Here is a 121896-nt window from a genome sequence, read left to right as displayed (position 1 = left end):
GTGGCCAGGGTGATGGGGCGGGGCCAGGTGTGGAAAAGGCGGAGCTAGAGGCAGACGGGGTGGGACTAAAGGCGGGCCGGGGAACCGATTGGGCGGAACAGAGGCGGGGCTATGAGACGACAGGGCGGGGCCAGAGGCCAGCGGGGCGGGGCCAGGCGCAGCGAGCCTCCCCCTGCGCGCTGAGCGCGCGGAAGAGCGCGGGGTTGAGGTGACTGCCCCGGCGGGAGCTGAGGCGCTGAGCGGCCGCTCTGCACCCTCTGCTGTCACTTGGCTCCGACCCGCACTCCCCTCTCCGTCCTCCTCGAGTCCGTGTTCCCCGCGCGGCCGTCTCGCGGCGGCTCCCTGCGTTCCCGCGCGGGTCCGGGACGATGGCGGCGCGGGGGTCCGGGCCCCCGGTCCTCTTCCTCGCGTCGCGCCCGCTCCGCCTCCTCCTCCTTCTTCAGCTGGTCGCGGGGCGCGGCGCGCCCGGAGGTGAGCCTGGACGGCGCGGGCGGTCGAGGGGCGCGGGGCGGCCGGGGCAGCCACACGCCGGTGCCCGGAGAGCCGCGAGGCTCCCGCCCGCGCGGACAACCTTGCTGCGGTTATTTTTTCCTCCTGGAGGCTTGGAGTGAGGTTTCAGTTTACATGCCCAGATATGTTCATTTAAATGCAGAGAAAAGGCCACTTTGTTTTTTGTTCCATGACGCGCGTCACTGGACACCGCTGGGTGACTTAGGATATACTTCGATACGACTTTTTCAGTAAAAGATGCCATTGTTCTTGAGCAGGGCTTTCCTTCGTGGTTTCAGCTGGGCTTCCCACAGTTACTTGACTCACGGGCGGGTGTGGAGGCGCTTTGGGTTTAATACTAGGGTTGAGACTTGGTCTGCGGCCCCTTGCTCCCTTCCTCCCCCCGCAGCGTTGGAAAATCTTTCCTTTGCCCGAAGATGAAATGTGTGAGTTATAGAATGCTAGGCAGCCGACTTCCCTGGCTGCCGGGTCAATCGTTTGCATCCTAAATTCCTCATTAACTCCTTAGAGCAGAGCTTTTTTTCCCCAGCCTACTGTACGTCAAGATGTTTTGGACAGGAATAGAAACAACAAAAGAAAAATGCTTAGTACTTCTTCAAATTTCAAGTGCTTTAGAAAGTTTCAAAATGAGTCAGTCCTCTCAACCTTGAGGAAAAATACTACCATTTATGGAGGACCTCTGGCGTGATCTAGACGTAGAGAAGGTAAGAATCCTCTAAGCAAGAGATAAAAGCCGGAAGTTCGCTACATCAGTATTTCAGGTTTTGTCATGAGTTTCTTAAAAAGAGAAAACATTATTTGGATGTAAGAACCTTTTCTTGTTTCTTCTTTAAGGGTTTTAAGCTATGATTTCTGATCTAGAAAGTAATAATCTTGAATATGAGAATTATTTATTGCAGGATGTATTGCTTAATGTAGACTGAAGAGAAATAATGTGGAGGGGTGATTTAAACAAATAAAGAGAATCCTGTGCAGAGAGAGTCATATTAATAGAGAGAAAGGAATGCGATTTTGGAGCCAGACAAACCTGGGTTCAAATTATGTCATTGATGTATCTTGACTTGGACAAGCCTGTCTCAGCTGTCTTTCTTCTTTGGAAAAAGGAGGATGATACTGCTTACCTCTGAGTCGTTTTCAGAATTAAGTAACATGTATGAAATGCCAGGTGCTGTGCCTGATACTCTAGAAAACAGTAGTTCCCTTTTGGTGAAAGGGGAACTTTTTTCGTCTGTTTCAGTATAAAACATGGTAGCCAAACATTAAATAGTGTAAATAGTCATCTGTTCATGCATGGTGTTGAGTGTCATATCCAAACAATCAGAGCTGATTAATTCCTTCTTTCTGCCCCCATTCTACTTAGTGAATACCTCTCTTATGATACCCATCTCGTTGTATTACATTTGTATTTTCTTTTCTCTTTGTCCCATGTGAGCTCCTTAAGAACTGTGATCTCGTCCTGTTTATTTTTGTTGTCTCTAAGACCTAGCTTATTGTAGGAGTCCAGTAAATGTTTGTGGATGAATGAATGGAAAAGTAATATCTCTCTGGATATTAGTTTCCTCATCTGTAAGATGAGGGATCATTAATGGTACCTCCCTCCAGCTCTAAAATCCCAAGATTCCCTGTATGCTTAGTAAGTGATCGTTTGAAGAACAAAGCAACATTGAATGGGCGATGGAATTGCACACTTGCTCCTAAATGTTGATGTGCTTTTGTGTATAACTGCCTTTGAATGTAGAGTGGCTGAAAGGAGTGTCTGGAGTCAGAAGACCTGCCACTGACTTGCTTTGTTTCCTGGAGCATATTGCTTGACCCTGCTGATCCTTTATTTCTCCCTCTTTAAAATGAGAGGGTGCCAGTAGATGGTTTTTAGGTCCTTTCAATCATAATTACTTTTATATTTACATTTTATTGTTTTCATATTCATCTTAGAGTCTTACTAATAACTCTTCCTCAGGTTTTCTGTGAGCCAATCCCCAGGAAAAGAAAATGTCTAGTCTGCCAGCAGCCATACTTATTTGGCTGATGGAAGATCACAGAACTGTGAAAAGTGGCTCAAGAGGCAATTTTGTCTTTATTAAAGAATAGATAATTAACTAGTACATTAAGATAATACAGGCCTTTTAAACTGACTTAACCATGATTGGGACAGTGATTTATGGAAATTAGATAGTCATTGGTTATATTTCTTAGCTGTGTAGTTGTGTGACATTTTAAATGGTTGAAACGTTATATTTAGTATATGTAGTGCTGAGTTTTGTTTCAAAGGGAAATAAGATAATTATTTCATAGAAAATGAGAGCTATGAAAGATTTTTTTCTTTTCACCTTTAGTCATTTTCATTAACATTTTTAGAAGCTAACAGAACACACATAGTGGCTGTCATCTCTACTTTCGTTATGATTACATCCCAAAGAGTATCTAGGTGCCTCATGTCCTTAGGTAAACATTTTACACAATTTTATTTAAAATTAAAAATTATTTTGGTTTCCTTGCAAATACTAAGTATGCTCTGTGAGCCAGCACCTGGAAGGTAGGATTTTATTTGTGTACTGTATACTCCTGATACAGTAACCTGCCAATGGAACTTTGAAAGATTTTCAAATTGCATTTAGCAAGTAATTTTTTATAATTAGGATATGAATTTTTAGTACAGTAATTTCAATACAGAACATTTTTCTTCTAATAGCATTATCCTTTTCCCCTAAGAATTGGAATTAAATTTTTTCAGATGTAATTTTAAGTTTAATATTAAATAAACATGTCTAATGAGAGTTGGTAAATATTGGAGTAATTTTTGAAAAAAGTTTACAGGGGCCAGCCCCATGGCTTAGCGGTTAAGTGCGCGTGCTCCGCTGCTGGCGGCCCGGGTTTGGATCCCGGGCGCGCACCAACACACCGCATCTCCGGCCATGCTGAGGCCGCGTCCCACATACAGCAACTAGAAGGATGTGCAGCTATGACATACAACTATCTACTGGGGCTTTGGGGGGAAAATAAATAAATAAATAAAATCTTAAAAAAAAAAAAAAAAGAAAAAAGTTTACAAATTGTTTCTTTAGAAATATGCTCTCCAGAATAGCATAGGTATAGTTTTATAATGACGATAGGATATGAGATTATTTTTAGTGATCCTTTTTTTGCTCTGTAACTAAAGTTTTAATTTAAATGTTCTGTTTCCCTCTCAACAAAGTGGGTATAGAAGGAATGTACCTCAACATAATAAAGGCCATATATGATAAACCCACAGCTAACGTCATACTCAATGATGAAAAGCTGAAAGCTTTTCCTCTAAGTTCAGGAACAGGACTAGGATGCTCACTCTCACCACTTTTATTCAACATAGTATTGGAAGACTAATAACTAATAATGAGCTATGAGACAGAGAAATTAAGAAAACAATCCCATTTACAGTTACATCAAAAAGAATAAAATACCTAGGAGTAAGTTTAACCAAGGAGGTGAAAGACCTGTCCTCTGAAAACTATAAGACATTGATGAAAGAAATTGAAGATGACGCAAATAAATGGAAAGATATTCCATGCTCATGGATTGGAAGAATTAATATTGTTAAAATGTCCATACTACCCAAAGCACTCTACAGATTGAATGCAATCTCTATCAAAATACCAATGGCGTTTTTCACAGAAGAGGAACAAACAATCCTAAAATTTGTATGGAACCACAAAAGACCCCAAATAGCCAAAGCAATCTTGAGAAAGAAGAACAAGCTGGAGGCATCATGCTCCCTGATTTCAAACTATACCACAAAGCTCTAGTAATCAAAACAGTGTGGTACTGGCACAAAAACAGACAAATTGATCAATGGAATAGAATAGAGAATCCAGAAATAAACCCACACGTATATGGTCAGTTAAACTATGACAAAGGAGGCAAGAATATACAATGGGGAAAAGACATTCTCTTCAATAAGTGGTGTTGGGAAAGCCGGACCACTATCTTACACCATATACAAAAATAAATTCAAAACAGATTAAAGACTTGAATGTAAGACCTAAAACCATAAAACTCCTAGAAGAAAATGTAGGGAGTCAACTCTTTGACATTAGTCTTAGCAATATTTTTTTGGACCAGTCTCCTCAGGCAAGGACAACAAAAGCAAAAATAAACAAGTGGGACTGCATCAAACTAAAAAAGCCATTGCACAGTGAAGGAAAGCATCAACGAAACAGAAAGGCAACCTACTGAATGGGAGACAATATTTGCAAATCATGCCTCTGATAAGGGGTTAATATCCAAAATATATAAAGTTACACAGCTTAATATAAAAAGGAACCCAATTGAAAAAATGGGCAGAGGATTTGAATAGACATTTTTCCAAAGAAGAGAGAGAGATGGCCAACAGGCACATGAAAAGATGCTCAACATCGCTAATCATCAGGAAAATGCAAATCAAAACCACAATGAGATATCACCTAACAACTGTCAGAATGGCTATTCTCAAAAAAAAAAAAAAAAAAACAAGTGTTGGTGAGGATGTGGAGAAAAGGGAATCTTTGTACACTGTGTGTTGGAAATTGGTGCAGCCACTAATAAAAAAAAAAGTATGGAGGTTCCTCAAAAAATTAAAAATAGAACTACCATGTGATCCAGCAGTTCCACTTCTGGGTATTTATCTGAAAAAAACAAAAACACTAATTAGAAGAGATATATGCACCCCTATGTTCATTGCAGCATTATTTGCAATAGCCAAGATATGGAAGCAACATAAGTGCCCATCGATAGATAAATGGATAAAGAAGATGTGGTGTGTGTGTGTATATATCTATGTATATATACACACACACGTATATATACATATATAATTATATAACATGTTATATAACATATATATAATTATATAGCATAACATATATAATTCAGCCATAAAACAGGATGAAATCTTGCCATTTGTGACAACATGGATGGACCTAGTGTGTATTATGCTAAGTGAAATAAGTCAGATAGAGAAAGACAAACACTGTATGATTTCACTTATATGTGGAATATAAAAAACAAAACAAATGAACAATTAAGATGTAACGAAATCATAGATACAGGAAACAAACTGGTGGTTATTAGAGGAGGGAGGGGTTGGGAGGTAGGCAAAATAGGTGAAGGGGATTAAAAGGTACAAACTTCCAGTTAGAAAATAAATAAGTCATGGAGATATACTGTACAGCATAGGGAATATAGTTAATAATATTGTAATAACTTTGTATGATAACAGATGGTAACTAGATGTCGTGGTGATCATTTCATAGTATATATAAATATCGAATCACTATGATGGACACCTGAAAGTAATAGGACATTGTATGTCAATTATACTTCAATAAAAAAATAAATAAATGTTCTATTTACCTTTTGGGGAAGCATGATATTGTTTCTCCTAACTGTGATTCAGTGACCTCGTACTCTTTTCTTCTAAAGTAAAATTATAAAATATAGCCTTTTACCAGTAAAAATAGAAATTAAATATGATATTTGAATTCTGATAAAAAGGGCAGTCTGAACTTTTGATTTTATTTTTATTTTACAATTGCCGATGTATGTATGGAATTGGGCAAAACTATTTCTCCTCTGGGTCAGGGTTTCTCAACCTCTGACATTTGGGTCTGGATAATTCTTTTTTATGGGAGACTGTCCTGTGCCTTGTAGGTTGTTTGGCAGCATCCCTGGCCTCTATCCACGAGATGCCAGTAGCACCCACCAAAAAATGTCTCCAGATATTGTCAAATGTGCCTTAGGGGCTGGCCCAGTGGCGCAAGTGGTTGGGTGCGCGCACTCCGCTTCTGTGGCCTGGGGTTCGCTGGTTCGGATCCCTGGCGTGCACCGACGCACTGCTTGTCATGCCATGCTGTGCGGTGTCCCATATAAAGTAGAGGAAGATGGGCATGGATGTTAGCTCAGGGCCAATCTTCCTCAGCAAAAAAGAGGAGGATCGGCATTGGATGTTAGCTTGGGGCCGACCTTCCTCGCAAAAAAAAAAACAAGAGGGGGGACAAAATTGTTCCCCTCACTTCCCCACCCCTTGAGAATCACTGCTCTAAGTCTTGTAGGCCAGGGCTTCTCAAGCTTTAATGTGCACAGAAGCCCCCCCCGGGGATGTTGTTAGAATGCAGACGCTGATTCAGTAGGTCAGAGGTGGGGCCTGAGATCCTGCATTTCTACCAAGCACCCATGTGATGTAGATGTTGCTGGTCAGAGTATCCCACTTAGAGTAGCAAGCTTATAGACAGTTTTCCATTCATATCAATTGGGTGAATTCTCAGGAGCATCCGATGATGGTAATTATGGAAATAGTGAATTTGTGATGAACTATAGCCCAAACAACAGAAGACCAATAGAAACTAAGAAAACGAGCACCATCCTAACAACTAGCAGCTGTCTTCACTTTTCCGTATTTCTTTTCAGTCCTCAGTATTCATTCATAATTGGACAGTTGTAAGGAGGAAATTTGCTAGAATCTTATCCAAGTCATACAGGCTATAGTGAACTGAGGCAACTTCATGTACCCTTAGTGTTTTAATTCGTAACACTATAAATGTCTTAGCTCATAATATATATTTATTGCCTGTTGAAAGGTTTATCAAATTAAGAGTGAACTCTGCATTACTTGATCTGATGATGCTTAAACTTTTTTTTTGAGTGTGAAAGTTGTCTCTTCTCCTTGAGAACTATTGACTGGACCTAAATTTAACACTGCCTAAGGTCATTTTCTGACTGCAAGTTTTCTGGGAGTCAGGGCAAGATATTAAATTAGGTTTACTAAAGCATATCAGTTACAGAGAAATTTTATCCTATAATTCTGTAATAAAAATCAATAGAAAATATAATGAAAATCCTGGAGTGAAAAAAAATAACCCTCTGCATTTCATCTGTAATACTTAAAATAATGATTGGTAAGCATAGTTGTCACTTTGAAAATGTTGGATATGGCACACATTTCTTCTCATTTACAAAATGGTTGATTATGTTCACTATTTTATCTTCCTGTTGCTTAAAATAGCTCTCCTAGGACTGCTGCAAAGAGGATTTTTTAAAAAAGGACTAGAAGTCACTTTCTGTTAACTTAAAAGTACAAGGAGACTTAGAGGAGAGGATTAACTACTCCAGGAATACCTGAATTATGAACTGGGGATATATAATATAGATCACTTCTACAAACTTTTTTAGATGTATTTTTCATTCTTGTGGCAGCCTGTGGAGAAGAAAGGGAAAGCTATTGGCAGTACCTAGCAAAATTTAAAACGTATATGTATACCCTTGACTCAGCAGTTCCATTTCTAAGAGTCAGTGCTATAGAAATCCTAGTATAAGTGTGGAAAAATAGATGTACAAGTATGTTAACTACAGCGTTTTTACATTGTAGCATTGTTGGAAATAACCAAAAATTGAAGACTATATAAATGCCCATCAGTGGTGAAAGCTTAAATAAATTATGATACATCCATAACAGACTGCTTTGTAGCTTATGAGGAGAGAGTGGAGATGGATAGATACATACTGACATATAGTATTGAATGAAAAAAGCAAGTCACAGAACTTAAAAAGAGGAAAGTATTTGCTCTTCCTCGTGTGTGTGTGTGTGTGTGTGTGTGTATAAAAATGCCTACACATCAAACTTAACAGTGGTTACCCTTGGAGGAAGGGAGATGGGAAGGAGGAGAGGGAGAATTCTTACTCATTACTATGTACTTCTGGTTTGAATCTTGACAATGATCATACGTTACTTTTGTGATTAAAGTATTACAGTCATGTGCCACATAATGATGTTTCAGTAAACGATGGATTGCATGTATGACGGTGGTCCCTTAAGGTTACTACCATATAGCCTAGGTGTGTAGTATAGTAGGCTATACCATCTGTGTTTGTGTAAGTACACTCTATGATGTTTGCACAATGATAAAATCGCCTAATAATGCATTTCTCAGAACTATCCCTTCATGCACCAGTGATGCATGACTGGTTTTCTTTTTTTTGCTGAGGAAGATTTGCACTGAACTAACATCTGTTGCCAATCCTCCTCCTTTTTTTTTTTTTTGCTTGAGGAAGACTAGCCCTGAGCTAACATCTGTGCCAGTCTTCCTCTATTTTTTATGTGAGTCACTGCCACAGCATGGCTGATGAGTGGTGTAGGTCCGTGCCAGGGATCCAAACCTGTGAACCTGGGCCACTGAAGCAGAGCACACCAAACTTAACCACTACACCACGTGGCTGGCCCGTGGCTATATTTTGAGAAAAACGAAAACCTGGGTCCTAGTTCCATCTCTACTACTTAATAGCTACTAATGTTTGACTGGTGGTTCTCAACCAGGGGTAGTTTTGGACTGCCCCCTACCCCCCAGGACGTTTGGCAATGTCTGAAGATATTTTTGGTTGTCACATTGTGGGAAGGATGTATATAGTGGGTAGAAGCCAGGGATGCTGCCAAACATCGTATAGTGCATAGGACAGCCCCCCACAAAAGAAAATTATCCAGCCCAAAATGTCAACGGTGCTGAGCTGAGAAATCCTGTGTCAGACTCCAGGGCTGCAGCTGTGTTCAGATATGCAGGTTGTGCACCTTACAGTATCAGGGAATGCCATTCACATTGTGGGGTATTCTCTGCACAGCCATAAAACTTTGTAATTATGATATAATGAAAATAAGTAAATATGCAAATTTGTACCCCAGGAAGGTAGGCACTAGAATTGTCTGCTTTATGCCCAGCACCTAGCACAAAGGCTGGCACAGTAAGCAGCCACTTAACATTTGTTGAATGAACGAATGAATTTAAGTGTTTACCACATGTTAGGCTGTAATATACCCAGGTTGCAGCAGATGCTAAAGATTTAAGAATTTATGCAAGAAATTTAAAATAGCAGATGTTGTCTATTAATTTATCTTTATCTGAGGATTGGCAAAAGACTGCTAATATTCATATTTAGCTGTAGAATACCTTGGTTGATTTTTTTTCCAACACTTTTTGATAAGAAAATCATGTTTCTTCAAGGGAGAATGCTAATAGAGGACACTATCATGTCTTATCTTCCTAGAATTGGTTTTAAAAATCCTTAGTTATCTATTTTTTTGGCTACATACTGAATTTAGTGGAGAAGACTATAGAAAAATTTAAACTACCTAGACACTACCTGACATAATAAGATAATGTACTTTATTTCATTTTATCTGCACAACAATGAGGCAGCTAAGCACAAATTATCCTTTTTATTAATGTTTTACAATGGAAAAATTCAAACATAAACAAAAATGTTCAAGTATAATGAATTGAAGAATTCTTGCCATACACTTTTAACAATTATTGACATTTTGCCAACAGATATCTTTATTTATGTAGATTAGAAAATTGTAGCATATAGAGGTTAACAGCTCATTAGTGGTGCCAAGTATTCAAATTAAGTTTTTCAGCTTTGCAGTTCTGTGTCCTTTCTTACTCACCACACTAAAATTAAGGAGCAAGGTTACATTTCTTTGAAAATATATGTGGTTTCACTAAATGCCTTGAAAGTGAAATTTTTTGGTAAGTCATTCTCCTAATTCCTTAAACTTGAGACAATACTAGAGTAATACTCAGAGTTAAAATTGAATTTGTAAAGCCCAAATTTAAATCCTTCAAAGTGTTAATGCCATTATTCATTTTTCTACCTGTTAGGTATTCAATTTAGTTTTTCTCTTGTTAATTGTATTTTTAACTACCACAGAGAATTGCCCCATTCATTTTTTTTTTTCTTATCTTATTTTTAGTGTGCTTCACTGCTTGGTTCCTCTTGTTTTTCTGAGATACATGATTTATGTGCTCTTGGTAGGTTGATATTCTAATTATTATTATTAGCTTTAAAGGATGTAGACTTCAGGAAAGCTTTTTATTGAACTGTCATTGCATTGTGTTGAGAGTGCCCAGTGCCACAGCCACATTCTTCCTTCGTATTTTTGCAAGGTTCCGTTGCCTAGGGTAATCTGTAGGGAGATGATCTTCGCTGAGCTATCAGGGAAGTTTTAGGTAGAAATCAGTAGCTCTACAGGCAATGATTGTTTTGATTGCACTATTTTTGTGTATTTGCCTTTTGAGGACTGTCAGTTACCATCACTTTAACAATCATTTGTGGAAAAATAAGAATGACCTTGTGCTGGCACTTATAGGCACAATTTTATTTAATCCTCACAATAACCTTATGAGGTAGGTACTATTTTATACCAGCTTTACAGATGAAGAAACTGATATACAAAGAAGTTAAGTAACTTGCCTTCAGGTCAGACAGTAAGTATTAGAGGTTAGATGGAACCCAACCTGTCTGGCTTAAAATTCTGAGCTCTTAGCCAGTTATGTTGCCTCTCTTTATGTTCACGTCTGAGTAAGACAAGGTCTCTGGCCTCAAGAGGCTGAGTCTAGTGACTCATAGTCTTTAACAGCAAATTTGTATAGCTCTTGTTATTGCTGCTTCACAACCAGTGATAACATTCTGAATCGTTAGAGATAAATGGGAATTGTCAGATGGTACTGACTCATTTATTCATTTATATATTCATTCAACAAACTGAGCACCTACTATGTGCCAGTATGTTATTAGGAATTGGGGTTATAATGATGAATAGAACACAGTACCTGCTGCCATTAGTTTACACCATAGTGCAAAAGATAGACTTGAATCAAATACACCCAAGATTGTGTAATTACACCCCAGATAAGCAACATGGTTCTATGCAGAGGAACCTAATGGAGACTTTGGGGCAGGGAAGAGTTCCTGAAGAAGGGATGCTTGAGTTGAAATCTGAAGGATGAGTGGGAGTTAGATAGGTGAAGGGGGAGGGAGAGCATCTCAGACAGGGAAGAAGAGCACTTCTTATAGGAGGGAATAGTGTGGTGTGTTTGAGAAGCTGAGCTGTCGGTGTGGCTGGAGCAGAGAGCAAAGGGGAGAGGCACACCAGAAGAAGCATTTGGCCTTATCGATTTTGGTCTGTCTTAAATAATGAAAGCTACAGAAGGATTTTAAGCAAGGGGGTAACAGCATATCTGCATTTTGAAAAGATTACTTGGGTATTTGCACAGAGAACCAATTGGAGGGGGTCTGAGAAGCTGCGTGGAGACCACATAGGGTCGTAGGCTTGCTCTAGTCCTGATGAGAGATAAGATAGCTTGTGCTAGGATGGTGGCAGTGGGGGTGGTAAGAAATGGATGGATTTGAGAAATATTTAGGAGGTAAAGTCAACAGTTTCCTGGTGGATTGGATATGTGATAAGGGAGAAGGTGGTGTGAAAGATGACTCCTAGGTTTTTAAATTGTTGAACTAAGGCAGGTGATGGAACCACTCATTGTGATGGGGAATACTGTCAGGGGACCATTTTGGGGAAGATCATGAATTTGTTTTTGGACATGTTGAGTTTGTGGTGCCTTTAAGATGTCCTTATTTCATATAGATTAGAGAATTGTGGCGGATGGAAGTTAACAGGTAATTAGTGGTGCTGAGTATTCAGGTTAAGGTTTTTAGTTTTGCAGTGCTATTTCCTTTCTTCTTCACCATACTAAAATTAAGGAGCAAGGTTACATTTCTTTGAGACTATACAGTAGTTCCCCCTTATCTGTGCTTTCACTTTGTGGTTTCAGTTACCTGTGGTCAGCTGCAGTCCGAAAATATGAAATGGAAAATTCCAGAAATAAACAGTTCATAAGTTTTAAATTGCTAGCCCTTCTGAGTAGCGTGATGAAATCTCAGGCCTTCCCGTGTGGGACATGAGTCATCCTTTTGTCCAGTGTATCCACACTGTACATGCCACCCACCTGGTAGTCACTTAGTAGCCCTGTCGGTTATCAGATCGACTGTTGTGGTATCACAGTGCTTGTGTTCACAATCGTTATTTTACTTAATAATGGTCTCAAAGCACAAGAGAAGTGATGCTGGCAATTGAGATATGCCAAAGAGAAGCCATAAAGTGCTTCCTTTAAGTGAAAAGGTGAAAGTTCTAGACTTATATAAGGAAAGAAAAAACATCATATGCTGAGGTTGCAAAGATCTACAGTAACTTTTATTACAGTATATTGTTATAATTGTTCTACTTTATTATTAGTTATTGTTGTTAATCTCTTACTGTGCCTAATTTATAAATTAAACTTTATCGTAGGTATGTATGTGTAGGAAAAAACATAGTATATATAGAGTTCGGTACTATCCACAGTTTCAGGCATCCCCTGGGGGGCTTGGAATGTATCCCCATGGATAAGGGGGGACTACTGTATGCAGTTTCACTAAATGATTTGAATATGAATTTTTTTGGTAAGTGGGAAATGGGTATTCAGGTGTGGACTTGTAAGTGAGCATAAGTGAGGCCATCTTATTACGCCAGATACTCCAGGCCCTCCTCTGTGTGACTGCTCACTGCTCTGCATGTACTCTAAAAGAATTCACATGCTCTCTGGATTTATGGCCTCCTCTTACATATGTACTCCCCGAGTGCTCCCTGAGCTTGATAAATTAAAACTTTGTTCTATGAGTTTCTCTCCAGGAACAGGCTGACCACAGGCGGCAAACACACCTACAAGGTATCCATCACAGCTGACAGAAGAATGGAACAATGTAATGCCTGGAGCCTGTCATGCCTGGAGATCAACATCCCTGAACCCCCTCCTCACTGCCCAGTTTCCCTATATAGCTGCCTCAAGATTCTGTAATCCTTGAAAATGGGTTTTTTTGAGACATTAATCACCCATCTTCTGATTTGCCGACTAATGTAATCTAATTAAACTTCCTTTCTCGATCCCTAACTCATTGTGATTAATTGGTTCAGATCGTGATGAGCAGAGCAAGCGCATTGCTCAGTAACAGACTGGCAGGAGAAGTCTGCACTGGAGATACAAATTCCATAAAAACCATCTGCCTTTTTCCTTAAGCTCATTTTAGTTGCAGTGCCTTTAGAAATGACCTGTTGGGATGCTCTGTTATAAATAAATGGAGAGCTAGAGTAGAATTTCTAGGATCTCCATTGCTGAATGCAATTTTACAGCCTCCTGAAAAATGTCTAATTGTTGGGTACTTTCTAAAAAAAATCTCTCCCAAAAGTAAGGGCTAGGTGTGCTTGTGCCAGTAGTTTCTGAAAGACTTTGCTTATTCGTGTTTCTGAAAGTGTGTCTCGAAAACCAAAAGTATCCCTGAGGTCTATCAGGTGGTCAGCACTGGAATAATATTTTTTGCGTACATTTTACAATCTTGAAATATAAGATTAATTGTTATTTTCAAGAAGCGTCATTGTATTCTTAATGTTTGTATTTTTAAGGATTGTGCATGTAATGAATTTATTGTCTTAGCTAACATCTTGATGGTGTAGAGTTTAGCTAGGCTTCACATAATTTAAGCTAATTCCATTAGCTTACTTTCCTTTTCTTGTTGTTACTATCGTGTTGCATTATATCCTATTTTATAGAAAAGGATCAGTGGCTCAAAAACAGTGATAATAAATAATAATGTACAATTCAAAATTTTTCCATAAATGTAGCATGCATACAGAGTATAAATCTGTATGTGGTGGGACAAATCAATCTGCAAATATGGTGATTTCACATTTACTACCCAAAAAGGAAAGCAAAACAATGACTGTCTGAAAATCTGATTTCACCCTCTCAGTAATCCATTCCCTAGTACTCACGGTTTATTTTATTGTGAAATTTTGTCAAATAATGGCAGCCCAGAAAGGATTTGTGACATTTTCAAAGGACAGTGGCCTCTCTGGTGAACCAGTTATTTTCTTGAATAAATATAAAATAACACTTTAGAGTATAAGATTGATGAGTTTTGTTGCTAAAGTCAGAGAAGAGACCAAGATCCCAGAGGTATCATTCAGAGTAGAATGAATTCTATGTGACAAACATAGGTTTAAGGCCTGCCATTGGTAAGAAGCTTATAAATCCAGGCACAAGTTATTCTGCTTGAAGAGAAAGCAGAAGTGACTATTTACAGAATTCCTTTATTAAATGACGGTGTTGGATATCACATGATATTAATAACATGCCATGTGGGAGAGCTATTCCTGTCACGTGTGTGTGTTCCAGTATTTTGCTTTTTGGTTAGATGAAACCGTTAATGCAGAGCATGAAGCACCTTCTGGCTTGTGCATGGTAGGTATGAGGGAGGTGTGCCTGACAGCATTTTATTTTTATTGCTGAGAACCCATGTTATAGAAGAAGAGATTTTAATTTTAGTTAGGATTATTTTGTGATCTCTGGTATAGACGGGAGAAGTGTATTGAGAACAACTCTGACAGAGCAGCAACTCTGAGCAGCAGGGAAAGGTGTTGCTGTGCAAATAAGCAGTGTTGCACCGGAATGCCAGTCCACGCACTCGCATTCACAGAGGACAGCTAGCGGGGAACAGTGTGCTTCCTGATCTTGATTCAGTGTTGAAGGAGATAGTAAGAAATTGTGAATAAGATCAAATCACAGGCACCAAGTGTGTCTCTCAGCCTAATGTATGCAGAAATGGACGCTGTGTGTAAGACTTTGCATTTCCACATTGAGATGTCCTGGCTCTCAAGGGGAAAAGTGCACACACGAGTTCTTAAACTTGTGGGATTTGAGAGAAACATTTCTTTGTGACACTGATAATGCCATTTTTCTGATTTTAAATGTTCTCAAGTAGCATAGCTCATTGATACAGTCATATCTTGAATAGCGAGAACTGATCACTTGAGGGGAAAAATATGATGATTTTTAGTTTTGAGGATATCAGTATGAGAAGGTAATATTTTTGAAATATTAATGCCCCTTTTATGTTGTTCATGGTTTTTTCTTTTACCCTTTGGCCCTTCTCCCTACCTGTTCAAACGAGGTAATTCTATGCTCTTACTTCAGAGAAGGAATGTGATAGCAGACAGTGGAGATAAGGAGTTCCTTTTTGCCTTTTTGAGTTTCAAAAGCCTGGACCATAGTGAGGAACAGAAGAGACTTGGCATAGACTCATAATATAACAGCAAAGGGGCCGGCCTCATGGCTTAGCGGTTAAGTGCGTGCGCTCTGCTACTGGCGGCCGGGGTTCGGATCCCAGGCGCGCACCGACGCACTGCTTGTCGGGCCCTGCTGAGGCGGCATCCCACATACAGCAACTAGAAGGATGTGCAGCTATGACATATGACTATCTACTGGGGCTTTGGGGAGAAAAAGGGGAAAAAAAGGAGGAGGATTGGCAATAGATGTTAGCTCAGGGCTGGTCTTCCTCAGCAAAAAGAGGAGGATTGGCATGGATGTTAGCTCAGGGCTGATCTTCCTCATACACACACACACAAATATATGTATATATATATAACAGCAAAGCTTCTCCTTGATTGGAGAAAATAATTCCCTGGACTGAGGGAGGAAGAAAAGACAGAGGAGATGGACAAGAGAAAGATTCAGCAGGCCTCAGTGTGAAGGGACTGGCTGGAAGGGACACTTGGATAAAAGCCGATGTAAAGCTTGATGCAGCATTCAGAGTACTCTTCAGGTCCCTGCTTGAGTTGAATTTCCAGATCTACCAATGCTAGCTGCCATTCCTAATACTCTATGGTTATGAGTTATGAGTGTGGCTACTTGAGAATTGTTTTTTTAACTCAGTGTGGTATTTTTCCCCTTTCCCTTTTTGTACTCTCCCCTTCCCATCTCTTCTCTCCCCCTCCTTCCCCAACCCACATCAATATCTTCCCACATAACCCTTGTTAATTACTCTTGTTAATTTAATATGCAAACTTCCATAAGTTTCTTTAGGCATATTCAGTCATATATCTAGATAGATATGGATAGATAGATTTTAATCATTGATTGTTTTACAAAAATAGGATTATGTTATAGTCTCTTTTCTGCACCCTTTTCCCCTCTAACAATACCTCTTGAAAATCCCTCTAAGCCTTTTGTTTTCTTCAGTTCAGGTTTTTGTTTGATGCTATTTATTATAAACTCCTTTTTTGTTGAAATTTCAGATGCCATTTCTTTTTTTTTTTTATAATTTTGTTTATTTTTCCCCCCAAAGCCCCAGTAGATAGTTGTATGTCGTAGCTGCACATCCTTCTAGTTGCCGTATGTGGGACGTGGCCTCAGCATGGCTGGAGAAGCGGCCCGGGATGCGAGCCCCGGGCCGCCAGCAGCGGAGCACGCGCACTTAACCGCTAAGCCACGGGGCCGGCCCCAGGTGCCATTTCTATGAGTGATAGTTTCAATTGGACTTTTTTTTTTTAATAATTAAAAAAATATTTAATTAGAAAACACGTAGCATAAAATTTACCATCATAACCGTTTTTAAATGTGTGGTTCAGTAGTGTTAGGTATATTCACATTATTGTGCAACAGATCTCTAGAACTTTTCATCTTGCAAAACAAGCTCTATACCCATTGAACAACAACTCTCCATTTTCCCCTCCCTACAGCCCCTGGTAACCACATTCTACTGCCTGTTGCTATGAGTTTGATTATTTTAGGTGCCTCTGTAAGTGGAATCGTGCAGTATTTGTCTTTTGTGACTGGCTTATTTCACTTAGCATAATGTCCTCAAGGTTCACCCATGTTGTAGCATGTGTCAGCATTTCCTTCTTTTTTTAAGACTGAGTAATATTCCATTGTGTGTATAAACCACATTTTGTTTATCCATTCATCTATAGATGGACATTTGGGTTGCTTCCACCTCTTGGCTGTTGTGAATAACACTGCTAAGAATATGGATATGCAAATATATCTTTTCAAGATCCTACTTTCAATTCTTTGGACTATATACCCAGAAGTGGGATTTGTGGATCATATGGTAAATCTATTTTTTAATTTTTTGAGGAACTGACATACTATTTTCCATAGCGGCTGCATCATTTTATATTCCCACTGACACTGCACAAGGGTTCCAATTTCTCCACATCCTCACCAACGCTTGTTATTTTCTGGAGTGGTGTGTGTGCACACGCACGTGTGAGGAAGACTGGCCCTGCACTAACATCTGTTGCCAATCTCCCTCTTTTTGCTTGAGGAAGATTGTCCCTGAGCTAACATCTGTGCCAGTTTTCCTCTATTTTGTATGTGGGATGCCGCCACAGCATGGCTTGACGAGCAGTGTGTAGTTCCACACCCAAGATCCGCACCCGCAGACCCTGTGCTGCCCAAGCAGAGCGCATAAACTTAACCACTACGCCACTGGGCTGGCGCCAATTTTCTGGTTTTTTGATAGTAGCCATCCTAATGGGTGTGAGGTGATATCTCATGGTTTTGATTTGCATTTCTCTAGTAATTAGTGATGCTGAGCATCTTCTCATAATGCTTGCTAGCCATTTTTATGTCATCTTTGGAGAAATATCTGTTCGATTCCTTTGCCTATTTTTTAATTGGGTTTTTTGCTTTTTTGTTGTTGATTGGTAGGAGTTCTTTGTATATTCTGGATATTAACCTCTTATAAATATATGATTTGCAAATATTTTTTCCCATTCCATAGGTTGCCTTTCACTCTGTTGATTGTATCCTTTGATGCACAGAAGTTTCCAAGTTAGATGTAGTCCCTTTTGTCTATTTTTGGTTTTGTTGCTTGTGCTTTTGGTGTCATATCCAAGAAATCATTGCTAAATCCAGTGTCATGAAGCTTTTCTCCTATGTTTTTTTCTAGGAGTTTTATAGTTTTAGGTCTCAATTTAGGTCTTTAATCCATTTTGAGTTGATTTTTATATATGGTGTAAGATAAGGGTCCAACTTCATTCTTTTGCATGTTTTCCCAACACTACATGTTGAAGAAACTGTCCTTTCCCCACTGAGTGTCTTGGCACCCTTATTCTGCAAGCCTTTTAATGACTGTATAATATTTCATGTAATAGATATATCATACTCTCTTCAATTGTGTTGTTTCCAGAGTTTTACTATAATGTTTACTGTGGTAAACATTCTTGTACATTTGTCCTTATGTATTGCTGCTTTTACTGCTATGGGAGTGGGTGTGGGATTACTGGATCAAAGGAATACATATTTTTATTTTTTGATAAACTTTGCAAGATTAAAATATTACAAGATTACTTTCCAAAAGGCAGTAACCGTTTACATTTCTACCACCAGTGTTTGAGAGCAACAGGAGTCGTCTTTATCTAATCCTAGGACCATTGGCATCAGGAAGGCCTCTCCCAGGGGAGGGATCACATCTATGACTAAGAAAAATAAAGATGTTTCTCTATATCATTACAATGTTAGCGCCTAACATTTATTTTTTACTTTTTTATTTTTTTTTAATTTTTTGTTTATTGCAGTAACATTGGTTTATAACATTGTATAAATTTCAGGTGTATGTCATACTTCTATTTCTGCATAGATTACATCATGTTCACCACCCAAATACTAATTACAACCCATCACCACACACATGTGCCGAATTATCCCTTTCACCCTCCGCCCTCCCCCCTTCCCCTCTGGTAACCCCAATCCAATCTCTGTCTCTATGTGTTTGTTTGTTGTTGTTATTATCTACTACTTAATGAAGGAAATCATACGGTATTTGACCTTCTCCTTCTGACTTATTTCACTTTGCATAATACCCTCAATGTCCATCCATGTTGTCACAAATGGCTGGATTTCGTCGTTTCTTATGGCTGAGTAGTATTCCATTGTGTATATATACCACATCTTCTTTATCCATTCGTCCCTTGATGGGCACTTAGGTTGCTTCCAAGTCTTGGCTATTGTGAATAACGCTGCAGTGAACACAGGGGTGCATGTATCTTTATGCATTGGTGTTTTCAAATTCTTTGGATAAATACCCAGCAGTGGAATAGCTGGATCATATGGTAGTTCTATCTTTGATTTTTTCAGGAATCTCCATACTGTTTTCCATAGTGGCTGCACCAGTTTGCACTCCCACCAGCAGTGTATGAGAGTTCCCTTCTCTCCACATCCTCTCCAACACATGTTGTTTCCTGTCTTGTTAATTATAGCCATTCTGACGGGCGTGAGGTGATATCTCATTGTAGTTTTGATTTGCATTTCCCTGATAGTTAATGATTTTGAACATCTTTTCATGTGTCTGTTGGCCATCTGTATATCTTCTTTGGGGAAGTGTCTGTTCAGGTCTTTTGCCCATTTTTTAATTGGGTTGGTAGTTTTTTTGTTGTTGAGATGCATGAGTTCTTTATATATTTTGGAGATTAAGCCCTTATCAGATGTATGGTTTGCAAATATCTTCTCCCAATTGTTAGGTTGTCTTTTCGTTTTGTTGATGGTTTCCTTTGCTGTGCAGAAGCTTTTTAGTTTGATGTAGTCCCATTTTTTATTTTTTCTATTGTTTCTCTTGCCCGGTCAGACACGGTGCTTGAAAATATGTTGCTAAGACCGATGTCAAAGAGCGTACTGCCTGTGTTTTCTTCTAGAAGTTTCATAGTTTCAGGTCTTACATTCAAGTCTTTAATCCATTTGGAGTTAATTTTTGTGTACGGTGTAAGGTAAGGGTCTACTTTCATTTTTTTTGCATGTGGCTATCCAGTTTTCCCAACACCATTTGTTGAAGAGACTTTCTTTTCTCCATTGTATGTTCTTGGCTCCTTTGTCAAAGATTAGCTGTCCATAGATGTGTGGGTTTATTTCTGGGCTTTTGATTCTGTTCCATTGATCTGTGTGTCTGTTTTTGTGCCAGTACCATGCTGTTTTGGTTACTAGAGCTTTGTAGTATATTTTGAAATCAGGGAGTGTGATACCTCCAGCTTTGTTCTTTTTTCTCAGGATTCCTTTAGCTATTCGGGGTCTTTTGTTGTTCCATATAAATTTTAGGATTCTTTGTTCTATTTCTGTGAAAAATGTTGTTGGAACTTTGATAGGGATTGCATTGAAGCACCTAACATTTAAATGCATGAAGATTCTCCTATTCTCATTTTCCATAACGTCAAGAACCCCACTGAGTTAGAGAAACGGGAACTGACCTGAGTTGCAATCAGAGTTCTGTGATTTACTGGCACTTAACCTAAAAAGATGGAATCAGTTGATGTGGAAAAAACATGGGCTTTGGTGACAAACCTGGCTTCAAAGCCTGGTGACAACTCAGCTTTCCAGGATTTTGCTGTATGATCCTGGGCAAATGACAACCTCTCGGAACTTGAGTCTCTTCGCTTATAAAGGATGTCCACACATTTGATGTTGACATTTTAAAAACATGTAATTGACATTTTTATTACTCAAATGCTGTCTCAGTCTGTTTGGGCTGCTATAACAAAATACCACAGACTAGGTAACTTATACGCAACAGAAATTTGTTTCTCACCCTTCTTGGGGTTGGAAGTCTGAGATCAGGGTCCAGGGTGGTTGGATAAAGGCCCTTTTCCAGGTCTCAGATTTCTTGTTGTTTCCTCACATGGCAGAAGGCACTACGGAGCTCTCTGCATCGTTTTTTATAAGGCACTAATCCCATTCGTGAGGATTCTACCCTCATAACTTAAGGACTTCCCAAAGGCCTTACCTACTAATACCATCATCTTTGGGGGTTAGGATTTCAGCATGAATTTTGGAGAGACACAAACATTCAGATCATAGCAAGTGCCATATTCTATTTATTAAAATAGTTATCAAAAATAGACTATTAAAGGCAAAACTATGGAGACAGTAAAAAGATCATGGGTTGGGATGATTAGGGGAGGGATGAAAAGGCAGAGAACAGAGGGTTTGTAGGGCAGTGAAAATACTCTGTATAATACCATAATGATGGATACATGTCATTATACATTTGCCCAAACCGGTAGAATATATAACACCAAGAGTGAACTGCAATGTAAACTATGGGCTTTGAGTGATAATGATGTGTCAACATATGTTCATCAGTTGTAACAAAGTACCATCTGGTGAGGGAGGTTGATCGTGGGGAAGGCTATGCATGTGGAGGGAAGCAAGGTGTATATGGGAAATCTCTGTGCCTTTCCCTCAAATTTGCTATGAATCTTAAACTGCTCTTAAAAAATAGTCTTAAATTTTTTTTTATTATTTTTTTAATGGTCACCATATAAGTCTAGTTAACATCTGTCACCATACGTAGTTACAAAATTTTATTTTTCTTGTGATGAGAACTTTCAAGATCCATTCTCTTAGCAACTTTCAAATATGTAACACAGCATTATTAACTATAGTCACCAAGCTGTACATTACATCACCCTGACTTATTTATTTTGTAACTGGAAGTTTGTATCTTTTGGCCTCCTTCACCTATTACACCTGCACCCCCACCAATCTGTTCTCCGTATCTATGAACTTGGTTTTTTGGGTTGTTGTTTTTTTTTTTGAGATTCTACATATAAATGAGATCATATGGTATTTATCTTTCTCTGTCTGACTTATTTAGTTTAATGCCCTCAAGTTTCATCCATGTTGTTTCAAATGGCAAGATTTCCTTCTTTTTTATGGCTAATATTCCATTGTATATATATATACCACATCTTCTCCTTCTTTTTTTTTTTTAGGTGAGGAAAATAGGCCCTGAGCTAACATCCATGCCAATCTTCCTCTATTTTGTATATGGGACGCCACCACAGCATGGCTTGATGAGCAGTATGTAGGTCCATGCCCGGGATCCGAACCTGCAAACCCTGGGCCGCTGAAGCAGAGTGCACGAACTTAACCACTACACCACCAGGCCAGCCCCTATACTACATCTTCTTTATCCATTCATCCATCAATGGATGCTTAGGTTGTTTCCATATCTTGGCTATTGTAAATAATGCTGCACTGAGAGTGGGGCTACATATATGTTTTCAAGTTAGTGTTTTCATTTTCTTCAGATAAATACCCAGAAGTGGAATTGCTGTATCATAGGTAGACTTATTTTTAATTTTTTTTATTATTTATTTTTTTTTGAGGAACATCAGCCCTGAGCTAACATCCGATGCTGATCCTCCTGTTTTTTTTTGGTCAAGGAAGATTGGCCCTGAGCTAACATCTGTGCCCATCTTCCTCTACTTTATATGGGACGCTGCCACAGCATGGCATGACAAGTGGTGCATCAGTGTGTGCCCAGGATCCGAACCTGCAAACCCTGGGCCGCCGAAGCCGAGCACGTGCACTTAACTGCTTGAGCCACCAGGCCAGCCCCCTTATTTTTAATTTTTTGAGGAACCTCCATACTGTTTTCCATAGTGGTTGCACCAATTTGCATTCCCACCCACAATGTACGAGGGTTCCCTTTTCTCTGCATCCTCACCAACACTTGTTATTTCTTGTCTTTTTGCTAATAGCCATTCTAACAGGTGTGAGGTGATATCTCGTGGTTTTGGTTTGCATTTCCCTGATGATTAGTGAAGTTGAGTACCTTTTCATGTACCTGTTGGCCATCTGTTTGTCATCTTTGGAAAAATGTCTGTCCAGATCCTCTGCCCATTTTTTAATTGCATCATGTGTTTTTTTGCTATTGAGTTGTATGAGTTCTTTATATATTTTAGATAATAACCCCTTATCAATTATATGATTTGCAAATATTTTCTCCCATTCAGTCGATTGCCTTTTCATTTTGCTGATGGTTTCCTTTGCTGTGCAGAAACTTTTTAGTTTGATGCAGTCCCACTTGCTTATTTTTGCTTTTGTTGTCTTTGCTTTTGGTGTCAAATCCATAAAATAATTTCCAAGACCAAAGGCAAGGAGCTTACCCCGTATGTTTTCTTCTAGGAGTTTTATAGTTTCAAGTCTTTAATCCATTTTAAGTTAATTTTTGTCTATGGTGTAAGATAGTGGTTCAGTTTCATTCTTTTGTATTTTCCCAACATCATTTATTGAAGACACTGTCCTTTCCCCATTGTATGTTCTTGGTTCCTTTGTCATAAATTAATTGACCATATATGCACGGGTTTATTCCTGGGCTCTCTATTCTGTTCCATTGATCTATGTGTCTTATGCCAGTACCATACTGTTTTGATTACTATAGCTTTGTAATATATTTTGAATCAGGGAGTGTGATGCTTCTAGCTTTATTCTTTTTTCTCAAGATTGCTTTGGCTATTCAGAGTCTTTTGGTTCCATACAAATGTTAGGATTGTTTGTTCTATTTCTTTGAAAAATGCCATTGGAATTTTGATAGAGATTGCATTGAATCTGTATATTGCTTTGGATAGTACGGACATTTTAACAATATTAGTTCTTCCAATCCACGATCATGGATTATCTTTCCATTTATTTGTGTCTTCTTCAGTTTCTTTCATTAGCGTCTTATAGTTTTCAGTATACAGGTCTTTTACTTCCTTGGTTAAATTTATTCTTAGGTATTTTGTTCTTTTTGATGTAAATGGTATTATTGTCTTAATTTTTCTTTTTCATAGTTCATTATAAGTGTATAGAAATAAGTGTATAGAAACAGATTCTTGTGTATTGATTTTGTATCCTGCAGCTTTACTGAATTCTTTGATTAGTTCTAACAGGTTTTTTTTTTGAATCTTTAGAGTTTTCTATATATAATATTATGTCTTCTGCAAATAGTGACAGTTTTACTTGTTCCTTTCCAACTTGGATGCCTTTTATTTCTTTTTCTTGCTTAATTGCTCTGGCTAGGACTTCCAATACTTTGTTGAATAAAAGTAGCGAAAGTGGACATCATTGTCTTGTTCCTGTTATTAGAGGGAAGGCGTTCAGCTTTTCACCATTGAGTATGATGTTATCTGTGGGCTTGCCATATATTGCCTTTATTCTATTGAAGTACATTCCTTCTAGACCCACTTTGTTGAGAGTTTTTATCATAAATCGATGTAGAATTTTGTCAAATGCTTTTTCTGCATCTATCGAGACGATCCTGTGATTTTTATCCTTCATTTTGTTAATGTGGTGTATCACGTTGATTGATTCATGCATGTTGAACCCTCCTTGCATCACTGGAATAATTTCACTTGATCATGGTTTATGATCCTTTTAATGTATGGTTGAATTTGGTTTGCTAATATTTTGTTGAGAATTTTTACATCTATGTTCCTCAAGGATATTGACCTGTAATTTTCTTGTCCTTGTCTACTTTTGGTATCAGGATAATGCTGGCCTTGTAAAATGAGTTTGGAAGTGTTCCCTCCTCTTCTATTTTTTGGAAGAGTTTGAGAAGGATTGGTGTTAATTATTCTTTAAATGTTTGGTAGAATTCACCAGCGAAGCTGGAATTTTGTTTGTTAGTAGGCATAAAGTCTTTAATTTTTATTTATTTATTTATTTTTCCCCCCAAAGCCCCAGTAGATAGTTGTATGTCATAGTTGCACATCCTTCTGGTTGCTGTATGTGGGACGCAGCCTCAGCATGGCCGGAGAAGCAGTGTGATAGTTGTATGTCATAGTTGCACATCCTTCTGGTTGCTGTATGTGGGATGCAGCCTCAGCATGGCCGGAAAAGCAGTGTGTCGGTGCGCGCCCGGGATCCTAACCCAGACCGCCAGCAGCGGAGCGCTCGCACTTAACCGCTAAGCCACGGGGCCGGCCCAAGCATAAAGTCTTAATTAAAAAAAAAATAGACTGTTACTGGGAAAGGTATAAAACATTAAAAAAAAATAAGGAATATAAATGCAGTGGCATTGCACATGAGGTTTTATCTTTATTATCACAAAAGAAAACTTATGGGGTAACTTAAAAAAGTTTTTCTGAAGGTTATGTCTATACTGTTTGTTACATTTTCTCAATTCTGATTTATTGCTGTATTGTACATCTATTTCTCAGTCATAAGTCAGTCGTAAAGAGGTTCTCTCTTTTTTAAATAACAGCTTTATTGAGATGTAATTCACATACCATACCATTCACCTATTTAAAGTGTATAATTCAATGATTTTTAGCATGCAGGCATATCTCGGAGATATTGCAGGTTTGGTTCCAGACCACTACATTAAAGCAAATTTTGCAATAAAGTGAGTCACACGAATTTTTTGGTTTCCCAGTGCATATAAAAGTTATGTTTACACTATATTGTAGTCTATTAAGTGTGCAGCAGCATTATGTCTAAAAAACAATGTACAATACCTTACTTAAAAAATACTTTATTGCTAAAAAATGCTAACCATCATCTGAGCATTCAGAGAGTCGTAATCTTTTTGCTGGTGGAGGGTCTTGTAAAAAACAATATCTGCGAAGCACAGTAAAACGAGATATGCCTGTATTCAGAGTAGTGCGACCATCACCACAGTTGATTTTAGAACATTTTCATCTTCCCCTACCCCAAACCATCCCCTCCCTAGGCAATCACTAATCTATTTTCTATATCTGTAGATTTGCCTATTCTGGATATTTCGTGTAAATGGAATCATATAATATGTGGTCTTTTGTGACTGGCTTCTTTTACTTAGCATAATGTTTTCAAGGGTCATGTATGTTCTAGCATGTATCAGTAATTCATTTGTTTTTATAGCCAAATAATGTTCCATTGGATATACCACATTTTATCTATCCATTTATCATATGATGGGCATTTAGCTGACGAAGATTTGCCCTGAGCTAACATCTGTCACCAATCTTCCTCTTTTTGCTTGAGGAATAGTCACCCTGAGCTAACATCTGTTGCCAATCTTCCTCTATTTTGTATGTTGGTCACCACAGTATGGCCACTGAGGAGTGGTGTAGGTCTGTGCCCAGGAACTGAACCTGGGCCACCAAAGCCAAGCGTGCCAAATTTAACCACTAGGCCACCAGGCCGGCCCTATTATCAGTGTTTTTGATTATAGCCATCTTAGTGAGTGTGAAGTGGTATCTTATTGTGGTTTTGATTTGCAATATCCTGATGGCTAAAGATGTTGAACATCTTTTCATGTACTTATTGGCTGTTCTTCTTTGGAGAAATGTCTCTTCAGATCCCTTATGCATTTTAAAATTGAGTTATTGATTAGGTTATTTGGTCTTTTTATTATTGATTTGTAATGTGGTTCTTTATATATTCTAGATACAAGTCCCTTATCAGATATATGATTCACAAATGTTTTCTCCCAGTTCCTTCTTTTTAAGTCAAGAAAGGGAAGGAAAACTAAAATATATTAAGTAACTACTGTAATCAGCATTACACTTAGTGTTGTAAGAATGCCAAAATATAGAAATGATTCCTCCCTTCCAGGACATTGGTTTCTTTATGTGACATAATTGAAAAACAACACAGAACAGTATATGTTAAATAGTATACAATCTTGATCAAAAATAGTATGAAAAATAAATGCCCTGGGATTCCAGGGAGTCCAGGTTGAAAGAAATTGATTTAAAGTATTTATTTTGAGTAGAATGAGCAAATATTAACTCTTGAAAACAGCTTTTAAAAAATAATTTTTGTTTGATTCAGTTTCTATAGAATTTAGCTTATATACAGTATCATGTATACCGTGTCAGTCTTTCTACTGGACTATAAATATGGATGTTGTCTCCGTTTACCAGAGTATTCCCAGCACTTGGTACAGTGCTTGATACAAGGCACATGTCCAATAAAAGATTGTTGAATGAATGAATGAGCAAATATCAGTGTGGGCTAGAGCTCTCAGAGAGTGTGACACTAATTAAGCTCTTTTAGAAAGTTGTCACAGATAAAAGATGTTAGAGTGAAAAGAGGGGCCGGCCCCCTGGCTTGGCGGTTAAGTGCGCGCGCTCCGTTGCTGGCGGCCTGGGTTCGGATCCTGGGTGCGCACTGGCGCACCGCTTGTCCGGCCATGCTGAGGCCGCGTCCCACATACAGCAACTAGAAGGATGTGCAGCTATGACAGACAACTATCTACTGGGGCTTTAGGGGAAAAAATAAATAAATAAATAAAATTATTAGAGTGAAAAGAGTAGGAGGCTGAGGGGAGCCCTGGCTGCCCTTCAGAGCTCTGCCATTAATGCACTCTGTTGCACTGGCCTTTCTAGTCATATATCCTCATTTGTGGAGTGAAGGGAATGCATTGGATCATCCCTTTTGTAACATGCTGAAGTTTTTGGGCAGTATAAACTTAAAACATTTAGAACAAGCTAAAAAAGCATGACTTCTAAGTAGAATCTGAGTGCACCCTTAAGGTTTTGTGCTAAAATACCACTGGCATTTGCACCTGCCATTTCTATAAAGTTCTAAGAAAATGGTATTTCTAGTACTGGATGTACTAATATTGGAAGACATTTACAAGGCAGTATCTTTTTTTTGAAATTGTTGTCAGTATATGCTTCTTTACTAAAGTGGAATTTTTTTAAATTTATTTTTTTATTGAGGTAACATTGATTTGTAACATTATATAAATCTCAGGTATACATCATTATATTTCGACTTCTGTATAGACTACATCATGTTCACTGTCAAAAGTCTAATTGCCATCCATCACCATACATATGTGCCCTTTTAGCCCTTTCACCCTCCCCCTCCCTTCCCCTCTGGGGAATCTATTCTCTCTATCTATGTTGTTTTAGCTTCCACATATGAGTGAAATCATACACCATTTGGCTTCCTCCATCTGACGTATTTTGCTTAGCATAATACCCTCAAGGTCTATTCATATTGTCACAAATGGCAAGATTTCATCTTTTTTAATGGCTGAGTAATATTCCATTGTGTATAAGTGTATATATATATATACCACATCTTCTTTATCCATTCGTCCCTTGATGGGCACTTAGGTTGTTTCCAAGTGGCTATTGTGAATAATGCTGCAGTGAACATAGGGGTGCATATATCTTTTCGAATTAAGTGTTTTCACGTTCTCTGGATAAATACCCACAAGTGGAATTACTGGATCATATGGTAGTTCTATTTTTAATTTTTTGAGGAATCTCCATACTGTTTTCCATAGTGGCTGCACCAGTTTACATTCCCACCAGCAGTGCATGAGGATTTGCTTTTCTCCACATCCTCTCCAACACTTGTTATTTCTTGTCTTTTAAATAATAGCTATTTTGACAGGTATGAGGTGATATCTCATTGTGGTTTTGATTTGCATTTTCCTAATAATTAGTGATGTTGAACACCTTTTCATGTGCCTCTTGGCCATCTATATATCTTCTTTGGAAAAATGTCTCATATCCTCTGCCCATTTTTTTTTTTTTTCTGAAGTGATTTTTTTTTTTTAATTGATGTTTTAATGGTTTCTAACATTGTGAAATTTTGGGTTGTACATTTTTGTTTGTCCATCACCATATATATGACTCCCTTCACCCCTTGTGCCCATCCCCCACCCCCACTGCCCCGGGTAACCACAGTCCAGTTTTCTCTGTCCATGTGTTGGTTTATATTCCACATATGAGTGAGATCATACAGTGTTTGTCTTTCTCTTTCTGGCTTATTTCACTTAACATAATACGCTCCAGGCCCATCCATGTTGTTGCAAATGGGACGATTTTGTCTTTTTTTATGGCTGAGTAGTATTCCATTGTGTATATATACCACATTTTCTTAATCCAGTCGTCAGTCGAGGGACACTTAGGTTGCTTCTACTTCTTGGCTATGGTGACTAATGTTGCAATGAACATAGGGGTGCATAAGCCTCTTTGGATTGTTGATTTCAGGTTCGTTGGATAGATTCCCAGTAGTGGGATGGCTGGATCATAGGGCATCTCTATTTTTAATTCTTTGAGGAATCTCCATACCGTTTTCCATAGAGGCTGTACCAGTTTGCATTCCCACCAGCTGTGTATGAGGGTTCCTGTTTCTCCACACCCTCTCCAACATTTGTTGTTTTTTGTCTTGGTGATTATAGCCATTCTAACGGGCGTGAGGTGGTATCTTAGTGTTGTTTTGATTTGCATTTCCCTGATGATTAATGATGTTGAGCATCTTTTCATGTGCCTATTGGCCATCTGTATATCTTCCTTGGAGAAGTGTCTGTTCATTTCCTCTGCCCATTTTTTGATCGGGTTGTTTGTTTTTTTGTTGTTCAGTTGTGTGAGTTCTTTATATATTATGGAGATCAACCCCTTGTCAGAGGTATGTTTTGCAAATATTCTCTCCCAGCTGGTTGGTTGTCTGTTCTTCTTGATTCTGGTTTCATTTGTCTTATAAAAGCTCTTTAATCTGATAAAGTCCCACTTGTTTATTTTTTCTTTAGTTTCCCTAGTCTGGGTAGGCATGTCATCTGAAAAGATTCCTTTAAAACCAATGTCAAATAGTGTGTTGCCTATATTTTCTTCTATGAGTTTTATAGTTTCAGGTCTCACCTTCAGGTCTTTGATCCATTTTGAGTTAATTTTTGTGAATGGCGATAGCACATGGTCCACTTTCATTCTTTTGCATGTGGCTGTCCAGTTTTCCCAACACCATTTATTGAAGAGACTTTCCTTTCTCCATTGCATGTTCTTAGCACCTTTGTCGAAAATTAGCTGTCTGTATATGTGTGGTTTTATTTCTGGGCTTTCAGTTCTGTTCCATTGATCTGTGTGTCTGTTTTTGTACCAGTACCATGCTGTTTTGATTACTATTGCTTTGTAGTATGTTTTGAAGTCAGCCTCTGCCCATTTTTTAATTGGGTGGTTTGGTTTTTTGTTGTTGACTTGTATGAGTTCTTTATATATTTTGGATATTAACCCCTTATCAGATATATGATTTGCAAATATCTTCTCCCAATTGGTAGGTTGCCTTTTCATTTTCTTGATGGTTTCCTTTGTTGTGCAGAAGCTTTTTAGTTTGATGTAATCCTATTTGTTTATTTTTTTCTTTGGTTTCCCTTGCCTGGGGAGACATGATATTCAACAAGATACTTCTAAGACTAGTGTCAAAGAGTGGACTGTCTATGTTTTCTTCTAGGAGTTTTATGGTTTCAGGTCTTACATTCAAGTGTTTAATCCATTTTGAGTTAATTTTTGTGTATGGTGTAAGATAATGGTCAACTTTTGTTTTTTTGTGTGTGTGGCTGTCCGGTTTTCTCAACACCGTTTATTTATTTATTTGAAGTAACATTGGTTTATAACATTATATAAATTTCAGGTGTACATCATTATATTTCAATTTCTGTGTAGATTACATCATGTTTACCACCCAAAGACTAATTACAATCCATCACCATAAACGTGCCTAATCACCCCTTTTGCTTTCCTCCCTCCACCCTACCTCTCTGGTAACCACCAATCCCATCTCTGTCTCTATGTGTTTGTTTGTTGTTGTTTTTATCTTCTATTTATGGGTGAGATCATACGGTATTTGACTTTCTCCCTCTGACTTATTTCACTTAGCATAATACCCTCAAGGTCCATCCATGTTGTCACAAATGGCAAGATTTCATCCTTTTTTATGGCTGTGTAGTATTCCATTGTGTGTATATATATCACATCTTCTTTATCTGTTTGTCCCTTGATGGGCACCTAGGTTGCTTCCAAGTCTTGGCTATTGTGAATAGTGCAGCAATGAACATAGGGGTGCATATATCTTTACGCATTCGTGTTTGCATGTTCTTTGGATAAATACCCAGCAGTGGAATAGCTGGATCGTATGGTAGTTCTAGTCTTAATTTTTTGAGGAATCTCCATACTGTTTTCCATAGTAGCCGCACCAGTTTGCACTCCCACCAGCGGTGTATGAGAGTTCCCTTCTCTCCACATCCTTTCCAACACTTGTTATTTTTTCTCTTGTTAATTATAGCTATTCTGACGGCATGAGGTGAATCTCATTGTAGTTTTGATTTGCATTTTCCTAATAATGAGTGATGTGGAACATCTTTTCATGTGCCTGTTGGCCATCTGTATATCTTCTATGGAAAAATGTCTGTTCAGATCTTCTGTTCATTTTTTAGTTGAGTTGTTAGTTTTTTGTTGTTAAGATATATGAGTTCTTTATATATTTTGGACATTAACCCGTTATCAGATATATGGTTTGCAAATATCGTCTCCCAGTTGTTAGGTTGTCTTTTCATTTTGTTGATGGTTTCCTTTGCTGTGCAGAAGGTTTTCAGTTTGATGTAGTCCCATTTTTTTATTTTTTCTATTGTTTCTCTTGCCTGGTCAGACCCAGTACTTGAAAACATGCTGCTAAGACCAATGTCAAAGAGTGTACTGCCTATGTTTTCTTCTAGAAGTTTTATGGTTTCAGGTCTTACATTCAAGTCTTTAATCTATTTTGAGTTAACTTTTGTGTATGGTGTAAGATAATGGTCTACTTTCATTCTTTTGCACGCGGCTGTCCAGTTTTCCGAACACCGTTTATTGAAGAGACTTTCTTTTCTCCATTGTATGTTCTTGGCTCCCTTGTCGAAAATTAGTTGTCCGTAGACGTGTGGGTTTATTTCTGGGCTCTCGATTCTGTTCCATTTATCTGTGTGTCTGTTTTTCTGGAAGTACCATGCTGTTTTGATTACTATAGCTTTGTAGTATATATATATATATATATATATATATATATATATATATATATATATATATATTTTTGTGTGTGTGTGTGGGGAAGATCAGCCCTGAGCTGACATCTGCCAATCCTCCTCTTTTTGCTGAGGAAGACTGGCCCTGGGCTAACATCCATGCCCATCTTCCTCCACTTTATATGGGATGCTGCCACAGCATGGCTTGACAAGTGGTGCATCGGTGCGCGCCCGGGATCCGAACCGGCGAACCCTGGGTTGCCGCAGTGGAGCACGCGCACATAACCGCTTGTGCCACTGAGCCAGCCCCGGCTTTGTAGTGTATTTTTAAATCAGGGAGTTTGATCTCTCCAGCTTTGTTCTTTTTTCTCAGGATTCCCTTGGCTATTCAGGTTGTTTTGTTGTTCCATATAAATTTTAGGATTCTTTATTCTATTTCAATGAAAAAATGTCATTGGGACTTTGATATGGATTGCATTGAATCTGTAGATTGCTTTAGGAAGTATGGACATTTTAACTTTGTTAATTCTTCCAATCCATGGAGCATGGAATATCTTTCCATTTCTTTGTGTCTTCTTTGATTTCTTGCAACAATGTCTTATAGTTTTTAGTGTACACATCTTTCATCTCCTTGGTCAAATTTATTCCTGGGTGTTTTATTCTTTTGTTGCAATTGTAAATGGGATTGTATTCTTGATTTCTCTTTCTGCTATTTCGTTGTTAGTGTATAGAAATACAACTGACTTTTGTATGTTGATTTATTGCCCTGCAAGTTTACTTTATTCGTTCATTGTTTCCAGAAGTTTTTTTGTGGATTCTTTAGGGTTTTCTATATATAAAATCATGTCACCTGAAAATAGTGACAGTTTCACTTCTTCCTTTCCAATTTGGATGCCTTCTTTTCTTTTTCTTGCCTAAATGCTCTGGCTAGGACTTCCAATACTGTGTTAAATAAGAGTGTTGAAAGTGGGCATCCTTGTCTGGTTCCTGTTCTTAGAGGAATAGCTTTCTGTTTTTTTACCATTAAATATGATGTTAGCTATGGGTTTGTCATATATGGCTTTTATTGTGTTGAGGTACTTTCCTTCTATATCCATTTTATTCAGAGTTTTTATCATAAATGGATGCTGTATCTTGTCAAATGCTTTCTCTGAGTCTATTAAGATGATCATGTGATTTTTATTCTTCATTTTGTTAATGTGGTGTATCACACTGATTAATTTGTGGATGTTGAACCATCCTTGCATCCATGGAATAAATCCCACTTGATGATGGTATATGATCCTTTTAATGTGTTGTTGTATTCGATTTGCTAATATTTTATTGAGGATTTTTGCATCTATGTTCATCAGCGATATTGGGCCTGCAATTTTTTTGTGTGTCTTGCCCTTGTCTGATTTTGTATCAGGGTAATGTTGGCCTCAAAGAATGAGTTAGGAAGCATCCCTTCCTCTTCAATTTTTGGAAGAGTTTGAGAAGGATAAGTATTAAATCTTCTTTGAATGTTTGGTAGAAATCACCAGAGAAGCTGTCTGGTCCTGGACTTTTGTTTTTTGAGAGATTTTTGATTACTATTTTGATCTCCTTACTAGTGATCGGTCTATTCAGATTCTCTATTTCTTCTTGATTCAGTTTTGGAATGTTATATAATTCTAAGAATTTATCCATTTCTTCTAGATTACCCAATTTGTTGGTGTATAGCTTTTCATAGTATTCTCTTATAATCCTTTGTATTTCTGTGATACCCATTGTAATTTCTCCTCTTTCATTTCTGATTTTATTTATTTGAGCCTTCTCTCTTTTTTTCTTAGTGGGTCTAGCTGAAGGTTTATTAATTTTATGTTTTCAAAGAACTAGCCCTTAGGTTCATTGATCTTTTCTATTGCCTTTTTAGTCTCTATTTCATTTATTTCCATTCTAACTTTTATTATTTCCTTCCTTCTATTGGCAGTATGTTAAGGGTTCTCATTAGGTAGAATTTTGGGATTAATTTATCATTTTCTTTATTTATATCCTATCTACTTTCTTTCAAAGAAGATTTGAGGTGGCAATTCAAGGTAGTAGTTTTTTCTCTAAGGCACAAGTTCCTTAGATGCTATTAAAAAACATTTTGTTATCTTTATCTTTTAAACAACCTTAAACTTTTGGTATTTCAGAGACTATAAAATTTTTAAATAGGATTAGAAGAGGAGAAATGTTTCAATAATGCTATTTTAACTTGAAGCTCTAAAATTAATGGCTTTTAAACATTAAAAAGAATGACTTTCCAGTATATAATATTCTAATTGAATTGAAATATCTCCAATGCTATGCATTTCAGCATAAGGAGACTTTTATGGGAGACACGCCAAACTCTATGGTATTTCTAGATTAAATCAAGTATCTTGAATTTCCCAGGGAAACAAGACATAAACTCTTGAGGAATAAGCTGCTGTATTAATGAGGAAATAGGCAGTGAAGAAAATCAGGGAATGGTTTTCCTCTAGCTAGAGTAACTAGATGTTCTTTAATAGCTCCATGTAGAAAACTTGGTCTATCATAAAAGAGAAGATTTTGTGAAAGTTCTAATTTTCTGTCAGATCATTTCTTTTAGATTGGAGAAGGACCATCACTAGCTATTATAAATCCCTCAGTGTATACTTGATGATAAATAAGCCAGTGACATTTTGTTTTAAGTAAATATTTTTTTGTTGTAAAATCATGGGTCTTGAGTAAATGTCATGCTTGAATTTCACACATTTCACGTTTCTTTAACAGAGACTCCAGTCCATACAACACTGAAAACTCTCGTTTCTTCAGAGAGTCTGTTTAAGCTCAGGAGAAGTATAAACATAACTGTGATCCATAAATCTAACCAATATTTGGCTATGGCATCTAGAACTTTTAAAATTTTGTCTTTTTTTTTTTCCATATTAGGCCCTAAGGTAGTTTCATACAAATGTATAGCAACAAAGATATGGCAAACCTGAATGATTTATTCAGTATTTGTGTTTTTGTATATTAAAATCATGTAAATTAAAGCATGTTTATTTTGTATTTATGGTTGACAAATGAACTTTACTTCAATACATCTATTTTCTAGGTTTGGAATTTTATGGTAAGCAACCCCCCTAGCCCTGGTAATTTAAAAGCTTTTGTTACTTAGATTTTTAAGTGATTCTGTATTAAGTGCTGAGTGCTTCTTAAGGAACTCAGCATATTTGCATGTGAGTAATCTGATTTAAGATTATAAAGAAATATATCTGAACCAGAGGGTCCCTTATTGATCACAAACATTTGTATTAGCATTTCATTTTAAAAGCTCCACTAATAATAGCCTAAATAGTACTTTGGTTCATTAATAATGCTGAACTTTCTTTAAAGTAAACGTGTTTGGTGGGAGAGAAGCCAGTACACTAACTTTTAAAAATTTATTATACAGGATTAGCTGAACCATCCTCTGTTGCAAAACATGAAGATAGTTTGTTTAAGGATTTATTTCAAGACTACGAAAGATGGGTTCGTCCTGTGGAATACCTGAATGACAAAATAAAAATAAAGTTTGGCCTTGCAATATCTCAATTAGTGGATGTGGTAGGTGTGCATATCATTACATATTCAGTTTCACACAGAGTTATTAGAGCATATTGTATGCCCAGGCATTGTATTAGGCACCAAAGATTATCAAGGTGAATGAGACACAGTCCTTTTCCTCAAGGAACTCAGCAGGGAAAAATAATCATTACAGCACAGACATAGGAATACACTGTGTTTATGTAATATTGTATAGCTTAGAAATCATTTTATCTCATTTGGTAATAATAATAGGTCTATTTTTTAATAAATTCAAAGATATGAAACATTTTATATGGAAATTTCTCCTTAAATGTGTTTAAAAAATACCATCAAAAAGTCAAAAATTTTAAGAGTAAAAGTCCAAGAGTAGAGTTGTAGATTCTTAGGACCAAAAAGTCTCTCAACAAATCATTGACTCAGTATCACACTTTAAACATTTCAGAGGTTTTTTCATGTAACATTCACTGGGGACTATAAATTCCCTTGATAACTTGTTCTTATTGTCAAGAGATTCTTTCTATTTAAACTAAAAAGTTCACACTACTTTTTAAACTAGTTTCTTCTTGCTCTCATCACGTCAATCAACAATTATTTCCCTGCTGTGTTCCCAGAATAGTCAACATGTGTGTGTGTGTATATTTTTAAATAACATTATAGGTGGGCCTTTATTTTCTGATTAGAGAAGCAATGCATGCTTTTTGTAGAGAGTTTGGAAAGTTCAAAAAAATACAAATAAGAAAATAAAATAAAAATTGACTGTAATTCTACTACCTAGAGATGACCAGTGGTAACATTTTGTTGTATTTCTTGCTAGTTTTTTCTTTGTGAGAATGTTAACAAAATTGGAATATTATTTTAGATATAATTTTGATTACTGCTTTTTTCCCTATTGTTACACGATGAACATGTTCTTATGTTCTTATACAATCTTCAATGTATATTTTATGTACATATATTTACGTACACTTTAATGGCTATGTGATATTCCATTTATAATTTAAACATTCTCCTATTGTTGGCAGAAGCTTGTTCCAATTTTTCTTATTATAAATGACGATGATGAATATATTTGTACACCAATGTCTGAATTTCTCCTTTCCTTAAGAAAGGCAGTTAGTGAATCAGAGGATATGCATTTTGTAAATCTGTTGATGTGTCACCTAATTGCTTCCAGAAAGATCAATGAATATGGACTGTGTGCTTGACCCTTTGCTAGGCAATATGGGGAGATTTTAAATATAAATAAAAATAGAGAAGTAGGAAGTCAGAGAGGTAGGACTTGTTCTCAAAGACTTTTCTTTCTAATTGGGACTATTATCTTGTAAATGGAGTAACTGTAGAACACTGCAAATCGTGATGCCAAAAGATCTGGAAATTCAGATCTCGATGACTGAAATAAGCAGAGAAAGCAGGAGAGAGGAGGTGGCACTTGAGCTGGCCTTGTAGTAAGTGTAGGATTTGACATGCAGAGAGGAGAGTACTTTAATAACCAGGAACAGTATACTCATAGGTATAGGAGTAATACTGAGCCTTGTTGTTCAGCTGTTTAGATCAACAGGTTGATGTTGGGAGCCCCACTACGTAGGGATGGTCTGACTGGATGGTGAGGAGGCGGAGTGATCCCTGCATGCCACTGTGCCTCTGCTGCCATTTCTTCTGTTTGGAAAATTTTCCTTCTCAGCACAGCCATTTATCCTTCAAGGCCAAATCCATTTGTCAGACCCTTTGTGAAATCCAGAGTTCGTAAGCCAGTCTCTCCTCTGTTCCAGCAGCCCTTTGCACTTTAATATAGTGCCCGTTACGCTGACTGGCACTCATGTGCTGGCATGGCATCATCAAAGAAGGTGAGCTTTATTCCTTGTGTCTGTCCTGGAGCCTAGCTTGGTGTCTGGTACATAGTAAATGCTGAATGAATGAGAGATCTGATAGGCAACAGACACGGTAAAAGCAGTACTTTAGGATGATCAGTGAAACAGTTAAATACGTGGTTTTGAGGAATGAAAGAGAGATTAGGAACTTGAGAGGCAAGTTAGAAGACCACGTAGAAGAAGGAACAGGACTTGACCACTGAATATAGAGGGAGGTGTCTAATTTTGAAGCCTAGGTGCTTAGAAGAGTAACAAATTTGAAAGATAAAATTAGTTGTTATGGGGATAGAGCTGAGAAGATGAGTTTGATTTTGATATGGGTGGTTGTGGTACATTGAAAAGAAAATGTTCATGAGGCCCTTGGAAAGTCTCGCACTGGCTCTGCAGTGAGAGATGAGGCTGAGGACGTCCGTTTGGAACTGCTGGCCTGGGGGTGATTGTTGAAACTTTGGATTGATGAATTTTTAAAGCAAGCAGGGAGAACAGGAGCCTGATCCTTGACGAGCATTCATAGAAAGTGGTAGAGGCAAGGGTTAGCCAAGCAGAGAAGTTGAAGAAGGGTTGCTTCTTGAGAGAAGAGCCCAGAAAATGTATTGTCAGTGACTGAGAGGGGAAGAGGACTGGAGTCAAGGAAGATGAGGGCCAAGGTCCCTGGAGAGTGAGCATAGAAGGTTCGCTGAATTGCTTCTAAGCTGATTTATGTTCCCTTTAATTGCTAAGGTCTTTCCGCCTCAACCTTGTACTCGTGTTTGGTGACTTTTCCTTGAAGTTTTGTCAGATTCTTACCTTACTTCTTATGTGTTCTCGCTCTTTTTAAAATCTCAGTGTTGGCTTGTTTGTTTTGATTTTATTTTTATGGTCAGGTTAAAAAAAAACTATTACCCCTAAAACTTTTCTGCTATACCCGCGTGTAGTTAACATTTCTCCATTTATCTGTGATTTCCTCCTGGGTGTCATCCTACGTTTGTCCTTACTCGATTTGGTTGTTGTTGCATCCTCCATTGTGCTGAGCACATTATAGATGCTCGGGAGATTCTTGAGGCTACCTTAAATTGGGCTGTATCCCTAAGGTAATGGCTAACCCCCATATATTTGGGGCCAGTTGTGAACTTACGGGTTATTCTTTTATCTATGTTACTATTGACAGTACTAAGTATTGACTGGGTCCTAGCCTATAGAGCAAAATCTGTGTGTGTTCACATTTTTCTGGGGAAAGGGTCCAAATTTTCATTAGCTTCTCAAAGATGACCTACTGCCATACAGCATCATAGGTAATAGGTTTACCAGAACTTTCCTAATTGTTAATGCCTCTGTTTAGAACTTTTGCCTAAAAGGCATATTCCAATGCAGGGATCAGCAGTTATTCTGGATGGTGTGTGACTTTAGGGAGGACATGGAGCTGGTGGGGTAGGGTTTAAATTTAGGGGTTTTGAGTTCCAGAATCGGTTCTACCACTAATCAGTGGTGTGATTTTATGCAAGTCGCCTCACTGGGCTAGTTTCCATATTTGCAGAAAGAAAGAATTGCAGTAGATAAAATCTCGAGGTCCTCTCCAGCCCTAGTGTTTTAATCAAGGAAAATTGCTCTTTGGAACTGCAGCGTAAGAGGGATGGCCACGCTCTATTTCCTAGGCCTCATTCTTCCCATGTAGGGACCTAACAGCTGCGTTTGTCCCTCGGGATGTTCCTTCTCTGGCCTCCTCCTTTCCCCTGAGTCATTCACCTGTTGTTGGAATGGATAGGGAATGGGGACCCTCCAGTCCCCTAAGCTGTGTACATCCCTGTCCTCTCTGTAACAGTAGGAATTGCCTCATACTTCTCTGGGTCTCTGTGCTGAGCACTGTATCTTACACACAGTCCATTTATGGTTGGTGATCATGATGATCTTATACTGGTTCAGTTGGCTCCATGATATTTCAGTAAAACTTAATGGAAGAGATGTCACTTTAATTTGGCCTTGAAAATTCGGTGAAGGACTGGCATAAACAAAGCTATGACAGCAGGAGGGTATGGCATAAGTGGCAAGTACCAAGGACCCCTGGTTCTATAGAAAAGGATGTAAAAGCTGTATGAAATTGCCATTCAAGGCTGTGACCTCAATATTTTTTTCTACATAGCAGCTCCACAGAGATTCTAATTTGTGCCTCAGTAGAGGCAAATGATTACAAGTTATAGTCCCTCAGGAATGCACAGAAACACCATATCTCACTGATTATAAGATGCACATTTTCCATATTTTAGCACTTCTGAAATCAATATGTGTCTTGTAATTAATGGCAGCTTGTAATTCATTATCAGCCTTTTTCTTTCTTAGTGCTAAGGACATAAAATAATGCTGTGCTTATTTCTTAGAGCGCATCTTAGATTTAAGGAAATATAGTAGTTGAGACTATGAATGTTAAATCTAAAAATGCCAATAGTGTACTTTAGGGCAGCTTATCTGAAATACAGAGTATGTTGAAAGGAATAATGTGAAATTAGGCTGGAAAAGAGATCCTGCTTTTCTAGAGAACCGGATTGATGAACAGAATGTAGAGGAGTGTTTATATAAAAATGAGAAAATTCTTATTTAATGAATTATTGTTTCTGTAATTGAAATAATGAACCTTATTTAAATTTTTATTTTATAGGATGAGAAAAATCAGTTAATGACAACAAATGTCTGGTTGAAACAGGTATGTATAAAATTCAGAGGTCCACCCACCTGTTGACTGGCGCCACTGTGACTATAGGATTTGTAGCACAAAGAGACATGAATATTTGGTGTTGGTGGGTTGGCCGGATGCAGAAAGATGAGGTAGATGGAGTTCTTGTGTTCTTTCAGTTAATATTATTTGAGTGCCTACTAGATGCCAGGCACTGTTCTGGGCTCTGGATAAATAGCAGTGAACAAAACAGACGCAAGTCCCTGCCCTCAAGGAACTTCATTTTGCTGGGGAGAGAATAAACAAGGAAGTTGTGTAGTACTTTAGAAGCCCTTCAGCTTGAAGAAAAATACATTGGGAAAGCAGATAGGGAGTGTTGGGGACTGTATTTTAAATAGGATGGTTAGGGAAAGTGTCACCGAGAAGGTCATGTTTGAACAAAGACTTGAAGGAGGAGAAGAAGCAAGCCATGTGAATATCTGGGGGAGGAGTGTTCCAGGCAGAGGGACTGGCAAGTGCAAAGGCCCTGAGGCTGGAGCATACCTAGTGTGTTCGGGGAGCAGCAAGGAGGCCAGTGTGGCTAGAGGTGAGTGAGCCACAAGGAGGGCTGTAGGAGATGAGGTCAGAGATGCAACAGGAGGCTCCTACTGTAGGTTATGAGTAGCAGCTCATAGGCCGCTCTAAGGATTTTGGCTTTTACTCTAACTGAGATGGGAACAGGCAAGAATGTAATGAATTATTTTAAGTACATAGTCCCTTTTATAGAAAAGACTTTTTTTTTTTTTTCTGGGCCATCTTACACTTGTCCTCAACTGCTGTTGAGTGCTTCCCTTTGTCTTTATTTTCCCTAATTTTTAATACCTACTACCAGTTCCCTAACCCGAAACTCCTAAAAGCCACGTATGCTTTCCTTGGGGTATAAGTCTTTACTTGACACCATCACAGAATTGTTACTGTGTGGAGGTTGGACACAGTGTTTAAATATGTGGAATGTGTAATAAATGCAACTGCTCTTTGCATGGACCAGTCCAGCCAATCAGTGACAATACAGCTAGAAAAGAGAATGTTTCCCTTGAACCTGGATCTTAGATGCCCATGGCTGCAACTCCTGGGCAAGGTCAGTTGGTGGGAGAAGAGGTGCTGAGCAGAGCCGTGAACCCACCCAGCTCTCGTCCTCACCTGTGTCTCATGTGGCCCATGGCTAGAGCCACTGCCCGAGGGGACAGGGCTATACTCCAGTACCCGTAAGAAAGAGGTGCAGGTGAGTCTTCTCTGTTTGGAGTAGAGATGATTTCATGCCTAACATTTCTGGGTTTGGCAAAAAGAGTGTAGTTTTCACTATTTTTGACTATTAATTTGATTGCAATTGAGGCAGATTTCTTTGTTTTAAAGGAATGGATAGATGTGAAATTAAGATGGAACCCTGATGACTATGGTGGAATAAAAGTTATACGTGTGCCTTCAGACTCTCTCTGGACACCAGACATTGTTTTGTTTGATAAGTAAGTTACATTCAAAATACCATTTTATGTTTTCAAAAGAAAACACTTGTGGGGCCGGCCCGGTGGCATAGTGGTTAAGTTCGTGCACTCCGCTTCGGCAGCCCGGGGTTTGTAGGTTCAAATCCCAGGCGCAGACTGACGCACTGCTCGTCAAGCCATGCTGTGGTGGCGTCCCACATACGAAATAGAGGAAGGTGGGCACAGATGTTAGCTCAGAGCCATTCTTCCTCAGCAAAAAGAGGAGAATTGGCAACAGATGTTAGCTCAGGGCCAATCTTCCTCACCAAAAAAAAAAAAAAAGAAAACACTTGTATCACTATTAGGCACTAGTAATTTTTTCTTCCTTTTGAAAATTGTTTAGCTATAAAGTCAAATGACTTTTTACATTCTTTTGTTTCATGAAGCTACCAACAAGTTCTGTGGATCCTCTCCTTTTTTGGTATATTGTTTTCTGATCATATAAGTGTTCTTTGATTTCTAAAATTTGTAAAACATTTGGAAAGTCCAGAAAGGTATAAGGAAGTAGGGGGAGGATCACCTATAATCAGTCCCATCCTCCCACCACTCAGAGGCAACCATGTTGTTAGCTTACACGTATAGTGAACTTACTCTGTGCCTGGCAGTGTGCTCAGTGCCTTCATTCAATTCTCACGATAACCTCAGGAGTCAGGTACGATTACGTCTATTTCACAGATGAGGAAACAGAGGTGGAAGGCAGTTATACTTTGTCCAAGATCACACAGCTCGCATGTGGTAGGGTGGGGGTACATACCAAGGCAGCCTGACATCCCCATTTACCCTCTTATTTACAAGACTACATATTTGGCAGACTGCCTTCCACATTTTTTGGTGTGTTTTTTACATAGTTGAGGTTATACTTTATGTTCAAATATGCATCCTTCTAATTTTGCTTAAGTACTGTATCATAATTATGCCATAAGGAGGAACATTGGGTTAATTATTAACTCATATTTATAGGCATTCTACTTAAGCATGTTTCAAGGATGGTTTTTAGCTTAGAGGAGAGGATAATTCTAGACGCCAGTTGCATTTTTTTTCTAGGACCATTCTAGGGCAAATCTGGGAATTTGTGCTTATCCTAAAGCACTTGGTCTTATTTGCAAGAAAGTATTTGGCATGAGGATGGAGCAAATGCTAAGCAAAAATATCTTTAATTTTTTAAAAGCTTTACCTCCATGCTTCTCAATATGTAAGGAGTGAACAAAGTTGTAAGGTAGCATGATGCAGCTTTCTGGAGTATCATTTTACTCTAAGGTATTGAAAACATTTTTATATTAAACGTGGATATATTACAGGGTAGTGTGCAAAAGTCACATGAATTTTAACATAAAGAACAATATTTCAAAGAAATCTTATGTTGGTTGTGCAGCCTCCTGCTAGACTTCTCCAGTGTATGAGTTCACTTGGAGGCAGAAGTTGAAAGGCATGGCTGTTTTTCAGGGTCATGCCCAGCTTGGTGCTAATGTTATTTTCATGCCCAGCTTGGTGCTAATGTTATTTTCATGTCAACGTAGCAAGCATCCAGTATTTGTGATGGAAGGGGAAGAGCAGTGTGTGGGGAGTCTAGGAATGTGGATTCAAGTTCTGGCTCTGTGCATGTCCATTGTATAAATAGCCTAATTATATTTTGCCTGTAAGTGAAAAATTTTTTTTTTTTTTGGTGAGGAAGATTGGCCCTGATCTAATATCCATGCCTATCCTCCTCTATTTTTTGTATGTGGGACGCTGCCACAGCATGGCCCAATGAATGGCGCGTAGGTCCATGCCTGGGATTCGAACCCATCACCCCGGGCCGCCGAAGTGGAGCACGCAAACTTAACCACTACGCCACTGGGCCGGCCCCTAAGTGAAATCTTTTTAACCACTAAAATCTCAGGATTCTGTGAAATATAGATCTGTCAGTGCTGGCATAGATATGGAAGAAGGGGTTCAGTTCTAGTGGAGTTAGATACATATTTAAGGAAGATGTCCTTAAAGCAGAGTCCCCTGCAAGTAGCAGGTATATCTCAAATGTAATAATTTAAAAATTATTTCATGCTATCAGTTATGGGCTTTCTTTTACATTAGGCTTGTAAAATGGATGCTTGTGTTGTTTAATCTCTGCTTTGTTATTGTGTGTGTATGTATTTCAGTGCAGATGGACGTTTTGAAGGGGCCAGTACGAAAACAGTCGTCAGGTATGATGGCACTGTCACCTGGACTCCTCCAGCAAACTACAAAAGTTCCTGCACCATAGATGTCACGTTTTTCCCATTTGATCTCCAAAACTGTTCCATGAAATTTGGTTCTTGGACTTACGATGGATCACAGGTTGATATAATTTTAGAGGACCAAGATGTAGACAAGAGAGATTTTTTTGATAATGGAGAATGGGAAATTGTGAGTGCAACAGGAAGCAAAGGAAACAGAACTGATAGCTGTTGCTGGTATCCTTATATCACTTACTCATTTGTAATTAAGCGTCTGCCTCTCTTTTATACCTTGTTCCTTATTATACCCTGTATTGGGCTCTCGCTTTTAACCGTACTTGTCTTCTATCTTCCTTCACATGAAGGTGAAAAGATTTCTCTCTGCACCTCAGTACTTGTTTCTTTGACTGTCTTCCTTCTGGTTATTGAAGAGATCATACCTTCGTCTTCCAAAGTAATACCTCTGATTGGAGAGTATCTGGTGTTTACCATGATTTTTGTGACACTGTCAATTATGGTGACTGTCTTTGTTATCAACATTCATCATCGTTCTTCCTCAACGCATAATGCTATGGCACCTTGGGTCCGCAAGATATTTCTTCAGAAGCTTCCAAAACTGCTTTGCATGAGAAGTCATGTAGATAGGTACTTTACTCAGAAAGAGGAAACTGAGAGCGGTAGTGGACCAAAATTTTCTAGAAACACATTGGAAGCTGCGCTTGATTCTATTCGATATATTACAAGACACGTCACGAAGGAGAATGATGTCCGTGAGGTCTGTGACATGTTGTATTTACAAATGCAGGTCTGCTTCGATTCTCAGTTTGGCAGAGTAAACCAAATGACCCTTGAGGCTAAGCATAGATTGGGGGCCAGAAATGTTGACATACTGTTCTATAAAAGATCTTTACTAAAATTTGTTTCAGTTAAAACATCTGCAAAATGGGGAACCTACACAAATCTCACTTCTCCGTTTCCCCCATTGGCATCTTGGATGACTTTAAAGAAAATGTAGTGTTATGCTGACTGCCCTGTTATTCTAAGGAATAGTAATCCTGCCATATGTTTTTTGGCTCTGACATAATTAACTGTTTTAATTTTATCTTCAGTAACTTTATTTCTGAATTCTGTGATAATCTGCAGAGACAACTGCATTATAATTTATCAAAAGTGATTTTATTTTTTAAAGAATGAACCTAATGTAGGCTTTATAAATATAGTCTAGGTCAAGGTATTTTTCTAGAATAAATATTTTTGTTGTTCACTTACAAAATAATGTTAGTGAAATTAAAAGTAGTAAGGTATTCTTATGTTATACATCAAAGTGTTCATATGAAGCTTATTGAATAATGCTTAATGATGTGCTTAATTTGCTTAAAAGCAAAAATTTGTTTAAAACTTTATTATAGAAAAATAACTCATTGGCTCCTTAAGGTTAATACTTAAAATGCAAGAATTGAACCTGAATATTTTATTAATGTGATCATATTGAACTGAGTTTTCTTTCAAAACGTAAAATTTCAATCTTGTCACATTCTTTATTTCTATTGTGTAATATTTTTAATGCCATGACTATAGTAATATTTTCAGTAATAATTTCATAAATTCATAATGAATTTACTTTGAATAGTTCCATTAAAATTATATGAATTCTATTTGTAAAGCTTTTCTAAATGGAAAAATTTCTAGCAGGTGTGATAAGTAGATGGAATGAATCTGGTAAAAAAAACAGCCCTCCTCCCCAAAGAAACATTTGACATATATTTCTTGTGGATTTGTAAAGTTTCTATTTGGTAGTAGTATAATTAAATTAGTTTATACGGTCTGAAGCTATCAATGGTGTCTTGAAAAATACAGATATTAGTTAAATAATGATTTAGATTGAGATGAAATGTAATAAATGTCTGCAAAGTATTTTGCAAAAGGGTCAGGGCTCATCCCACTAGGGCCAGTAAATGGGTTTTATTTTCACGAGAAAAATTTAGAAACAGAGAACATGTCTACAATCCCCTAAATTCTACATTATCCCACAACTTGGGGCACAGTTCTATAGAAGACCCGCTGCTTCATAGAGGCAGGGGACTAGGGAGGCCCTTGGTCAAGGAATGACCTTGTGGATAGGAGCCTCTGGTGCTCAGGGGCTGGTCTCAGCCTGCCCTTTTCCTTGAGGTCACTCAGACCTGCTGAGCCAGCTCCCTGCTTACACAGCAAAAAGGGGGAGGAAATGAGCTCCAGGCCAGCAGATCTGAACTCATGAGCTTAGACTAAAATGGCCCCTAGGATATCCAAAACTAAATAAACTCAGGTCAGGGTGGGGAAAGAAGATGAACGGTTATCTAATATGTATTATTCTGAACCAGCTTTTAATTTGGCATGACATTAACCTCAGGCTGGATTCTCTTTAAAAATTAAAATAAGTAAAACACTACTGGGCAAGAATAAGTAACAGAAATAACTGTATATAGTAAGAATAATTTTTTTTAGTTTATTATAAAATATCCAAGGAGTATATTCCAATTTCTATTAAAAATCTATCAAAATAAGCCACTTGTAATATATTACAAATTAATGTGTGAATTAACAAATTGTGTAGTGTCTTTGAAAGCTTGCAGAGGCTCTATCTGTTATAGACCGTCAGGGTGCTGTCTGTCCCTGAGCCCGAGTACAGGGTCACTTACTGTTTTGAGGCAGCAGGGGAAGGCAGAAACTGATTTGGCCTCTAACTCAGTGTGTTATATTTTTAAATAATTACACAATTTAAAATTATGTATTTAATATGTTTTTTTTTTTTTTTTGCAACAGGTTGTTGAAGATTGGAAATTCATAGCCCAGGTTCTTGATCGGTTGTTTCTGTGGACTTTTCTTCTGGTTTCGATTGTTGGATCTCTTGGGCTTTTTGTTCCTGTTATTTATAAATGGGCAAATATAATAGTACCAGTTCATATTGGAAATGCAAATAAGTGATACTTCCCAAGGGGTTGTAGTAGGAATTTAGTTACCAAAAGGTATATATCATATGGCACCTATAAAATTATGAAAATGTAAATTGTTTAAAATTTGATGCAAGCTTTAACAGATTAACAGTTGCTAACATCAGTTTATTTTAATAGATTGCCCATTAGAACATCTACCTGCGTGACTAAAGTAATAACCGATGGATCTTCTAAAAATCGCAGCAAAATATTATCTGAATTATACTAGTAAAAATCTAATGTTTGTGTCCTGGCAAATAATACTAATTTGTAATCATCAGTGAAGTTCTTTTTTTTCTTTTTTATTTTTTTTTTTGGTGAGGAAGATTGGCCCTGAGCTAACATCTGTTGCCAATCCTCTTTTTGCTTAAGGAAGATTGTCCCTAGGCTGTGCCATTCCTCCTCTATTTTGTATGTGGGACACTGCCACAGCATGGCTTGATGAGCAGTGTGTAGGTCCGAGCCCAGGATCTGAGTCCAAGAACCCTGGGCCACTGAAGCGGAGTGCACGAACTCAACCACCACGCCACCAGGCTGGCCCCCTAAGGTCATCTTTTGATTGTGCTGGAAAACTCCTGTTGTATTTGAAGACTGATTTCAAAACTTTTTCTGCATTTGGTAAGGTATACATTTTAAAATTCTTTCTGTCCTGTAATCACTGGATAACAGCTAATCTTGAGTGTAACATTACACTGCTATTTAAAGAAGCTGACTAGTTGATATGATAATGATCTAATGTGATGCTGCTTTTCTATAATTAACATTTTTAAAAAATGAAAAATGGGAATTGGGAACTCCTTTAAGGCTTACTTTATTCTTTAGATGCTTAAACTGAACAATTATTGTACTATTTTTTTTTTTAATTTTATTTATTTATTGATTTTCCCCCCAAAGCCCCAGTAGATAGTTGTATGTCATAGCTGCACATCCTTCTAGTTGCTGTATGTGGGACGTGGCCTCAGCATGGCCGGAGAAGCAGTGCGTCGATGCACGCCCGGGATCCAAACCCGGGCCGCCAGCAGTAGAGTGCGCGCACTTAACCACTAAGCCACGGGGCTGGCCCTGTACTAACTATTTTTATAGCTTACCTTCCACTGTAGAATCATACAAGAGACAAACCCTATGGACATGCAGTACCATCTCCTTAACATTAATTTCAATCCCCTTGTCCCCATTTTCCACAATTAATAGAACCATCTTCTATATAAATTGTGGTAGCATCTTTTTATCTTTGATCTTAAAAGAGTCCACTATAATTAAGTGAATCCCATTTTTAAAATATGTCTATGGATGCTACTAAATCGTTCTTGAGAAAACCATCTTCCAAGATTAAAGATGGTATTCTAACTAGGTATAAGCACATTGTTACACACCTGTAATGTTTCAGTTTTCTCTCTTTCATTCCAACAATTACAGTACTAGAATCTTAGAGTTGCAAGGGCCTTTAGACGTTATTTAGTCTTGGCCTGTTACTACTTACTCAATACAGTATCATGTATCACAGATAAGTTAAATTTCATCTCTCAATGCCCCTGATTCAGCCGTCACCAGGAAGAAAACACTGACAGAAACCTGGCATTCAATTTAGAACTCTTAGCTCTTGAGAGAACAAATGCCTTATTTATTTATAGTAAGTAACTCGTCTAAGTTCAAGTCAACACTCTTTGGAAGGCAGAGGGAATCCAGTCTAATTTGCATTTTATTGTAGGTAGGTGTTTAATGCCATTTAATGAGTGAAAGACGGGTTTGATGAATTTAAATTGCCTGTTAGTTGTCTTAGCACATCTACATCCCTGATCCCTCTTATATCTCCATTACTGTTACTTAAAATTTTTATATGTAAATAAATTTTATAGAAATCTTCCTTTTGACTTATTGAAACAAGTCAAAGTGGGCTGCAATTTCATCAGTTTTATTTTTGCATAGGAAAACATCAGAATGACTAGTGAGAAGATGAAAATGGTCTCTGTGAATTATCATCTCTTGCCAGTGGTTATTCAGACTCAGAAGTGTAGTATGGGATACTCTCCTCTTAATAATTTGTCTAAAGAAGTGATTCTCAACCAGGGGCAATTTTGCCCTCAAGGGGACATTTAAGAATTTTTGGAGAAATTTTGGAGACCTTTTTGGTTGTCACAACTAGCAAGGGATGGGGGTATATGTTACTGGCATCTAGTAGGGTGCTGCTAAAGATCCTACAATGTACAGGACAGTCCCCTCAACACGGAATTACCCAGCCAAAAATGTTAATAGTGCTAAGGTTGAGAAACCTTGTTCTAAAGGTTCATTAACAATGAATGTGTGACTAGATATAATTTCTCATAGTATAATAATTTAGAATTATGCAAGAATAATAGTTAAGGCCCTCTGCATTGGAGGCACGGCCCTTAAACTCTTGAAAAACAGTAAAGAAGTGCATTGTAAGAAATGGTAGTAGTGGGGTATGGCTGAAATAGTATAAAACTTCAAGGAGATTATGGCTTAAATAATAAAAACTTTTGGGAAATCTGTTGTGATATTGAACCAAATGGATTTTCCCATTTCTGAACAGCAAGTTTTTCTATCCAGTTATATCTCAACCACCAAAAAAAGGGAAATGGTTTTCATATTTAGCCCATTTTTACATGTTCCATATCACAGCATACTACTTATCGCTATAGAAGAATTATATTTTGACATTTTTTTACCTTACCAAAGGCTGGTTAAATGTTCATTTACCCGTAATGAATACTCTTGACATTTTTCTTGCATTAATCTTTTTTGACAAAAATCAAGACAACTGGATAGTAAGTAAACCTTGAAATGCCAAAAACAAAGCCAGTAGCTTGATGATAGAAAGCATGTTACTATTAAGAAAGCCTAAATGGAACACCTAATACAATAAAACTCGTAGAAGAAAACAGGACAAACACTTTATAACACTGGGTTTGGCAATGATTTCTTGGATATGACACAACAGGCACAGGTAACAAAAGAAAAAAATAGACAAATTGGACTTCATGAAAATTTTAAAATTTTGTGCATCAAAAGACACTATCAACAGAGTAAAAAGGCAACCCACAGAATGGGAGAAAATAATTGCAAATCATATATCTGATAAGGGATTAATATCTAGAATATATAGAGAACTCCTAAAATTTCTGAGATAGACAAGATCGGGCACATTCAGGGTGGTATGGCCTTAGATGAGAACTCCTAAAACTTAACAGCAAAAAAACACAACCCAATTCAAAAATGGACAAAGGACTTGAATAGACATTTCTCTGAAGAAGAGATACAAATGGCCAATAAGCACATGAAAAGATGCTCAACATTACTAATCATTAGGGAAGTGCAAATCAAAACTACAATGAGGTATCACCTCACACCCATTAGGATGGCTACTGTCGAAAAAACAGAAAACAAGTGTTGATGAGGACGTGGAGAAATTGAAACTCTTGTACACTGTTGGTGGGAATGTAAAATGGTTCACCCATGGTGGAAAACAGTATGGCAGTTCCTCAAAAAATTAAAAACAGAATTATCATATGATCCAGCAATTCCACTTCTGGGGTATATACCCAAAAGAATTGAAAGCAGAGTCTCAAAGCGATATTTATACACCCATGTTCATAGCAGCATTATCTATAATAGCTAAAATGTGGGAGCAACCAAAGTGTCCACTGATGGATGAATGGCTAAGCAAAATGTATACACATACAATGGAATATTATTCAGCCTTAAAAAGGAAGGAAATTCTGACTCATGCTACAACATGGATGAACCTTGAGGACATTATGCTAAGTGAAATTGGCCAGTCACAAAAACATAAATGATGTATGATTCCACTTATATGCAGTACTTTGAGTAGTCAATATCATAAAGACAGAAAGTATAATGGTGGTTGCCAGGGGCTAGGTTGTGGGGAGAATGGGGAGTTATTGTTTAATGGGTATAGATTTTCAGTTTTACAAGATGAAAAGAGTTATGGGGATGAATGGTGATGATGGTTGCACAACAATGTGAATGTATTTAATACCACTGAACTGTGCACTTAAAAATGGTTAAGATGGTGAATTTTATGTTGTGTATTTTACCACAATAAAAAATAAAATTAAAAAAAAGAGCCCCTCCCCATGCACACACACAAGTAAGCCTCAGGCAAACACACAGGTTAGTGCTCATGCATCATCCCTTGCCATCAAGGGTTGCAGAAACAATCCTGCTGTCCCTAATATGCACACCAGTATGAAAACCCACAGAAAAATACGATCAATCACCATGGCAACATACTTCCAATCGTCTTGAATCTGAAAAACAAAACAAAAATCATGAAAGGAAAAACAAGCATGAACGAAAAGGCAGAGAGAACACATTTTCAGTATTGACTATTTAATAAATATGTTGCAGTAGCAGAAGAAACCCTTCTGCCACAATATGCAGGAAACCTTTTTTTTCTAATTGATGTAGTCTGAGGAAAACTACCATTCTCAAGTTTCCCTTATGCACTAGAGAAATAGCTATAAAATATTTATTTTAAATCAGAAATTTCTTAATATATATAACCTATTTTTTTCTAAACCGAATTCCAATTTATAAAGTTAGTGAAACCACTTACTTGACTTACGCCTCTGTGGGAGGATTTTGGGTCTTTGTTAGAATAGGTAATACAATCCAACATCATTTACCATTGTTTCTAGTTCTTATCCAGTTTTAGATACTAAATTCCTTTTAACATCTGTTCCAAAAATGAAATAAGTACATCAAGGCAAGCCCCTCATCCCTCTTTCTCTCCCAGGGCCCCTCCACAATGCCTAACTAACTAATATCATCTTCAGTTATAAGGCCAGCATATCATGGAATTCTGTACAGTTATAGGACAGGCTGAAAATCAGAAGTAATCGCTGACAATGAAGTAGAAGATGGAAGAAAGAGCAAGACTAATTATATATAATACAGCTTCAATTTAGGCTTGAAATAGGAAGGAGAATTGTATGTTAATTATCCTCCTAGACAACTCAGAAAGCAAGGAAGCCATAATTGAATTGAGAAAGAGAGAACCCATGAATCAACTGATTTTGAAGAAATAATCACATAATAAAGAGGCAGCATGTGATTTAGTAATTTAATTAAGTACACTGAAATGGGGCTGGGAGACAAGGATTTTATTTCACCATTATGGGCTGGATTAAATGTGTCCTCTTGATGACACTAAGAACTCATAGGTAAGATTAGAATTATAATGCGATATTTGCCACAAGGTACTTTATTGAAATTCTAAGATTTTGGTTTGTAAGTGCTTCAAATACACAGTAGACCCTGTGATTCCTACCCACCCCCTGCTGGCTAAACCTGCTAAGGCTCTAGGAGGCAGAGAGGTGGAAAAGCAGAGACTTGGAGACAGACTTTGATTATAATCCCAGCACTGTTCCTCTCTCATCGTGAGAATCTGGGTAAATTATGTGACGTCTCTTAGCCTCAATTTCCGCATCTGTAAAATGGGGAGAAGAACAGTACCTACCTCAGAGGCTGAGATGAAGAGCAGACAACTGAAGGTACCCATTGACTGGGGAGCCTGTGGCTTCCCTCCTCCCCTCCCCACATCAAGATGAACTTCAGTCAAGCAAAAGGAACTTGGAAGAGATCAGAGCCAGGTGGGAGGTGAAGAGAAGTCCCTTGAGGGACAAGGTCACCTGGAGGGGAGGAAGCACCCTTGAAGGGTGGTCTACCCCTGTTTGTGGCCATGTGGTCCTCTGCCTTGTGGAGCCTGGGTTTGGGCCCCTCCCTGAAACACAATTCAGCAAGGATGGCTGACACCTCCAGAAAAAGTGAGTTTATAGACCCCAAATACACAGACTTAGCTTTTTGAAAGAAAATTTATGGAACAGATAGGTTAAGGATTTAAAATAAACCTGATATCCTCTGAGATAGATAGAGAATATTGGAAACATGAAGGAAGAACAAGCAGTGTTAGAGAGGAACCAAGAAGACATACCAGTGTGAAAAACAGAGAAGTTGCAATAAAGAACTCGAGAGATGGGATAACTGGCAGAGTAAGAACCACCCAGGAAAGAAACAAGTGGAAGATGAGAGTGGGGAACTTTCCCGGGGGTGGCAGAAAGGAATAAAGAGATGGAAAATGTCGAGGAAAAGCTAAAAGATGGCAAGGCTGGAAGCAGATGTGTCCAAGTCTGAACAACAGGAGTTTAGGGAAAAAGAAAAGTAAGAGGTGAGGAGGAAATCCCTCAGAAAAATACCTTGATTTCCCCAGAATTAAAGATGAAAAACCTCAGAAGGAAATGGCTCATAAGAATGCCAGACATTAGGGGAGACCCACACTGACACATTGTGTTTGATGTCATTAGATTTCTCTACAAATAGAAAATTCTAATAGCTTCTAGATAGAATTGATTACTCACAAAGGGACAACACTCAGATTAACTTAAAACTTTTCAGAAGCAACAATGAAGCAAAAAGCCCATGGATATTATTTTGTTTTTAAGGAAAAGAACTTCAACCCTAGAATTTTGTATCCAGCTAAACTCTCATTTAAAAGTGAGGGCACAGGGGCCTGCCCGGTGGCGCAGAGGTTAAGTGCGCGTGCTCCGCTTCAGCGGCGCGGAGTTTGCAGGTTTGGATCCCGGGCGTGCACCGACACACCGCTCGTCAAGCCATGCTATGGTGGTGTCCCATATAAAGTGGAGGAAGATGGGCACGGATGTTAGCCCAGGGCCAGTCTTCCTCAGCAAAAAGAGGAGGATTGGCAACAGATGTTAGCTCAGGGCTGATCTTCCTCACACACAAAAAAATGTATTTTGAGGGCACCATACATTTTTAAGCCTACAGGTCTCTGAAGGTTTCCCCATAAACACTCTTGAGAAGTCATGTCCATACAAAGAGAAATAAATCCAGGAGGACACGGTAAATAAATGATTTAGTGAAGTTGATTGTAGACTAAAAAAAAAGGAATGGCAAAACCCAAGAAGTATAACCCAAAAATCTAGAGTCCAGAACTGAAGCTCCACTAACACCTAATGTGGCCAAGGTGGTGAGGAGGACTAGAGGGGAAGGACGGTAGGGTGGGGGGCCAGATACAGATATTGAGGAATATAAGACACTGATAGATATGGAAAAGAGAACTTGAGTATGGGTCTAAATCAGTTAGGAATAGCCACTAGAAAAATAAAAATAGAACGCATGACTTTCAACCAGCAGAAAAAATTTAAACTTTCCAATGCACAGCAAGAACTGAGGCAAAAAAGAAAAGTAAATGGAAAACATGAAATAAGATGGCAGAAATTTAACTCTGATAAAACAGTAATTATAACAAATGTAAATTAATAAATCATTGATCAAAAGTCAGACTCTGGAATGAATGAAATCTAGATGCATACATATACATAGACATACACATAGACGTATACAGATATATAGAGATATATAGGTGTATCTATCTGTCCCAACCAAACAGAAAGCAAGTTGTTTCAGAATTATTAGCTGGAAAGGTCACAGCTCTGATCTGTGCACACCTCCAAGACCGAGGGAACAACTTGTACAATAGAACCAGCCGCAGGATGCTCAGCTGTCAACACTGTCGTCAACAAAGAGTGTTTCCCTGGGACCACAAGCTCCCCAATGAGTTTTCTAGTTTGATAACCCAATCCTAGCCCTAACTCGGGACTTAGAGTATTATACTCATTCAGCTCCTTACCAATAAGACCCAGGGTGAGCAAGTAGGGGTGACCAACAGGAACAACTTGAAAAACAGAACAACCAAGGCTGGCAGGACACTACGATGTTCCTGTGCCTTGGGGACCCGTGTGGTCATTTACAGGCTCTCAGCACCCTCAGGAGATGGCTCTGGGAAAACTAAGCCTATTCAGTCTAGGTTCCTAGGAGCCAAGGATAGTTAAAACCAGCCAACTTGGAGCCAGAGATTTAGGAAGATAAAATATCTCTGGAAAACTTTGTGTCAGCAGCGTGTTGGTCACACAATAAGAAAGGAGACAGCTCGAGCCTCTCCTCAGAGCACTGAGTAGGCTTCTTTATTCTAACACTTGACATCCTTTCATAAATGGGCTGCAATCTGCTGACCTGTGGGCTAGATTTCTGCTTTCTCTGGAAAAACTGAAGGATCTAATAATAATGGGCCCACAGGCCCCTGTGGGAACAGATGACCTACGGTGAGTGGTGGCTGCCCCTTGAGAGGAACCATGTGCCACTAGTTTGCCACATTCAGGCTGTTTCACTAATTTACCTTCCTGGCATTTCGGTTGTGACTTCCCTTTTAGTAACAATTTTTAAGAATGTCTGTCTCCATAACATGTTTTAGATCCTTGTGAAACTAACACCTTGGGTGTTGCCTAGTAAATAATTTTTGGAATAAAGATAATTTCTAATAGCCTGATGTATGGGTACTTAGATCTCAAGCTTTAGTAAATTATCGCTAACTTAAAAGGAATTATTTTAATAGTGGATAAAGAAAGGGTAGAGAATGTCTGCAAAAGTTATTAGTGTTAGACAAATGAGAGATTGACACTGATCATTTACTTAAGCTCCAACAATTGCTTCAACCGAATTTCAAGGAATGCCTGACTTTTTGGCTCAATTACTGGGATCAGCAGGAGGTTCTGCATTGTTACAGTCACAAGGCGTGCTCACAGTTGCTCAGATGGGTGGGGTGAGGACACAGGACAGCTGTTGCTGTCTCCCTCCCGTCTCATCTACTTTAATATGCCATTCACAGCCGAATAAAAGAGGCTCCGGACATTCCCTGTCAACATTAATTACCTACAGTGCATTGGGAGCTGAAAGTGTAATTAGCTTTTTGCTAATAAACAACTTAAGGCAGGGCCAATTAATTTTAAAGCAGAGCTTCTTATAAAATTATTGAATGTGACTCTGGTAACCTTGGGGGTAAACAAAGGGTCAGGGAGCAGCCAGACACTTGACATTATTTAATGTAAAGCTTCCCTATTCTTAATACTTGATACGAGTTCTAGCATAAGATTTTTGGAGGAGATAAAAGTTCTCCCAGTTAAAAAAAATGAACAAAAGACTCTGACTAGATACTTCACCAAGAAGATATCCAATTGGCCAATAAGCATATGAAGAAGAGCCCTAATCTTTACACAGCAGGGAAATGCTAATTAAAACAGCAATTAGCTATCAATCACTTCATGTGTGTTGGTGAGGATGTGCAGTAACTGGAACTTTCACACATTGCCGGGAGACTGTCGGTTGGTTCAAACACTTGGAAACCTTACAGTATCCACTAAAGTAAAAAAATACATCTCTCCAATGATCCAGCAATTCCACTCCTAGGTACACACCCAAGGGAAATGAGCACATATGTGCACCAAAAGGCACATATAAGAATGTTTACAAGCACCTTTATTCATAATAGCCCCAAACTGGAAATAACCAAATATCCAGCAACTGTAGAATAAATAAATAGAAGCCGAGATAATCACATTGTAGAATATTACACACCAATAAAAAAGAAACGACCAAAAGGATAAACCTCTAAGACATTTTGTTGAATAAAAAGTCAGACATGAAACAGTTTATACTATGTGATTCCATTTATATGAAGTTCAAGAATGAGTAAAACTAATCAATGTAAAAGAAGTCAGGATCAGTGGTTACCCAAGAAGGAGGGAGATACTGATTGGGAAGGAGCATGACAGAACTTTCTGGGGCACTGGAAATGTTCTATATCTTTACCTGGATCATGGTTATGTGGGCGTATACATAATGTAAAAATTCAAAAAGCTGTACACTTAAGAGGTACACACTTTACGTAAATTACACCTAAATGGGGAAAAAAAACACAGAAAGTAAAATTAAAAATGTAAGCTTAGCTGATGAATACTAACTGGAGATAATCTGGCCTCAGGCCCTTTTTTAGCCTATCTCCTGATCAGCCCTCTCTTGGCATCAGGTGTCTAATGGCCCAGACTGCCAACTTCAGGGCACTAGAGACTCACAAGCCTTATCATCCCATTTTATAGATGAGAAGACAGGCTCAGAGAGGTGAGGCAACATATCCAAGAACATATAACTGGTAAATAGAGGAGCTGGTCTGATCACGGGCCACTGATGCCAGAGTCTAATTCCTTAACCCTACCACTATGCCTCGCCTCACAGGAACCAACAAATGTTTGTTGAATGAATGAACGACCGAGGTAATAATAAACATATCCTTACCTCTTTGGCTTCATTTTGTGCTTTCATATTTTCAGCAATATACTTGACACTTTGGATAGCTTCTTTGATTTCTGGTGACAAAGCAGAGAGGGGCAGCACAGCATCAACAGATTCAGAACTGGAGCTTCTCGTGAGGTTGGCACTGAAATTTGAGATTTTTATCCTGCGGTGGTGACAGTAGCCGCACATCCCGTCCTGGCAGGGATGGCCTTCCTTGCAGCCTTTGGACTCTGGGCGGCTGAAGCAATTCAGATTTGAGAGCTCAGCACTGTAGAAGGGTCTTGGCTTCTGAGAGCTGCCCTCGTTGCTTGCTGGCCTGGTCATGAACATGACCCTGGGAAGCAAGTTCAAGAATATGGTCTTCACCCACGTGGGCATCGTGTGCGTGGTCGGGGTTCTGTAGTGCACGTTGAGGACAAAGACAGTGATGACGATGGACAAGGTTACAAAAATCATGGTGAACAGGAGGTACTCACCGATCAGGGGAATTACCAGCGAGGTGGATGGGATCGTCTCAGTGATCACCAGGAGAAACACGGTCAAGGAGAGCAGGACTGAGATGCAGAGGGTCACCTTCTCACCGCAGTCGGAGGGCAGGTAGAAGACGAGCACGGTCAGGAAGGAGATGAGCAGGCAGGGGATGATGAGGTTGATGGTATAGAACAAGGGCAAGCGCCGGATGTACAGCGAGTACGTGATGTCTGGGTAGATCTCCTCGCAGCAGTTGTACTTGATGTCATGTTTGTAGCCTGGGGCTTTGATGATGGCCCACTCACCACTCTCCCAGTAGTCCTTGAGGTTCATGGAGGAGCCGATCAGGACCAGGTCAATCTTCGCTTTGTCGTAGGACCAGGAACCGAACTTCATGGTGCAATTTTGGTAATCAAATGGAAAGTAGGTCACGTCGATTTTGCATGAGCTCTTAAAGATGGCTGGAGGTATCCAGGTCACTTCCCCTGTGTACTTGAGTAAAGCTTTGGTCTTGTCGTCCACCTGGAAATCCCCAACAGCACTGCAAAGACAAAGAGATGTCCAGCTTCTCACACCGCCCCAGGTAAATGGCAAGTAACGATTTGTAAAACTGTGGAATATGTGAGCTCAAAGTGCCATAAAAGGTCACCAGTTCACCACCCCATTTACCAATGGGGATACTGAGGCCCAAGACTCCCCTCCGCCAACAATCTAACATACTCATCACACCCTGGGGCATGTCGCTGGTTCATTCCACAACATACAACTGCTGACTTGATACTTATTGAGACACTCCCAAATGCCTGAAAAGGAATTCTTCCCCCTTTAATTAAAGAAATGGGAATGCAAGTTGTCAACCTGGAGGCAGGTGTTTCGGTGACCTTTGGGGAGATTTGCCACTCACTCTCCCTATGGTTTGGACCTGGTTAATGCCTCCTCATTCAGTCTCCATTGGGCGCCTAATGTGTATACACGTATGTGTGTGAAACCAGACTGTGCAGCTGGGGGAGGCTGCAGAGACCACCGTGGGAGCCCACTCCCATTAAACTGAACACTGTTAGATGAGTTTATTACCAGACCGTATCTCTGGATCCTGACTCCACCATTCACCACACTCCCCATCCCAGTGCTGTTTTAGAATGAATAATCATGTTTTCTGATTTCTTGCCTCTCAAATCCAGCATGACAAGTTCCTTCACCCTCTGTTTCTCTGTCTTTCCCTATATTCTCCCCACCTTTCTTCTCCCTTCCTTTTAGTTATATGCACCCTGACTTTCTTTTTACAAACAGATATACATTTTTCTTAGAATCATCTTGTTGGTATTTGTAAGCTGGTTTGTTCAACAGAAGATGTGCTGATGACCAACTCAACACTCTGTCGAGTTGCGTCTGAGAGTGAGGCCTTTCGGTCCTCACAATGCCTTGCCCCGTGAAGGCTTTGACATATCCTTGGCCCAGCCCTATTAGATTTCTTAGAGTTCTGCATTTGAAGGCATTCCTGTCCTTCAAAAGGGAACCACCACCATACCCTTTGGCCTGAAGAGCTGAAAAAAATAACAAACCTAAACATTTAGAAATATCCTTGTGTGGCTGTTGTTATTGGACAGGAACATGTGAAAACAGAAGGGGAACATGCCTGGCGCATGTCTCCTTGCTAGTCTCTGGCCCTCTGGCATAGAGGCACCCTCATGTTCCTCTGTTGAGCAGGACAATCATTCCACGTAATGACTTGATTCCAAAGCCACTACCTATCTTTACTCCAGTTGGCTGGTTTGTCCCAAAGGTGCCCTGCTGGGTTTATACATTCTTAGCCCCCACTTCACTCCTACTGTGCCCTCAATTCCCCACAAGAAGATTATTCCTGGCTCCTGGCTCCAGGAAGAAAGGAGAAGTGGGGTGGGGCTAGGGATCCACACAGCCCCCAAGAGGATGTGACCCATGTTCACGCGAGGAGTGTCTATGAGGACTGGCCTACACAGGGTTGAAAAGACCCTTGGGAAGACAAACGCCTCCAGAACAACTTTCTTTATGGCATCCTGGATCAACAAAATGTCAGAATAGTAAGGGACCTTCAGAGCCCAGGGTCTAGTCCAGGAATTGGCAAACTATGGCCCATAAGCCTGCCCCCTATTTCTGTAGATAAATTTTTATTGGAACACACAGACATACCCGTTTGTTATCTCTTGTCTAAGTCTACTTTTGAGCTACAAGGGCAGAGTTGAGTAGCTGTGACAGACCGTATGGCCCACAAAGCCTAAAATATTTACTACCTGGCCCTTTACAGAAAAAGTTTGTCAACCCCTGCTCTGGTCCAATCCCTTCATTTTACTGAAGAGGACACTGAAGGTGAGAGAACAGGACTGACTTGCTCAGGGTCCCACAGAGAGTTTGTGGCAGAGCCTTGGCCAATCAGAACTTGGGTCCCCAAGTGAGGAGTCGCAGAACCGCCTGTGTGCCCAAAGGCCAAACACTGGAGATAAGTTCATCTTGTTGCTGGGGCCCATTTCTGCTATTTTCCAGAGATCCTGATCACTGTGGCTGCTGCCTGCAGAACCCCTCGGCTGTGTCTGCCCAGACCAGAAGGACTGTTTGCTGACCAGGGCAATGTCAGCAGCCTATCTCTGCCACTGGGATTAGAGAAGATGAAGACCTAGCTGGGGACAGGGGTCTGACACAGCACCAGCTACATAGAGGGCACTCGGTGAGTATTTATTTGACTGAAAGAACAACTAGAAAATAAATGAAGGTCTCACCCCCACAGGGTGCCCAAGAGATGGCTGGCAGCAAGGGAGAGCAGAGGTGGGAGGGGTCTGAGCCAACGTGTTGCTGAACCCTGTGAGTTGATTAAAAAAAGAAAACGCATGGTGGGTGCAAATGATTAGCTGAGGTATCACTTTAATAGAAGGAAAGATTGAGAACTTAAGTGGGGTGAGGGTGGCAAGTGGTATGAGAAGATTAGGATGGCATCGTTTTTTTTAATCTCTCCAAATTCCCTCAGAAAAACAGGGCAATGAGGACAGCAAAAGAAAAAGCCTCCTGACCACACAGTCAACATCATTAGGTTACACGGAACCCCGTGAACCTCGGAATATGAGAGTGTGGGGTCAAACCACCAATGCCAGCAGGACCTGCGTGGGACCGTGTGGGATTAGCTACTGGTGGAGGTGGCCAAGGGAAGAGAAAGGGGAGTTCACATGTCCTAAGAGCCCCAGGCACAGAAACACCAAGACGTATCTACCCCTCAAAAAAGAGGACCCCACTCTGTGTTGAATCCTCAGCAAGGGAAACAGTGCAAGAGAGAGGGCTCCACAGCTTCCAATTTGTGGGAGAGAACAAAGATGGCGGGAATCCACTGAGGGTCTGCAGAGAAGTCAGTCAGGGCTAGTGTGGGCTCTCGAAGATCTCAGAAATACCTCCCCACCAGCCCCGTGGCTTAGCAGTTAAGTGCACATGCTCCGCAACTGGAGGCCCAGGTTTGGATCCCGGGCGCGCACCGACACACCACTTGTCCAGCCATGCTGAGGCGGTGTCCCACATACAGCAACTAGAAGGATGTGCAACTATGACATACAACTATCTACTGGGGCTTTGGGGAGAAAAAGGGGAAAACAAAAAAAGGAGGAGGATTGGCATTAGATGTTAGCTCAGGGCCGGTCTTACTCAGCAAAAAAAAAAAAAAAAAGGAGGATTGGCACAGATGTTAGCTCAGGGCTGATCTTCCTCACAAAAGAAAAAAAAAAAAGAAATACCTCCCCAAACTCCCTTCTAGAAGGACAGAGACCCACCCAGTAAAAAGCTGCTTAGGGTAGGATCCAAACTGAACAGGGTAGGAAACGGGGTGAGAAGAGAAAGAAGGTGGGTGGTTCAGAAACTAGAGAGGGAGGCATCCAGAAGCAGCAGCTCTCAGACTACGGAGGTGGCTACACAGAGAGGCCTGCCTTTTAAGGCTTCAAGGTAACTGAAGAGGGAACTCTCAGCAGGTGAAACAAGAAACCCACCCCACCCATTCCCATCCCCTCCAGGAACCTGTCCTGAAAGTACAGCAAAGGCCATCGGTTTAAACAAGAGCAACTGAAAAGAATTGGACTGAACCCCATATAAACATATCATAAGAAAAATATAGGGGCCGGCCCCATGGCTTAGCGGTTAAGTGTGCGCGCTCTGCTACTGGTGGCCCGGGTTTGGATCCCGGGCGCGCAACAGCACACCACTTCTCCAGCCATGTTGAGGCTGCGTCCCACATACAGCAACTAGAAGGATGTGCAACTATGACATACAACTATCTACTGGGGCTTTGGGGGAAAAAAAGGGGGAGGATTGGCAATAGATGTTAGCTCAGAGCTGGTCTTCCTCAGCAAAAAGAGGAGGATTAGCACGGATGTTAGCTCAGGGCTGATCTTCCTCAAAAAAAAAAGAAAAAAAAATGCTGCTGTCATCTATCCAAAAGAAAAATATAAAAATAAATACCTGAATAACACATAAGCAGGTAAGGGCACACCACAAAAATATAACCACAGAGCAGAGGAAATCGATAATCTGATATTATAAATTAAGCTAAAAGAAACTAAGAAATCTTTAGAAACTGTGAAAGAGCAGCTTAATCAGAAATAGAAAAGTTAAGGGCCGGCCCCGTGGCTTAGCGGTTGCGTGCGTGCGCTCCGCTACTGGCGGCCCGGGTTAGGATCCCGGGCGTGCACCAACGCACCGCTTTTCTGGCCATGCTGAGGCCGTGTCCCACATACAGCAACTAGAAGGATGTGCAGCTATGACATACAACTATCTACTGGGGCTTTGGGGAGAAAATAAATAGATAAATAAAATCTTTAAAAAAAAAATAGAAAAGTTAAGAACAAATTTTGCTAAACAACAGGAGGATAAAGAACTGAAATACCTTAGGAAAGAATTAGGAAAAGAGAAAAATTATTTTAGGAATAAAGACTAGACTAGAAGAAACATAAGACAAACAGACACCAATTGGAATTGCCACATTCCAAGTGAAGCAACGGAAATAAAAGACAGAAAGGAGAAAAAAATTGTTTTAAACCAAACAGAAACAGAGAAGAATGGAGAGAAAATCATATAGACAGAATATAGCTGAAGAAGTTCCAGTATATGTAAAAATGGAGTTCCTGGAGAAAAAAATCAAAGCAATGGAACAGACTAAGTCTTAAAAACTATAATTCAAAGAAAAGCTTTCCTGGAATACAAGAAGGCTTATTATATACATAGTTCAGAGTAAAACAAATTGACTTTAAGGACAAAGGAAAAAATCCTTTGGGTACCTAAGCAAACAGAACAAGCCACTTACAAATAAAATGACTATACATCCCGTTTGCCTGGGGCAACCCTGGTTTACCCCTGTGGTCCTGGCATACTTATTGATAGTGTTCTCTTTCTCTCCCAAAACTCACCCGATTTGACAAGAAAAAGAAAAGTAGACTGGCATCTGATTTTGACAGCAACACTTCATACCAGAACACAGTGAGTCAAGATTTTTAAGATTTTCATGGAAGGAAAATATGAGCCAAGGATTTTATATCTAATTAAGTGACCTAAAAGTAGAATCTAAAAAGGCTATAATGAGCTATGAACCTGTAAGAACTAAGGGTATTTTGTGTCCATGAGCACTTTCTGAGGATTCTATTAGAGAATGAACTTCAGAAAACAAAAAATCACAGGAGAAACTTTGGCATAAGAAGCTAAAAGGGGTTTCTAATGTATCAAAATGAAGAGAAACTCTCAACAGAGGACCACTCCTGAAAACTGAAGTTCTAACTAGGAGAGAGGAGTTGGATGATTTTCTCTAATGTTACTTTCAGCTTCAGAGTCCAAGGAAATTCCTTATGATATTTGCTCCTCTCTGCATCCAGTTGGAAGCATTTCACTATGTCTCTCGGTACTGTTAAAATCATACATCCTAAAGTCCTCCAGCTGTTCACTCAAGATTGCCAGCAAGAAAACAACTATCCAATTCAAATCATAAGATTAAAATTTTTGCCCATTTTCTTAATTCTAGCTTAGCAAAAATTCTCAATACCCTGCCCAGCTCCCTAAGAGCCTCTGGACCAGGGGATTTCTAGGACAGCTCACATTCTGCAAGCTGGTTAAGTTTGTCTTGTGTCCCAGTTCTTTAAGGACCAATTTACCAATACAAATTGCACGAAAGAATCATATTTATGAATGCTCTATTTCCTTGGGAAAAAAGTAAATATAGACCATGTTTGGAGTGATTAAAGACCCCCCTTCTTCTAGCCAGTGACCAGAAAGTGGGATTCAGCCAAAAACATAGCTTCTCTAGTCCAAATACTAATAGTAAAACATTTTGTACGAATACAGCATAAAAATCTAAACACAGGAGGCTTTTATTCCTTGAAATCAGATTAGACTAATTCTATATGAAGTGTTTTGCTGAAAAATACTTAATGGTTAAACCATTTTCACACTAGAGATAAAGCACAGGTGCAAAATGATGTTTTTCAATACCCAGAGACAAACTAGTCCATACTGTAAAATATCAATTAAAATTTATGTTTGCCTAATTAAAGAGCTTAAATGTGGAAAGTGTCAGCTTTGTGTGGGCTTAGGAAAAAGAGACATGTTTTGCAGGTGCCACGATGTGCAGGATCAGACTAGCAGAGGAAGAATCTTTGAAAGAGAGAAAGAGGAGAGGCTTCTTGACACTAATGGGAAGGTGCATGTGCACAGGGGCATCAGGTACACCAGGTGTACAGGGTTAGGCAGGGGCTGACTCTCAGGTGAGTAGAAGAATGAAGCCCTTCTGTGGTCTAACCTCATGGGGCCCGACTGGGACCTGACTTACAAGGAAGGCCAAGTCTTAGTGAGGGCCTTGGTGACAGATGTCCCCCCACCCCCATAGTGTTTCCCTTCTTGCCCTCCCTCCAGTTTGTAACTGCATATTTGGATATTATAAATAATTGTCTTCCTGGCTGTGAGGTGAACTCCTGGAGGCAGGAGAGGTACCCGTTTTGTGCACCACTCTATCTCCAGCACCTGATATATAGTGGATGCTCAATAAATACCCCATGGAATGAACCAAATGAATGAAGCCCTCTTGGAAAAGGTCCAAGGAAGGCTAGGCTGTAAGTGCAGTGGGCCAAGGACCCAGAGTCCAGGCTGAGAGCCCAAGAGGGTGTGGGCCACCCAGCACCTTACTTGTTATACAGCACGATGTCTGGCTTCCAGATCTTTTGCGCAGGGACACGCATGAACTCTGCCCCGTCGTAGTCGGAGGGGTTCCACTTCAACTTGTAGTCATTCCAGATCTGGGGGAGGAGGCAGGGAGGGAGAAGGAGGCAGCAGGAGGAACAGCATGGTTTTACTTCTCTTGACACCACCCATCCTGGTGAGCTCCCCACCTCTGCTGTGTGTCACTGAGCTGCCTCCATGCTGGACCAGTTTCTCATGTGGGGGCTCGTGGGGGACACAGCACTGGGCTAAGTGTGCAGGCCACCTTCTGGCTCTACGGGAGCCACTGCCTTCATGACTGTGGGCAAGACCAGCCCCATGTCAACCGAATAAGGACCACTAGTGCCTCCTCTGGGCACTTCTAGTGCCAGGGCCAGGTCCATGCCTTAAGCTCCTGCTGTTTACTTCCCTGAGATGGCTCTCCTAGAGCTGCTGCATGGTGTAATGGTGAGCTCTCTGGACTCTGACTCCAGGAGCTTTTTCAGAGATTTTCCCCACCAAGCCCCAATAACAGGGTGTTAATGACACACAGAACCCTCTTCCATCTCCAGGTTAAGCAGGCTTGGCCTCTGAAGGGTTCTCGGGAAGGACCCATGATCCCATTGGGCCCAAGAAGTGTTTGGGTGCAGAAGCTGGGAGATCTGAGTCCTGAGCACCTGAGCAGGGAGAGGTGAGGCTGCAACCAGAGGGAACCTGTGCCATACAAGGTGTTGAGTGGGCACCACGCCCATCTAACTTTCCAGCCTCCTAGCAAGGAAGGCTGTGTGAGCTGAGCGCTCGGTTGGCTGGGCTGGCGGAAGGGTCACACCAGGTCTGGACAGAGCCTCCCTGGGGAGGACACACGGAAGCTGATTTCTTTGGCCTCAATCTGTACAGGAAAATCCAGAGCCCCTGCTCCTACCCTATGAACAACAACAATGGCATCTGATTCTGACTTAAGGATGAGTTTTTGGCAAGAGGAAGGGAAGGAAGTGGTCTTAGGCACACCCTAGAGTCGGGGGCCAGGGCTCCAGCCCCAGGTCTGCCCCATTTTGTTGTGTGACCATGAAGAAGGTCTCTCCTTCCAGGCTGCACTCTGTCATCTGTGACTTGAGGGGCTGGGCCCTGCACTCCTTTCAGGGGGACTGTAGAGCATTGCATGTGACCCCAAGTCCAGGAAGAGACAGACCAGCCAGTCAGCGGACTCCAATCTGGGCCGATGGGAGTGATGTGCCGTCTTTGGGCCCTCCTTGGTTTACAGACAGCAAATAAAGCAGTCACCACCAGGGGGAAGCAGTGCTCAGGGCCTGGTCACTTACTTGCTTGAGCCACAGGTTGGTCTCCATGATCTGGTTTACTTCATCCTAGAAGGATAGATTAAAGCAGACATGTGAATTACAAAAACAAGGCTGTTCTGGGAAAGCCTCTTCCAGAAGCCCCATACCCCACGGCCACAGCCTGTGGCTCTGGCACTCACCACCTTCACTAGCTGAGACATGGACACCTCAAACTGGATGATGACTGGGTCCGACACGTTGGCCACAGGCCGGATGATCTCGTTGTAATCTTCGAACAGCCGCTCAAACAGACGGTGCTCGGCCTCGGAGGCACTGGCCACTGAGGGAAGCAGCCCTGTCAGACCCTGGGGAAACTGTCACTTTTCCCCTCACCAGGGTCACCACCCACCTATAGCCTCCCCTCCGTTTGCTGGGGGTACTCTGTGCAACTCCACACTTTCAGACTAGTCCTGCCCCTTCAAGTTACAGACTGGGAAACTGAGGACCTAGAGGGACAGGGATTCCACCAGGTCACACTCATTCAGTGAGAAGCATAGTGGTTACAAGCCGGGGCTCTGAATTTGGATAGATTCAGTGCAAATCCTGACAAACTACTTGTGAGCTCTGTGAGCTTAGGCAAGTGGCATAATCTCTCTGAACCTGTTTCTTTATCTGTAAAAATACAGATTATAAATGAATCCACCTCATAGGGTTGTTATGAGCGAGGTGCCTAGCTCACTGCTGGCATGTGGTAAGAGCTCCAGAACTATCCTTACCGTCATTGTTACTGCAGGGCAGGGGTGTGATACAAATGCAGCCTGCCTAGGTACAGCCGTTCACTGCTTCCATGAGGGAGAGACGACCAGTCCACTCACAGAGGCAGGGCCACCCAGGGTCAACTAGGCCCCCCTGTTCTGCCTCCCAGCCTGAGGGAGACTGCAGCGCAGGTCTGGGGCTCTCCTTCATCCCACCCCAGATCCTGTAGGGGTTTGGCCACCAACTCAGAAGCCAGGTGCCTACACGGCTCCCGTGATCTCAGAGTGTGACCCACGGTTCCTGCTGATGCTGTCTTCACATCCTGATCAAACATTCTTACCTCTCTGAAATCCCTGGGGAGCCCCTTTGTTCATAAGGCCCACCCCAGGCATCTTGAGTCAGCTGTCTGCTGCTTCCCACTTTACAGATTTGGGGACAATCAGGGGAGGGGCTGAAGGGAATCGTTAGTGAAATCCAACCCAGCTTCTCCAGGTCTTGAGACGGACTCTTGCCTGCTCCTTCTCTCCCCGCTACCCCCCAACCCCCGCAGGGACCCCCTGCAGCCCTGCCAAATCCCTCGCCCCTTGGTATCCTCCAGCACTCCCAGGCCACACGAAGAGTCTTCTGGCGGCGGGTCAGGGCCGGCTTCTCCTTAACTGGCTTCTCCCAGAGACCGGGCAGAAGGCGGGGAGGCACGCTCCCGGGGTAGGGGGTCTCAAAGCAACGCGGTCAGGAGCGCGGAGACACAAGGACAGGGAGGAGGGGCTGAAGCGCCAGCTCAGGCCCCCCAAGCCCCGAAACGACTCCTCTGTCCCCTAGGTGGCTTTGATCGAGTCTTGAGCCCTCTCTGGCCTCAGATTCCGCACCTATTCGTAAAACGAGGAGGTGGGCGGGATGCAGATGGTGGAACCCACGGCCCGGGCGCGCCAGTTCGGCACCCAGTGCGCGGAGCAGGGCGACGGGCAGGGCCAGGACTCGAACCCATAACCCCGGGGCCTGGGAAGGAAGGGCCCCAGTCCGGAGCCCTCCTCGCGCCCCCCCCGGCAAGCGCCCAAACGACTCCAAGGGAGTGGAGAGCCGAAGGGAAAAGGGCATCCCCCGCCCAACTCGCCGCCAGGTGGGAGCGAGTCCCCAGCAACGCCGCCCCTTCTCTCCGCCTCCCGCGCTGCGCTCCCGGGGGCAACCCCTTCGGACCCCGCCTCCCCGCTCGGGGCGCCCATCCCTCGGCACCCCTCGCCCGACGCCCGTACCTGGCAGCAGCAGCAAAAGCAGTAGTGGCGGCGCCCGGAGCGGCGAGAGCCGGGGGGCGCGGGCTCCGTGCGGGTGGGCGCCCATGGCCGGTCGGGGCGGGCGGTGTGGGGGGCTCGGCAGGCGGAGCGGACCCGAACGGTCGGGAGCGGCCGCGGCCGTAGCGAAGACAGACTCGGCCCGCCGGGCTCCCAGGCAGCCGGCCCCCGGGAGTGGACGGAGGGCGGGGCGCGCGGGGCTGGGGCGCGCCGGCCCCGGCCCTCCCGGCTTCCCACCAATCCCGGCGCCGGCCCCGCCCGCCGCCCTGGGGCTCCCGGAGGCTCCGAGTGGGCTGCGGGGCGGTGCGCCCGCGCCGCCGGAGGGACGCGCGGCCCCTAGCGCCCGGTGTTGGGCAGGCTCGTCCCTCCGTCTGTGGTCTGTGCAGCCCAGGGACGGCTCCGCGCCGGACCAACCCGAACAGGTACTGGCAGACCACCAGGAAGAGTAGGAGCCGAGTCCTTGTCCCTGGCTTCCCGGGTGAGTGACGGTCCGCCCGCAACCCGGCGTGGGCGCCCTAAGCTACCTGGTCGCTGGTCCGTCTGAGAGGTTCTAACACACCCTCAAAACGAGGCCTCAAGATTTTGACGCTAGTAAGTGTTAAATATTTTAGATGTGATAATGGTATTTGTGTTTCTGAGAGTTATTCTAGTTTAGGAGGGGGAGAGTTGGAGTCAGTTAAAACAGTATCAGCCAGGAGTTGATAATTGTTGAGGCTGAATGACGAGTACCTGGAGGTTTGCTATACTGTTCTACTTTAGAATAGGTTTGAAATGTTCCTTGATAAAAAGTAAAACAAAAGAAGAAAGAAAAAACAACTGAAAAATGAGGTTTCGAGATGGAGCCATCAGAGAGAGATCTGCGCTTCCGGGCCCCTGGCCCCCTGCAGAACCTTGTCTGCCCCCGCCCTATCCGCACCCCTGTGTGCCCCGGGGAAGATGCAGTGGCCAGGCAGGCTGCCCTGGGACCCCTTGGCCTCTCTGACCATCCACATGGGTCAGGTGAGGCACCTGCAGGCTTCCTTGGGGTCCCTTTATCACAGGACCAGTGAGTCGCCTTTATTATTTCCAGAATGGGTTGCCTACCCACATTCAAACCAAAAAAAGGGAGACATTTTGCAGGACCCATAAAATGTTTGTAAGAATTGGGGCCTACCTCTCAGGCCCCCACTTAGAGCACGCTCATTCTCCTGGCAAAGAGCCCTTCATTTGGAAAATATTGCAGATCACACATCCAACCAAGAGCTTTCATCCAGAAGATATCAAGACCCCTCAAAACTCAAAAGTAGGAATAGACAGGTATGAGGGATCTTATTGGGCTGGTGCAAATGTTCTAAAACTGGATTATGTTGATAAACTTACTAAAACTCAATGAATTGTACACCTTAAATGGGTGCTTTTATAATATGTAAATTATATCTCAATAAAGTTGCTTTTAAAAATTCAGCAGTAAGAAAACTAAAACCTAATTTAAAAAATTAGCAAAAGAGTTAAAGAGATACTTCACCAAAAAGGATATACAGACGACAAAGAATCACCTGAAAAGACGCTTAACATTACTAGCTATTAGGGAAAAGCAAATTAAAAGGATAATATATACCACTTCACATCCACTGGAATGGCTAAAATAAAAAATACTGTCAATACCAAGTGCAGTCAAGGATACAGAGCAACTGGATCTCTCATACTTTGCTGGTGGGAATGCAGTATGGTATGGCTGCTCCAGAAAACAGTTTGACAGTTTCATATAAGTTAAAATACACTCCCCATATAACCCAGCAATCACACTCCTGAGTATTTATGTAGAGAAGTGAAAACTATTTTTTTTTTTGCTAAGGAAGATTTACCCTGAGCTAACATCTGTTACCAATCTTTCCTCTGTTTTTTGCTTGAGGAAGATTAGCCCTGACCTAACATCTGGGCCAGTCTTCCCCTATTTTGTATGTGGGTCACTGCCACAGCATGGCTGATGAGTGGTGTAGGTGGGTGCCCGGGATCCAAACCTGTGAACCTGGGCCGCCGAAGCGGAGTGCGCTGAACTTAACCACCAGGCCATGGGGCCAGCCCCCAAGAAATGAAAACTTTTGTTCACACAAAATCCTATATGTGAATGTTTATAGCAACTCTCTTCATAATTGCCAAAAACTGGCAACAATCTAAATGTGCCTCAACCTCCACAGGATGGAATGAATACTGCTCAGCAAGATAAAAGAACACACTCTTTGTACCCTCAACAACTCAGATGAATCTCAAAGGCATTATGCTGAATGAAAGAAGCTACTCTCTGAAGGTTACATACTGTATGATTCATTTAATGGCTTCTTGAAAAGACTAAACTATAGTGATGGAGAAAACCTATAGTGGTTGCCTGGGGCTAGGGGTGGAGGTTGGCATGACCATAGAGGAGTAGCGGGAGGGAGCTGTTTTGGGTGATGTGTCTCTCCTATATCCTGATTACACGAATCTATACATGTGTTAAAACTCATAGAACTATACATAAAAAGTCAGTTTTATTGTATAATAATTAAAAAAATAGAATCTTAAAAAAAGTCCTCTTCCATACCACAAATGTTTTGAGTGCCTACTATGTGCCAGGCACTGAGAAAAGACAGTTATGTTGGGGGACCAATCAGAGCATCTGTGGGGGAGACACAGCTGAAGTCAGCTGTGATCCAAAGCAGAACGTGCCCAGGGCTGTGGAGCATGGAGGAGAGGGCCATTCCCTTCAGGTGGGGAGCCAGGGATGGCTGCTCAGAGGAGGGGCATCTCAACTTGAAGGAGGAATAGGAGCCATTCATTTCATTCAGCAAACATTTATTGAGCACTTACTGTGTGCCAAGCTCTGTCCTAGGCCCTGGGGATACTGCAGCGAACACGAAGGACCATGTCCCTGCTCTCTCGGAGCTCACACTCTAGTGGGTGAGATGTAGACCATAAACACGCCACCAAATAAGAACTTCAGGCACCGAGGAGCACTTGAGGAAGGTGTCGGGGTAACGTGGCCATGGGTGAGGACACTTTAGAATGGGTGATTGGGGAAGCCCTCTCAGGGAGGTGACATTGGAACAAAGGAAGGCCTGGAGCCTGAATGATGCAGCCGTGGGAAGATCTTGGGAGGCCCTGGGGAAGAACGTTTGGGTAGAAGGTACAGCAAATGCCAAGGCTCTGAGCTGGAAAGGATCCTGAGTGTGTGAAGGACTGAAAGAAGGCCAGGGAGCCTCGTGGACAAGGGGAGTGGAGAGCGATGGGGTGAGAGGTAGGCCGGGATGCGGGCAAGATGCCGGGCACATAGTAGGTGCTGCTGTTATGCTTGTCCTTATCCCCGGTGCCTGGGGCAGGAAAGGAAAACCGGCCAGAATTCAACTGTCCGAAGCCCCCTCCTGCTGGAGTTTCCTGGGGGTCCTCCAAGGCCTTCAGAGAAGTCAGTCCAGGCCCCCCATCCTCGCTCCTCCCACAGCCATGGCTGTTTGATGGGGTTGATGGCCGATGGTCTCATATTTATTTAGGGCCTTGTCGGCCGTGACCCAGAAGGAAGCAGCAAACTGCCCACCCGGCCGCTCACATCATCTCACCCCATACTCCTGGGGGCCCTCCGACACTTAGGGCAGCCTAGGGCCCCTCGGAGGGAGTCTGCGTCTGGAAGAGAGGAGGTAGGAAGAGCCCCACGGTGCCGAGCACACACACAACCACGAACACCCACAGGAACAGCCGGTCAACCACCATGGCCACGTACTTCCAGTCCTCAACGACCTGCAGGCAGACAGAGGGGCTGGTTATGGGTGCTGAGTGCTGGGTCCTTCCTGCTTTCCCTCCTTCCCTGAGTTGGGCCCTCACTCTCTGGCCAGGGACCCCACAGTGGCAAGTTCTCAGTCTGAGGCTGGTCTCTCAGCTGGGCATCTCTGTGCCCCTCAGTCCACCCCTACCTGACCCCCGTGGGATCGCAGAGCCACTGGGAACACAGGCTGTACAGAAAGGTTAGGAATGGTTATTAATACCACACATTGTGATTTGAAAACCAAATCTGATTATAAATAAAGGGGATGAGGCTTGAGGATCACGAGGCCCCTTCTGTTATTCTCACTCCAAGCCTCCTGCCTGAGCTGGCTATGCCCAAAGGAAGATTTGGGGCGCACCTAGCTGAGTGGGGGTGGGGCGCTGGGGCCTGCAGGACAACTGGAAGTCTTGCTGTTTAATTTGCTCAATACCATTAACAGCAGTGTCTGCTAGTTCCTGTAATTAAGAGCCAGCCTCCTGCTGCTGCATCATCTGGGTCTCTCTCTTGGGTCTTCTCGGAGCTGGGTGTGGGGTTGGTAGAAACCTGGCTGGCCTCCAGAGGAGCCACCACAGATGTACCATCTCCTTTGCCAGGGGGTGATGCTCTGAGAGAGACCCCGCATCCTGGCCTCCCTGCAAGCCTGCTTTCACACCTGGCCCATCTGGAACCCTCTGTGCACTTTCCCTGGTGGAGAGTGGCCAGATCAGAACTCGGCAGAGGCTCTGGAGTTGGAAATTTGGGCAGCAACGGGCCAGCTGACGTCAATGACCCAGTTTGTCAGAGCCCCGTCAATGGCGTGCATCTACCCTCCAGGATAAGCCTGTGTCAACCAGCCCCCACCGCCCCAGCCAAACACAATTGCCACCTGTCCCCACGACGCAGCAGGCCCTGCACAGCTCTCCATGCCGAGCTCTCCTCAGCTTTCTTGGGTTTCTTTTGACAGCCCTAATTTCAAATGACGTTTTTTTTTGGTGTGTGTATGTGCTTTTCCCCCTCTTTATATTTTTGTGCTATTTATGGTGACCAGTTAATCACAAGGGAGGGTGCAAGTGCTGCAGATAAGAAGCACAGCCTGGGCTGGCTTAGGGGCTGACATTCTCGGGAAGGGAAGAAAGCCTCTTTTTTCCAGCTGGACATGAGAAAGACAGTAAGTCCACCATGTGCTCAGTGCAGGGCAAGAAAGTTAAAGGACGTCAGAAAGATCAGGGTATGGAGCTTGGCTCTGCTCTGAGCCGGCTGTGTGACCCTAGGCAAGTCACTAAGCCTCGCTTTCCCCATTGTAAAATGGGGGTTTGAGTAAACACCGCTTCACAGGGTTCCTGGGAGGGTTAGCAGTAGTGTATGTCAGGTCCTGGCAGAGCACCTGATGTGTCGAGCTCAATGAACACTGGCGATTATAAGAATGGTGGATCCTGCCTGGCTGCTTCCCATAAGAGGCTTTTGATTAATTGAGTTAGAAACAGCAGGAGACCTGTGAGTGCCAACAGAGGGGTGAGACCTTTAGAGGAGAGAGCTCAGCCAGGCGTGCAGGAGACCAGTGCTTCTCAAGCTGCATGTGAGCACAAACCACTAGAGATCTGGTTAAAGACGGAGGCTCCTGGACACCTCCCACAGAGATCCTGCCTCAGTCAGAATGGGTGGCCCCGAGGCTGTAGTTTGAAAAGTTGCCCACCTGGCTGCTCTGCAGGGCCCCAGGCTGCCTGTTAACATTTGGGAGCCAATGAATTAGGTGATGCTGAGCTACTGGATGGTTTTAAACGAAAGAAAGCACAATCAAATAAATTTTTTTTAGAAAGCGAAATCTGATAGTCTTGTAGAGCTGTGCTTCTCAAACTGGAATGTGCCTAGGCATCCCTTGGGGATCTGGGGAAGATGCAGATTCTGAGTCAGCAGGTCTGGGGCAGCCTGAGATGCTGCATTTCTAACCATCTTTCAGACGATGCCCGTGCTGCTGGTCCAAGGACCACACTCTGAGGAGCAAGGGTGTAGAAGAGCTCGCGTCCTATATTCCATTTGTTAGCAAATCTTTCTTTCTTTTTCCCAGTGTCATTCTGGAGCTTTTCCAGGCTGCTCTTTTCTCTCTGTGCTAACTAATGGAATCCCAGTGCTTTCCCTTGAGGATGGGGCTGGTGAAAAGGAATGGCAGAAAGGTAAGAACAGGGAGATGCCCTCTTTTTCACATGCAGCTGCATGTTTGTCTTAAGAAGCTGCTCAAAGAGTCTGATCTGATAAGGTGTTAAAATAAAAATATTCACAAGACTGTGGAACTTGTTCTCCTGCCCGGTATGGAACTGTGTGTGAAAATTTCTAACCGTTACCATCATGTTCTGTGTTTAGTCATTATAAAATGGTCTTTTGAAGTGTTGTTTGTTCAAAGGAGTCATTTGAGACACCTAAACTCTAGCACTCATTGCTTTGTCCTGTGAAAGTTAAATTAACCTCTTTTTCAAAATCTGTAATTATAGTCACCCTACCTGATAGTTTATTACCCTGGGAGCAATGCTATTTTACTTGATGTTTCTATACTCCTAAAAGCTATAAGTGTTTATATGGCTTCTTGGCAAGCTTGAAGGGGATGGGAACAGACGCCCTCAGTGCCCTGGCCAACCTGTGTCCCTAAAGGCTGCAGAAGTCATTTTCCAGCCCACTGACAGCCTCCCACTGCAGACGCCTGCATCTCCTTTCTTCTCTGCCCCAGGCCTTTCTCCAGCACCAAGGATGCTTGCTCCGCAGCTGCTGGCATAACCAGGGTGTGCGGGGGGAGTTAATGCCCCAGGGCTACCTTCCACTCCAGGGGATGGGAGCTGATGGGTAAATACTCCCACCTCCCTCCCGGGGGATGATTCTGAGACTTGTTCTCAGGTGTCCTCAGAGGGTCCCCAGCGCCCACAGCAGTATCCTGCTCATGAATACCCAGATTGGCTCTCCTCCTTTAGCTGTCTCACTCTCCCTCCTTCCTCATTGTGCTTCCTGGCATCACTTCTCAAATAAACTACCTTTGCCCAGGTCTTCATCTCAGGGTCTGCTTTTGAGAACCCAAAACAAACGAAAAAGGATCCCTGGTCCTTCCTTCCTCTCCCCCGATGCAGGAAGCTATAATAAAACTCATTTCAGTTTTGGATTCCTTATTCAAACAAGGAATTTGAGAGCCCTTATCTCATATGAATTAACCATGGGAAATGGGAAACTGGCAATATTATCTGAGCCTCTTCCATTGGCCAGCTGGCAGGGGCTGAGCTAGCAACTTACACTCTGGTCTTGATCGTCACTCTTCATGTGCTGGGCGATGAAGCTGACGCCCTCTAGAGCCTCCTGCACATCCTGCTGGAACCTCCCGGAAGACCTCAGCCGGAAATCCCTGGGGATACTCGCCGGGTTGGAGCCGGCTGGAGACTTGGGAGCTGCAGAGGCAGGATTCACAAAGTACATGGAGTTCCTGTAGAGGTTGGAGGAGCTGGCAGGGCCCGTGGCCACGGCGGTGGCAGCAGCAGCCTCAGACTTGGTCAGGCAAGACTGGCTGGGCTGGGGGTCCCTGGAGGGGCTGCTGTCAGGGCGCTTCATGAAGAGGAAGGTGGGCAGCTTGTGGAGGAAGCAGTGCTTGACCCAGGGCGCCATGGTGTGGGTGCTTGGTGAGCGGTGGTGCACGTTGAGCACACAGACGCTGGTGACGATGGAGAAGGTGACCAGCACCATGGTGAACATGAGGTATTTGCCGATAAGTGGCACGTCAAGGGAGGTTGGCGGCACGATCTTGGAGATGAGCAGCAAGAAGACGGTGAGCGCCAGCAGCACAGAGATGCACAGCGTCATCTTCTCGCCACAGTCGGACGGCAGGTAGAAGACGAGGATGGCCAGCGAGGTGATGAGCACACAGGGGATGATGAGGTTGATGGTGTAGAAGAGCGGCTTGCGCTTGATGATGAAGTCGTAAGTCACGTCCACATAGCTGGGGTCCTGCGGGTTCACCGTCCTTCGTCCTGGGAGGGCCACTATGTCCCATTCACCACTGGGGGTAAAGTCATCCATGGTGGCCATGGGCAACTTGAGGACCATGTCGATCTCCGTGTGGTCATAGGTCCAGGAGCGAAACTTGAGGGTGCAGTTCTGCTGGTCGAAGGGGAAGTGCTTCACCTCAATCTTGCAGGCGCTCTTGTAGATGGCAGGGGGCAGCCACAGGATGCTGCCATTGGAGCGCACCACCACATTGGTGTAGAGAGACACCTCGTAGGTCCCGTCCGCGCTGGGGTCGGGGGCAGGGCATGGGGGAGAACATCATGAAATCCATAGACAAGGCCTAGCCTGTTCTCAGAACTCGCCAAAAAGCCCTTCAGGACCGCTTCTCACTTGTCACCCTTCCAACCCCCTGTGGCCTCACTGAAGAGGCCTGCTTGACTTGGCAACTGCGGAGAGAGCCCTGCCATGAAGCCTGAAGGCTTCATGTGCATTAGCTCATTTAAGCCTCACGGGTTTTATTATTATCCTCATTTTACAGATGGGAAAACCAAGGCTCAGAGAAGTTAAGTGACTTCTTCAAGGTCAGAAAACTAGTAAGCAGTATAGCTGAGATTTGAACTCAGGTCTGTTATCTGTAGACCACATACTCATGATCATTTTGTGCTTCTGCCAGTGTAACTACGACGCAGGAAGAGTCTCTTTAGCTCCCTCTACCTGCCTAAGATATTTATGCATGAGTCAGTGCTACCAACACCCAACCCTGACAAAGCAACTGAGGGTGAAAAAGAGAATATGGACTAGGCAGCAGGATGCTGGCCTTGGTCCCAGCTGTGCCTGAGTGAGGCAAGAAGCCCCTCCCCCTCTCTGGGCCTCTGATTCCCCATCTGTAACTGAGGCCGCTGGCTCCCCTCTTCCAGCCTCATGGCATGGAAGTCTGGGTGAGGCACAGATGGGGCCCATGGCTGGACTCAAGCCTGGAGGACCCCCCAGGGGCTGGGCTCACTGCCTGGCCCGGCCCTCACCACCTTGGCCAAATCTGCCACTCACTTGTTGTAAAGCACGATGTCAGGCAGCCAGACCCGCTTTGCGGGGATCCTTAGGATGTTCACGCCTTCATAGCGGGAGCTGTTCCAGGCCAGGCGATAGTCAGTCCATTCCTGAGCAGACAGGCAAGGCCTCATCACTTGTAGGTCTGTTGCCACCAAGGGGCAGCCCGGAGGAAACGCCTCCAGGGCTGGGGACCCTGCAGGGCACTTACCTGTTTCAGCCATACGTTAGTGGTCATGATCTGTTCTCGCTCATTCTGGGGAGGGAAACGGGGCTATCAGTTCATCGAGTAGGAGGAGCCCTCACGCATAGGCCCCACTTTATCACGCAAGAGGCTCTAAGCTCCAGGCACCATGTGACTAACTGCCAACCCAACATCTCCTGGATGGCTCAAAAGTATTTCATACCCAGCACATCTGAGACAAAGCACATGATCTTCACCCACACCTGGTCCTTCATTGGCGTTGCCTTCTCAGTGACTGGCACCCCCAGCCATACAATTCCACAGCCAGAAACCTGGGAGTTGTCTCTGACACCTCGCTCCCTGATCCATCAGTAAGTCCTGTAGATTGTATCTTCTACATGCGTCTCAAATTTGTCTGCTTCTCTCCATCTCCACTGCCACCATCTTCTGTCACCTGGACCATTGCAGTAGCCTCCTAACTTGTCTTTCTGCTCTGTCCTGGCCTGCCCTTAGTCTGTTCTCTGCAGAGCAGCCAGGGGGATCCTTTTAAAATCTCAGCTCCTCAGACTATGTCATTCTGCTGAAACCTTTCACTCCCTCCCCATCTCATGCAAAGTAAAAGCCAAAGTCCTGCCCCCCTCCCAACCCCCACCCCATTAGCTCTAGAACCTCCCATCTCAACACTCTCCCATTTGCTCATTCTACTTCAGCTACTCTTATCTCTTTGCTCCTGCCTTTGCACATGCTGTTCCCTCTTCCTGGAAATCCACACAGCTGACTTCCTTACTTTCTTCAGGTCTCTGCCCTGCCTGGATAAATAGCACCCCCTCCCTCTCTCTGCTTCTTACCTGCTTTATTCTTCTTCATAGCTCTTATCACCACCAGATACCGTCTATTTATTTGTGTATTTTCTGCTGCCTCCTACTAGAATCTAAGTTCCTTGACGGCAGACAGTATCTAGGAGGGTATCTGGGACATGTCAGGTACACGATAAACATTTTCTGAAGAATACAAGAATCCTACCACAATATCCCAGGCCCCCGTAATCCGTCTCTCGCCTGGACCACTATAGGACCTTCTCGCTGATCTGTGTCCATTCTGCAGCACACACCCCCAAACACACACACCTGTCCTTCCTGTGCAGTCAGAATAAACTTTCCAAAGTTCCTGCCACTTCCCCCTCAATCTTATCCCTGCTTAGGTCACTTCTGTGGCTTCCTTCACATACAGAATAAAAATCTAACCCCTTCACTGGGTCCTCAAGTTCTCGCCAACTTTCCCAGCCTTATTTCACCTCCCCATCTCCCTTTCTTCTGTGTTCCAGCCCACTGGCCTTCTTTAGTTCTCTGAATGTGTCTTGTGCTCTCAGTCTGTACCATTTTTGCCTCCCTCCTCTTCACCAAGATAAATTCCAGCATCCTGATTTCAGCTTGGGCATCACTTCCTCGAGAAAACTTTCCTGAACCCTCAACTAGGTAAGCATATCAGTAGGATAAGGGTCAGCTGCCAGTAAGAGAGAGCCAAAGTAACACTGGCTTAAATAAAGTATAAGTTTATTTCTGTCTCATGTAATAGTTTGGACATGTATAGTGGTTCTGCTCCACAGAGTCCTTAGGGATCCAGGTTCCTTCCAGCTTTCTTGTCTACCACACCTACAGTGTGGCCGTCATCTGTATAGTCCAAGATGACTGCTGAAGCTCCAGCCATTACATCCACATTCCAGGCTGTTGAGTGGTAGGTGGGAAGAGGAGAGAGAAGGATGCATGCCAATTGTCTTGTTTTAATTAGAGTATTTAGGCCATTTACATTCAATGGAGCTACTGATATATTTGGGTTTAAACCTACCATCTGTTTTCTGTTTATTCCCTTTTCTTGCCTTGTTTTGGATTAATCATTTTATTATTCCATTTCTCCCCATATTAATGTGACTCTTCTTTTAGTAGTTACCCTGGAGACTGGAGGGTAGATATGGAGACTACAATATGCATACACTTGACTTTTTAGAATCTAACATAAATTAGTACTTTTACCACTTCCAGAACAAGGCAAGAACTTCAGAACATTTCAACTCCATCTACCCCCTCCTGACTTTTGGGCTATTGTTGTCATGTATTTAATTCTACATATAATTAAAACCCTGCAAGATATTTTTATTGTTTTATACTGCCAATACCAATGCAGATTCACCAATATATTTACCCTTTCTGTTGTGCTTCATTCTTTCCTACATTTCTGTGTTTCCATCTGGGATGATGTTCATTATGGTTAAAGAACATCCTTTAATATTTCCTTTAGTATTGGGTCTTCTTGTGTTAAATTCTCTATTTTTTGGTGTGAAAACATCTTTATTTAACCTTCCTTTTTAAAGTATATTTTCACTGGGTGTCTGCTTCTAGTTTTGCAGTTTTTTTCTTAGAGCCTTTTAAAATGTCATTTGATTTTCTGGCTTCCATTTTCAGCGGTTAGCTTTATTGTTGCTGCTGTCTCCCTCCTCCTGTGCCACCCTCCCTCCCCCAGCCCCCCCCCCCCCGCCCCTTAACTGCTTTTAAGATTGTCTTTGTCTTTGGTTGTCAGGAGTTTGAGTATGATGTGCCTGGGATGATTTTCTTTGCATTTATCCCTCATGGGCTTCATGGAGCCTCTTGAATCTGTAGCTTCCTGTCTTTAGTCAGTTTTGGAAATTCTCAGCCAGTATCACTTCCAATATTGCTTCTGTCTTATTCTTCATTTCCACTCCTTATGCAACTCCAAATATATATTTTAGATCTGACCTTTTTATCATGCACCATATTATCTTCTTTTCTGTATTTTCCATCCTTTTTTCTCCCTATCATTTGTCTAGATATTTCTTTTTTTTTTTGAGGAAGATCAGCCCTGAGCTAACATCCATGCCAATCCTCCTCTTTTTTTTCTTTCTTCTTTTTTTTTTTTTTTGCTGAGGAAGACTGGCCCTGAGCTAACATCCGTGCCAATCTTCCTCCACTTTATGTGGGACACCACCACAGCATGGCCTGACAAGCGGTGCATCGGTGCACGCCCGGGTGCGTGTCCAGGATCTGAACCCGGGCCGCCAGCAGTGGAGCGCGTGCACTTAACTGCTATGCCATGGGGCCGGCCCCTGTCTAGATATTTTCTATTGACCTTTCTTCCAGTTCATTAACCTTCTCTTCTGCTATGACCAGTCTGTTGTTAAACCACCAATGAATTTGTAATTCTCCATCATTATAATTTTCTTGAACATATTAATGGTTATTATTTTCCTTTTAAGAAATTTGTTTATTTTTAATGGTGGTAAAATACACATAACATAAAACATACTATCTTATTGGCAGTTATTGTAAAGTCTATGTCTGATGACCCCAATATCTGAATCATCTGTGTCTGTTTCCACTGTCTTCTTTTTTCTCTTTGTCTTTTCTTATTTTGTCTTGTTTTATTGCACGCCTAGCAAACTTTTATCTGACTTTACCTGCCTCCATGGAGTACTGACTTGGGCTTTATGGCAGACAGAGTAGGAATAGATCACCCTGATGTAGTCTATGACTGAGCTGGTTCAAAGCAGGTTTTACTTCATGTGAGGGCTGGTCTATTTTTGATTCATTTTTACTCTTAGGGGTGGTCCTTCCAAGGTCTCCACCAAGGCCCCGTCTCCCTAGTGGGGCTCAAACTCCATATGTGTTACCCAACCCTCCAATATGTGAGTGCCGAGTGTTCAGTTTGGCTTCCCAACCTCTTAGCCACCACTTTGTGCTCAGCTCCTTAGCTCCTTGGCCCTCTACTGTTTACCAATCATCAAATGTGGGGGAAAGCACCACAGACTGTCGAGGTCACCTCCTGGAACCTGGTCCCTCAAGTCCTGGCTGAGCTCTCCAAGACCATCAAACAGATTTTTTCTTTTTTGGAGAAGGAGGGCATTTGTGACCGGCTTTTCTAATTGTTCTTATGGAAAAGTTAATCTGCAACAAGCTACTCTGCCATTACTGAAAGTTGAAAACATTCATCTGTCTTTAAAAAAATGTTTTGAGTTGAGGTATAATTTATATACAGTAAAATGCATAGATCTTAAGCATACAGTTTGGTCAGTTTTAACAAATGCTTTACCATGTAACCCACCTCCTTTCCAGCTACAGGACATTTCTATCACCCAGAAAGTTCCCTGTGCCTTAGTCCTGTCCCTCACTCCCCTCACTCCCCCCAGCAGCTGCTGAACATGCCTGAGGACATTGGTTCAAGACCCTGGCCTTCCCAAAGAGCCGCTTCTGAAGGCCTGTTTGCTTTTTTTTGTGTGTGTGCAAGGAAGATCGGCCCTGAGCTAACATCTGCCAATCCTCCTCTTTTTTTGCTAAGGAAGACTGGCCCTGGGCTGACATCCATGCCCATCTTCCTCCACTTTATATGGGACGCCGCCACAGCATGAATTGACAAGCAGTGCGTCTGTGCGCGCCCGGGATCCAAACCAGTGAACCCCGGACCACCGCAGCGGAGCACGCACACTTAACCGCTTGCGCCACCGGGCCGGCCCCTGAAGGCCTGTTTGCTTTATCCAGCACAAACTCCTTGCCTGCTCCCTAGAAACTTCCATCTTTAAACTGGTCATGTCCATAACCCACTATCCTCCCACGTATAGAAACAAAAAAGACCCTGAAAACCTAACAGTTGTTCTGTGCACAGCTTTCAGGATTATGACAGCTCACAGTGGTAGTCACAGGGGTGGGGGCAGGAGGGTGTGCCCCTCCTCCTTCTGGTAACTTCTATTACCTCACAAGACCCACACAGCAGATCTGGTAGGGGCAGCCTGAGCCTGGAAGCATGGCCAGAGCCACCTGCATGTTCACCAGGGCGGCAGCTGCAGGGTAGCAGCTGGGCTCACCCCATTAAGCAAAAAGCCTTTGGCTGGACAATAACACTCAGAAACTAGTCTGGCCAAGGCCTGGCCAGAAGTCCTTATTCTTTCCAGTTGGCTTGCAGAGGGGAGAGGGACAGGGAGCACAAAGTTCTTCATCCTTCCCCCATTCTTCGGCTGTGCTTCCGCCCAGGGGAGGGAGCCAGCCATTAATTTGGCCAAAGCCTTCTTGAGGGCCATAGGTCGGAGGGGCTGGGTTTGTGGCAGCCAACTGTGGTAGGGAGAGAGGCAGGGGGTAAGAAGGCAGCCACCTGACCAGAGGATGTTCGGCCACCTTGATTATCTCTTTCCCCATAGCTGGACACAGCACCCTACACACTCCTCATGGGCACGCTCCCCTCAGAGCTGCTTCCAGGGGCAGGGTTCCAGCCCTGTGGGTGGGGTAACGTGGGAAGGACCACACAGGAAGGTTAACAATGGGCCATGGTTCCCTCAGACACCTCCAACTCAGAGACAGCAGAGGGGAGAAGGGGAACTCTGGCAGCTCAGGCTTCCTCAGCACCCCCTACTCCTGCCCCACATCCACACATCAAGACCTAACAACCCTACATATGAGCTCTGTAATCCATTCCTCCTTTCCATACCTGCAGCTGCTGCCCTCGGTGGTCCCGACGCTCACCCACTTGGTTAGACTGGTATAGCAGCTGCCTCTAGTTCTGCCCCTACACCTGGGCCTCTGAACCCATCAGTTCCCCTAACCTAGTTCCTATCTCCCCCAACAAGTAGGGGGTATGTGAGGTCATCTCTTGAGCAGACTGGTGGAGATAATAGGGTAGGGCTGTGAGGACAAGGAGGAGAAGCTTATGGCCATGTTGGAGGCCCACCTGTCTATGGCAGGCTCACTGGCTGCCTACCCAATGGTCATTCCCTCTCACTTCTTTGTTAACAAAACCATGACTTGGTTAGATACTGGATACTCATGAACTTCATGGGCCCTTCTCTAGCCTTTTGCCATGTATTGATAAGTCTAAGCCAATCATGGTAATTCCATTCCTCCAACCAGTGTTAGTTAAGGCTTAGGTATGAGCTGTAGCCCTGGCCACCGAGTATAGGAGTTGCCTAGAGGGCAGGTCTCTGGAAAGTCTTCCTCATGCTCGAAAAGGGACTCAAGAAAGGACTTGCCATTTCCTGCCACAGACATTGTCGTGTGAGGATTTTATGTTTGGAGCTGTGGCCGCCACCTTATGATCATGGGGGGAAAACAAGAGAATCGCAGATTCCTGACATCACTGACAACAACCTAGAATCCCGAATTACTGCACTGACCAACGCTGAAGCTACTGGCCTGCTCCCTTGCTATGTGATATAACAGATGTCCTTATTGTTTTAGCCACTCGTAGTTAGATGTCCTGTTACTTGAAGCCAAAGCATTTTAATTGATGTTGAGATCACGGATTTGCAGGTCGCTCCAAACTTTAGAACTAGTGTGCACAAAGTGGGCAGGACATCCCAAGCAAAGAGAAAGGTATGTACAAAGGCACAGACAGCATTTTTGGAATGAAAGAATCATAACGTAGAGGCAGGGTCAGGGCCCTCAGAGTTTAGGCAAATTCCTTAATGTCTGGATATGGAAAAAGATCAGATAAATAATCTGGGACCTTGTCCAGAAATCTGGGCAATGCCAGAAGTAAAACCCAAGTCACTCCCAGCCCTGCACAATGAATGGCCACTCCTTTTCCCAAGACCTGGCCGGGGCCCCGAAGACCCACCATGCCTCTGCTCCTGAGCTCTGAAGCACAGCTGACCCTGCACCTACCACGCTGATGAGCTGGGCTAGGGAGAGCTGCAGCTGGATAGAGATGAGCTGGGAGGAGCTGGTGGCTGGGCGGATCAGGTTGTTGTAGCGGGTTTTGTTCAGAAGGTCATCCATGAGCTTCTCCTCGGCATTGGCCACACGGCAGACCCCTGGGAAAACACATAGTCAGATCTGCTGGGCCCTCTGCAGCTGATCGCCATGAAGGGGAGAGCTGCGAGGGCCAGGGAGCACAGGTGGCCTCAGGGCCAGCTCAAGCAGCTAAGGTGCTGGCAGGCCTGCCACTCCTTGGGGACTTCAAATTAAATATATCCAGGACAGAGCTCAGCTCTCTCCTCCCACGCCCTATATCTTCATCCTCCTGTCCCCTCTAGCAATGAATGGCACCCCATGCTCTAGACACCTAGTCCAGAACCTGGGAGTCTATTCCTGACCCCTCTCTTGGTTCAGCCAAGTGGCTACCCAGCTCTGTCTATTCTATTTTCCAAGTCTCTCAGTCTATCCCCCCACCTCCACCCCTCCAGCCCTGGTTCTGGCTCACCACCCTGCCCTGGGCTCATCCAGTAGCCTCCTTGCTGGTCTCCCCACCCCAACTCTGCCCCTGCCATCATGTACCATGCAGTTCCAGAGTGGTCTTCCTACAGCAAACTGCACCAGAGCCCTTCCCTGCCCGCAGCCTCTCAGAGCTGTAGGCAGAGTTCAAACCCAGATCCAGATCCCTTTGCCCCCGCACCAGCTTATCTTCCTTGACCCGATCTTTCCTCGCCTCTCCACCTCTATGCCCAGACACTCACGTTCTGCCCATACCCTGCTGTTTTCCTTTCCTCACGTAGCCTTCACTGTCTCACTCGTAAGTCTTTGAGCACACTCTTTCTCCTGTCAGGACTGCCCCCAGGCCACTGGCCATCAAACATCTGTGTGTCTGTCTTGTGCAAGAAACCAGAAATGGCTCCGGCCTCGGAGAGCTTCCATTGTAGTGGGGGAGAGGTCACTCAAACGTGGGTTTTGTGTGCAGAGCTGGGGGAATGGTGGTGCTTTCACTAAGAGAACAGGATGGGCTAGGGGGGATTCCCTGGGTTCAGGCTTGGACCTACAGAGTGCAAGGTGCCTTTGAGACGCCAAATGGTGGAGTCCAGCCGGCAATTGGCTCCTGGTCTGGAGCTTAAAGGAGAGGTCTGGGCTCAGAGTCATATTCAAGACCCAGCAACGCAGCATCCTGCAGGGATCCTGACCTCGCCGTGAGTCCCCTGAGCTCCCACAGCCCCAGATCTGCCCCTCTTCACACCCCACATCTCTTGCCAAGTGGTACTTGGGTCTTTGCCCCATCTCCTTCACATGTCTGGGAGTGAAGGTGAGGTTCAGGGACTCGATCTTGTTTACTCTGGTGTCTTCAGGGAGAATGTGTCAGGTGTGGGTGTGGGGGGGCACCTCGGGAAGAGGGAGACTCAGAGGAAGGTCAAGGATACCTGAGCTGGAGAGCCCAGCAGCAGGGAAAGGGCTGAGGGTATGCAGAGGAAATGGTGTGAGAGAAGAATAAGGGAATAGGGAGGCTGAGGAGCTGGGGGTGGGGCTGAAGGCTCACCAGGCCCAGGACTCGGATTACATCCTCCCCTGAAGGGCCAGTTCACCGTGTCTTACTAAACCCTCCCCTCTGGGTGGGCCAGAGGGCTGGGAGCAGGAATTGCCCCAAGTAAGCAAGTCTGAGGTAAATTCCTGGGTGGGTGCTGGGCTGGACACAAGGCCACGAGGAGCAGTCACCACCCTGCCTGCTCCATGCACTTTCCAACTCGCTGCCTATCTGGAGCAGATGTAATATTTAGTGCCTTGTGAAAGATGCTCCCAGGGCACCTGCTGCCTGCTGTCCCTCCCCCAGACTGCCCCGGGCTGTCCAGAGTGGGTCCTCTGGATGCCTGGCCTACATTCTGAGCCCTGCATCTCATCCCCTGGACCTCCTCCCAGAGGCCAGCTGCTGGAGTACCCCGGAAGCCAGTCTGTAGCCCCAGGCTGTAGCTGGGTCCCTCCCACAGCCCCTCTTTAGTATAGATATTTGGGCTGACTCGTCATTTCATAAAGGGGGGTGTGATTGCCCAAGCCCATCTGGCATGTCTGGGGCAGCTCTGGGGTCGGAATCTGCAGCTCCTGGCCCCCAGCCCTGCAGTGCTGGGGGAGGCTGGATCCCACATCTCTGCAGCCCAGGAGGCTGGTCCAGCTGGGTTCCTGAGAGGCCAGGGCTGCTCTGCAGGTTGTGTGGGCTTGTGTTCTGGCTCTGAGCCCACCTGGACACTCACATTGCTCTCCTTTGGGCCTGTCCTGTCTCTCTGGCATTCAGCTGGCCCCAAGGGACCCTAGCCCATCTTGAGGACCAGCTATGGGCTCCAGAGTTAGAGGTTCTGAAACCCTTAGTCCAACCCTCTCAGGGAAGGAACTTACTCAAGGAGCCCTAGCAAGTCAGTGGCAGAGCCAGGTCTGGGAGCTTCTTTCAGATAGAGGCCCTCCCCTCAGCCCATGCCTTCTTTCCTGCCCTTGTTAACTTCCCTTAAGGAGGCAGGCCCTGCAGAGGCCATACTGGTGTCCAGAGTCAAGGGGGTGCTCATGCCTGCGCCTGCGTTTGTACTTGTATGTGTGAGTGTGTGGGCTGGAGTGGGAATGACCACCAGAGCTGCTGGCGCTGGAATGCACTCCCGCCCCCCAAAAAAGGAGGGAAAAAAGCCTAGAACAACACATGTTTAGGCTTTCCAGTCTGCTGCTTTATGCCTGTGAGGCCTGCCAGGTTCAAAAGACAAGAGACAGGCCTCTCACTCCCAGATGAAAGGGGTGGTCCAGAATGAGTGGAAGCTTCTGGGACACGGTTGGGGGTCACATCCCAGACCTGGGGCTGACACACTTAACAGAGAGGCCACCACTAGGGGTCAGTCATGACTCAATGAATCTGATGAGGAGTGGGCCGGACCTGCCTCTGTCCAGGGCCTTGCCTTCGTAGGCCTTCTCTGGAAAAACTGCTCCCCAGCAGAAAAGGATTGTAGTCTGAGGGGAAGCCACGGCTGGAATTCTAAACTGTGTGAGTGTGTGTACAGTTTGAAAAAGCATAGCTGATCTTAAAATCTATATTGGAAAAATGGAAAGATAATACGTATTGTTTTGGAATACAAACTGCAGAGAGTAAAGGTTGATGAAATCTTCTTGGCAAGTGGGCATCTGAAAGGCAGAGTGACTTTCAGTTGGGGGTGTGTGTCCTTAATGGAGGAAGGGAACAAGAGATTTGTATTTATTAAAAGGCTGCTGTGGATTAAAAAAAAAAAGTCGAGGTTTTTACCTTTTACAAAGAGCTCACAATATATTATCAGTAGCTTCTCCAATTATGTATAAGAATCACCTGGATGCTTGTACAAATGCAGATTCTCAGGCTCCATTTCCAGAGATTCTGATCCCGTGAGCCTAGGATGGGGCCCAGGAATCTGAACTGGGTGGTTCTGTCGCAGGTGGCCCCAGGAACATGCTTAAGAAACGTTGCAACTGACTCACACATCTGAGTCCCAAGTATATATGTAGGGCATATCATCCCCATAGAACAGATGGGTAAACTGAGGCCCCTGGGGGGGGGAATTGCACGGGGTCACCCAGCAAGTGGTGACAGAACCAGGACACACACATTGAGTGCAGACCCCATCTTTGGTGAGAGCTCCACTTCCCTATAGGAACCTTATATGTCCCCCCACTCCTACTTCCAGCACCTGCTGTGGTGTCTCTGTCCACAGAAGATGTAGTCCTGGTCCTCTAGGCTGACTAGGGCTCAGAGGACAAGCTTGGGCCAGAGGGTAGAAGCTAGAGTCCTTGGAACTCAAGTGGGGAATCTGAGGCCCAGAGAAGGCAATCCTCACATTTGGACTCTGTCTGGGAAAGGCTGATTGGATTTCCCTTCCAGGTGTCAGAGTCTGCAGGTTCCTGGGTGGGAGGCTCCACTTCACCAGACCAACCCTCAGCCAAGCTGGCTCTCCAAGCTGGCCAACCCCTAGGAGTGGATGACCAGAGGCAGTGGTGCCATAAAAGTGTGTTTCCCAGGAGCTCCGCCCCCAAACTGCAAAACATTCCAGGGCTGGCGATTTGGGTAGCGCAGCCCCAGGCTAAGTTTCCCTCTCTCTACAGTTAGTGGTGTGGAGCCCTCTCTCCAAGGCTGAGCAGCGGGTCTGCTCCCTGGTGTCTACACCTCGCAGGCAGGAACCTGTCGGGACCGTCGGCGCCCCGCAGCCTCCCGTAGCGCCAGGGCTGAGCGGAGCTACCTGCAGAGCCGGTGCCACCCAGCCCCGCTGCCCAGCCCAAAGGCACTCGCTCCAGAGCGTGGCCCTGGCAGCCGCGCAGAAAGAAGGTCCCCACCCCAAACCTCGCAGACCCACTCACCTTGGCCGGCCCCCGCTGCCTCGGCGAGTGGGCTCAGCCCCGCCCACGCCCCCATCCGGCCGGGACAACCTTGGGCCACTCCCCCGGGCGCAGGGCACCCTCCCTCCCTTCCCACCTGTGGCAAGTCCAGCCGGGCTCTGCTCGACCCAGGCGCCCCTCCCTCCTTCCCCGAAAACAACTCACCGCGCCCGCAAAGGGCAACCAGGGAGAAAAGGACCAGAGGGTGCGCGCTCCTCATAGCGGCCGGGGGCTGGGGCGGCAGCCGCGGCGAGCTCAGCTGTCGGACCACCGGGGCTGTGAGCAGGACCGGAGAGCTGTGAGCAGGCAAGTGAGCGCTGGTGCCGGCCTCGGAGGTCTGAAGGCGTGGTGGCGGCGGGCGCTAGGACCCCGCGGAGAGCCCTGCCGAGCCCCGCCCGGGCAGCTCCTGTGAGCTCCGCCGACTCGGGGATGGGGCGGGGCCGGCTCGCTAGGGGCGGGGCTGGCTCTACCGAGGGTCTTCGCCCGGTGGCTGATCTTGGTACTTCCCAACCTACTGGGGGCTCCCAACCTTCCTCGAAGGGGAGACGACAGGACAGCGCGCGCACCCTTTGTACAGCTGGGGAGACTGAGGCAGACGCTTGCGCTGGGTCCCTCCACTGTTCGGGAAAGTGGTTGTACTCCGGCGGGGAGGTCCCTGGGCCTTGCCTGCTGTCTGAACTCAGGACTCGGGAGATCTTTCGGGAAATGATCTCAAGTCCGTACCCATGGGGTTTGCGGAAAGACAGGAACATTGCAGAGTAGGGAGTAAGCGAGCTGGAGTGGGGCGCAGCTATCTGCAGACACTGGGGGGAGGACGCTTAGGAAAAGTGTGAATTTTGGGAAGATGAAATAGCTCAGGGTCCTCTTACCTAGCTTGGGCGACTGGGATGGGAGAGGATGAGCCCAGAGTGGGCTGGCAGTGTCCTCCCCCTTGGGCCTTATAACCTGGGCTGACCAGAGGCAGCCCAGGTGACTCAGGGGAGCATGCACCTGCTCTAGCCAGGTGGTCCTCACTGAGTGCTGGAATCAGTACCTTTCCACTGCGGACTGGGGGACCTCACAGGACAGGCATCAGCACCAGAGCAGACGTACCGCTGGGCCTGGCCAGAACTGGTGCCTCAGTCCAGGGTCCAAAAGAGCCTCTGGCAGATTTCTGTAGCCCATGGCACTCCCTGTCCCTCACTGCAGTCCCCCACCTCCTCGCCTGTCTGGGCCCAACAGTCAAATCTAACAACTGGAGGAACAGAGTGGAAAGGGCAGGGTCTGGGGAGTGATCACCTAAAAAAGGCAGCTTTGCCACCTTCTCTCCAGATCTTCAGTCTTCCTTTCGTATTGCTTCCCCCAATGTCTTTTTGCTACAATCTGACATGTTGATATATCATCTTTCAAAAAGAACACTGTTGAAATGGAGCTGAGTTTCCATTTGGGGTGGTTTGGAGAATTTAGATTTGAGTGCATCCTCTCTTCTCCAAACTGCAGTAATAAATAGGTGAAACATATAAATGAGATCAAAAAGACATAGCCTGGCCGAAAAATAAGATCTCCGTGAACCAAAATCAGAAAAGAAGTGCAAAGTGGTGGGGAGCTGAAGCCTGGAGCCTGCAGGGCTCTGGAAGCCAAAGGCAGTGGCAGGTCCTCTGAGATAAAGGGGGACTAAACGACTCTCGGCTAGGAGCTGGGGGCTTGGGTGTTCCCCAGTCCCTGAAAGGATGGTGGGGATGGAGGGAAGCCTGCTGCAGATCTGCTTATAGGATGTGTATTATCCCCGATATACCACAGGGCAGGACCTTAAAAATGCCATAAAATCTGGAGGCAACTGCAAAACTGTAAGTCAGGTGAGCAAAGGTGGGAGGGTAGGAAAAGAGAGAGGGAGAAAATATAATGTCCATTCAAAATAGCTTACACTTTTGCCAGAATGTAAGGAAAGTGCTCAGAGATGGGGACACAGAAGTCACCTTGAAGGGGCTCCATTAACCAAATCTGGGACAATTTGAGCCTTAAAATAAATGATACTGATGAATACTCATTCAATATAAGAGACTATAAGCCTATAGTGAAGTAAATAAAAGATTGAAAGTTTAATGATAAAAGGGATACTTACATAGTTTCAAAATACCTCCCCACAAAATACTTACTAATTATAAAGGGAAAAAGAGTTAACTTTACAGAGGAGAAGCCTGGCAGATACCACTGAATAATGGTAGGCTGAATAATGACCCCCAAATATGTCCACATCCTAATCCAGGAACCTGTGAATGTTACCTTATAGAGTGAAAGAGACTTTGCAGATGTGGTTAAATTAAAGATTTGGGGGGATGAGGAGATGCTCCTGGATTCTCTTGGTGGGCCTGATGTAGTCACAGGGGTCCGTATAAAAGGGAGGTAGGGCATCAGGGTGAGAGAATGTGATATGAAGATGGAAGCAGAGATTGGAGTAATGTAGCTATGAGCCAAGGAATGCCAAGGCAGCCTCCAGAAGTTGGAAGAGGCAAGGAACGGATTCTCCTTTGGAACCTTCAGAAGGAGCAGCCCTGCCTTGATTTAGCCCAGTAAGACTGATTTTAGATTTCTGACCTCCAGACCTGGAAGAGAAAAAGAATTATGTTGTTTCAAGCAACTACTTTTGTGGTAATTTGTTACAGCATCAGTAGGAAACTAATATACCACGTTAATCAAGTAATCAAACTTGACATCACCAGTAATGGGGCAAATGGAAACTGTGCGCCCCCTGATAGGATTCAATGGGAAGAACACGAATCACTTCTGTGATGTTCCTGCCACAGACGGATGACTCTAATCTAGTCATAGGGATACATCAGATAAGTTGAGATTAAGGCACATTCTGTGAAATAACTGGTCTGTTATCTTCAAAAGTGTCAAGGTTATGAAAGTCAAGGAAAAATTGAGGAACTGTTTCAGATAGAGGGAAACTAAAGAGACATCACAGCTAAATGCAACACATAATTCTGAAATGGATCCCTTTACTCTACAGGACATTATTGGGACAACTGGCAAAACTTCAATGAGGTCTGAGGATTAGATGGCAGTAGTATAATGTTATATAGTAGTATATAGTATGTTCTATAGTTATATAATGTTATATAGTAGTATATCAATGTTAATTTCTTGATATTGATGGCTATGTAGAAGGATATCTTTATAGGTAGTGCACACGAAAGTATTCAGAGATGATGGGGCACGTTGTGTTGTAAACGTATTCCAAATGATACCGGGGAAAATGTTCTTTGTATGGTACTTGCAACTTTTCTGTAAATTTGAGGTAGAAAGATAGCCAACAAAATAAAGAAATCTGTGAATTCACTCCAGACGAAATAAATTTTTACAGAAGTCTGACAAATACTTTTTGAAAAGAAAAGAAAAAGAGGAAAATCTATTCAACTTATTTTTTTGAGGCTAGTATAATTTCGGTACCAAACCAGAACAAGGGCATGTAAGAAAAGGGAGTTATAGACCGATCTGAGTTATAGGTCTTTGTCTCAGGGAGACGGCGTGGAATAGTGGTTAGTGCATGGCCTCTGGAGCCAGGCAGGCTGGATCTACATTCTGGTGCCACTACTGGTATTTTCTGTGACCTTGGGGAAGTGACTTGACTTCTCTGTGCCTCAGTTCTCTCATATTTAAAAGGAAGGAATAACCTTCACAAAAGCCTTCCAGGATGAAATGAATTAATTCATGTGAAGTGACATAATGGTGCCTAGAAAGCATCTAATAAATGTTAGCTATTATGAACATAGATAAAAAAAATAATACCAAGTCAAATACAGCAGTGTGCACGCAAAAAATAATGCATCATGGCAGAATAGGGTTTATTCCAAGAATATAAGAGTGAGTCAACATCAGATAACTTACTAATGTAATAAACTACCTTAACAGATTACTCATGCAATGCAAACTATTAGCAAACTAGCTTCCTTAACCTAATAAACATGTAGCAATGAGCATACATAATGGTAAAATCTTGGAAGAAATTTCCATCAGTTAGGACTTAGACAAGGCTGCCTTGTATCACAGTTTCTATTCAGCATTGCACTGGAGGTCCTAGGCAATGTGTTAGTTTAAACCATATGAAATTGTTTTCTTTTTAGGTCACAGGCTGCCCAACATCAGCAACTTATGATTCAACGTATAATAGAAAGCTATAAAAGAAATTAAATTTAAGAATTGGAAAGGAAAACTACCAGTATTTGCAGATGATATGATTGTCTATGTAGAAAATCCAAGAGAATATACAGAAAAATTGTTAGGACTAGTAAGAGAATAAGGTTGCTGAATTCAAGATCAACTTTAAAAAAATTGTTAGCATTCATATACCTGAGTAATACCAAATTAGAAAATGCAATAGAAAAAGAGATTCTATTCATAATAGCAACAAAAACTTGAGACTACATCTATCAAAAGATACACAAAACCTTACATGAAGAATATTATAAAAATTACTCAAGGACTTAAAGGAAGAACTAAGTGGCAATATATATCATATTTATGAATGAGAGGACTCGAATTATAAATGTATTAATTCTGACAAAATTAATCTATAAATTCAGTGCCATTCCCACACAAATCCCATTAGAACTTTTGATGGAACTTAGCAGGCTGATCACAATATCCACATAGAAATCCAGGGGCCGAGAATAGTACAGCAGAAGCCATGGTGCCCTACTTATATTCCTCAGCATCAACAACCCCATGCATGCCAGGGAGCTGGTGCCTCCAAAAGCATGCCTTTTTATTTTCCGATGTTTTGACATCTAGGATCTTGCTGATCCTGGAGAGAACCCCTCCCAGGGTTAGCCAATTCCTGGAGATAGTAAAAGACTCACCTGTAAGTGCAACTTTCTTATGCAAACCAACCAATCCAAAGCCCATAGCCTCAATCACCTCCTTATCAAGCTCTTATACTCAGGGCCACTATCCATCAGCCCTAATCACCCCAGGGCCAGGTGCCAGACAACTAGGGACAGCCCCTGTGCCCCAGAGCCCACTGAAATCAATCAAAGTAGCCAATCATAAACCTGCTTACCTTGCCTTTCCTTTCCTGCAGAAACCACAGTAGAGGCTCGTGCCCATATTTTCCCGTCATTCCCCCTGCCTCCTGACTGGTCCTGGTGCTTCTCTGTGTGGCCCTGCATGGCATTCCCTGCCTCTTGATTCTAGGGATCTGTGAGTATAAAAAACTTCTTCCTTTGTTACAGTCATTCCACATCTGCATGTCTTACCATACCTGATTAAAACAAATCCTAGGTACATTTTAAAATGGTTAATGAGAAGTGGGAAATAGTGGATAAATACTCCAGCTTCTTTGCCCCTCAGTTGGAATGACTCTGAAGTGCCCAGTGATATTGAGCCTCAGTTACCCACTGTGGTAACCTACTTATTAATGCACCCTCTGTTGGCTTTCTTCCCTTCTCTATCACACTTCCCAACTCTCTTGCCTGTGCTTCCTGGGATCACTTTCTAAAGAAAATGCTTGCGCCCAAATCCTTCCCTCAGGCTCTGCTCCTAGGGGAACCCAAATGAATATATTTTTATTCTTTTATTTTATCTTTTTAGGTATACCAGATTTCTTTTTATTGCAGTAACAATTGGTTTACAACGTTATATAAATTTCAGGTGTACATCATTATATTTTGATTTCTGTGTAGATTACATCATGTTCACCACACAATGACTGATTACAATCCATCACCACACACACATGCCTAATCACCCCTTTTGCCCTCCTCCCTTCCCCTGTCCCCTCTGGTAACTGCCAATCCAATCTCTGTCTCTATGTGCTTATTTGTTGTGTTTTTATCTTCTACTTATGAGTGAGATCAAATCATATTTGAATATCTCCCTCTGGCTTATTTTACTTAGCATAATACCCTCAAGGTCCATCCACGTTGTCACAAATAGCCAGATTTCATTGTTTTTTATGGCTGAGTAGTATTCCATTGTGTATATATACCACATCTTCTTTATCCGTTGGTCCCTTGATGGGCACCTAGGTTGCTTCCAAGCCTTGGCTATTGTGAATAAGGCTGCAATGAACATAGGGGTACACGTATATTTATGCATTCATGTTTTCATGTACTTTGGATAAATACCCAGAAGTGGAATAGCTGGATCATATGGTAGTTCTATTCTTAATTTCTTTTTTTTTTGTGAGGACGATCAGCCCTGAGCTAACATCCATGCTAATCCTCCTCTTTTTGCTGAGGAAGACCGGCTCTGAGCTAACATCTATTGCCAATCCTCCTCCCCCCCCCGCCACCAAAGCCCCAGTAGATAGTTGTACGTCATAGTTGCACATCCTTCTAGTTGCTGCATGTGGGACGCGGCCTCAGCATGGCCGGAGAAGCGGTGCGTCGGTGCGTGCCCGGGATCCGAACCCGGACCGCCAGCAGCGGAGCGCGCGCACTCAACCGCCACGCCACGGGGCCGGGCCCTATTCTTAATTTTTTGAGGAATCTCCAAACTGTTCTCCATAGTGGCTGCACCAGTTTGCACTCCCACCAGCAGTGTATGAGAGTTCCCTTCTCTCCACATCGTCTCCAACACTTGCTGTTTCCTGTGTTGTTAATTATAGCCATTCTGATGTGCATGAGGTGATATCTCATTGTAGTTTTGATTTGCATTTCCCTAATAATGAGTGATGTTGAACATCTTTTCATGTGCCTGTTGGCCATCTGTATATCTTCTTGGGAGAAATGTCTGTTCAGATCTTTTGCCCATTTTTTTAATTGGGTTGTTAGTTTTTTTGTTGTTGAGATGTATGAGTACTTTATATATTTTGGAGATTAACCCCTTATCAGATATATGGTTTGCAAATATCTTCTCCCAATTGTTAGGTTGTCTTTTCGTTTTGTTGATGGTTTCCTTTGCTGTGCAGAAGCTTTTTAGTTTGATGTAGTCCCATTTGTTTATTTTTTCTATTGTTTCCCTTGCCCAGTCAGACATGGCACTTGAAAATATGCTGTTAAGACTGATGTCAAAGAGCGTACTGCCTATGTTTTCTTCTAGAAGTTTCATGGTTTCAGGTCTTACATTCAAGTCTTTAATCCATTTTGAGCTAACTTTTATATATGGTGTAAGATAATAGTCCACTTTCATTCTTTTGCATGTGGCTGTCCAGTTTTCCCAACACCGTTTGTTGAAGAGACTTTCCTCTCTCCATTGTATGTTCTTGGCTCCCTTGTTGAAAATTCGCTGTCTGTATATGTGTGGGTTTATTTCTGGGCTCTCAATTCTACTCCATTGATCTGTGTGTCTGTTTTTGTGCCAGTACCATGCTATTTTGGTTACTATAGCTTCGTAGTATATTTTGAAACAGAGTGTGACACCTCCAGCTTTGTTCTTTTTTCTCAGGATTCCTTTGGCTATTTGGGATCTTTGTTGTTTCATATAAATTTTGGAATTCTTTGTTCTATTTCTGCGAAAAGTGTTGTTAGAACTTTGATAGGGATTCTGTTGAAGCTGTAGATTGCTTTAGGAAGTATGAACATTTTAACTATGTTAATTCTTCCAATCCAAGAGCAGGGAATATCTTTCCTTTTTTTTGCACCTTCTTCTGTTTCTTTCAACAATTTTTTTTTTTTGACTTGAACAACAGAATTTTATTTTTTCACAGTTCCAGATGCCGGAAGTCCGAGATCAAGGTATTCACAGGGTTGGTGTCTTCTGAAGCATCTCTCCTTGGCTTGTAGATGGTCATTGTGATATTGTGATTTATAAAAAGAAATATGTATTCGGTCTTTTGATTTTTCTTTCTTTTTTTTTTTCATTTATTGCAGTAACATTGGTTTATAACATTGTATAAATTTCAGGTGTACATCATTATACGTCTATTTCTGCATAGATTACGTCATGTCCACCACCGAAATTCTAATTACAACCCATCACCACACACTTGTGCTGAATTATCCCTTTCGCCCTCCTCCCTCCCCCCTTCCCCTCTGGTAACCACCAATCCAATCTCTGTCTCTATGTGTTTGTTTGTTGTTGTTATTATCTACTACTTAATGAGGGAAATCATACGGTATTTGACCTTCTCCCTCTGACTTATTTCACTTTGCATAATACCCTCAGTGTCCATCCATGTTGTCACAAATGGCTGGATTTCATTGTTTCTTATGGCTGAGTAGTATTCCATTGTGTATATATACCACATCTTCTTTATCTATTCATCCCTTGATGGGCACTTAGGTTGCTTCCAAGTCTTGGCTATTGTGAATAACGCTGCAGTGAACACAGGGGTGCATGTATCTTTACGCATTGGTGTTTTCATGTTCTTTGGATAAATACCCAACAGTGGAATAGCTGGATCATATGGTAGTTCTATCCTTGATTTTTTCAGGAATCTCCATACTGTTTTCCATAGTGGCTGCACCAGTTTGCACTCCCACCAGCGGTGTATGAGAGTTCCCTTCTCTCCACATCCTCTCCAACACATGTTGTTTCCTGTCTTGTTAATTATAGCCATTCTGACGGGCGTGAGGTGATATCTCATTGTAGTTTTGATTTGCATTTCCCTGATAGTTAATGATGATGAACATCTTTTCATGTGTCTGTTGGCCATCTGTACGTCTTCTTTGGAGAAATGTCTGTTCAGGTCTTTTGCCCATTTTTTAATTGGGTTGTTAGTTTTTTTGTTGTTGAGATGCATGAGTTCTTTGTATATTTTGGAGATTAACCCCTTATCCGATGTATGGTTTGCAAATATCTTCTCCCAATTGTTAGGTTGTCTTTTCGTTTTGTTGATGGTTTCCTTTGCTGTGCAGAAGCTTTTTAGTTTGATGTAGTCCCATTTTTTATTTTTTCTATTGTTTCTCTCGCCTGGTCAGATATGGTGCTTGAAAATATGTTGCTAAGACCGATGTTGAAGAGTGTACTTCCTATGTTTTCTTCTAGAACTTTCATAGTTTCAGGTCTTACATTCAAGTCTTTAATCCATTTGGAGTTAATTTTTGTGTATGGTGTAAGGTAAGGGTCTACTTTCATTTTTTTGCATGTGGCTGTCCAGTTTTCCCAACACCATTTGTTGAAGAGACTTTCTTTTCTCCATTGTATGTTCTTGGCTCCTTTGTCAAAGATTAGCTGTCCATAGATGTGTGGGTTTATTTCTGGGCTTTCGATTCTATTCCATTGATCTGTGTGTCTGTTTTTGTGCCAGTACCATGCTGTTTTGGTTACTATAGCTTTGTAGTATATTTTGAAACAGGGAGTGTGATACCTCCAGCTTTGTTCTTTTGTCTCAGGATTCCTTTAGCTATTTGGGGTCTTTTGTTGTTCCATATAAATTTTAGGATTCTTTGTTCTATTTCTGTGAAAAATGTTGTTGGTACTTTGATAAGGATTGCATTGAATCTATAGATTGCTTTAGGAAGTATGGACATCTTAACTGTGTTAATTCTTCCAATCCAAGAGCACGGAATATCTTTCCATTTCTCTGTGTCTTCTTCAATTCCTTTCAGCAATGTTTTATAGTTTTCAGTTTACAGTTCTTTCACCTCTTTGGTTAAGTTTACTCCTAGATATTTTATTTTTTGTTGCAATTGTAAACGGGATTGTATTCTTTTCAGGTTTTTTTTTTAGTGAGGAAGGTCAGTCTTGAGCTAACATCTGTTGCCAGTCTTCCTCTTTTTGCTTGAGGAAGATTGTCCCTGAGCTAACATCCATGCCAATCTTCCTCTATTTTGTGTATGGGATGCCACCACAGCATAGCTTGATGAGCAGTGTGTAGGTCTATGCACAGGATCCTAACTCGCAAACCCTGGGCCGCCAAAGCAGAGTGTGCGAACTCAACCACTGTGCCACCAGGCAAGCCCTGGGATTGTATTAATTACTTTTTATGCTCCTTCGTTGTTAGTGTATAGAAACGCAACTTATTTTTATATGTCGATTTTGTATCCTGCAACTTTACCGTATTCTTTTCATTTATTATTTCTAAAAGTTTTTGTGGATTCTTTAGGGTTTTCTGTATATAAAATTATGTCATCTGCAAATATTGACAGTTTCACTTCTTCCTTTCCCATTTGGATCCCTTTTATTTCTCTTTATTGCCTGATTGCTCTGGCTAGGACTTCCAATACTATGTTACATAAGAGTGGTGAAAGTGGGCATCCTTGTCTGGCTCCTGTTCTTAGAGGGATAGCTTTCAGGTTTTCTCCATTGAGAATGATATTAGCTGTGGGTTTGTCATATATGGCCTTTATTATGTTGAGGTACCTCCCTTCTATACTCATTTCATTCAGAGTTTTTATCATAAATGGATGCTGTATCTTGTCAAATGCTTTCTCTGCATCTATTGAGATGATCATGTGATTTTTACTCTTCATTTTGTTAATGTGGTATATCATGTTGATTGATTTGCGGATGTTGAACCATCCTTGCATCCCTGGAATAAATCCCGCTTGATCATGATGTATGATCCTTTTAATGTATTGTTGTGTTCGATTTGCTAGTATTTGTTCAGGATTTTTGTATCAATGTTCATCTGTGATATTGGCCTGTAATTTTCTTTTTTTGTGTTGTCTTTATCTGGTTTTGGTATCAGGGTAATGTTGGCTTCATAGAATGAGTTAGGAAGGTTCCTCTCCTCTTCAATTTCTGGGAAGAGTTTGAGAAGGATAAGTATTAAGTCTTCTTTGAATGTTTGGTAGAATTCACCAGGGCAGCCATCTGGTCCTGGACTTTTATTTCTGGGGAGGTTTTTGATTACTCTTTTCATCTTCTTACTGGTGATTGGTCTATTCAAATTCTCTATTTCTTCTTGATTCAGTTTTGAAAAGTTGTGTGATTCTAAGAATTTATTTGTTTCTTCTAGGTTATACAATTTGTTGGCATATAGTACTTGTACTCTTATAATCTTTTGTATTTCTGAGGTTCTGTTGTAATTTCTCCTCTTTCATTTCTGATTTTATTTATTTGAGACTTCTCTTGAATAAAAGTTTGTCAATTTTGTTTATGTTTTCACAGAACCAGCTCTTGGTTTCATTGATTTTTTTCTATTGTTTTTTCAGTCTCTATTTCATTTATTTCTGTCCTGATTTTTATTATTTCCTTCCTTCTCCTGATTTTGGGCTTTGCTTGTTCTTCTTTATCCAGTTTCTTTAGGTGCATTGTTAGATTGTTTATTTGAGATTTTTTTGTTTGTTGAGGTAGGCCTGTATTGCTATAAACTTCCCTCTTAGAACCACTTTTGCTGTATCCCATAAATTCTGGCATGTTGTATTCTCATTTTCTTTTGTCTCCAGGTGTTCTTGATTTCTCCTTTGATTTCTTCATTGACCCAATCGTTGTTCAGTAGCATTTTGTTTAATCTCCATATATTTGTGGCTTTTCCGATTTTCTTTCTGTAGTTGATTTCTGGTTTCATACCGTTGTGGTCAGAAAAGATGCTTGGTGTTATTTTAATCTTCTTAAATTTATTGAGACTTGTTATGTGATCTAATATGTGATCAATCCTGGAGAATGTTCCATGTGCATTTGAAAAGAGTGTGTATTCTGCAGCTTTTGGATGGAATGTTCTGTGTATATCTACTAAATCCATCTGATCTAATGTGTTGTTTAAGGCCAATGTTTCCTTATCGGTCTTCTGTTTGGATGATCTATCCGTTGGTGTAAGTGGAGCATTAAAATCCTCTACTATTATTGTGTTACTATCTTTTCTCCTTTTATGTCTGTCAATAATTGCTTTATATGTTTAGGTGCTCCTGTGTTGGGTGCATAGATATTTACAAGTGTTATATCCTCTTGTTGGATTGTTCCCTTTATCATTATGTAGTGCCCTTGTCTCTTGTTACAGTTTTTGTTTTAAAGTCTATTTTGTCTGATGTAAGTATTGCTACCCCAGCTTTCTTTTCATTGCCATTTGCATGGAGTATCTTTTTCCATCCCTTCACTTTCAGTTTGTGAGTGTCTTTAAGTCTGAAGTATCTCTCTTGTATGCAGCATATATATTGGTCTTGTTTTTTAATCCAAGCAGCCACTCTATGCCTTTTGATTGGAGCATTTAATCCATTGACATTTAAAGTAGCTATTGATAAATATGTACTTATTGACATTTTGTTACTTTTTTTCTGAGTGTTAGTATTTCTTCTCTGTTCCTTTCTTCTTCTCTTGCTCACTTCCCTTGTGGTTTGATGGCTTTCTTTAGTATTATGTTTGGGTTCCTTTCTCTTAATTTTTTGTGTCTTTATTATAGGTTTCTCTTTTGTGATTACCATGAGGTTCTTATATAATAACCTACGTATATAGCAATCTATATTAAGTTGATGGTCTCTTTAGTTTGACCTCTTTCTAAAAGCTCTACTCTTTTACTCCCCTCCTCCCACATTTTATGTTTTTGGTATCATATCTAACCTCTTTGTGTGTGTGTGTATCCATTACCTTCTTATTATGGAAATAGGTAATTTTAGTACTTTTCTCTTTTGACCTCATATTATCTTCAGAGGTGGTTAATCTACTACCTTTATTGTATTTTCGCCTTTACTGGTGATTTTATTGTTTGTGTGTTTTTTTTGTTAATTTTCATGTTCCTATTTGTGGTCTTCTATTTCCCACTTAAATAAGTCCCTTTAGCATTTCTTGTAAGGCTGGTTTCTTGGTGATAAACTCCTTTAGTTTTTGCTTGTCTGGGAAACTCTTTATCTCTCCTTCCGTTCTGAATGATAACCTTGCCGGGTAGAGTATTCTTGGCTGTAAGTTTTTCCTTTCAGCACTTTAAATATATCGTGCCACTCCCTTCTAGCCTGTAAGGTTTCTGCTGAGAAGTCAGCTGATAGCCTTATGGGGTTTCCTTTGCGTGTAACTTGTTGCCTTTCTCTTGCGGCTTTTAGGATTCTCTCTTTAACTTTAATTCTTGACATCTTAATTATAATGTGTCTTGGTTTTTATCTTGTTTGGTGCTCTCTGTGCTTCCTGTACCTGGAGGTCTATTTCCTTCCTTAGGTTAGGAAAGTTTTCAGCTATTATTTCTTCAAATAGATTATTTGCCCCTTTGTCTCTCTCTTCTCCTTCTGGGACACTGACAATACAGATGTCAGTGTGCTTGCTGTTGTCCCAGAGGTCCCTTAGACTGTCCTCATTCTTTTTAATTATTTTTTCTTGTATCTGTTCAGCTTGGGTGATTTCCTCTAGTGTTTTGTCCAGTTCGCTGACCCGTTCTTCTGTATCATCTACTCTGCTATTGAGTTCCTCTAGTGAATTTTTCATTTCCAGTATTGTATTCTTCATTTCTGATTGGTTCTTTTTTATATTTTCCAATTCTTTGTTGAAGTTCTCACTGAGTTCATCCATTTTTCTCCCAAAATCAGTGAGCATTCTTGTGACTTTTTGTTTGAACTCTGTCAGGTAGATTGTTTATTTCTATTTCATTCAGTTCTTTTTCTGGGGTTTTGTCCTGTTCCCTTACTTGAAATGTATTCCTTTGTCTCCTTGTTTTGCCTCTTTCTCTGTGCTTATGTCTACGTAGTAAGTAGGTAAGCTACGTCTCCTGATCTCGGAGAGGTGGCCTTATCTAAAAGATGCCTTATGAGGCCCAGCTGTGTGCTTCCCTCTCGTCACCAGTTCCAAATGTTCCAGGAGTGTCCCCTGTGTGGGCTACGTGTGTCCTTCTGTTGTGGCAGGGTTGCTCTTGCTGCAGGTGCCTAAGGAGGCTAGGCTGTCCCCTTGGCCAGCTGGTTGTAATGCTCAGCTGAGTGTGGCTGCTATGGACCCTTCAGTCTCTTTATCGGGTGTGGGGAGCCCCAACACAGTTGGCTGCAAGTAATAGCACATTCCTGTTTCAGTTTTTCTGGTAAGTGAGTAGGCCCCCAGCGTGTCTCTTTGTTAGGCTCAGGGGCTTACAATTGCTTTAGGCCTCCAGCCTGCAAGGCTGTTGTCAGCTGTCTCAGGATTGCAGCTGAGTGTGGCCGGCCCCAGGCACGAGAGCACCCGATTGTTTCAGGCTTTGGGAGGTGGGGCTGATCCCCTATGTGGCTGTTTGAGAGGTGCAAGTCTTCTGCAGCTGACAAGCCCCACCACCCACAGGGCCACATATGCTGTCAACACAGTCCTGCCCCATGCACTCCCCCGACCCCTTGAAGTGGACCCTGTTGCCCCACTACAGAGGACCCACACATTCCACCAATTCTCCACACACTCCGCCCACTCCTCGCACACACCCTGCCCTGCCGAGGCAGACCCACTCACCTGGCTGCAGAGGTTCCAGGCACCCCGCCTGTGCAGGCCCACAGGTTGCCTGAGGGCTTGCTGTTGGGTGGGGCCAGTCCCTAGGGTGGGCTGCCTGCCCTGGCTGCGCTGGATTAAATTGGTGCTCTAAGTGAGTGGAGCAGACCCGGGGCTAAAAGGCCAGGGGAAGAACTCCAATGGCATCTGCCAGTGTCTGTGTCAGCACACCTGTACTAGGTCACAGTAATGGCTACTGCCAATGTCTCAGTCCCTGGAGAGGTCTCACCTCTCGCTGAGATGCACCCAGAGTCTATCAGGTGAGTCTCTTTTTTTTTTTCTTTTTTATGAGGAAATCAGCCCTGAGCTAACATCTGTCACCAATCCTCCTCTTTTTGCTGAGGAAGATTGGCCCTGGGCTAACATCTACGCCATCTTCCTCTACTTTATATGAGATGCCGCCACAGCATGGCTTGACAAGCAGTGCGGCGGTAGGCGCCCAGGATCCGAAGCCGTGAACCCCAGCTGTGGAAGTGGACCATGTGCACTTAACCGCTACACCACTGGGCCAGCTCCTATCAGGTGAGTTTCTTCATGAAAGGACTGTGCACATTTCTTTCTGGTGATTTTTCTTTCTGGTTGTTTTCTGAAATGGGTTAATGTGTGTGTGGGCCCTTTAAGAACAGGCTATTTTTCCTTACGTCCAGCTTTTCTGGGGGTAACAACATTCCCCGTTGTTGTTAGTAGCCAGCAAAGCCAGATATTATGACACTTGTCTCAGTTGTGCTGAGTCCAAAAGCTGCTTATAGGGGTAACACTCCCCTGCTCAGACCCCACTCCTCCAGGGAAGGCTGCGTACCTTAGGACTGCTCCCAGCCGGCCGTGAAGCACTGTGGCTTGCAAAGGTGGCCTTTTTTCTCTCCAGAAAGGAATTTCTGCCTCTTCCACCTCAGTCAGCACTGTCCCTTGCTGTGGGGGTTCTTTTTATTCAGTTTTCAGTTCTCTCTCAGGGGTAATTGTTCCAAGAGTAGTTGTAAATTTGTTGTGTCCGTGGGAAGAGGTGAGTTCAGAGTCCTCCTACGTCGCCATCTTGACACCAACTCCTGAATACATTTTTAAAGAGTAGGAATGACATATGGAGTGGTAGGGAATGGAACTTATGAAGATAGTTAGACATATTATAATGCCATAGAAATTAAGACAGTGAAGTGTTGTCAAGGGGATGGACAAATAGAGCCCTGAAAGAGAAGGAGAACCCAGCAAGAGATCCATGACACATGGCAACTTGAAATGAGATAGAGGTTGCTTTGTACCTCAGTGGGGAAAGGATATAAATTTCTATAAATGGTGTTGGGACAATGGATTATCTGTACGGAAAAGTAAATGCAGTGAGATACAATGAGATCCCTAGCTCACATCACGTCAAAAATAAATTCCAAGTTGATTAAAGGTCTAGTTGTGAAATGGAAAACTTTAAAAACGTTTAGAAGGAAATATAGGAGGATATCATTATGACTGAGGTAGTGTCTTAGTAAGTTTGGGCTGCTATAACAGAGTACTGTAGACTGGGTGGCTTAAATAATTAACATTTATTTCTCACAGTTCCCAAGGCTGGAATTCTGAGATCAGGGTGCCAGCACGCTCAGGTTCTTGGCGAGGCTCCTCCTCCTAGTTCACAGACGGCTACCTTCTCCTTGTGTCCTCACATGGCAGACAGCAGGGAGAGGAGGCAAGCTCTCTCATGTCTTTTCTTATAAAGACACTGGTCCCATTCATGAGGGCTCCACCCTCACGACCTAATTACCTCCCACAGGCCGCTCATACCATCACACTGCGGGTTAGGATTTCAACATATGAATTTGAAGAGGGGGGACACAAACATTCAGTCCATAATAGGAATAAAATAATTTCAGGGGCCTGCCTGGTGGCGTAGTGGTTAAGTTCGTGCACTCTGCTTTGGTGGCCCAGAGTTTGCAGGTTCAGATCCCAGGCACAGACCTATGCACCGCTTATCAAGCTCGGCTGTGGCAGGCGTCCTACATATAAAGTAGAGGAAGATGGGCATGGATGTTAGCCCAGGGCCAATCTTCCTCAGCAAAAAAGTGGAGGATTGGCAACAGATGTTAGCTCAGGCCTAATCTTCTTCACCAAAGGAAAAAAAAAAAAGAAAGAAAGAAAGAAAGAAGAAAGATCTCAAATAAATGAACTAACTTGAAGAAAAAAAAGAAAGTAATTTCATAAACAAAATACTAAAACGTAAACCCAGAAGAAAAGTGTTGTTAGATTTGACTTCACTAAACTACGTAAACTTCTATCCAACCAACCATACTACAAATTCAGTTTAAAGAGAAACCACAGACTGGGAGAAGATCTTTGCAATTCATATAATCAACAAAGGATATGTTCTAGAATATTTAAGGAATTCCTATAAACATTAATATTGTAAAAAGTCAACCAACCAAAGAGAAAAATGGGCACATGCCATAAACATGTAATTCATAGGAGAGGAAACTTGAATGGTTAGCAAACATAGGAAAAGATGTTTAACCTCAATAGGAATGGGGGGAATGCAAATAGAAACAACAGGATACCATTTCATATTATTTTGAAAGCCCTATAATAGCAAGTGCTAGAAAGGATGTGAAACATCCTTACATGTTCACAGTCGCCCTGTGTATAATAGTGAAAAATTGGAAACAACTGAAATGTCCATCAACAGGAACGTGGAGGCATGAACTGTGGGATAGTCACACAATAGAATATGACCTAGAGCCCAATCTGTCCCGTGGCCTGTTTTTGTACAGCCCGGGAGCTAAGAAGAATGGTTCTTATGTTATTAAAGGGCTGTAAAAAACAAAACAACAGCAACAAAAGCAAAACAAAGAATGTGCAACAGACACCACATGTGGTCTGCAAAGCCTAAAATCTTTACTATCTGGCTTTTTACAAAAAAAGTTTGCTGACCCCTGATCTAAAGTCATGTTAATTCACATAAATAAATCTTTTTTAAAAAAATAGTGTTAAGCAAAAAAGTGAGTTTTGAATAATCTGTACAAATTGCATGTAATATATTATATGTATGGACATATATATATTAACTAACATTTAAAAATGTGTTTAAATATACCCACATAAGTAGCAGAACTACAAAATTGCACAGGAGTGATAAACTCTAAATTCAGAGTAGTGGTTACCTCTGGGGATGGGAAGAGGAATGAGCTTGGGGAGAGGTTCTGGGGTTTCCTTGTATCTGAAATGCTTTATTACTTAAAATAAGAAAAGGAGATCTAATGATGTAATCTATGCAGAAATAGAAGTATAATGATGTACACCTGAAATTTTTACAATGTTATAAACCAATGTTACTGCAATAAACAAAAAATTTAAAAAAAAAAAAAAGAAAAGGAGATCTGGGCAAATATGACTAAATGTCATTAAGTTCTGATAAAGCTGGATATTGGTACCCAGGTGTTCATTATATGATTTCCTACAGATTTATGTATGTTTGAGAGATTTCATAATTAAACAAAAAAAAATTTTTAAAGGAATGCCTATTGGTGGGTGGGCCCAGGAGAATGATGACTGTGGAGACAGGCAGCACCCTCCCTGCTGTGTGCCTGGTCCCTCAACTGACCTGGCCCCAGCTGCAGGCTGAACAGTCATCTAAGGGCCAGATAGACAAGCTGACGTCCTGGCCCAGGGCTCTGCCCATGACTGCTATGTGCTCTTTTTGTAGTTGCGTGGGCAGTGGGTGAGGCGCAGGCTGCAGCAGTTCTGGCCAGAGAGACAGAGGAGCAGCCTGGGATCTGCCACAAATTTACAGCAGGACTCAAGGCCCAGTTTCTCCATCTGTGGTGAGATGGTGGATTTTGCGGTCTCCCAGGATTCGTCCTTGGAGCTCTATTTTCCTGGGTCCTGGGTTGGTCCTGAGGCCTCTGGCTGATGCCCTGGGCTCCAGCCTCTCCAACCAAGGTAGCAGGGGCTGAGCAGGGGTCTCCTCCAAATTCTTGGCATTTAATCCCCATCCTAGACTGCCTTTCCCTGTTAGTGCTTCCTTCTTATTGAGAAACAAACACTGGACACACACACACACACACACACACACACACACACACACACACGCACACATGTATTCTTGGGCATCACCCAGGCACAAGATGTCTAACTCCGCCCTTATTCCTGCCCCCAAAGAGCCCAGAACTCCGTTTCTGGAGCTGCAGGCCAGCATTGCTCCTGAGGCCTTCAGAGCCCATGTGAGCACAAGTGTACTGAAGTCTGCAGCTGACTTTGAAATGGATAAAAAATAAGATGGAGTGATGGACGGATAGAGGGATGGATTGATAGGCGAGGAAGTAAGTATAGTAAAGGGTTAGTTATAGAATCTAGGTGATGGGTATTTTAGAGTTCACTGTAAAATTCTCTTTTTTCGTTTGTTTCAAGCATGCTTGCAATTACTTGTTGAAACATTTTTATGATAGTTGCTTTAAAATCTTTGTGAGATAATTCCAACGTCTCTATCAGCTTGGTGTGGGTGTCTGTTGATTGCCTTTTGTCATTCAAGTTGAATTTTTCCTGGTTCTTTAGATTATGTCCTAGACATTTTAGATACGACGTTTGGAGACTCTGGATCTTATTTCAATCTTGTGTTTAGTACTGGATAGGAGGGGAAGTCCAGGCTCCCTCTGGTGTCCTCAGTTGCTACTAGTCTGGCTGGGAAGGGGAGGGGATCTTGGTGTATATTCCCCAGCGAGCCCTGCTGACCGCCTGGTGGGAAGGTGAGGGGCTCTTTGCTACAGCGGGGCAAGGATGGAAGTCTTTGCTGGTGGGATGGGTCTAGGCCCACAGTGTTTTCAGGGATGTGTGGCTGAAGGAGGACAGTTATTTTCTAGAGCTTTCTATCTTTCTGGGCTGTGCCTATCCTTGTCCTTTGGTTAGAGAGAGCAACCTGCGTTAAGGCTTTTTTTCTGTGTCCATTGCTGTTTCCAGGTTGCTGGCTTCTCTGACTCTAACTTGGGCATATATCAGGCCAAAGGAAAACCCAGGGAACTCCCCACACTGTCGTCCCCGGGGCCTGAGGTTCCTAGCCAGCCTGCCTTCTTCTCTCCACCTTTCAGAGTCCTCTTATCTTTGTTTTGTATATAGGGTCCAGGGGTTTTAGGTGCATTAGTGAATGAATGGGGAGAGGTGTTTCAATCCCATCTTCTTTTGAAACTGGAAGTTGTTTCAACTTTTCTTTTGTTTGAAATTATTCATAATAAATTGTTGGGGGAAAAGGTTATAAGCACTGGAGACAAATTAAAGAAAGGGAAAACAAATAAACAAAAACACTCCCAAGGCAAACCCTATGAACCACTGCTGGGAATGTGTGAAAGGAAGCAGGCAAAAGCAGTGAACATTCAGGTCAAAACTCTTCGGGAAGACTAAGTAGAGCCTTTTCTTGCTTTTGTGACTTCTGTGCAGTTCCCCGGGCTGCGGGCAGGGGGAGGATGGGCGTCTAGTGCCGGTCCAGGCTTGGGAGAGGGAGGAGGGGTGCTGCCTTGGGGCATAGGAACAACCCCTAAAGGCTGCCTTAGTGCAAACTGCCTCCCCACAAACACTAAGACTTCAAACACCGTCCTCTCTGGCATCTCGTGAGATTCTCCAGACAACCCCCAAGTAAGATTGCCAAATTTAGCAGAAGTATGTCCCCAATATTGCATGGGACATGCCTACACTAAAACGTTATTCACTGTTCATTTGAAATTCAGATTTTACAGGTGTTCTGTGTTTTATTTGACAGCGCTATCTCAAGGCAGGTGCCGCCCCTGCTCCTCTTACTGTTTTACAAGTAATCAGACGAATAGTCAAGTCTCTCCCCACCCTACTCTTGTGGAATTCAAGGGGGAAAGACTTTGGGCTGAAAATATAAATAAAGTCTTTTAAAAATATGATTTGGAAGCTCCTCCTTAGAAATATAGACAAGTAGAGGTTCAAGGATAATGGACCCTTTTTTAAAAAATAAAAATATCACGAACACATTTAATACCACCCATCTTTTATCTCTATTTAACAGTGTTTTATTGCTGGGGACTCATTGCTTATTGGGTTTGCAGTTTCTTCTGGAGTGATGAAAATGGTTTGGAACTAAACGGAGGTGGTAGTTGCACAGCATTGTGAACATACTAAATACCACTGAGTGTACACTTAAAATGGTTAATTTTATGTTATGTGAATTTCACCTCAATACAAGAAAAAGAAAAAAATGTTTTATTATTTTAAAAAATTGTGGTTCGTGGCTCTGAGGACCTCACTCTCTGGTTGAGGCAGTGCAGTGATGTGCGTGCTGCAATCGAGGAAAGCACAGAAGGCCTGGGAGCACAGAGGAGAGAGACTGACTCTGCAGGAGGAGTCAAGGAAGCCTTCCTGGAAGAGGTGGTCCTTGAGCTGAGTCTTGAAAGAAAAGGCTACAGTTGTCAAGTTTGGAGAGGGGATGGGCAGGGAAGGGGCTCAAGACAGTGGAAGCAAAGTTGACAAGGGGAGGTTGGCTTGGAGAAAAGGACATAGTGAGGGAACACCAAGGAGTTCAGTGTGATTTGACCTGGAGCACGAGGGGGCCCGTGGTGAGAGCTGGAGGCTGAAGAGGCATAGTCTGCTGGGATAGAGTGCTTGGCTCTGAAGCAGTGGGGAGACCCAGAGGGTCTGGGGGTGATGTAATTATGCTCAGATTTGCACTTTGCACTTTTGAAATACAGCTTTGGAGACTGCGTGGTTTGGAGGTGGAGAGGCCAGGCCGGGCTGGGGTTGGGGGGCTGTGGGAATGGTCCAGGGGAGCAGGAAGGAGGGCTGAGCAAGAGAGGGCTGTGGGGATGGCAGGAAACCGCTTTCCCAGATGCCTCCCTGAGCTCCTGCATCAAGGCTGCTCACACCCAAACACTCCAGGAGCCAGGAGTGGGTTTATATGGAGAGTGTTGGTGGTGGTGTTTTTTTTCATCCATTCAAAACATTTTGGCAAATTCTACCTTCTCACTTTGGCACTGGAGCCAGGACTGGGCTCCTGCAACAGCAGCAACCTCCTACCCTGCTCCTGGCACTCTGAGCTCTGGGAGGTCCCAGGGCCTACAGGGCAGGTTCTGGCTCTCAGGAAGATCTCAGATTTTCAGGCTCCAGACCGTGGTGTGGTGGTTCTAGCCCCTCTGCCACAGCACTGACTGTTCCGAGGTCCGATGTCTGCCCATCTCAGCAGCCGTTGCTCCCCTACCACTTCCTCCCTTCAGACACTACCCGGATAAGCCATGAGTCTTCTTCCTTCCTTCATTCACACCACAAACACTTATTGAGCATTGTAACAATTCAGATTGGGTTTGACTGTGAATAATGAAAAACAAAAGCAATGGTTATGTAAACAAGATAGAAATCTACTTCTCTCTCACTTAGAAACGGAGATTGGCAATACAGGACTGATGTGGTCACTTTATTTCACAAACTTCCACAGGACGCGTGTTCCTTCTAGCTTTCTGCTCTGTCACCCTGGGTAATACTCCTTGTCTGTATGTTTCAAGATGGCTGCTAGAGCTCTAGCCATCATCTGTGCATTCCAGGAAGCCAGAAGAAATAAGGATTGAAGAAGAAAGAACTCAGGGCATAGGCCAGGTGTATTTTAAGGAAGTTTCTTGGAAAACTGCCACACAACACTTTTGCTTACTTCCCCATCTTAGTCACACTTAGCTGCAAGGGAGCCTGGGAAATGTAGTCTTTGTTCTGGGTGGCCACGGTCCATCAACTGATCAGAAATTCTACCCCTGTGGAAGCAGGGGAGAATGGATATTGGGGAAAATAACGGACTATGCCACAACTATCTACTTTGTACCAGGGTCTGTTCTCAGTGCTGAGAATAAAGTGGTGCCAAGCAGTGTCTACCCTCATGGAACTAATAGTCTAGTGGAAGAGACACACATTAAACAAATAAACACACAAATAAAGGAAGATTGACAAATTATGAAGAAAACTACTGAATACCACGAGAGGGAATAATAGGAAGTGTGTATGGATGTGGGGGAATAATAGGGATTGTGTATGAATATGGGGGAACCTAAGGTGGAAACAGCTTGGAGTGTTCATGCCTCTGAGCCTTTGCAAGTGCAATTCCCTCTGCCTGGATGCCCTTCCTTGTCTTTGCTTCCCACTCATCCTTCATGGTGGTTTATACTATGTCAACTTCATTAACTACATTTCCCAGAATCCCCTTCCCTGTTTGGTTTTCAGTTAGAGTTGGCCAAAAGGGGAATTTGCGTGAGATTTGGAGGGCAGAAGCGAAGAGGCAGCCGTTACCGTCTGAAGGCTCATGTGGTTTTATGCAGTGACAGACATAGCAGTGTCAGTGGGGTCCAGCTTGTCCTCACTCTCTGCCCTGCGTCCAGCTCTTCTTCCCAGCCACTGACCCTGGAGACCGACACTGGCCCCAGGCCCACCACCAGACACTTAGTGGCAGACCCACAGATGCGGGAGCTTCGGGAAGGCACAGCTATCCATAGTTCTCTCTAGGACCTTCCGCTTGACGGTCCCACTTAGGTGGTCGCACAGTCTGGCTTCTCAGATTGACTGATTGGTGACCCCTTCTCTGACCCTCTGGCACCTCCACTTCCCCAGCCTCTCCCGCTGTAGTGTAAAGTCTAATTTTTTAAATAAATCTCTTAACCCATAACTCATGGTGGTTCTGCTTTTTCCCTGGTTGAACTCTGACACTTCCTTCACAGCGGGCTCAAGGACTCTACCAGGATGCTCCCTCCTCCTCCAGGAAGCCTTCCCCTCTCTCCCTCGGTAGCTCCAGAGTGAGACTTGTTTCATTGGCCTCTTAGTGGAATTGTTTGTTAAAAGAGTCAAGTCTGCCCCATACTAGTCTGAAAGGGCTCCAGAGACAGGGTGAGATCTTTGATCCTCATTTCATAGGGCAGGTGGGAAAGAAGCCACAGTGTACCAGGCCCCTACTAGGTGCTGGGTAATTCATAATTAATTCTCATGTTATCCTCACGAGAATTTATTGCCCCATTTTATAGTAAGCTGAAGGAGAGTGAGGTCGGTGGCGCTGGGGTTTGAACCCAGGACTACCAGGCAGCAGAGCCCAGGCCCCTCCACTTGCCCACAGCTGGGGCGAAAGGTTGAGCCCGGATTTCCATCCTCATCTGGCCCCTATTGGATCCCACAGCCCTTGCTCGCTGACCCTGCTGCTCTCTGCTCCCTCCCTTCTCCTCCACCTGCTCCAGCTCTCCTGCAGGCACAGCTTGGCTCACCAATGTGCTCATGAGCGTCTGAGCAACAGCAGCTGAGGCCGCAGAGCCAGCAGCATTGGTGGCTCTGCAGCTGGGGCCTGGGTACATGGGTCAGGGCTGACTCAGACCTGAGACCCAGTGAGTGCAGCTACCCAACCTGAGGGGTCTGAGACAAAGAACTCCCCTCTGGCCGGCCCCACCCCAGGCATTTCCAAGGGCTCACCATCTGGGTTGGTGCCATCTCAGTGCCTGCTGCTAGCCTAACACCTCGCTCCTTCTCAAAGAATCCTCCTTTGTTATGCAGTAGGTTGGAGCGAGTTTTCTCCGTGCTGCTTCCAGCCCCTAGATTCCGTGGCTTTCAAACTTAGGGTGGTAGTTAAGGCTGTGAGGTCACAGACAGGGCTTCCCATCCTGCTCTGCCACTTGGGAGCTACATGACTTTGGACAAGTTGCTTTCTCCTTTTCCTCATGTATAGGGCTGTCCTGACGACTAAAGGAGGTAACGTGGGTAAAGCATGCAGCACAGCAACTGGGCACTTAGGAAGCGCTCGGAAGTGGTGGCCGCACCAAGTGATGTTGGGGGAGAGGGCAGGGATTTTTGGTCAGATCTACTTAGGCATTCAGTAGGTGCTTAGTAGTTGGATGATCCTTCCACAAGGTAATCCTGACTTTTGCTTCTTCAATCATCAGGGTCATAACTAATGATGTGGGTTTGTGTCTTAGAGTTCTGAGGGAGGCAGGAAATGAAGTTTTCCAACCCTTGGTTGAAGTCTAAAGAGTCTGCTCTGGTTTGTTCTGAATGACCTCCTCTCTTCTTCTGGCTTATCAGAGATGTCTAAGCATTCAGGGCTCCCCTCCAGGAAGCCTGCCCTGATTTCTCCCAATCTTTGTGGTCCTAGCTCTTAATGGACCTCAGTGTCGAGGTCTTGAAGGACCCTAGTCAGTATTTGATTCTTTATATCTGGTCCCACCTGGCCCCCCAGGTGTCCCTTGGTGCCCAGGCAAAGGGGAGTGGTTCTGGTGAAAAAGCCGAGCTGGGTGCCTCTGGAGACTAGACAGTAGCCAGATCCTGTTTCTCCAACGGTGCTGTGAGCAGGGCAGCAGGGCAGGCAGGTGCGGGGTGTTTTTCTTCCCATGTGTGATGGTTGTGGAGAAGCTCAGATCTCTCAGCTATAAGAGTGCAGTTAGCTGCCTGCCTCCAGCGGCTAGCATCTTCAAGTGTCACCTCAGCATCTGAGTAGAGGCCACGCTCTTCCCAGGCCCCTAGCCACTGACTGAGCACAGCAAGAGTCCAGGGGCCTGACCACGTTTGCGCAGCCCAGGACTCCAGAGCCGCTAGTTGGGTTGGCAGAGACTTTGTCAGATCTGCATCACAGTCTGAAGGCTTGCCCTGCCCAATCCTGCTTCCTCCCCATCTTATCTTCTGCAGTGATTACCCCTCTCCACAACCTTCTTAAATCTCTGAAATGCATCTCAGCATCTGCTTTCCCTAGGGCCCACCGCACACACCTTCCATGTCTGGCACCAGCATGGCACCGTGAAATGGATGGGCTGAAATGGGCTCCCGGATGAGATGCTGCGTAGGGGAACCTTGGGCCTTCAAGGTCTCCAGACTCTCATGGGCTAAAAGGGCACCCGAGAACCTCTCTATTCCCATTTCCCCTTTCACTCGTTCACTTCACGTGGAGAACACGGAGAACGTGCCAGGCCCTGTGCTTCAGAGACGGATGGACTTCTGGAGGAGAAAGATAAGCAGACAAGCACTCTGAACCATGGTTTTGACACACTACTGAGAAAGCCTAATCCTCGAAGGGAATTGGGGTGCTCAGCTTAAGGGGCTGAAGATTTAAAAATCTGCCCTGGCAGGGCCCGATTTCCTTTGTTAGAAGCCTTTACAATGGCGACATCTTAAATGACAACAATGACAGAAAAGAACATTTCTTCCCCTCTGCTGGGCTCTGTGCGAGGGCGTCAGATAAAGCCTTGATGAAGAGAAACCGTGCAGGTTAGTCACCGAGTCAGCCTTCCTGGATTTACAATCTACCACTTACTAGCTGTGTGACCTCGGACAAGCTGCTTCACCTCTCTCTACCTCATGTTTTTCATCTGTTAAGTAGGGAATTCGAGAGGATCTTCCTTACACCTGCTGCGAAATGTAAGCAAGCTAAAACTTATGCAGTGCCAAGGGGGCCCAGCATACAATAAGTGCTCAACAAACGTAAACACTTTTATTGTTCTTTTCATCTCAGTTAATCACAAAAAGACCTACGAGAGGAGTGTTGTTATTACCTCCATTTTTTTTTCCAGGTGCGGAAGCTGAAGGTCAGAGAGGTTTAGAAACTTGCCTAAGGTCACACAGGTAGCGAGCGGATGCACGGGGACGTTGAAGCCAGGCAGGCTGATACCAGGGTCCAGAGTCTTAACCCCTAGACTGTCTGCAACTCTCTCACTCATCTCAGGCCTGGTGAAAATTTTTCTTTAAAAAAACGTTTTATCGAGATATGTATATATGGGAAAGTTCACAAATAATAAATGTTCAGCTCAATGGATTTTCGCAAACTGAATATACCTGTGCAGCAAGCACCCTGCTCAAGACACAGAACATTATCAGCCCCCAAAGACACCCTGTGCCCCTCTCCAGTCACTACCCTGCCCAATGGAGCCACTATTCTGGCTTCTAATGGTATAAATTAGTTTCACATGTTTTTAGATTTTTTTCCCAATGTTATGGAAGTATAACTGAAGTACAATAAACTGCAAATATTTAAAATGTACAATTTGATCAGTTTTGATATTTATATATACCCATGAAACCTAACTTTAGAAAGCAAACATTTCCATAACCTCCAGAAGTTTCCTTATGCCCCTTTGTAATCCATCACTCCCTCCACCCCTGTCCCAGGCAACCACTGATCTGCTTTCTGTCCCTGTAGATGAGTTTGCACTTTCTAGAATTTTATATAAATGGAATGATGCAGTATGTACTCTTTTGGCCCAGCGGGTAGGGGAGGTCTGGTTTCTTTGCTTCAGTATAGTGATTTTGAGATTCCGTCATTTTGTTGTGTCAATAGTGTGTTTCCTTTACTGCTGAATAGTATTCCATTGTATGGCTATACCACAGTTCAGCTATTCACTTGTTGATGGAAATTTGGGTTGTTTCCAATTTTTTACTGTTACAAATAAAGTTAAGAATTTCCATGAACAAGTATTTGTGTGGAAATATGTTTTTGTTTCTCTTGGTTAAATACCTACGAATGAAATGGATGGGTCATATGGTAAGTGTAGGTTTAATTTTTAAAGAGACTATCAAATGGTTTTCCAAAGTGGTGGTACCATTTTACATTCCCACCAACAGTGTCTGAGCGTTTCAGTTGCTTCACATCCTTACCAACATTTGGTATAGCCGGCTTTTTAAATTTTAGCCATTGTAGTGAATGTGTTGTAATTTGCATTTCCCTGATGACTAATGATATTGAGCACTTTTGTCATGTGTTTATTAGCCATTTGCATATCGTCTCTGTGAAGTGTATGTTCAAATCTTTTGCCCATTTTCTTACTAGGTTGTTTGTTTTCTTATTATCTAGTTGTAAGAGTTCTTTATACATTCTGGATATAAGTCCTTTGTCTGATATACATGTTACAAATATTTTTTCCCTGAATGGTGGCTTTCAAAGAACAATGGTTTTTTATTTTGATCAAGTCCAATTTATCAATTTTTCCTTTACACATGCTTTTTGTAGTCTAAGAAATCTTTGCCTATCCCAAGGTTGTGAAGATACTCCCCCATCTTTTTTGTTTTTGGTCTGGAGGTTTATAGTTTTAGGTTTTGCGTTTTGGTCTCTGATCCATTTTTAAGTAAATTTTTGGATATGGTGGTGGTAAGTATCAATGTTCGTTTTTTTCCAGCAGATGTCCGGTTGATCCAGAAGAATTGTTGAAAAACCTTTCCTTTTCTCATTTAATTTTCTTAACACTTTTGTCAAAAATCAATTGACCATATATGTGTGGGTCTATTTCTGGACACTGTTTTGTTCCATTGGTCTATGTGTCTATTTTTAGACCGGTACCAAATGGTCTTGATTACTGTAGCTTTAAGGAAGCCCTGAAATCAGGTAGAGTAAGTTCTTTGTTCGCCTTTTTAAAAATTGCTTTAGGTGTTCTAGATCCTTTGAATTTTCACATACATTTTAAAATCAGCTTTTCAAATCCCCTAAAAAATGCCTGCTGGAATTTTGGTTGGGATTACATTGAATTTATAGATCAATTGTGAGAAGAATTGCTATATTAGGAATTTTGTATCTCCCAACCCAAAACATAACCGACGGCTCCATTCATTTAGGTCTTCTTTAACTTCAGCAATATTTTGTCGTTTTCAGTGTAGAGGTTTAAAAAATTTATTCCTAGATATTTGATAAATTTTGATGCTATTTTAAATAGGATTTTCAAAATTTCAATTTCAAATTGTTTGCTGCTAAAACCTTCATGATGAACCCTCCTTCCTTTCACAACAGAGCTGTTAGGAGCACCTAGATGAAGGGGAGATTCTTGCAGTGCTCTGGCAAGTGCTGTAGATAAGATATCAAGGGTTTCAAGAAGAAGAGCAGGATGACTGATGGGCTGTTAAGAAGAGCATCAAAAGCTCCCTCCTGCTGCCTCCCTTGATGATGCTTCTGACTTTTATTATTGGTGTGGGTTGTTATGGTGATGAGAGTTGGGGAGATCCTGCAGTGGGAGGGGATTCTACACTGTCGCCCTAGTGCCACCCACATGCATGGCTTCCAATATCTTCCATACATTGGAGACCAGTTATCTCCTCTAAGCTCCAGGCATGTACCTCTCACAGGGCCCTGAAATTCAGCATTTCCAGAACTGAATTCACAATCTTCCCTCAAACCTGCTTCTTATCCGAATGTTTCTTTTACTGCAAATGGCAACCTCCTCCACTGGTTGCACAATAGCCAATAGGAATAGTAGTAAATACCCAATAAATACTTGTTGTATGGATAAGTGAGTAAAGATTGGTAGTATAGAAAGTGGTCTTATCCTATGTAAGTCTTGAGGAAAGTTACCTCCTTTGAGCTGGCTTGGGAAGTCCGATGCCTGTTCCCACAACACTGGAGAGATCAAAACTTAAAGAAAGTTCCATGAGACTCTGCATGCCAAAGCAGTTCTTTCTCCTGTGTTACTCTGGGACCTCTCTGAGACCACAGCTACAGGCAGGAAGAGGGTGGGGCATTTCTGGTCCTGGGGACACATATATTGTTGTTCCTTGCAACGACTGTCTCTTGTTCGTTTCTATATCACCTGTGCCTTGGCTCCATCCTGAAATGCAGAAGATACTCAATAAATGTTTGAAGGAATGAAGAAATACTTGAATGAATGGATGAATGAATGAAAGAATGAAACAACTCCATGGTCTCAGTACTATTACTCTCTTTTTATAGATGGGGAAACTGAGGCTCAGAGACTGTCCAACTAGGAAGCAGCAAAATTGGGGAGCAAACCCACTCATCCTGGTTCCCAGACCAGTGATCCCTCTACTGCATCAGGAAAGTTGTGACAACCAAATACAGATTTCGTTTCATTTTCCTTGCAACTAATAGTTCTTAAGTGCTTCCTGCATGCCAGGCATTGATAACCGGATGAATCAAGATTGGATGAAGCTATTAATGTCCTCTTGAGAGCACATACAGTTAGCCACAAGATTTTTTTTAAAAAAAGCCTTTCTCCTAAGGCCCTGACCTGAACCAATTCTTGCTCATTTAAGCAGTGGCCCTCAAATAAAGATTCCCAGGGCCCTCCCCGGAAATTCAAAGTCATTCATCTGGACGTGATGCCTGGGAATCTATCTTTTAACCACCACCTTGGGTTGTTCTGGAAGACAGCCAGTCTTGGGAACAGTACGCAGGAAGGTTGGACAGAAGCCTCATGAGGGTGAAGAGTAAGCCTGTCTTTATTCTTTTGTTTGCAAACATTTACCAAGCAGTTACTATCTCTCAGTCGCTGTTCTAAGTCCTAGGGATACAGTAGTGAACAAAACAAAGTCCTATTCTCATTCATTCTATGAGGGGGGGTGGTGAGGGGGAGACAATGAACAAGTCAAAAAATAGATGTACAGAATAACCTCTGAAGAAAAAAGAGCGGAGTGATGTGATACGGAGTGACAGGGAAAGGGTACTCTAGCTCTCTGAGGAGGTGGCATTTGCACTGAGTCCTGGATGACCGGAAGGAGCCAACCTTGTGGAGCTCCAGGGGAAGAGTATTCCAGGCAGAGGGAACAGGAGATGGCAAAGTCTGTGCAGACTTGGCGTGTGTGGCTGGTGTGGCGTGCACAAGGGGACAACAGTCAAAAATGTGGTTAGACAGAGGGAGGCAGGAATCATAGCATTTAAGGTCTTAGAACCAAGCAAAAGGTTTAGATTTTCTTCCAGAGGGTTTCAAGCAGGAGAATGACATGACGTGATTGTTTTAATTGGCTTGCTCTGGCTGCTGGACAAACACAAGAGCCTAGGGGTCCAAAGTGGCAGCAGGGGACCAGTTAGGGGCTTGCGGAAGTCCAGGAAGTCCAAGCCAGAGATGACGGTGGCTCAGGCCTGGGTGGGAGAGGTGGGGATGGAGACAAGTGGACAAACTAGAAATACAGCTGCCAGGAGGCTTTGCTGAGGGTTGGAAGTCAGGTGTATGAGGAGGGTGAGGAGGCCAGAGGATCAAGGATGACTCCTAGTGCTGGACTTGAACAACTGGGTGAATGATGAGCCACTTACTGAAATGGGAGGACTAGGGGTTGAATAGTTTTTCTCCCAAATTCACATTCACTGACAAAGACTTTCTTCTTGACCAAACGTTAGGCAGGCTCGTCTGAGCTCTTTTCTACGACACCTCAACTTAGGCCTATAAAAACAGCAGACTCTCAGCACAGATGATTTTGCCCACCCTCCCACCCCCACACCAAAAGACCTGAAGAAATACTAACATAGTTTCCGACACCTCCAGGCTGCATCCCTAGGATGACCCAAGCCCCTCTTAATGTGCCCACCTGAGAAAGCGCAAGGCTGCCAGAATTACTGTTTATTCCCCGGCAAAACCTGGTCCTGGATAGGCCCCTCGAACCCCCCTCCCAAAACAGTTACTTTAGAAAGCTCGCAGTCCTAAAGCCTATCTCGCCGCCCCCTTTGAAACAAGGCAGATCTCCCACCACCCAGAGCTGTCTTCTGAGGACCTGAGAGCTCTCTTTGAAATGCAGACATTCAGGGAAATAACTCCGTTGTCCCTCCCAGCCCAGGGAGCACCTTGCTCTAACTGCACTGCTCCCTCCTCTCACAAAGACAGAGAAGTTTGCTTCTCCTCCAGATAAGCACTGCTTAACAAACCTGGTCTCTGCTGGAACCCCAGCTCGTTCCCCCGCCCTACGCTCTCATCTCCCCTTAAAAGGCCCAGTCACTTCTGCACAAATCCAAGTTGAGTTTGTGGATCCTTTGCCCCATTGTAATGGTTATTACTGAATAAAGTCTATTTTTACCACTGTAACTAGTGTTAGGCTTTATGTTGGATACCACCTGGAATCTGTGAATGTGACCTTTTTTGGAAATGGGGTCTTTGTGGATGTAATCTCATTGAGATGAGGTCATACTGAGTTAGAGGGGACCCTGATCCAGTGACTGGTGTCCTTATAAGGAGAGGGAAATAAGGTGCGGAGACAACATACAAGGAGAATGCCATGTGGTGACAGAGGCAGGGACTGGCGTTAGGCTGCCACAAGCCAAGGAACGCTACCAGCAATCATGGAAACGAGGAGAGAGGCGTGGGACAGATCCTCCCTCAGAACCTCCAGAAGGAACCAATGCTCCCAACAGCCCAATTTGGACTTCTAGCCTCCAGAATCGAGCGAGTATAAATTTCTGTTGCTTTAAGCCACCCAGTTTGTGGTACTTTGTTACGACAGCCCTAGGAAACTAATATTGGGAGAAACGGGTTTTGTTAGCACCGTATCCACAGCGCCTAGCACAGTGTTGGACAGAGAGGAGATGCTCAATAAATATTTGTTACATGAATTAATTAGTGACTTGCTCCTTCTCATCCTGGACTGAAGCAAACATAATATCCTCCTGGCTTGGAAAAACACTTATTAGCAGTATTGTAGAAATTCGTGATACTGTCCTTTCTAATAAACACCTACTGGGGGAACAGCACTCTCCGAGGCGTTTGACAGCCATTACCTCTGTCTCCCATCTAGTCTGTGAGGTGGGCACAGTTATCGCCATTTTACAGATGAGTCAACTGAGACTCCGAGAGGGGCCCCAAGTCACAGCCCCTGGAAGGGGAAGCGCAGTGTGTGTCACACTGACCTCACATTTGTCCCTCACTCCACGCAGCTATCAATGCAAAAAATAAGATGGTTCCTGCTGAAACTGGTTCTTTTGCTTTTCAGCTTTGACCCGGGCCCAGGCGCTGATCCTGAGGTCACACCTGTCTCAGGGGAGAGGGTGCCGGCAGGTCCTTGTCTCAGCTGTTATGAGAGCTCCCTCCAGCTCAGTGAGTCTCTGGATCCTGGCACCTCACCTCCTGGGCTCCTTAAGAGCGGTTCTCAAACTTGAATGCACGTGTGAATCACCTGGGGATTCTGTTGAAATGCGGATTCTGACTCAGCAGGACCCGAGTAGGGTCCAAGTTTCTAATTTCTAACAAGCTCCCAGGCTGTGTGGATGCTGCTGGTCCACCTGCTGCACTTCGTCCACAGCGGAGGAGGTGGGAGTGGGGCGGGGCGGGCAGAGAGGAGGGAAGTGGAGGGGCTGAGGTCTGGGTAGCTGTGGTACGGCGTCTCTTGGGGAAAGCAGCTCATCCTCACTTCATCTCTTTCAGGCTCTCCTTGTTTTTCTCTTCTACTCTTGTAAATCGTCATTAGAAACCTCTCTTAATCTCTCTCTCTCTCTCATCAATCCTCTAAAGAGAGTTAGCTGAGCATCAAGACATCTGCATTCTTGTCCTGCCCAGGGGAGTTCACCCCCCAATCAGGACGGGTGCTGGCAGGCAAGCTCCCTCCCTCTCCCTGGAGCCCATGACTCTCATTCCAGGTGCCCGGGCCGGGGTAGGGGCCAGGGTATGGGGAATTTACAGCTGCTCCCCAACATGCCCATCGCTCAGAGTTGGGAGCAGGTGGCACGTGGGGAGAGCTGTAGAAAGGCCCTTCCTACTTCCCAGAACTCTGGCCTGGCCCACAGGGCACAGAAGTTAATGAGCATGGAGGGATGGCCTCCTCCTAATGGGCCTTTCAAGGCCTGGCCAGGAACTCACTGGCCGCACGGCCTTTGCCCTTGGTTCCTTATAAACATGCTCTAATGTGAGGCGTCCCAGTAAGGGAGAGAACAATATCCCTGAATGGGAAGTTGTCGTCAAGTTAATTTATAAATTTCCAATCAAAATCCTAAGGGAATTGTTTGGGGGGAGGAGAGTGGTAGGGAATTTGATAGATTTATTCTAAACAACACTGGTAAAGGGGAGAGAATAGTCAAATAAATACTGAAAGAAAAAGTAATGTATGGGGCTATGATACTTATAAAAGATATACTAATGTGATATAATAGAGAACCCAGAAGACCCAGGTGTACTTTAAATATTCAGAATGTGACAAACATGGCATTTCAAAATGGGTAGGAAATGAATAAATATGGCTGAGAAAATTAAGAATTTGATCTTTCCCCAAACCACATGCTAACATAAATTCCAAATGGAATATAGAGTTAAATGTAATAAATGATACTGTCTTGACATGAGTACAGCCATGTTTGGCCGCTCCATTGACCTACAGCCACCAGCACAAAAAGAAATACAAAGCTGCTTTCTGCGTGGTGGGAACTGGCCTTTTCCTGGGAACTGGCCTTTCTCCCACGGAGAGAGTTGCAAGTTGTAACATTTCAAGGCTCTTGGAGCGTCGTAGCCCGGAATGGACTGGCCATCTGTGCCGGGCTGAGACGATAACCAAAGAGAACAATGCACATACACAACTACTGGGCTGGGACGTTAGCCAGGGGGCTCAGTGCACGTACGCCGCTGATAACCATTTTTGCATGGGAACACTAAATGCTTGCTCTGCAAACTCTGTAAATGCTTACTCTGAAAATTACTGATGGTATAAAAACTGCTAGAAACTGAGCCCTGGTGAGAGTTCCACCTGTGGAAGGGACACCTTGCCCAGGACGTGTGATCCTTGCCCAGCCGCGTCGATTGACAGGGCTCTCCCGGCAGTGGGGCGTGGATGTTGTGAGTAACTGATTTGATGTAAAATAATTGATTTGATATAAAGTAATTAATTTGATATGTTCTCTTTTCGGTTAACCTGGTGTTTCTCCTTCTGGTTGATTTGTGTCATTTCTCTTCAGCCGATGTGGGTGTTTTCCCTTTCCAGTTGGGCTGATGTTTTTTTTCCCTCTTAATATTTGACCTATTTGGATCTGTTTGCAGACTGTCACCTTTACTATTCTCTATATAATAAAATATACCTCCAGTCCATTTGTTTGGAGTGGAAAGTGTCTTTTACGTCTCCGATCGAATCCCGGAACCTCTCATAACATAATTGGCGCTGTGAGCAGGATTCGATTAAGGAGATGGCTTTTCTGTTCAAACAAAAGGTAACTGAAGCCAAGTTGGAAGAGATCCCAGGATGGGAGGACCTTCCCTTTTGCACTCTGGCTGGGGAGTGGGCTCATAGGTCAGGATTATGTGAATCTTGGGATGTTCGTCTGCAAGATATGAATCATTAGATGTGACCAAAACTTTGCAGACAGTAGGAAAAAAGAGATAATGTTTCTTTTCTGGCACGGTGAGGTTAATGTTTATTGACTGCTTATCGTCGGGCT

The 121896-nt window shown here is 43.0% G+C and overlaps 3 protein-coding genes across 3 annotated transcripts; 1 reads left to right on the top strand and 2 right to left on the bottom strand.

Moving 5' to 3' along the window:
- Window positions 1-208: 208 nt before the first annotated feature.
- On the top strand, window positions 209-46742 carry CHRNA5 (cholinergic receptor nicotinic alpha 5 subunit). Its single transcript, XM_058542167.1, has 6 exons — window positions 209-471; window positions 35111-35262; window positions 39742-39786; window positions 41149-41258; window positions 43412-44243; window positions 46271-46742. Exons 1-6 carry the CDS (start codon window positions 369-371, stop codon window positions 46430-46432), a joined length of 1404 nt encoding a protein of 467 aa, XP_058398150.1. The 5' UTR covers window positions 209-368; the 3' UTR covers window positions 46433-46742.
- A 3515-nt stretch (window positions 46743-50257) lies between these two features.
- Window positions 50258-67730, bottom strand: CHRNA3 (cholinergic receptor nicotinic alpha 3 subunit). Its single transcript, XM_058542165.1, has 6 exons — window positions 67568-67730; window positions 65762-65901; window positions 65604-65648; window positions 64273-64382; window positions 56629-57640; window positions 50258-50729 (listed from the first exon to the last, which is right to left on the bottom strand). The coding sequence occupies exons 1-6, from the start codon at window positions 67650-67652 to the stop codon at window positions 50601-50603; spliced, it is 1521 nt and encodes a 506-aa protein (XP_058398148.1). The 5' UTR covers window positions 67653-67730; the 3' UTR covers window positions 50258-50600.
- A 2673-nt stretch (window positions 67731-70403) lies between these two features.
- Window positions 70404-87900, bottom strand: CHRNB4 (cholinergic receptor nicotinic beta 4 subunit). Its single transcript, XM_058542164.1, has 6 exons — window positions 87795-87900; window positions 83220-83368; window positions 76588-76632; window positions 76377-76486; window positions 74625-75615; window positions 70404-71350 (listed from the first exon to the last, which is right to left on the bottom strand). Exons 1-6 carry the CDS (start codon window positions 87847-87849, stop codon window positions 71210-71212), a joined length of 1491 nt encoding a protein of 496 aa, XP_058398147.1. The 5' UTR covers window positions 87850-87900; the 3' UTR covers window positions 70404-71209.
- Window positions 87901-121896: the final 33996 nt, after the last annotated feature.

Source organism: Diceros bicornis, chromosome 5 (genome assembly GCF_020826845.1).
Source record: "Diceros bicornis minor isolate mBicDic1 chromosome 5, mDicBic1.mat.cur, whole genome shotgun sequence".
Taxonomy (NCBI): domain Eukaryota; kingdom Metazoa; phylum Chordata; class Mammalia; order Perissodactyla; family Rhinocerotidae; genus Diceros; species Diceros bicornis.
Note: the sequence above shows the minus strand (reverse complement) of the source record. Positions and strands in the feature narration are given on the sequence as shown.

Coding starts and splice junctions, on each gene's coding strand:
- CHRNA5 (XM_058542167.1), top strand. CDS start 369: ATGGCGGCGCGGGGGTCCGGGCCCCCGGTCCTCTTCCTCGCGTCGCGC. Junction 35,263..39,741: donor TATCTCAATTAGTGGATGTG/GTAGGTGTGCAT, acceptor TTTATTTTATAG/GATGAGAAAAATCAGTTAAT. Junction 44,244..46,270: donor AGGAGAATGATGTCCGTGAG/GTCTGTGACATG, acceptor TTTTTGCAACAG/GTTGTTGAAGATTGGAAATT.
- CHRNB4 (XM_058542164.1), bottom strand. CDS start 87,849: ATGAGGAGCGCGCACCCTCTGGTCCTTTTCTCCCTGGTTGCCCTTTGC. Junction 75,616..76,376: donor GACATCGTGCTTTACAACAA/GTGAGTGGCAGA, acceptor CCCCGACCCCAG/CGCGGACGGGACCTACGAGG. Junction 71,351..74,624: donor GTGACGATCAAGACCAGAGT/GTAAGTTGCTAG, acceptor GTCTGCCTGCAG/GTCGTTGAGGACTGGAAGTA.
- CHRNA3 (XM_058542165.1), bottom strand. CDS start 67,652: ATGGGCGCCCACCCGCACGGAGCCCGCGCCCCCCGGCTCTCGCCGCTC. Junction 65,649..65,761: donor TGTCTCAGCTAGTGAAGGTG/GTGAGTGCCAGA, acceptor CTATCCTTCTAG/GATGAAGTAAACCAGATCAT. Junction 50,730..56,628: donor CACAAAATGAAGCCAAAGAG/GTAAGGATATGT, acceptor TTTGTTTTTCAG/ATTCAAGACGATTGGAAGTA.